The following is a 144179-nucleotide window of genomic DNA, read 5'->3' as shown; positions in this document are numbered from 1 at the left end:
AAGACGAGAGCACTCAAATCTTCAGAAGTATATTTTGGTTTTACATATATGGTAAGGAAGTTAAATCTGCACTGATAGATCTGTTCCTGCCTGGACACATCAGGGCTGAGGTCTGTCTCCCCCCATGGGATCCCCTCTGCCCACAGGACTGAGCATCACTTACCTTCATGGTGTCTTGGCTGGGATGCCCCAATGTGTATTTATTCTTACAAGATCTTTCTCTAATGGCCAGTACATTTGAAAGGTAGTGTTATCTTACTGTTTCTTTTTCCATTTAACTTTTATTACAGGGAACATTCAACATACCCTCAACAGAGGTGTTGCAACCTCACCCATCCATGGTTGTCTTGTCATACCCGATATCTCAGTGGCTGTGAGTATGTTGCTCTGAAGAAGAGGTGGCGGAGGTGGCTGCAAGGCCAGGTGCCTGGTGAAAGGATTAAGCAAGTAATTTGTTTTTATTAATTTAATGATACCTCTTGGAAGTACCCTGTTGTTTTTTTTTAAAGTGCAACTCATCAGAACAACTTACGAAGGAAAACGTATTATCAAGTTTATAATCAATAAAGGCACTTGCAGTCTGGACCTTCAGCTATTACAGTTTTTAAGTTCCACTTACTAATGTGACCCAACAGAATGGCTTGTGTTTGTAGCCTTATTTGTCAAAATACTTGCATACATTGTACCACAATTTTAAAAGTAGAAGATAATACAAGCTATTCAAATTGCTAAAGTTTCAAAGACAGTATAAGTTCTGATGTGCTAGATGTTCACCACTTAATTAGTTTTTAGCTAATGAGACTATTTGAGTGAAGTAAGGGATAGATAAAAAAATACTACCTATCTTTAAAAATTATTACAGCACAAACTGATCTTTTAAACAGCCTGAAAAGAAATATATTAAATGTTCCATAGAAATATTTATGCAAATAGCTAATGGGAACTTTATGCTATTGGGTTGGGTTTTTTTTTAAGATTGCTTCAAGCTAATTCTGAGAGCAGAGCAGAAAAGCAATGTGTATGCTGGGAAAGCTAAGTGGAATATTTTGGGTAGATATATACTCTCAGGTATATATATCCTTAGGTATGTGTGTATATATATATTTTACATATATATATATATACACATGCACACCGTCAGGTGTATATATCCTCATATATATCCTCAGGATATATATATCTTCAACTAATTGCTCCTTTCGGAAGTCTAATCATATATTATGTGAGTATACACTCTTTTATACACTTTCTATATATAATTTAAAACAGTAATTACAATATATTTTACAGTAGATACAGATTGATGTCATGAAACTCATTTTAAGCCAAATATTAATTAGTACATTAAAAGACTGAATAAAGTCAAACTGAACTGTCTTAAAATGTAAATAGTTTGGAACAGGTATTAAAATATTTATGAAGTCATTGAGACAGTAGGACTAAGTGATAACGTTAAGTGATATACAATGTAAACCATTACATTAAATAAATCATTATACCATTGGAATTATATATTAAAAATGCCAGTACTGAAGATTGCATTGTAAGATCTTATAACTTATTAAACAATATTTTATATTACTCAATGCGGAAGCATGAACATTCAGTTACACCCCCTTACACCACTACACATAATACTGGCTAGAAATTGCTACTTTTTAGAAAGACAGCAGCTGCCAGAATGTAGGCTGGAAAGTGCTGGGTTTAATTTAAAATTTTATTGCCAGATTTCACACTTTATACTTAGCAAGAACTGTTCCTTGCCAAGTGAACTTTCAGAAGACCATACTGTGCAAAATGGGTGATACTGTATTTGAAAAACACACATAAATCTGTGAACACAGAGTGAGGTCCATCCAGACAGTGCGAATGTTTAACCTAGAGAAGAGCTGCCTGTGAGAAGCACTGTATTTACTGTTATAAAACAGTCTTAGTATATTTCAAAATCACTTCAGGGAAGACTACCCCAGCATCCTCAGATGCGAATTGTTTTGAGAATGTGATAAAAGTTTTGGTTAATCAAGAATTAAAAATATGTATTCCATATTCTGGTATGAATCTCTTCCAACAAATGTTTGAGGATCAGAGGAAGAAACAGTACAAAAAGGAAAACGAAGCACATTGTAGAAGTCAGGAAGAGGCTCACATCATACAAAGAGTTCAGTAAGGCCATCAAAGGCAACCACTTTTCTTTTTCTAAACTCGTGGAAAGAGAGGACTGCAAAACTTGCTCTCCAGGTAGCCTAAATGAATGGATGAATAGCACAGAGACACCAAGTTTGAATGAAGTCTCAGTGAAGAAATACCTTCACAGGTTACATAGGTCTTCTTGATATGCAGAGTTATTTGATGTAGAATGACAGGGATTAAAATTAAAGGTGGTTCAGAGATCATCACTACACAGCTAGTTGTGCTACACAGTGAAATAATGATGAAGGAAGAATATCCATCAGCCTGCTTAACTGCTGCTCTTGGAGACCAGAGCTGCTGCCAGATGACGTTTTCATGGGAGTATGTGTCCTGCCTTTGCATTTGTCTCTATTCAGCAGGTTAAAAACAGGTTTAAAGATCTATGTGGATCCACTTGAGAACTAGTCACAAAACTATCTACCCACAAAGACAGTCTGGTATAGGTACCTAGTATCCCAAATACCTGGTGTTCCAGACAATGTGGTTTTCAAAGTTACACATTTATTCTCAGTTACTGTTACAGATCCATTTCTACTCACCTCCTAGAGCCTTACTGAATGAAGTAACTGTGGTTACTAAATTGACTGTTTAATGGCAGAATATTAAATCTCCATTTACTAAGCTGAAGCTGGGACAATGGTCCCCATTTCCTGTTTATTATTTCACTAGAATACATTGGGGTTTACTGTAGTTAAATATGCAACTCGATTAGTTCAATCTTACCTATAGAAATGGTACTGGTAGAGTTGTAGAACTGTTGTCAGCATAATTAAGCTTCCATCTAAATTCTGCTTTTAGTCCTTTATTGTTTTATTTTAGTAAATTTGTTTTACTTGAAGAGTTGGACAGACTAGCTCTGAATTCCAGATGATGGACAAAAAAATCCTAGTGCTGTGCAACATCGACATGTGTTTTAAAATTGATTTAACGCAAAATATTCTAGTTACATAGAACTATAACCACTATAATCTGATAGATAAATACCTTGTAGAATCTGGATCTCAATATCCACTAGTTCAAAAGGATCTATTTCTATCTTACCTTGCCTTTCACTCTTAAAACTCCTGGAGAAATAATGAATGGGATGTTTTACTTGAACAGAGCTTGTAATTAAGTAAAACTATATGGAATGATGAGTGCAATAAGCATCCTGGACATTTACTGGAATACTTCTCCTGATCAGGAGAAGCCTCAGGATCTGGTTCCAAATTTGTACATGCTGAATCACCTTTCAGTACAGATTTAATCTAGATCAAGAATTAATACAGTACTGTATTTCCATCACACTACCAGTGGATACACTTCATACAGTGTTTATGCCTCTTTTAATGGTGGCTATCCTTTTTCATACTGTTTATAGGAGGACAAAAGATGCTTGATTCAGCAAGAAGTCTGAAGTACCTTGGTGAGATAATACCTGATCCAATATCACATCCTCTAGGGCTGAGTTAACCTTCTAATTTTTTACATACACTTGAAGTTACATGGTGAGTTTGTATGAGCTCAGGACTTTGCATCACGTGGCTGCAATGTTTTTGATCCAATACTACTAGATATCCTAGAAGAGGTTGACAGCCTTGTGAACCTATGGCCTTATGGTCTGTTCCTATCAATCAAGCAGAGGAAGTGTGTCTTCAGAAAACAACTACAGGATTTATTATTTTATTTATTAAAGCACCTGAGTACAATTCCAGCTGCACTGCATAAAGATTATTAACAAGAAGAATTCTGAGCTAGCACACTGTGAAAATCACTTAAATAGTGACAGTTTCAAGTAAATTTTCATTCTCACAATAGAATGTGTCACATAGAAAGTTTGTTGTTTAATTTCATTGTGCAGGAGACATTTTTTGGTGTGCTATAAACTGATTGTACAGTTACATTATAGATCCTTAAAAATGTGTTGGTTTTCTAATGGAGCTCTAAAATTAGTATCTTCTGTCCGTGTCTCATTTTCTAAATGCACAGTTTGATTTGGGGCAATAGTAATCAACAGCTACCTGTTAGGAACTATCAGGTGTCATTTCTGAAAATACAGTTGCTTATTCAGTATCTATCTTACTATCCCGTTCTTAGCCTACCAAATAACATGATAGAAAACCTACTCGATCCGAATAATGCATTCTGGAGTTTTTCTAGGACATTGATAGCTAACTTTATTTAGGATAGGATTAAAGCATAGATATTATATCCCTGAGCCTGCTGTCTACCTCCTGGAAGAGTGTACTTAAATAAAAATCTATGACTTGTATTTAAAACTTAAAAAGCAAATTTCTAGTTTACTGGTTATGGAGGAAATACTGCAGTCATAAATTAGGTAGGACTGATTGAAGGTGTTTAATCTCCTAGCCTACATAAGTAAGAAGTGTTAGCGGCAAATACCACATTGTGAAGAACTTTGTGAACAGACAAAGGAAGTCACAGATGGCTCTTTCACACTCAGACATGCATATCTTGGCTACTTCGAAGTACTATCTATGCATACCTCTTCCTGCACCTGATTTTTCTCTGCAGGGAGATGAGCATTCCTGTAGTCACTTCATTGTTCCTGAGAGGAGTGAGTCATCCCCTGAGGCCTTTCTGGGAGTAGGTAACACAGTCTGTGTCGTTGTTCTTGCCAGGATGGCGGGGACGGCAACTCTGGCCACTACTCCTCCAGGAGAGTAGCCACAGCAAAGCCAATGGGAGGCCCATACCTGAGTCCATAGGCTACTTTAAGAGCTACCAGAAAATGCCAAAATAATGTATGGATTTGGGATTTGGCAGACAGGTCTTTGAGGCTGAGAACTTGCTGATACACACTGTACAATAAAAAGGAGTAGGGAAGCCTCTGGGTCTTTGCAGTATAGGAACTTCCAGGATGATGAGAATATCTTAAAATAACCAGAAGCCTTTCACCTTCATGGTTAGTATATGCAGTCATGAATCGCCAGTCTTCACCTGATGCTTATAAGATGAACACCCCCTTGCCTCACCCCTCCGCTTTAATACAACTACTCTAAATGACTGTGTTTAAAATACCTTTAAGTTTTAATATATTATTCAAGTTATGATCAGATTAGTTAATGAAGAATTAAAAATATTGTATTATTTTGGGAGGAACTGGAATATTAATGGAGTAAAACCTGTTGTAGAAGGATAGATAACAAAATAAGCAAAGACTTACCTTTGCTGTGAGCTGCAGATGGTACATCTGCATCTCTCTCTGAAGGGACATCTGCTGAAGATCTTTGGACAAAGAATAAATAAAATACGTATGGGTGTTACCACTGTGGGAACCTGTTACAGATCAGCAAAGCCAAAGTTGTAACTACTTATGGGAAAGTAGATCCAGAGCAACTATTTGATGGTAATTTATATTTTTAATTAGGCTTATTATTTGTTAGGAAAATAACACAGTGGGACATAGACTATGCAATAAGGTCATGCAGTCATCTGATGAAAATTTTTTGATGCAGCAGGGGAAAGCACCTTGAAAGAAGCTTCTACAATATACATTTTTAACCAAGAAACTGGTTGGAAATGGAAAGTTAGGAGAACACCAAGGGAAGAGAGACTAGGAAATACGAATTTAAGATCTTTAGGAAAATAAGAGCAAGCAGAAATTGGAAACAAGCTGTCAGTTCCTGAAAGAAATAATTTATGAACACAAATGAGAAAGTTTCATTGTGTAGGAAACACAGTAAATGCCCAAGGACTCCAACCTGGTTAAACCACAAGTTTTTCGTTCTTCTTAAATAACAAGGAAGCACAGAGAAAGGAGGTAGTGAGCTAAGACTATCAAGGAATAGGACATACATATTTAACTACATTAGCAGTAACACAAATATCAAGAAAATAGATATTTGCCCACTGATCAATATGCAAGAAAGTTAGCAGGTCTTAAGAGTTTAATGCCTTTTCTGCATCAGCTTTCACTCCACGGTCAGTTCTGATCAGATGGTAGCACAAATGGACAGTTAAATGAGTAAGTACTCAGCCCAGAATAAGAAAGAACAGATAAGAAAATACTTTCAATTGTGTACTTTCAAAGAATCTGAGGAACTTCAGTCTAGGATACTTAAAGCACTTGATGAAGTAGTTAGAAGCATCTTCGACAAATTGTGAAAAGTAATGATAAAGTAGAAAAGAGAAAACATGGTACTTAAAAAGCCGGAAAAGAGAAATCAGAGAATCAGAAAAAACAAAGTAGCAAATCAAAGCAAGATAGTTGTTGTTTTCTATGTCAGGTTAATGGATCTTATAGATAAAGAACCCGTCAATGTTTTCTATGACTTTAGCAATGGTTTTGATATTCCTCTATGTGAAGGTCTAATAAATATATCCCGGAGAAACATGACCTAGATGAAACTACAGTAATGCAACACTGTACTAAATTGTTCTTATTAGTTGTTATTGATTGTTCTGCATCCAAGTGGAAGAGCAGAGAGTGTATTGACTGGAATCCTGTAGGGGCAGGGTCCAGTATTGTTTACTATTTCCAAAGGTACCTGAGTAGTTAAATAGAAAGTACAACTTTGCAGATGACACAAAAAATGGGAGAGATTTTAACTATGTTTAGTCAGGATTAGAATTCAAAGAGTAATTCAGAGAAATCACCTGGAGGAAAAAAAGCATGTAACTCAATAGGGAAAAATAAAAGATCCTGGAATCATAGAATGGGTTGGAAGGGACCTTAAAGATCATCTAGTTCCAGCCCTCCTCCCCTACAGCAGGTTGCTCGAAGCCCCATCCAGCCTGGCCTTGAACACTTCCGTGGATGGGGCATCCACAGTTTTTTAGGCAACCTGTTCCAGTGCCACCTTTGGGCACAAATAATCAAATGTAGAACAGAGAACAATGAAGTGCTCAGTTGAACGCTCTACAAAAAATGATGTGGGACTCCTGGTGTATTACTAACATACACTGATGTTACAAAAAAACCCTCACCAACAGTGAGGTGGATAAACAGGAATACAGTCTACAAGACACAGGAAATAGTCCCACATTACATGACACTGGAGACTTTTCAACTGTAATACTGTATTCAGTTCTGGACACTCAGCAAAGTCATGCATGGACTAGCAAGTATCCAGAGAAAACCAAAAGGATAACTAAAACTGTAGAAAATACAGTCTAAAAGAAATTAGGAATGTAGTTCGGGTATGTTTGTTCTGAAAATGGAAGAAAGATTCACATTGAATGTCAGGAAAAACTTCTGAATGTTGAAGGTGTTGAAGTGTTGGAATAAAATTCAAGAGGTTGTAGAGGTTGTTTAAAAACAAGCTAACTAAAGTTTTAAAGAGCAAGTCAGGAATGACAAAGATATAATTCATTTTGCATTGGGATAAAGTACATGAGCTGAGAGATCCTTTTCAGCCTAAGCATTCCATGTCTTCTCCACAACCTAATTAGTTCTATGAGATTTCAGCTTAGTGAAGGAGAGGACCAGTCTTTGTCCTAATTACTGCACCTTTCCAAATTGCTCCAGAAATATCTTTTTTTAAACTTTAAAACTGCTTGCTCAGATGATTTTAACTGTGACTCTTCAGTCATAATATTTATTTTCAGTATCCTTCTGTAGATTAAGGATTAGGACATCCTGGTGAGGTCTTAAATTAAGTCCTATAAACAGTAGTGCTAGAGTGTTTTTCCACAGACAGAAGATTATTGTAGTGTTAACTAGCTTGAGCCTAGCTAGCTTAATGCCACGGAGGAATGGAGCACAGATTGCTGTCTCAAATAGCTGAATGAATCATTTCACTAATCCATTCATGGCAGGAGGGTAAGAGGCTGATGTGTCACTTTGATACCATTTCCTTGAAAAGCAGCTGGAACTCTTCATACGTGAACTGAGCCATTGTCACTTCTGGTCTGTTCAGGGAATTCTTCTTCATGGGCCTTACTAATTTTGCTATTTCTGGTTCTTTGCCTAGAACACTTAAGACTATTTTAGACACCTTTTGCACCTAAAGATACAGCACAGTATGTGAAATGGAATTAATTATTCATTCTCCATGCGGTACATGAAAAGCACCAAAGTATTAGTCTGATGTTCTGAAAAGAGCTGTTGTGGCATATTGTCACATGCTGAACTCTTCTGATCACTCCATGTGCACAGACTGCTGTGGAGTAATTAACTGTTCCAGAGGTGCAAGACGATTTCTTTTACATGTGTGGTTGTCCTTCTCCTTTAGTCTGTAATTTCTTTTTATTTCCGGAAGATACTACACTATGTAGTATCTACTACATAGTAGTACCTACTATGTACACCTTTGCAAAGCGTTTGACACTGTCCCGCATGACATCCTTGTCTCTAAATTGGAGAGACATCAATTTGATAGGTGGACCACTCGGTGCATGGATGGCCGCGTGCAAGGAGTTGTGGTCAATGGCTCAAAGTCCAGCGGAAGACCAGTAACAAGTAGTGTCCCTCAGGGATCAGTGTTGGGACTGGTCTTGTTCAACATCTTTGTCGGTGACATTGGACAGTGGGATTGAGTGCACCCTCAGCAAGTTTGCCGATGACACCAAGCTGTGTGGTTCGGTTGATACGCTGGAGAGAAGGAATGCCATCAAGAGGGACCTTGACACGCTTGTGAGGTGGGCTGATGCCAACCTTATGAAGTTTAACCATGCCAAGTACAAGGTCCTACATCTGGGTGTAGGGTGGTGAGGCACTGGAAAGGGTTGCCCAGGGAAGTTATGAATGTTCCCTCCCTGGCGGTGTTCAAGGCCAGGTTGGACAGAGCCTTGGGTGGCATGGTTTAGTGTGAGGTGTCCCTGTCCATGGCAGGGGGGTTGGAACTAAGATGATCTTAAGATCCTTTCCAACCCTAACTATTCTATGATTCTATGGGTCAGAGCAATCCCAGGCACAGCTACAGGTTGGACAGAGAAGAGATTCACAGCAGCCCTGCAGAGAAGGACTTGGGGGTGTTGATCGATGAGAAAATGAACATGAGCCGGCTTCAGTGTGCGCTCACAGCCCAGAAAGCCAACCGTACCCTGGGCTGCATCAAAAGGGGCATGACCAGCAGGTCGAAGGAGGTGATCCTGCCCCTCTACTCTGCTCTTGTGAGACCTCACTTGGAGTATTGTGTGCAGTTCTGGTGTCCTCAACATAAAAAGGACATGGAACTGTTGGAACAAGTCCAGAGGAGGGCCACGAGGGTGATCAGGGGACTGGAGCACCTCCCGTCTGAAGACAGGCTGAGAAAGTTGGGTCTGTTCAGCCTGGAGAAGAGAAGGCTGCATGGAGACCTCATAGCAGCCTTCCAGTATCTGAAGGGGGCCTATAAGGATGCTGGGCAGGGACATTTCTTTAGGGACTGTAGTGATAGGACAAGGGGTAACAGGTTAAAACTTACACAGGGGAAGCTTAGATTGGATATAAGGAGGAAGTTCTTTCCTGTTAGGGTGGTGAGGCACTGGAATGGGTTGCCCAGGGAAGTTGTGAATGCTCCATCCCTGGCGGTGTTCAAGGCCAGGTTGGACAGAGCCTTGGGTGACATGGTTTAGTGTGAGGTGTCCCTGCCTATGGCAAGGGAGTTGGAACTCGATAATCCTAAGGTCTTTTCCAACCCTAACTATTCTATGATTCTATGTCTGTAATGACGATTGTCATTTTTACCACTCTCAGTGGTAATTTTCCCAGTAATAACTGTTCTTGTGGTTCACACTGTCTTTAGTATATTCTAAACTGTAACTTTTAGCAAATAAAGATGGGGTAATTTGTTCACTTAATCAAGTCTGTTTTTATCATTATAATACCATATATATTAGCCAGCACTAGCACACTTTGGGTTTTATGTTGCATCTCATTGTTTCCGTAGGATTCAGTTTGTGCCATACACCATAGGTGAGCTGTGTCTAGTTGTGTATCTTGATAGCCTTACCTGCCGTTGCTGATGGCAAATGTGATAAGTCCAGTACTCTGCTGGTCATTACTTTGTATCTCTGTATCTTTATCAGCAAGTGTCCAAAACCATTTATTTCTCTAGCTAGACATCTGTCATTCCAGGTATTCCTTTTTTCAATTACAAATAAAGGTAGAAGGTCCAAGTTGCATAGAAACATACAATCATAGAATGGTTTGAGTTGGAAAGGACCTTAAGATCATCTAGTTAACAACCGCTTTGCCATGGCCAAGGACACCTTCTTCTAGGCCAGGTTGCTCAAAGCCCCATCGATTCTGGTCTTGAACACTGCCAGGGATGGGGTGTCCACAGCTTCTCTGGGCAACCTGTTCCAGTGTCTCACCACCATCACGGTAAAGAATTTCTTTCTTATATCTAACCTAAATCTCTCCTGTTTAAGTTTGAACCTGTTACCCCTTGTCCTATCACTGCATCCTTCTGGCTTCCCTCCCAGTCTCACATTAGCACTGCTGCTGAGATGCACTCTGTCTATCATGTGGTGGATAAAAGAGGGCATCTGGATCCACCTGCCACTCAACATAGGAGCTGTCTCCAAACCTGGAAACTAAAATTTGTTGATGTTACCTACAGGTGAAGTAAGCCACTTTCCATATTGATACATGTGATATTTTTCCAGTTCTCAGAAATTCTTTTCAGTGCAAACATAGATGTATTTTACAGAGGTAAGAGATTTAAAGTTAAAAATTTAAAAGCCTTCAATATCATCTTAAGATATTTAAAAATACTTCTTATCTTGTCTCCAGAGGAGGATGACAAGTTACATGCAAATATATACTATACTATGAAAGAATCATTTCAGATTACAAAAAGTTAATGACAGCTGGAAATTTTGGTCTGCTGAGACCAAATCAATTTTTTACTACTGTATAATGTTTCATTTGAATTTAGCTCTTCTGTCCCAGTGTTAGGTAATGGAGCTGCTGCAATGACTAAAATTCACGGAAACAAACCTAAACAAATCATATTGTATAGTCAAAATGTCTGAAGAACCGGTTTTTTATTGATGGAACTAATCTCTATCAGTGGTGTTGCCACAGTCCACAGTGGAACTTCTTGTTTGTTTTTTTTAAAACCCTTTGCTCTGTTTGTTCTAAGTCTGTACTCAGCTGCTAAATATATTTTGGAGCTGAGAGGTGCGGTTTCTCACTTGTGCCACTGAGAAATCCCAAGTAGCACTGATATATTATGGATTACACCCTGCTGTGTCCTGCAGTCAGATTGCTCTGGGAGTCACTTTCTGGGCTAATAGCTCTGTAGCAAGTCTTGACAAGCAGACAAGCTAGAAGCTGAGCAGTTTTGCTCCCTGTATTTAAAGATCCACCCCATACATTTCATATGCACTGGAATTCTTTGCTATTCTTTTCATTTCAGTTGTAATCATGCTCCTGACTTTTGCTCTTTCTGTCCTTCGGATCTGCTTTCTGGTCCTATATTGTTTCCCCTCCTACTCCAATACTGGCAACTTGTTTTCAACCAGGTCACCCCAGCCCTTTGCATACACTAGAACTATCTTTGGTTCTTTTTAGCTTTGTCAGTGGACATACTCCTGACTGACTACTTAATTTGGTAAAACCTTTGACAGTTCTGCCTTCTGGAGTTCAGCATCTTCTTTGTTTACAATGAAAACCTGTAAGTTTTCCTGTGGCCTATATTGCATAGCCAATTGCTTGTTGAGAAACAATAGGTGCAAAAGTTCTCAGCTTTTAATACATATATGGTTTTAACTGTTTAAATTTCTAAGTGTTACTTATAATCGTTTTCAGAATCCATTAGCTTGGGCTAGACTCATCTTGGAGTAATGCCTGTCAACAGTTAATAAGGAAAATACATGCAGTATTTCAGGCAAAAAGGTTGATCTCAAGACAGTATTATTAACCTTGCATGTAACATAACAACTTTCTAAATGTTTAACTTTCATGTTCCTTTCTCTATAATGCAAGATATACTGCATTAGCTTTGTTCCATATTCAAGCATTATTGAGTTTCTGTGTTTAAAAGTCCTGTCCCATGCAGAAAAATTCATAGTGATTTTTTCTGAAAGGTTAGCAAATTCTGCTTTTATCTAGAGATTATTATTTTTTTTTTTAATGATGAACATAGCTGACTATTTCTCAGTCACTTTCTATCAAATAGTATGATTCCTTCATTTCATAGCAAAGAAGCATAATCATGGTTCTCTGGGCCAATGCCAAATGTACAAGACAACCAATACTTCCACTGGTATATACTCAGGAATATTCAATACATCAAATTCTAAGTGAAAACTAGAAAGTGAAAACACTAAAACAGCAAAATGCTGAAGTATCTTTATATTTTTTAATTTACATTATTCATGTTCAGCCTGAAATTTAAAAGTGATAAATCCCCCAAAAACACTTGCTTTAGAATTCTAGAATTGAGGGAATTGGGAGAGGTAGGAATTCTGTGAAGCTTCTGAACCCTCCTCTGAGTAAGTGAAAGAAAGAAAATTAAAACGCTTCTGACTTTTACTCCATATACTGAGAAATGTTTACCACAAAAGTGCAAATCTCACAATATGCAAATGAGGGGTTTGCTTTTAATTTCATTTGTACTGCCCAAATTCCCGTTTACCTCACTGCTTCTGCTTCTATGAATATAGCTAAATTTTAATTCTGAAAGCATCATTTTGGATTTATACATTTACTGTTATGATGATATTACCAGCAGTGACAAACTTGATACAGAACTGCAACAAATTCTGAGTGCAGCCATTAATCCACACAAAAATGTCTAAATCAAATTATTTTCTCTAGCAAATATTTAAGTTGACAACAATGTAATTATGAATTTAAAATATCTCTCTGAGGTTGTATCTAGGTAAATGTGACGAAAATTAAGCCCCTTGCTATTTGTTGCTGGAGGAAAAACAGAATTAAGAAATGCAATGCAATTCAGGAAGAAAAACTGCTCAATTATTATTAGCTGTTCTTTGTAAATAAACCACAAGTTCTTCCTGCTATGCTTATTTTAGAATTTAGTCACCCTTTAGAAGATGTCTTACCAAAATGAGTAATTCCTACAAACAAAAAAAACCAAACCAAACAACAAACAACAAAAAAGCTGTTTAGTGGAAAATTCAATACCAAAGATTAAGGCAATTTAATCTTTCTTTTATAGCAAAAGAACAAGAACATGATGGTAACACTTCTCTAGCAGTTCTACATTCTGAATTCCTCTCTCCAGTTCCTTGATGTACCATCTACTTATATATAATCACATCTGAACAAATAGTAACATGAAACTCTTCAGTCTTCCTCTGACAAACTGATTAGACCACATGTCGCTTAAGTGTCACAGGACATTTTTCCATTTTTCTTCCTAATCCTTGATTCTAGTTAAACTACCTGGGCCTATTAATGACAAAAGCATATCCAGGATGGCTTCACTGATCTGAAAGCCAGGAAGGGCTGTTGTATTCCCTCTCCTGATTAATTCTAGAGTAGACTCTTGGCTGCCTAATCATCATAGAACAAAAGACTTAGAATTAATTCCTACATGAGTTATATTATAATTTCTAGGGAGAGAGAAAAAAAAAAAGTGTGATTAAAACATTTATAGTGATGAAAAATCCATACCAAAGCTTGATAAATAATTCCAGTGCGGCCTGTGCCTTTTTGTTGCTCTATTATGTCTGACTTCAACATCTAGGCAATAAAAGAGGAGCTCTAGTACTACCAAATACAGGCTTCCCATAGGAGAAATCTTAAATAAAGTTAGGATTTGTACAGAGCTAAAGTCACGTCAGCTTCTTCATACAATGGTGTCTCTCACTGCTTTGCTCTCTTCAGACATCCCAAAAGTTGGCCATTTAAAGTAAGCATCAAGGCTACCCTAAACAAGGGTGAGAGAAAAATACCTGCAGAAATCCTGTACCATCTACAGAGTAGCAGTTTTATGAGATGAAAACCACATTTTAAGTCCCTTTTTTCACTCTCTTAGTTATTCTTCATAATTTTCTCTTTTTTTTTTTTTTTCATTTTTTCATGTTTTAGATTATGTACTTCAGTACCGGTCCACAACATCGCCACATACAGTTGCAATATAACTTCTCTACAATCTCTTAATATTTTGTTCTTTATACATTTAAGGATTATAGTAGTCCTTCTGCATACAAAACAGTGCTGAAGGATCATATTCCACTGTGACAGCACTGTCCAGGATAGAGTACCTGGACTCCTGAAGATGGTAAAATTTCTTCCTTGCTGATGATCGTGCATGTAGAAATATTAAAATGCTTATTTGTTCCTTGCACTCTCTTACTAAGTGATTATACCATTCTATGTGAGTGACATGCCCTTACAGCTTAACTGTACTAATTAACTGGCTTATAGTCAGAAAACCAGGAAAACCCCAAATGACATTTTATAAATGCCTTACTAGATCACATTGTGTTATGTGCTGTTCCTGTATACAGTGGAAAGTGGCTTCTCATCTCTTACTTTTTTAATAGAGGTTAAAGCAAAAGTTTCTCTAAAATATGCCAATGATGTTGGGCTGGTTGAGGTTGTTTTGATAATATGGTCAATGCTAGGTATCTTGAAATCCTGAATCTTTAAAATGAGACATATGGGTAACTAAGTTATCCAAAAGCCATGGGGCACAGACCACAGAAATCCATAAATGTCTCCTGCTTGCTCCAAAAGAAACCTTGAAACCTATGTGTTTAACAGCTATAATCCATGGTAATCTATGCAACTTGTTGTTTCCCACCTGTCTCCTTCCTGACTTCTATTCCCTAACTTACATTCACAAAGTTACAAGCTAGAAGCTGAGAGAATATTTAGGAAGGTATCACTCTATTGCTGTCTTCTGCTGTTCTTGAGATGTCTACCACTGGCCACTGAGATGGGATCCTGGGCTAAACAGATCTTTGATTTGACTTTCATGTTTCTACATTCCTGTGAACTTGAAAATTCTCTGTTTGCACGAGTTAGCTTGTGATTGATAAATTCCTAGATTCCATCCATACTGACACACTCCACTCAGAGGTGCAAATGTGTAATTTTTCCTGAACAGACTGCTCTAATGCCAAGAACTTGAGAGCAAGGAAGTGGTGCTGGAATACAGAAATGTGAGAAGATATGCTTGAGGGGATTGAATGATTACTAAGATAAGGAAAGGATGTAAGCTGGAACAAGGTTTCAAAGAGATAGGGGACCAGAATATAAGCCTCAGATGTGCCAGGATGTGCATCTTCAGACTGGAATTTAGGACATATGTGAGAAAAAGAAGACGTGAAAGATCGAGACATAGGCTGCAGGGCAGGTAGTAATTAGCTCATGTAGCCATAATTTGTTCTATAAACTCCTGAGTTTTGAACTTTTTGGATGAGCCCCAGGGATGTAAATTTGCTTCAACAATATAGAATAGTGAGGCTGTTCTTCTAGATTGCCTTTTAGGAAGTTACTTCCTAACAGTAATTTGGAGAGTTAAGATTACAGAGACTAAAACATTCAAAAAGTAGAGACCACTTGAACTCAAAGTGCTTGTGAAAACTCAATTCAAGCTGCTAGAATGTATGCACTATAATATAGTTTTTTATTTATGAGAACACATACTATTTTTACCACAGGCTATTCCTTCCCTTAGTACACAGGATACTTAGTGTTCAGAGTATGAAGTCAGGAAGTGGTCTGTTGTTTGTATGACCTTTTCCACATCTAGTACAAAAGCTACACAATGCAGTGACTGAGGCAGAAGATTTCAAGAAGAAAAAGTTGGTTGTGTGGTTTGGACAGAAGAGTATCTCCTGAACAACTGGATTCTCTCATTGTCTCATTTCAATGAATTCTGAGTGAGGCTGAAACTCATTTAATTCAGATTTGGAGTAGGCAATGAGAGATATGTCTTGTAGGTACCCAGACTCATGCTCTGGAGACTTCTCAGCTGCAAGCAAAGTTGATGCCAGATGTGATTGCCAAATGAAGTGTGTAAAAGTAAATGCTATATCCTTGACATAGACATCCGAAACAGGCAGACATAATAACACATATTTTTGACACTAATATAATTGTACCTTAGTTCTCTGTGTATAAAATTGGGATAAATTGTCTAATGTTTGTGAAGCTGTCATCTGCCAGTGATGGGTGTCAAAAGAATCATAGAATCATAGAATATACTGAATTGGAAGGGACCCACAAAGATCATTGTGTTCAACATCTGACTCCACAAAAGGCAAATCTACAAGTCAAACCACACAGCTAAGAACATTGTCCAAAGTATTCTTGAACACCAGCAGGCTTGGGACTATGAGCACTTCCCTGGGGATCTTGTTCCAGTACTTGACAACCCTCTCAGTGAAGAGCTTTCTTCTAACATTCAACCTGAACTTACCATGACGCAGCTTTAAGCCATTCCGTTATGTCCTATCACCAGACACCACAGAGATCAGCACCTCCCTCTCTGCTCCCCATCATAAGGAAGCTGTAGACAGAAATGAGGTCATCCCTCAGTCTCCTCTAAGCTGAACAAACCTATTATCCTCAGCTCCTCCTCATAAGTCATGCCCTCTAGTCCCTTCAGCATCTTTGTTGCCCTCCTTTGGACACATTCTGATATTTTTATATCCTTCTGACTTTGTGGAACCCAAAACTCCACACAGTACTCAGGCTGAGGCCACATCAATGCCAAGTATAGTGGGACAATCACTTCTTTTGACCAGTTAGCTATACTGTGCCTAATTCTCTCCAGGATACAGCTGGCCCTTTTGGCTGCTAGGGCACATTATTGACTCATATTGAACTTAGCATCAACCAAAACCCACAGATTACTTTCTGCAGGTCTGTGCTTGCACCCAAGGCTCTTGTCCCCTACTTTATCCATACATCCAAGATTATACCATCACAAGGAAAATTATTTAGAGCATGGAATTCTGTTTCTTAAAAAAACCCAAGAACTGACATTGAGATAAAACAAAATATTGGAGGGAATTCATGAATGTCGTTCACCGTATATGCTGACTGAGACAGGGGTGATATGAAAAGGAACACTAATGCATACTCTGAAATTTGCATTGCCGTTTAATAACTAGTTCAAGCGGTGGAAAGCATAGGAGCAAGTCTGAAGGTGGGATCACAGGGTGGGGATTTTTGAATCTGACTTAGCATGAGCTGACAAAATGGGATGAGGAGCTGCATGTTGAGCTGAACATAGGGAGTGAGACTCAAGGACAGAAGATAGCAGCTCCAGGGAATGGAGGCATTTCTCAAAAGCCATGTCATGAACTGGCTGTGATTTTCACAGTTGGCTCTTTAGAGCTGAACTGAAGTTGTATGGGCATGTAGGGAATGTTACATTTCCTAACCTGCAAGCATTTGACTTTGCGAAGTTAGTATTGTTTCAATTACTTTTTTTTTTGTATAAAATACTTGTTTATAATGGAAAGCATAAGACTGGTTTAGAACAAAATGAAGAAATGTTTGTGAAAGAAAATTACAGTTTTAGAATAAGAGCAAGAGACTGAAGGAGAGGTAGCTTAAGAGACACTAGGGAATGATGGACATTTAAAGGACCACAAAAGTAAAGAGAAGACCACAAAAAGATTCAGTTTTGGGGTGAGGGTGAACCAGTGATGGGACTGAACTTGAGGATCAAGCACGGGTTAATGCAATGAAAAAGAAAGAAAAATTTGGGGTATGTGGTAAAGAGGTTGCAATATGATGACGGACGTCTAAAGAACAAGGATTTTAGTTTTCTGGCCACAAGTGAAAGTCTCATTTTGTAGTCATTCTAAAGGAAGAAATGGTAAGGTCTGCAAGGAGTCATACGAGAGTCTCATGACAGTCTCATCATACTATCTTGTCTTCTTGGAAAGTAGGGTTGGATCCTTCCCATTTGCAGAACTCTGTGGCACATATTTTGAGTCTCATGGTAAGGGAGCGACTTAGCGTACTCTCTCATCCACCTTATAGTTCACTGAAGCCCTGGTGGAAAGATCCTGTAGTAAATTTCCTGACTGCATCCTGCCCTAACTTGTTTTTACAAATGGCCTTTTAGCATAGAACTCAGCAATGCATTAATCCAATCTGAAGGTACTGATGACCATGGCACAGTCCTCATCCAACAGGAAAGGAGAAGGCGCCTAGAAAAGCAAACTTGTTCATTGCTAGAGCAGGCTCAGATACTGAATGACACTGAAGAAAAATGGCTTTGCTTTGAAAATTAAAAGGTTTGCAGAAAATTACAGTTTTTCCAGTTTTGTCTATGTAGCATGTGTCAAAATATTGTCAAAACTATCATCACAGGGATTTGCAGTAAGAGAATCTTGATTTTTAATAATTTGACTTTTAATTAAATTTGCTGCAAGAATTTTCTTAAAGAATGTTTTAAAAACTGACCAATTTTAAGCCTTATAAAATTGAATTCACTTCACAATTTCATATTTTGCAGATTTTTTTCTCTCAGCCAGCTCTAAACAATGCTAATAACCATTTAAAAATTACACTGTGGATCTGACTGACATAAAGCAGAAGCCAGATCACCAGTCGAAACCTACTAATTTCTTTTCATATATGTAGCACCACTTTGATTTATGCAGGCTAGCAGTGCAGTTTCACAAATGGGATATACATTGTTCCCCTGTGCTTCCCACTGAACCCCCTTATCTGGCACTATCACTTGCCTGATTGCACACGCAGCGAGATCAGATGTGTTGGCCCAACTGAAAATTCGTCAGTTTTTAGCCACATGAATGCTCGTGTCAGCATAGAAAGGTGATAAATTTATAGCCAGTCACTGAGCAGTGGACAGGACTGCTACTTTTGGCAGCAGCTTTGTCGTGCAGCAACTTGCCTGTGGGGAAATCGCACACTAAACCTCATGGAGCCTGATCTTATTCAAGCTCTTCAGTATGACAAATATCAGGAAAAGAATGGAATACAATATGCCAGATTTAATGGAAAGAAATGGAGTTGAAGGTTCCTGTATGCTGAAGCTCTTTCTTTCAACACTATTCTTACAGACACCACGTGAAAAGACCTTCAACCTGTAAGTAGAAAGATCTTGCTTAGGAGGTGACTAGAAAAGGTTTGATTTACCCAATCCAGTACTTGATTAGTTATTTGTGATCAAATAGTTTTTGAAAATCACTAGTAAAAACTCAGAGAAAAAGATGGATTTAGAAAGAACAAGTAATTTTCTTTATATATACAAATACATACACAGATATCACTCCAAAGATAGGTTATGGTAAGACAAAAAGCTAGGTTCATGCATCAACTCCCTCCTGCTGAAATGGAGTCATTTCACCCTCTTTCAGACTGCACGCTCTTCTGTGCTGTCGATGTGGGGGCTTCAGTACCTGCCTGACAAAATAAGTCACATCAGCTCACTCAGGTGGTAAAAAGCTATTTCCTCTCCCTGCCTCCCCACCCCCCCCCAGTTGGTTTAGTAGGTTGAAGTTCAAATGTTATTAATGGTGGCAGGGCCCCAAACATAATTTAATGTCATAGCTGATAGTTTTTCTCAGCGAAATGTCACTAAACCAACATGAAGTTATGCTATTTTAGACTTGGACTTACAGTTCAAGCAGTTTGAGGACAGTATAGAAAAAATGGTTGTAAAAAGTTACCCTCAATTTGATTTAGTGTAAACTGCATGGAAAGAAAATAAGAAGAGGTCCCTGTCTAAGCCTCTTGATTTTGTTAAGGCAAGTTTTGCTAAACTCGGGCACCTAGTTAATCAAGTCAAGTGAACTGAAGAGGCCAGGAGTTTGAAATAGAAATTAGTTACTCCTTCTTCAACAAGCTGGTGTTAACACAGTATATTAAAAGGATAACAGAACAAGAAGGGAGCTTCCAAGGAAAGAGGGACTGACTGGCAAAAAAACTTTGCTACCAATCAAGAAGCACAGAAATAAGATGTATTTTCCAGAGCAGAATAAGGGAAATGGCAGCAGGTAGTACCAAACAGGAGAGTGTCAAAATGGAGAGTGTCTGCTAATAGATTTCTTTGAGAGTTTTTTTATTGCATTGGCTGGTTTCACAAAATTAGGCAGAATCATCAGCACAACTGCAATGGGATGTCATCTGGAAAAACAATGAATGACCTTGATGATTGAACTAATGGAAACAAAACAACCTGCTAGAATACAAAATACAAGGTCATACCCTTGGAGACTAATAAAAAAAATCTTGCTGCTAATGGAGAACTTTCCCAGTAAATAAGTGGTGTAGAAAAGAACACAGGTACTACTACAATAGAAGGTAGTTAGCTACTATAGTTGTGCAAAAAAAGCAACTGCAGACCCAAGACTGTGATATCCCATGGAGATATGGAAATACCAATGCACTGTACAATGTAGTAATTCAATTTAAAATGGAGTATGATGGGAATTTAAACCCACATTCAAGACAGATGAGTTCAGACTGGGACAAGTGGCAATAAAAGAATGAAGATCTGTTGAACAAGAAGAGACTAAAAGATCTTTGTTTAGTCTAGCAAAAGGAAGGCTGAGAGGGAATATGATTACTGTCTATAAATATAGCGGGGTAAACACCAGGGAGGGAGAATAGCCATTTAAGCTGAAGGACGAATGCTGGCACAAAAGCAAACAGATTCTTGAAGAAATTTAGTCTGGAAATCAGAAGGTTTCTAACACAAAGCAATGAAGTTCTGGAACAGATCTGCAACAGGAGTAGGGGTAAACGTATCAAACTACCATTAAAATGGAGCTTGAAAATTTTCTGGATGGGATTATATGACACAGTTTCCTGTAATAGCAAGAAACTGGTTTCAGTGACCTAGGGAGTCTCTTCTAGTCTTAGGGTCCTATATTCTGGTTTGCACTGTCATTTCCACTCCATAAAGACAAAGAGATTTATCCAACTGAACCCCTCAAATGTTTAAAAACTAATAAAAATTATTTTGCCACTAAAAATGATGTTGATTATTGTAAACTCACTGCAAGGGATTTCAGAATAACACTTTATTGGGTATTACATTCTTAGCCTTTACTGTATTGGAATGTCTTCTGTGGGGTGGTTGCCCAGTTTAGAACATAAAGTTCATTTGAAGGCATATCATGCAGTGAATAGTAATCTCACAGGATAGTGTGTATTGTCTCATTATTTTACCTTTTGAAAGATCACTTTTGGTTAAATAAGCTGCAAATTAAACAGCTACAAGCAATTTATTTATAGATACATATATTGGTTTGTTTGTAAATATTATGGAAAGTATACGTAGTTCAACAACCATAATGAAAACCACAGGTAGTGTTTTGTAGGAAGCAATTTTTTTTCAATCTTTTTATAGTGTGGGTTCTGTTATGTGCAACACAAAAATACACACACATATGGTATTTTTTCATTAAGAGCTTCAGTCTATAAAGACTACCTACAATGCCTAATGAAACCCAAAAATCAGAACACCAGCAGAAGGAATATTATATAACAAACCAAAATGATCAAGGTATTACTGGCACAGGTGTTTTAAGATTCTATATATTTTGGGTTTTGTTGGCTAGTTTTGTTTTTTTTGAATCTTTTTCCTCTCAGAGGAAACACAATTTCTTGAAGTTGTGTTAGGCAACCATCTAGCAGACCAGAATTCCATTATGAAAATGTGACATGTTCCATCAACTAATACTGTTCATCCACATCTTTCTTCTTTGTGATGGCCAACGGGGATTGAGGCTAAATAGACAAATAAGTGAGATTAAGGGCAGAAAAGAAAGACAAATATTGGCAGAAATAGTAGGGGAAGAAAGTAAATAAAAGAATAAGATGAAAAGGATAAATAAAACTTTGTGAGGCAGAGACTACAAGGTTTGTGTGGCAGGCCAGTATAGAAGCCAACAATGAAATGAAGAAATTTTGGGGTCACATACATTACAAAGGACTACACTCCATTTTTACTTCTACAGGAGGTGGAAACAAAGACAGTTCTATGAACATGTTTTATCTGCATTCCAAACACATTTTTTCCCCAAGCCAATCTTCAAATCAGTTGTAATAAACAGTGTTCTAAAGGGTTTCATGAACCTCTGATTTTCAAGGGTTACATATATGAAGTAGGGAAGGCATCTTCTTCAAGTAGAATCATAGAATCATAGAATAGTTAGGGTTCGGAAGGACCTCAAGATCATCTAGTTCCACCTCCACTGCTGTGGGCAGGGACACCTCACACTAAACCATGTCACCCAAGGCTCTGTCCAACCTGGCCTTGAACAACACCATCAGGGATGGAGCATTCACAACCTCCCTGGGCAACCCATTCCAGTGCCTCACCACCCTAACAGTAAAGAACTTCCTTATATCCTATCTAAACTTCCCCTGTGTAAGTTTTAACCTGTTACCCCTTGTCCTGTCACTACAGTCCCTAATGAATAGTCCATCCCCAGCATCCCTATAACCCCACTTCAGATACTGGAAGGCTGCTATGAGGTCTCCATGCAGCCTTCTCTTCTCCAGGCTGAACAGCCCCAACTTTCTCAGCCTGTCTTCAGACGGGAGGTGCTCCAGTCCCCTAATCACCCTCGTGGCCCTCCTCTGGACTTGTTCCAACAGTTCCATGTCCTTTTTATGTTGAGGCCACCAGAACTGCACACAATACTCCAAGTGAGGTCTCACAAGAGCAGAGTAGAGGGGCACGATCACCTCCTTCGACCTGCTGGTCATGCCCCTTTTGATGCAGCCCAGGGTACGGTTGGCTTTCTGGGCTGTGAGCACACACTGAAGCCGGCTCATGTTCATTTTCTCATCGATCAACACCCCCAAGTTCTTCTCTGCAGGGCTGCTGTGAATCTCTTCTCTGCCCAACCTGTAGCTGTGCCTGGGATTGCTCCGACCCAGGTGTAGGACCTTGCACTTGGCATGGTTAAACTTCATAAGGTTGGCATCAGCCCACCTCACAAGCGTGTCGAGGTCCCTCTGGATGGCATCCCTTCCCTCCAGTGTATCAACCAAACCACACAGCTTGGTGTCATTGGCAAACTTGCTGAGGGCGCGCTCAATCCCACTGTCCATGTCACTGACAAAGATGTTCAACAAAAGCGGTCCCAACACCGATCCCTGAGGGACACCACTCGTTACTGGTCTCCAGCTGGACATTGAGCCATTGACCACAACTCTTTGCGTGCGGCCATCCAGCCAGTTCTTTATCCATCAAGTGGTCCATCTATCAAATTGATGTCTCTCCAATTTAGAGACAAGGATGTCATGCAGCACAGTGCTGAACGCTTTGCACACATCCAGGTAGATGACGTCAACTGCTCTACCCGTGCCCATCAGTTCCGTAGCCCTATCATAGAAGGCCACCAAATTGGTCAGGGAGGATTTCCCCTTAGTGAAGCCATGCTGGCTGTCACCAACCATCTTGTTTTTCATGTGCCTTAGCATGCCTTGCAGGAGCATGTGCTCCAAGATTCTGCCAGGCACAGAGGTGAGACTGACTGGTCTGTAGTTCCCTGGGTCATCCATTTTCCCCTTCTTGAAAATGGGGGTTATATTTCCCTTTTTCCAGTCATCGGGAACTTCACCTGACTGCCATGATTTTTCAAATATGATGGCCAGTGGCTTAGCAACTTCATTTGCCAGCTCCTTCAGGACCCATCGATGGATTTCATCAGGTCCCATGGACTTGTGTACGTTCAGGTTCTTAAGATGGTCTCAAACCAGATCCTCTCCTACAGTGGGCCTAGGGTCTTCATTCTCACAGTCCCTGCGTCTGCCTTCCAAGACTTGGGTGTTGTGGTCAGAGCATTTGCCAGTGAAGACTGAGGCAAAGAAGTAATTTCTTCTTCATTCTTCCGAACTCTGTTCTAGACACCCAGACAATTAGATTGATGTAAACCTAAACAGTGATCAGGCTGAAGAAGTTCTTCAGTTAAAGGAATACCTTTCCTTCTAATTCTGGAACAAATGTCTCTATTCTTTATCATAGATAAATACTTCTGATAGCAAGAGGCAGCTTTAAACTATGTTTATCCTGTTCCTAGAATATAGTATGCATCACTTGAATGGCTTGGTAATATGCTTAAGATTCCTGCTAAAACATAAACTCTTTAAAATATATCAGTTTACTTCTCAGTCCAAATACAGTGAACTGCTTTTTGAGACAATTTTACTCCATGACAGATAGAAGGATGTCACTCTTCTTGTAAGTCATTGAGCATACTGTTGGTTCAGTTTTGTTGAATTTATCTACTGCCAGTCAGTATGTCTGACATTTTTTAGTGAAGTTGCTGACATCAGGCCTGTCCATGAAATCAGTGGTGTGGAGCCTATAAATACATCCATTCTCTGGTTTTCATGAAGAGATTTTACTGCTTAGAGTTTGAGCTAATACTAACTCTTTCAAACCATAAAAAAGAATTACTTTGTCTGGATTACTCTTAAAAATAATCTGAATTATACATGGTTTTACAGATGAAGAGGAATTTACATAGGTGTCTTAACATCTTCCTCCTTTTTCCTGATGTCAGCTGAAAAAATAATGGAAAAGTCATGGTGTATTTCATTATTTTTCTTTACATTTAAACATGCAAATTAAAAAATAGGGTTACATGTCTATAAGGGGACAAGGGTCCCGTGGAGTTATAGACTTTTATATATAAATACATTTCAGTAGAGTTCCAAAATTGCAAGGGAAACTACTAACATCTGTTTGAACTATACAGTCTAAAACATTAATGAAATGGTCTATTGCTCCCTTGCTATGTAAAAGTTCTATATAACACTGTTAGGCAGTGTCTATTGCTAGGGCAGTGGTAAGACGAGGGTGCTGTTTGATTACTTTTTTCATGACTGCTAAGTGGTAAGTTTCACTTAAGATGTTCTAAATTAGAAAACCACTCATTTTCTACCATCCATCTCCGGATGCATCAAAGCTCTCAAAACCAGGTGCTTAAGTCTTCTTGAATTTCTTTCTGAACTTCACCAGAACATAAATATTTATGGATAAGCAATGTTTCAGAACAAAAGATGTCTTCTTAAGATGTACGACTGGAAAGGTTGGAATATATGTTATGTGGAGGATGACTTTTAGCAACCTAGAAAATATTCAAGGCTAATAATGGAAATGGTCAGGAGCCAGATGACCTGATAGAGCACATGCAACTTAATGCTGAAATTTCAAAAGCTGCTGGTTACTATGAACGTTATTAGGCGGAAGGTGTGGTGTGATGCTGTACAACAAAGTTTATGAATTTACAGGGCAACTTTGAGGAGACCTTCAAAAGGGGTGGTGATTCATCTCCATGGCATCTTCTTCCTTGGCAGTGGCTGTGCAAGAGCTGTTTTGTCATCAGCTCATCTCTTCTTTTCAGGCAGAAGCAATGGTGGCACAAGCTGCCACCAGCCCTGAGGTGGTTCTCTCCCCACGCACCAAGTGGCCCTTCCAAGCTTCCTCTGATGGCTAAAATAGTGTCAAAATAAACCCCAACACATTAATTCCCATCCACAACATACAGTAACAGTGTTGGAGAAGCTTTTGGCTTGAGTTGTCGACTGAAACTTGTGTCTCCGGATGTGACCATTGGGAAGAAATTTAATGTATTGCTGTGACAACAGAAGATAGAAAATTTCTGGTCTCTCCCACACATTTATAATTTTAAAATTATTAACCAAACACATCAAAGGTGGTGGAGGAAGGAGCCGTCCCTCAAGTGACTTCTGCGACAGTCAAGAGCAGGGCTGCTCCTGGGCTGCCCGGGCGGATCCCGCCGGAGCCTCCCAGCGCTGCGCTGGAAATGGCGCCAGCGGCTTGAGCCGGGCTCCTGGCGCACGCCAAGACGATCTCTCCAGGGACACTGCTCCGCGTGGTCGACACGAACTGACACCGGCTAGAAGCAGGGCGGGCACTGCGCACTCTCTCCCCCTCTAATGGACGGAAGAGGATGAGTAAATGGGGAAGAGCGAGACCAGCGCGAAAGATGGGAGGCTGAGCTCTCCCGGTCCTCGAAGGAGCGGGCGTGAATGCCATGGCCAGCGCTGGGGGAAGGAGGCGCGCAAGTGAAGTGCGCATCCTCCATTTTGGTGGAGGACGGGCGGAGAGCTTGGCTCCCGGCGCCTGGCCGCCTTCAGCACTCTTCCCCACCCCACGACACTGCCGAGGGCATCCGCCTCTTTTTCCCGCGGGAGCCGCGCAGAGGTGCCTCAAATGGGCGCCTCACATTGGTTTTAATTGGTCCCAAGCTCCCCGCAGCAGCTTCCGACAAAATGGAGGACGTCACCACTGCTACCACCACCACTACTACTACCACCACCAGCAGCTCCTCCAGGAGCCATGGCGGCGGCTGACATGGCACCCTCCCCCACAGCGGCTGGGGCAAGAGGGCGTCCCAGGGCGCGGGCGCCGCTGCTCCGCAGGGCGGGCTGCCCAGCGCGGGCGAAGCGTACTCCCTGGGATCCGTGCGCTCTCCCTTGCCCGTGGGGGAGCGCTTCCATTATCCACGGTCTGTCCCTCATGGAAATGGCCCTAGGTGCAAAGCCCTACCGAGGGAAGAAGGAATGGGGTCGGACCTCTCGGGGGACCACGGAAGAGCCCCGCCAGCCCCATCGCTAGGGGGCGGAGAGGGAAAGGTGAGCCTGCGTTCCACGGCCGGGGCTCTGGCGCCCACAGGGACCTGAACGCAGGGGTAAGACGGGCAGCGCACCCTCCCTGCCGGCAGAACACGGACAGGCGGCAGCGCGAACTTCCGCAAGTTGCTGCTGTCAAGGAGGGCAACACTCAGAAGCGGGTAATGATCCGGTGGGCAACGATCCGGGTTCCTCAAACCTGATGGATCAAAGTGAGAAAAACCCCAGGCATGCCCAACAGAAAGATTGGCAGTTTATAGGGTCAACCGTCTGCGGGCGGCTCTGATGGACGGGCTGCCCACCCACTCCGCTAGCCCAGCGCGAGAGCCCGCCCTCTGAGGCAGCCAATGGCGGGGCAGGGAGGCGGATCTCCCCGAGCTCACTTGGCCCCGTTCCTCCTCCCCTTCGCTAGCAGCTGCGCTTCGCTCGGGACTGGACCGAGTTAAGAGTTGAGACGGCGGAGGAGTAGCGCAGAGTGTGTGCGTCCCCCGCGGGGGGGTCTGTGCCCGGGAGCAGTGGGGGAGCCGGGTAAGGTGAGGGTGCGTCGTGCTGCGCCTCAGGGGCGAGCTGGCGGGCGGGTGGCGGCGGGGAACTGCCCCCAGGGCGGGGATGGGAGAACAGCCGCCGTGTCTCTGAGCTACCCGGGATAAGTACCCCACGGTGGCGTTGCCGCTGCGCCGCCACCCCTTGTGGCGAGGGCTCGGGCGGGACCAGGGCAGCCCCGCGGATAACCATTGTGGCCCGGAGGTGGGCGACGGGGGTAAATGGGGGGCGCCCGGGATCAACGCTGGGGGGGGGGGGGGGGGGGGGGCGGACGGGGGCATTTGGGGGAAGGGCTGGGTCTGGTTTAGCGCCTCCTATTTTAACTCCCTCCCTCCCTTCTTCGCCGGGCCCTCGCTGTTGTTCTGCCCCTGTGCCTCCCCCACCCACCGCCCTCGCCGCCCCCCAGCGTGTGCCTCCCTTCCCTGCCCGGTGCTCCGCTGATACTGCCGTCGTCGCTGCTCCATTCCCGTATTGTTTGGCTGGGTCCCTCTAATGGCGGACAGGAGGCGGCAGTGCTGCTGGCCGACTGCAGGGGGGCAAACCCGAGACCAGGGGCAACTGCCGCGGGAGCGTGCGGCCGGCTGAGGCGCTTACCCAGCACCGAGGCGCTGCTGCTGTGGGCCTAGCGAGCCCACGGGGCGCCGGTTCAGGGCTGCTTAGACAAGTTAGCAGGTAATATTTGCTCCCGGCCGTGGGTGCCGCCGCTGCTTTTCACCCGCACTAGCGCAGAGAAGCCCTCGGGGCGGCACCTTATCCCTCTCCTTCAGCAGGAGCCTGCGGCTGGAGGAGCGCTCCTTCGCCCCGGGGAGGGTAATTCCGATTTATTTATTTATTTAGAGGGTTGAGATTAAAGGGAAGTGGTGGGTGATGCAGGCGGTACCTGCTCTGGCCAGGCAAAAGAATCGCTGCTTGGGGGCGCTGCCTGCCTCACGTTAACCCCGTGTCTTTCCCTTAGGCTCCAACCCAGTTTGGTGCAGCCTTGGCAGCTACCAACAAGGAGAGGGAGCTCCATTGTGAGTGCCATTTCTGTATCTCTTTTTGCCTCTGCTAGACCTGCTTAGGGAGGGCTTGACCCACATTCCCTCATATTCCTCGGGGGCAGGGGTAGGAGGAGGGGCCTCTGGGGTTGGGTGAAGAAATTCCTGGGTCCAGCAGTTGCTGCCCTGGGGCGAAGCCTCAGTAATGGCTGTGAGGCGGCTCCTCCTCGGGGTGGCCGCTGCTGCTGCAGACATCGCTCCTGCAATACCAACTCCGGCAGGCAGACGACGGGCTGCTGCCGCTGCTCGCTTTACCCAGCTCAGGAGGAAGGGGGAGGGCATATTTCGGGTGCCCTCTAGAGTTTTGGAGCGTGTATTAAAATCAGTGACGAGACATCTTTAGCCATCTTTACATTTTTTTCCCCCTCTTGTTTCTCAAATCTCGTGTCCTGCATATCTTGAAGCAAAGATGAGGCTTGAAAGGTTTAATATTGCCCGGCAGTTTTCAGAGTGTAATCTAGCATCTTTCTTTGTGTTCATGCTGATTCCTCACACCCTTAGATTTGCTCAGGTGATGTTGTTGGGCACCATTGGCAGTTTCTGTTCTTGACCAGGCTTCAGAGCCGTTTGCTTTGCCCCTCCCAAAAAGCTGGAGGTCTCTGGGGAAATGCACAGCTTTTTATTAGTGAGCATTTTTAGTGTACCTCTGTGGGATTTTTAGAGCAGGTTGTGATCTCTGTTGGGTGTTAGGTTGGCTGAGGAAAGGTGGATTAGCAACTCCTGTCTAGGGTTGGGTGTGATTTGTCTCTGGCTTGTGCCCTGTTTAATAATTCTGTTTTTGCATGGAGGATCCTGAAATCACCAAGTAACGCAGCTGAGGGGAAAGTGATATGGTGTGTGAAAGCATGGGGAGAGGTTCAGGGGCTGCGGGCTGGGAGGTGGTTGCTGTGGTGGGAAGTGCAGCTGGGTCCAGTGGTAACATGCTGCCAGAGAGCAAACAGTGAGGTAGTGCCTCTTGCACTTGGGGTTCTTTGCTTGGGCAGTGAAGCGATTCAGGTGGTGTAGTCTTCCCCACCACTTGCATCTTGAAGTTTTTCCTTTAGTTTTTCCTTCTTCCTTGACATTCTACATAGTAATTTCCGAGATTGGCTTAGCTTGCAACTTCCTTTGTCACTTTTTGGTAGCTTACATTTACAAAGGATGAGTGGTTCTCTGCAAAACCTCACTGCCTAGGAGGAAAGCATCAGATTTGGAATCATTCTGAGCTGCTAAAATTACAAATGTCATGAAAGACATTAAGAGCTTGTATGGCCTGTTGTCATTAATAAAGTGATCTGTTCTAAACCTTGGCTTCTTACTGTAATTCTAAATTTTTTAACTCTTACTATGTCTTTGATGTAAGGGTGCAGTCTAATTTTATGTCTGATTCATTATATGTTCCAGTCTAGCAGCTGTTCTGCTTTTTCTGATTCTTCATGTTGAAAAAGTTACTTCTAAGAGTGATCAAGGCAAATAATGCTTTGGAAGGGAGGCTGTTGTGTTGGGATTTGAAAAGGATGTGTACTGGAGCTCGTTTGAAAAAATTATTGCGGCTTTGTGTGGCTGCCTATGAAAAGATGAGGATACTGCCAGGAACAGCTGTATAGATAAGATTCAGTAAACCTCAATAAGCAGTTGCCAGCTGGTTTTGTGAATTACACTAATGTCTTGTACAAAACCATCCTAGTAGATGGCACATTATCCTCCAACTGTGGTGGTACAGCCTTTTCTCTAGCACATGACTGGAGGTAAAAAGTGTACCCTATGGCATATGATAAGCCATGCTGTTGCAAGAGGGAATGTATTTGTTGCTAACTGCTGCAACGTCAGTTCTAGGAATCAAACTTCCACAATTTGTGATATAAAGATGGTGATGGGACATTATTAGGTAGTTAAACTAAATAACGTTTTTTAAAAATTAAAGACTATCTTAATCAGAATATCTAGTAAATTTGGTTTACATTGTTATTAATACTCTTTAACCCAAATATCTGATTGCATTCTACTATTTCTTATCCTGGAGTAATATGCTAAGAGGGATTTCCATTAGCAAGAATGTACAAATGCCAGTGAAAAAGTGAAAGCAGGTTTTTTTATCTTCTGCAGAGCTTATTCAAGTATATGGAGGAATGTGGGACCAAAACTGGTACAACTTCTTTCAGATTTTTGCTGGCTTTAAGGTCTGTTTTTTTTCTCCAGCAGCATCATGAGCAGTTATTGGTCATCATGAGTAATATTGCATTATTACGGTAGTTTTCATTTTGGTCTTGAGGACTAAATACAGAATTACTGAAGTTCTGTCATCTTGTGTCAGAGTTTGCCACCAATTGATGTACTCTGCAGCAAAAGTAGGTTGAGGAGTTCTGTGAAGAATTTGTGTCATGTAACAATGATAAATCCACTGTTCCTGGAGAACTGTTTCTTATTTACAGAATACAGGTGCATCACAAATAATAGTGAATTTAACCTACCTGTGGAAAGGGATTGAAACTTGAAATTCAGAAGAGTTCAAAAGACTAGTAAGCTGCCCCTTCCAAGAAGTTTGAGGTCATACTTGCCTCATGAGGCTTTTAAAGCCCTGGGTGCTACATGAGTTTTATAGTCTGCTGAATGTTGAGTTTAACTTACATTTGATTTTTCTTTTTTTTTTAACTTTTTTTTAACTTCATCTTGCTTTCAGTGATTTAAACTTACTAGGTGAATGCTCCAGGAGAATAACTGGGTTTCTGAGAGATTACGGTTCAGAGGAAACCTCACTTTTCTTCCATACTTGTAGCCAACCCTACATGCTGCTGGCACACGGGGTTGGCAGTGAATGCTAACTTCGTATATGAACAATTTGCTCAATTCAGATGCTAGCATTAGAAGTCTTCATTTTGGACCAAGATCTGTAAGTCTGTCAGTGTTTTGTGTTTCTAAGAGAAATTTTAAGTGGAAGGAAGCAGTGTGAGACTTCTGGAATGTAGTTGTGTGGCATGTGCTCTTCAGTTAACATTGGGCTGTACTGGTTTTGTATTGTTTTCCAGCTGCATAATGGCTTCCAGCTCCTCCCGTTTGTTGCCAATACTGCATGCATTGGTTTATGTTTGCTTCAGTTGAGCTGTTTAACCTGATGCCTTTTCTGGGGAGAAGTCCTAATTTCTATGTGACTTCTCAGATGCTTTCCCTGATTTTTAATACATCAACAAGACTTCTGTCTTACTGCTATGTGGATCTCCATCATTTACTCCCACTGAGATGGCTAAGGAGCATTCGTTGTTGTTCTGGTTGGCTTGGCTGAGTCTGAGCCAGCAGTATGCCCAGGAGGCCAAGATATACCCTGTTTTGTACCAGAAAGTGTGTGGCCTGCAGGACTAGGAAGGGATTGTGCCCCTGTACCTGGTGCTGGTGAGGCTGCACCTTGTGTCCTGTGTTCAGTTCTGGGCCCCTCCCTACAAGAAAGACTTGGAGGTGCTGGAGTTGATCCAGAGAAGGGCAATGAAGCTGATGAAGGGTCTGTAGCACAAGTCCTATGAGGAGTGTCTGAGGGAACTGGGTTGTTTAGCCTGGAGAAAAGGAGGCTCACAGAAGAGGTTTTTGCTCTCTATATGGAAGGAGAATGTAGCAAGGTGGGGGTTGGTCTCTTCTCACAGGTAACAAGCAATAGGACAAGAGGAAATGTCCTCAAGTTGCTCTGTGGGAGGTTTAGATTGGGTACTACGAAAACTTTCTTCACCAAAGGGTTGTCAAGCATTGGAAGAGCCTGCCCAGGGAAGTGATGTAGTCACCATCTCTGCAGGTGCTTAAAAGGCATGTAGATGTGGTGCTTAGGGACATGATTTTGTGGTGGCATTGGCCAGAGCTGGGTTTATGGTTGGACTCCATGATCTTAAATGTCTTTTTCCAACCTAAAAGATTTTATTATTTTAATGTCGCTTATTTATACTTAAATTGTTTTAGCAATTTAAGGCTTTTATCTTCTGTGAGTTTCCAGAAATTACCATTTTTAAGACAAAAGTCCTATTTATTCTGTGAAACTCTGCCACTGGAGTTCAGTAGGACTCACACACAGAGAAAAGTAAGATTATATGTCTGTATGGATGAGACCATCAACAGTTGCAGTAGATAAGATCAATAGCTGTCCTCAAGACAGGTTAGATCATAACTGTCCACTGAGTGAGTTGTTATCAAGCTTTCACCTGAAGCATCTCATGGATTCAATGGTGAAAATAGTTTTCTTACTCCAGTTTGCTATGAGAACAAAATTATTTCAATCAGTGGTTATAATACAGACCACAAATTCAGATTTTACTAGTCCAACATAAATATAATGGATTATACGATTTTGTGGTCAACTGACCAATTGCCACCAATGTCTTTTTCAAACTGTTCAGTGTTCAGAGGGTATTTATGCTTTGTAAGTTTGTCCTAATTCTTAAGCATTCCATCTTTTTCTGTTTTTCTTAAGCTTTTGGAGCTACCTTGACCGTAACTTCCTCTTATGCTTCTTCCACCGTCAGTCACTGGAGAATAATCTGAAGGGGTGGCAGGGGTTCATCACCAAGGCAGAGGTGCAGAAGCAAGTATTCAGCGCTGTGAACAGAGTAGCTGCAGTAATGGTTTAAAATGTACTTGGGCATTACCACTGCTCTCCGCAACCCTCCTGAGCCTTTATAGCACAAGAGGGTTGTGTTGGTTCTTTTGTTTCCTTTGTTTGTCTGAGATGAGACTACTTAATCATGAATTGCTGTTGCAGAAAGGATATTTTTGGGTTTGTCAAATACTTAACACTTATTATGTTACTTTTTTATCTAAAATCAGTGAATTAGGCACTTTGTACTTAACTGTGCATGAAGTTCATGAACTTTTTTCCTTAACTCTTGCAAGACTGTAAGAACCCTTCAGTTTGTATCATTGTAACTTCTAAAAGCTTTACTGTGTAAATACCAAAGTCTGTCAAGGAACAGTCCCTACTCATTACTTTTAGTACTTAATGACGCATGCTAAGCAGGATATTGTTTTAATTCCACCTTTTCCTCTGCTTAACCGATTGTGCAAAGCAGTGATGTACACTTGGTCATACACTGTTAACTGGTAGAACAGTCGCTTAGATACTTGCACCATAGCCCACCAGTCTAACTTTGGGGGACCAGCAAGCAAGCAGATCATTAAGAGAGGACAGTGTCATTATAGAAGAATTTGTGTTGGTTTCTACATGAAGTTTCCTCAATTCTCTTGATGTGTGAAAGATGGCATTGGAAGAAGATGGTAAAATAGGGCATAACCTGTACAGTAACTGTGTACCATTTTCTAATTTAGGCCTGTTATGGCTCACAATCACTCTTAGAAACACGGACCTGTTTGTTTGTTTTCCTCCTGCAGACTTTTGTTGGAAGCATATTGGCCTGTTGTGTTCCTTTAGGCTCTTTGCTATATAAGAGTCCTGAAATCTAAACAAAAGCCCATTCATGATGCAACTTCCCCCCCACCTCCCCTTGAAAGTTTAACCTTGATGAAAATTGCACTTCTTTCTGTAGTTCCTTTTTTTTAGATTCATGTCAGACCTCTCCACTTTGGCATTTACCCCTAGTACTACATTACATTTCTCTAAAAGTTGTTTTGTTAATCTCATTCATAAACTCAGCTGTCTATGTATGGATGACCTTCAAGTCTCTTTTCTGGACTTGCTGCCTCTATACCAGCTAAATCTCAGTGTGTGCTTACGAGTTCTTTTTGTGAATGTCTGACCTTTAGCTCAGGCTGCTATCACAAAGGCAGTCCTTATCCCCCAGAAGGAGAAAACTCCATGCTGTCTGTCACTTGTGGACAGCATTGTCACGAGATCTTTGGTTTAAGCTTGTAACCTAGCCCTTGTTTTTGGCACAGTACACACTACTCTTCTACAGACTGCGGCTTTCTTCCATGTAGTAAGCTGTCTTTCAATTGTTTGTTACTTAGTTGTGTTAATAAATCACATGACTAAATCTAATGCCTCACCTTTAATCTCTGTATCTTGTGGTAACACTTTTTTTCTTACTGTTGTGGTAAAAATGATACTGCTTTGATGATAAGGGTTAAGAATCCTGAACAAGAGTGGTTTTCTTCTGCTTTGACTGACTGGTCTTTCTGCCTCTTGTATCTTACAATTGTAAAAGTAACAGGTTACTTGCTTTTAATTAAAATTGGGGTTTAGCTGTGAAGGATATTATCTGTCTTTTTTGTTGTTAATGAGATTTTGAGTGCTGTTTAGGAAGTGACATCATGGGTAGTTACACACTTCTGTTCATTCTCTGGTGATGCTACTCATGCATGGAGAAGTTCCCTGTGTGTACTCCTTAAAACAGTTTGCAACATGGTAATGCAAAAGAAGTTAACTTAAGGAAACAAAGCCTGCTGAAAACAAAGCCAGACCACCACCTTTCCTGTTGCCCTGGGACTGAGCACACCATCCTTAGAACAAGAACTAATTCTAACTGTTGTTTATGGTGGTGCTGTTTCCTTGTATTCTCTCTTTTGTCTCTCTCCATCTGTTGTCCCTTATGTTTAGGTTGTTTGCTCTTTGAACAATCTTGTTCTGTGTTTGTACAGTGGCTAACATAATGTCGTCCATAACTTTGGCTCCCAGGAGCCTGTGATAAGAGTTGCAATATATGGGTGTGGCATCAGTGTCTTATCTCCTTTTTTTTTTTTTTTTTTTTCCCCTCTTCTTTTTTTTTAAATGTGTCTGTGGAAGGGGGGAAGAGGACCTAGTGTTCTGTTATACCTGAAGTAACATCATCATTTTCCTTGAGCAAGAATTGATAAATATACAATCCTATATATACATTTAAGAATTGTTGTGAAGCTGGAAGAATTTACTAGGCGTGTTTTGAATTAATAGCAATAGCATTTCTGTGTGCACTAGTTTTGGGGGTGAGGGTGCTGTTTATTTAGTTTTGCTTGTGGTGGTTGTATTACTTTGAAAAGTGTTCATTTGGAAGTTGAAGTTTTGTTCTGGCGTGTAGTGCCTCATTAAATAAGCCAAGACATATCTAGAAAGCCCAGATATGAAGTTCTGTCATACATGTAATAAATAACTGCAATCTAGAAGGGACAGAAAATGGGGAGCACAGCAAAGGTTGGTTGGTTTTTACAGACACAAATGTTGGATATATCTTGGAATTATTGCCATTGTCACTGTTGGCCATCATTATGTATGCGTCTCTCCAGAGAATTAACAAATAGAAATTCTGAGATGGTCTGACTAATAACTGTGTATAGTACAGCAATTATGAGCTGAATGAAGTCCAGTGTTTTTTAATAACTGAAAAGATTTGGAGAGTTTGGAGAAGACCTAACAATGATTTAAGGACAAGTAGAAAACATGCTTTCTATTAACAGGCTGTAGAAATTAAGTCTATTCCTCAACTAGAAGAGAATAGATTAGGGTGTGACTTAATCCTGGTCTACAAGAGACTGCACCCAATAACATGTTAGATAATAGATTGCTTTTCCCACCCCCCTAATACTGAAGGTTTAATTTGTGAGTGCTGATTATTGCATAAGTGATACAAATTCAGTCAGGGAACAGTGTATAGCCTTTCAGCAGTTAGGATAACTGAGAGTTGGAAGTTTAAAGAGGATCTGAAAATTTAGCAAAGTTAAACTGGGGAGGCAGGGGCTTTAAATACACTTTGTTCTGCAAGTCTCTCGTTGCAGATTTGGACTCAAAAGACAAAATACTGGCTTAGAACAAATTCAGTATAGTGTATTTTCCATGGGATTAAATTCTAATAAGCATACCTGCTTCCCTGCATGACTGTTTAAACCAACCTAATTTATAATTACTGTTATCCTCTCTTCTTTGTACCAGCACTAGCCTTTTTTTTTTTTTTTTTTTTTTTTTGAGCCAGTTTAGCCCCGTGAATCATCAAAATGATTTTTTTGGTGAGGGGATGCGTAGGTGTTGGATGTTTGCTGTGTTTTTTTGTATTTCATCTTTCTACCACCTTAGCTGCCATGACAGACTGGCTGTAAACAGGGAGAAAGGGAGAAAGAGTTGTGATAAAGAAAGTGAGAGAGGAGTGGGAATTCAAAACCGTGGTAGTCCTGTCCTAGACTGGATATGGTTTATTTATTTATGTGGAACTGCAGCCTTAGCAAACACAGTATGCATCGTTTTTAAAAATAAAGCTACCCTTTACTTTTTAAAACTTGTTCAGTAAGCTGGAGTCTTGATTGCGTAATGTCGCTTGCAGCCAGCCAGCGATTGCAGCTGTGAAAACCTATCGAACTTGCCATGCTGACCATATCCATTCTTGCCTTGGATTCCATTTTCTGTCAACCTTACCTCAGCATAGAACTTGAACTATTTTGTGGCTGCTTTTTAATTTTCTCTGCCTTCCTTTTTTTTATCTTATTTTGTTTGCAATATTAAGATTTTTCTTGCCTTTGTTATACTGTCTCTTCAGTTGTTGTTTACTTTGTCATAGTCTACATGGGTTTTCCACCTTGTATGTAGCATAGTAGTCACATAATCTATTATATTTGTTTTTCCTTGTTCTGAATTACTAGATGCATTGAATGCTAGTCACTGCAGGTAGACTGTGTTGAAGAAGTTTGCTCATACTGGACCAGAAATACTAGGTTGTTAGGTGATACTTGAGTGTTTCTTGGGGATGAAGACTCTGGTTGAGACTACTAACTGATGTTAAGTTATTGTTAAAGACAATGAAAATGGTTTATCTACGAACTACTTGTTCATTTACAAACTACGGCATGACAGTTTTTCCTCTAAGTAGATGCAAAAAAGCATTAGTTAAAAAGATTTGTGCAGTCAGACACTTTGAAACTGGGAATGTTCCATTAGGCATGGCAGTTACCAGTTACCTGTGCACAGTTAACTTGTTTCATGGGCTGTAGATATATGAATGTAGACTGCATACTAGTTTAAAATAAAAAATTTGAAAAACCCTAACCAAACAAGAGGAAGCAGTAACGAAGAATAGCATTTAAAGTCCTTGTTGACAATTAATGAAGTGTCTTTGTTTCCCAAATGTATGGGGAATAGTACATGCTGGGCACTGGTAGGATGCAAAGCAACTTAAGGTAGTCCTGCTGGGCAGCAAGTTGATCATGAATAATGCACCCTTGCAGAGGTGAATGGAAGCAGCATACTGGGCTGAATTCAGGAGGACTGTAGCCAGCAGTTTGAGGGAGGTGATTGTTCCCCACTATTTGATACTCGGTAGACCACTTCTGCAGTGTTTAGTCCAGTTTTGGGAAGATGCAGTTATAATAAAGATACTGATACACTGGAGTGAGCCTAGTGGAGAGCCACTGGCTTAGAGGGATGGAGCAATGAAAAGGAAAAGCTGAGAGGGATGCGTGTGATCAGTCTGAAGAGAAGGCTGGAGGGACATGTTACTGCAGTCTTCAACTAATTAATGTGAAAGTACAGAGAAGATGAAGCCAGGCTCTTACTGGGGTTGCACATCGATAGGATAGCAGGTAATGGGTATAAGTTGCAGCAAGGGAAGTTCTAAATAGCTAAGATAATCAAACAGTGGAAGAGGGTGAAATTTAGCAGAGGGGCTGGTAAATTTGTATCCTTATAGATATTGAAAGCTGGCATACTTCAAAAGTGAAACTCATTTCTAGTTTGTCACTGCTCTGAACTGGGGTGGATTTTGATAAAGTGATATCCAGAGGTCTCTTCCAACATCAGCTGTTCTATTAAACTTGCAGTGTTTAGGCTAAGTCTGGTACCATGTAGTGACTAGGCACATGGTCTCCATTGATACGCAGTATATCAAGAATATCAAGATGTATCAGTATCAAGGTATATCAGATATCAAGAAACTTTACTTACTGTAAGTTAATTTGCATGCTTTCTGTCCCCCGTAATACAAAAATAAGAATTTGTCCTGTTTGGGTAAAATTACTAATAAAATGTAACTGCATGAAATACTGTTTAAAAATAACTTCTTAAAATGATCTCAAATGTACTGACTTTTTAAGATGTACTTTACAAGGAAGGTTAACTTCTTCACAGAATTGGCATTACTGTGGTTAATAAATTGCTCAGTTTCTAGATATGTAGGTTCTACAGGATGTATTAAATCTAGTAAGTCTCATCCTTACGCTTGAGATATCTCTTCCTCTTTTCTGTCTCTGGTTGTTTTTTCATATTTGATTGGTTTATGACTGGCTGTACCCCCAGTTTCTAGTAACTTTACAAATTTGAAAGATGCGTGCTACTTGTGTTATGTTAGGTGCTTACAGTATAGTCACTATAATCATGATACAATTGTATCAAAAGTATAACCAATGCAACTATACCCATTGTGAAAGATTGAGAAATAGAATATTTGCTTAGTTTAGAGCCTTTTATCATTAGTAGCTGTGCTAAACTTGTAGCATTTGCTATAATACATCAATTAACAGAGCAATTTGAAACACAGGTACAGGCTGTGCAGAGGCTGGATTGAGAGCAGTCCTGAGAGGGAGGATTTGGGGTGTTAGTTGATGAAAAGCTCAGCATGAGCTGGCAGTGTGTGCTTGCAGCCCATAAACCAACCATGTCATGGGTGTACCCCCAGCAGCGTGACCAGCAGGTTGAGGGACATGTTTCCCCTCCTCTACTCCACTATCGTGAGACCTCACCTGCAGGCCTACATTCAGCTCTGAGGCCCCAAACACAAGAGGGATGTGGACCTGCTCAGGCAAGTCCAGAAGAGGCCATGAAGGATCATCAGAGGGCTGGAGCATCTCTCCTATGGAGACAGAGTGAGAAAGTTGGGTTTATTCAGCCTGGAGAAGAAAAAACCCTGGGGAGATCTTAGAGCAGCTTCCAGTACCTAAAGGGGGCCTACAGGAGAGCTGGAGAGGGACTTTTTTTATGGGCTTGTAGTGACAGGGCAAGGGGGAATGGTGTTAAAATGAAAGAGGCTAGATTAGATAATAGGAAAAAATTCTTCACTGTGAGGGTGGTGATGCACTGGCACAGGTTGCTGATCAGCACCTTTTTAATGATTAAACAACCATGAAATAATTTGAAAGTGTGTGCTTAAGGAGGAAGATACATACTGGTTTGGCTGCCCTAAACTTAGGCTTAGTTAGTCCACATGATGATTCCAATTTCCCATGAACTGCTATGCCTAGTGCCGCCAATTCGCCTATCAGTAATCTTGTAGTATGCTTGGTGTGGATACACTTGCATCCGAGATTGACCCTGAATAGAATAAAGTTTGAGATTGACCCTGAATTTTGGTTCTGTTCATGCATACAGAAGAGCACTTCTTGGCTCTGGTTGAGTAGGAAGACTTAAGGAAGAGGCTATGTTAAATTAAGGTATTCAAATGTTCCTGGAGATATCAGTTGGAAACCAAATGTTAGCATTCACATATAATACAGGTGGCTGCAGTGCAGATAAGGTGCTTGGGCGATACTGAAGTTTGCATGTTTTCAGCCTTAGTTTCAGTTTTGAAATATTTTATTCACTTTTGAATAAAGCCAAAATTTACTGACTCAGCTGCTTCAAAGTACTTCTTCCATTATGTAGATCTTGCCTTTTTACTGTTCTTAGTTGTGTCTTTGCTAGATTACAGGTCTTTGTGTATGTCCTCTTTAATTCCCTGACCTCTATGTGGCAAACACATTTTGAGTGTTGCATAGTGACTTTTATTAAGCTAATTTCTTCAGTCCATAGAGTTCCTTTGAAAATCTGAGGAACGAATGAAATTTGAAGCTGCCCCAAACCTACTGGAAAATAAATTCTGGAGTAGTGTCTCTAGGCTGAAGTAATGAGGTCTCAGGCTTTTGCAGTGATGGTGCTCAGGCAATGGATAGATTAGATTTGTAGACATAAACTTGGTATATTGTTCCTGAAAGCTCTTATCTGTGTTCTGAAATGCTTAACTGTGTTCTGAAAAAACAGCTATATAGGTATGTTGATGGGTTAGTGTCATGTTATTGAGACTCTTGGTTAATATTTGTAACAAGTTTGTATTTTAAGACAGCTCCTTCTTTTACTTTGGTATTGTGAACACTTGCACTTGAGCTTAGCCCAAAGTATGCAAGTATTTGTTGAACTTGCTAGCAAGATTTGTGTGTAAAGGTGGTAAACTGATGAAATAGTTGTGCTGTTGTGGCTGTAATGTAGTATGTTGGGTTTGCTTGACATGTTTCAGATACCTTACTGATTGTGATGAGTGGATAGACGCGTGTTTTAATATTCAGTCTGTCCCTGCTTGCTTTCTTTTAAGTTACTATGTGCATTTTGGAGTGTTTATGCAAAATTTGCTTTCAGGGTAGCGCAGTTCTCTCTGTGCCTCTTGGCTTGTCACAACTATTGTGTCTACTAAAATGATCTCTACACTGAAGTTAAGAGCTGTGGCACGAACCCTGTTATGTTCAGTCACAGCTGTTAGTGGTGTTACACAGAAATTTTTCTACTGGGGAGCTGATCTGGCTGGAAAGGAGCTCCAGCAAGAAAATCTGGCAGATAGATCAACTTTTGTCTGGTTATGTGTGTGGCTGCAGAAACAGCTGTGCCACATGATAGCATAACAAAATGAGTCTGTGGACCTGATAACTAGGTGGACCTTCAGAAGTTTTAAAACTTCAGTTAAGTTAGATGTGAACGTTGACAGTAAATGAGAGCTACCATATATCTTAACATAGAGTATTAGGATCAATAACTAGATATCTCTCAGGAAGGATATAAGAAGTTAAAAAACTGAAACTAAAAACCCACCACCAGGAAAAAATGCTGAATATTTATAGTAAGAATGTTTAACAAAAATTATTTTGTTGTGTGTGGTAAGAGTTGCATATCTAATGACTCAGAAGGGCCTTACAAACACCACCCTTACAACATGGAGTACTACTCACATAGGTAGCTGTCTGTCCATACACAGTATATGTTATTCACTACTCAAATTGAGATGGGCTGCAGTAGCAGCATTCAGATTTAGCTTAAACCTGGCTTAAATCACAGCCCTTTAAAAATATTGGATTACTTTTCCGTTTCTAGCACTTTTCAGTCCTTATGAGTGGGCATAGTTGGGCTGTTAGACTGCATTAGTTGCAATGTAAGAGAGATACTTAAAGGTGATTTTAATTGGAGTGGTTTACTTTGCTTTGGGTGTGAACTGTGGCATACATTGTAGTCACTGAGGTTCAGTTGATAGTTCATACTCAAAGAGACCAAGGTATGCAGTTGCATTTAATTGTGTAGGGAATGACTGTTCCTGAGTTGTAGTAACACATTATAGCATACTTTTAAGCAAGAGAGCTGCTTGATAGCTGCATAAAGTCTTCAAAATAGACTGAGTTTTTGATCACAGAATCATAGAATAGTTAGGGTTGGAAAGGACCTTAAGATCATCTAGTTCCAATCCCCCGCCATGGGCAAGGACACCTCACACCAAACCATGTCACCCAAGGCTTTGTCCAGCCTGGCCTTGAACAACACCATCAGGGATGGAGCATTCACAACCTCCCTGGGCAACCCATTCCAGTGCCTCACCACCCTAACAGTAAAGAACTTCCTTATATCCAACCCGAACTTCCCCTGTGTAAGTTTTAACCTGTTACCCCTTGTCCTGTCACTACAGTCCCTAATGAATAGTCCATCCCCAGCATCCCTATAACCCCACTTCAGATACTGGAAGGCTGCTATGAGGTCTCCACACAGCCTTCTCTTCTCCAGGCTGAACAGCCCCAACTTTCTCAGCCTGTCTTCAGACGGGAGGTGCTCCAGTCCCCTGATCACCCTCGTGGCCCTCCTCTGGACTTGTTCCAACAGTTCCATGTCCTTTTTATGTTGAGGACACCAGAACTGCACACAATACTCCAAGTGAGGTCTCACAAGAGCAGAGTAGAGGGGCACGATCACCTCCTTCGACCTGCTGGTCACGCTCCTTTTGATGCAGCCCAGGATACAGTTGGCTTTCTGGGCTGTGAGCACACACTGAAGCCGGCTCATGTTCATTTTCTCATCGATCAACACCCCCAAGTTCTTCTCTGCAGGGCTGCTGTGAATCTCTTCTCTGCCCAACCTGTAGCTGTGCCTGGGATTGCTCCAACCCAGGTGTAGGACCCTGAGCTTGGCGTGATTTAACTTCATAAGGTTGGCATCAGCCCACCTCACAAGCGTGTCAAGGTCCCTCTGGATGGCATCCCTTCCCTCCAGTGTATCAACCAAACCACACAGCTTGGTGTCATTGGCAAACTTGCTGAGGGCGCGCTCAATCCCACTGTCCATGTCACTGACAAAGATGTTAAACAAGGCTGGTCCCAACACCGATCCCTGAGGGGCACCACTCATTACTGGTCTCCAGCTGGACATTGAGCCATTGACCACAACTCTTTGCGTGCGGCCATCCAGCCAGTTCTTTATCCACCGAGTGGTCCACCCATCAAATTGATGTCTCTTCAATTTAGAGACACGGATGTCATCTGGGACAGTGTCGAACTCTTTTCACAAGTCCAGGTAGATGACGTCAGCTGCTCTGCCCCTGTCCATCAGTTTCGTAGACCCATCATAGAAGGCCACCAAATTGGTCAGGCAGGATTTCCCCTTAGTGAAGCCATGTTGGCTGTCATCCAACCGCCTTGTTGTTTTTCGTGTGCCTTAGCATGCCTTTGCAGGAGAATGTGCTCCAAGATTTTGCCAGGCACAGAGGTGAGACTGACTGGTCTGTAATTCCCTGGGTCATCCATTTTCCCCTTCTTGCAAATGGGGGTTATATTTCCCTTTTTCCAGTCATCGGGAACTTCACCTGACTGCCATGATTTTTCAAATATGATGGCCAGTGGCTTAGCAACTTCATTTGCCAGCTCCTTCAGGACCCATGGATGGATTTCATCAGGTCCCATGGACTTGTGTACGTTTAGGTTCTTGAGATGGTCTCAAACCAGATCCTCTCCTACAGTGGGCCTAGAGTCTTCATTCTCACAGTCCCTGCGTCTGCCTTCCAAGACTTGGGTGTTGTGGTCAGAGCATTTGCCAGTGAAGACTGAGGCAGAGAAGTCATTAAGAACCTCAGCTTTCTCCAAGTCCAGGGTAACTAGTTCTCTGATAGCTTCTGGAGGGGGCCTGTGTTGTCCCTAGTCTGTCTTTTATTCGCCACATACCTATAGAATCCCTTCCTGTTATCCTTAACATCCCTATCCAAGTTTAATTCTAACTGGGCCTTAGCTTTCCTAACCTGGTCCCTAGCTTAATTCTGAAAATTTAAGTAATAAAAAGTGACTTTCTTTAATAAGGGTAAGAACTCTTGGAAGTAGCTGAATTAAGGAGTTAGTTGATGTTATGATCAAATAAATGTCAGAGTGAGGAACTGATCATTAAAACATTGATCACAGAACTTTGAGATGCATTCAGATTAGCCTCTTACTGGATTATTTTGCTTGTATGTTGACTCTTACCCCAGCTGAAATCAGCCTGGTATTCATAGGCCAAAATTTGGATTTTGGGTAAGTGGGTAAAGCTTCCATGAGGCTAGTGACAAGTCTTCTGCATGTAAGAATAATAATATTCCTCTATTGGTAAGATTAATTTCTTTACTAGGTTAGTAGACAGGGCAGTAACCTGTTTGCATTTGCATCAGTGATGTCTAAGAATAGAAACCTGGCAGCTATAGCGTGGTTTATTACATATCCCCACCCCCTCCCCATCTTCCCACCCGTATGTGTGTTCTGGTTTTCAGCAGCAGCTGGCTGAGAACTTCTGCAGAGTTGCCTTTGGACCACTGTGTTTAACAGTCATGAGAACATTTATTTCCATGTTTTCCTAATCCATGTTTGACCTTGTTGCATTTCAGGCCTCTGTAGCCTTCTACAGCAGTGACTCCACAATGAAGAAAAAGTGTTTTCCTACATGATAGATTATTAAAGTTGCTTAACTATTTCACTGGCTGCCTTTTTACAACACACAAATAAGCACTCATTTTCTGTGTATTTTATTTTCCTTGTAGACTTAACCATCTTCCACTGTGTAGTTTCTCGCTACTCGTGTGGTGAGGGACGGAAGCACTAGTTCCCTCCGAACTAGGGCTGAGACATAGAGCATTCACGGAATGCGGGTCACCAACGATTTATTGCGCAGTTAGAATTCCTTATATCTGCCGCCTAAGCACCTCCCCAGGGTCAGCTGGTTCCTGTCCCTCCTAGCAGCTTCCTGTCCATGCACCAATCCCTACACCAGTGCAGTCTAGTGAGGAATGTATTTGAAGGCCTTTTGGAAGTCTTATGTGCTATATACCAGTTTAGTCAGGGTTGGCCAACAGGTATATGAACCTTTCAAAAGATCGCTCCAGTAGTCCTGTGAGGCACTACTTCTTCTGCAAAAAACATATTAATTCTCTCCTTGTATTCTTCTGTCTTTTGCATATTTATTTAGCTGTAGTTTCTATCAGTCTGTTTAGTGATGAGATAGGATTGTAGACTGTAATTATTTGGGCAATTGTTATTGACCCTCTCATGAAGTAATTGGTTACAGATACTGAAATAGAGGATTGCTGACTGTCTTTAGAAATTTTAAGTGACTGCCATGTGGCCCTCATAATTTGTTCTGAAATCTTCTGTTAGCAGTTTGCTGTGACACTTCCCCTCTGACATGACCCCTAGAAAGAGAGCTTAGATGTGATCTTCTCTGATCTTTTCCTTAATGAGCATCAATGCAAAGAGTTTTTTCTGTGTTTTCTGCTGTGGTTTTGGCTTCTTGGATATTCTGTTTCATTACAAAAATGTTACAGTTTGTGAAATCTGCAAGAATTGGCATTTTGGACAAACCCTTGCACTGACAGCTTAGTAGCCTGTCTTGAACCATGCCTATCAAAAGGTAAAGAACAGGGCAAATGCACATAAAACTTTCCACTACTACAATTCCAGCATCTTTGTAGCTCAGACTTCCCTATAGTAGTCTTCATGTTTTTCTGGGGGGGTCTTTTTGAATTGCTTGTATACTTAATATGGTGAAATTTTAAATGGCATCCATGCTGTCAATAATATTTTTGTCTAGCTGCTCCATTTTGTTTCCTTGTAATTGGGTTCCTCGCATGTTGTTCTCCTTTTTGAAATGAAATATTGAGGTAATATTTTATTAAAATAATAAAATTATTGTAAATAATTGTAATACTGTAAATAAAATAATTATAAAATTATTTATTTTTTAATTCCCATGGGAGTTTAAATATGTTTTTCTGGAGTGCTGTCTGGATAATTGCATCTTAAACTGTATTGTGTTGCTCAGAATTAGACCAGGAATTGTTTTTTCTTTGGTTAGTCTTGTAGCTGGTTGCAGTTGGCTGTGTTGTCAGAACGTCTCCATCATTCATTGCACAGCAATAGTCGAAATCTTCAGTTAGTACTTCGCAGTCTCTATCGTTCCCCTTATCTCAGATGTGCTGTCACCGTTATGTAATAATATACCATTAATATGCTATTTCTTGTAATTTGGATATGGATTTCAAGTGCAGCACAGTACCTGTTGAAGTAAATAATTTAGTTAGGATACAGTGCTTTCCTAGCAGAAAGCAGTGTTCCTTCGCTGAGGCAAATCAATCCCTTTCTTCTTAGCCCTGTATTTGTACCTTAGTATGCTACTGTCTCCTGTATTTTGTTCATATTTTCACTTTGAAGATGTCTCAGTTATGTATTCTCCCAAAAGCAGTCATTCAGGCTTTCCTTTTTTGTTTTTAAGCTGTTAGCCTTTATATGGAAGCACTTGTACATGCTATTTTGTCCTACTTCGAATGTCTGTTTCAAGCACCCTGTGTTGGTGGAACTGTAGTTTTGGTTGGTTTTCAGTGACTCCTTTTGATTTTTGTGACTTTGTGTCAAGTGTATGTAACCATGATGATGATCATATGTCACCTTCATCCCAGGTGTTATTAATGGCACTTGGTAGAGACTTTCAAATTCTATTTTCTGTCTTTTTTTTAAAGTGGAGTGCCATTTTTTTTTTCCTAGGTACAGACACACTCCTCAATTTCTGTTATTCATGATAAATTTAAAATTCTTTATCATTAAACAGTGAAGTTAAGACTTGGCCTATAGAGCATTACCTAGCTGTCTGTCATAAAAGCTGTAGTATTTGCTATCCTCCTAAAGAACCGGCTGCATTTTGCCTTTTATTTCTTTCAGCAAAGAGGCCTTGAATGTAGTTATGGAATTGTAATTTATTTCAGCATAAAGACTTTCATAGACAAGTGGTGTAGGCCAGTTTAAGAGGATAGAATCATAGAATAGTTAAGGTTGGAAAGGACCTTAAGGTCATCTAGTTCCAATCCCCCGCCATGGGCAAGGACACCTCACACCAAACCATGTCACCCAAGGCTCTGTCCAACCTGGCCTTGAACACTGCCAGGGATGGAGCATTCACAGCTTCCCTGGGTAAACCATTCCAGTGCCTCACCACCCTCTCCGTAAAGAATTTCTTCCTTATATCCAATCCAGACTTCCCCTCTTTAAGTTTTAACCCGTTACCCCTTGTCCTGTCACTACAGTCCCTAATGAATAGTCCATCCCCAGCATCCTTGTAGGCCCCCTTCAGATACTGGAAGGCTGCTATGAGGTCTCCACACAGTCTTCTCTTCTCCAGGCTGAACAGCCCCAACTTTCTCAGCCTGTCTTCAGACGGGAGGTGCTCCAGTCCCCTGATCATCCTCGTGGCCCTCCTCTGGACTTGTTCCAACAGTTCCATGTCCTTTTTATGTTGAGGACACCAGAACTGCACACAATACGCCAAGTGAGGTCTCACGAGAGCAGAGTAGAGAGGCAGGATCACCTCCTTCGACCTGCTGGTCATGCTCCTTTTGATGCAGCCCAGGATACAGTTGGCTTTCTGGGCTGTGAGCGCACACTGAAGCCGGCTCATGTTCATTTTCTCATCGACCAACACCCCCAATTCCTCCTCTGCAGGGCTGCTGTGAATCTCTTCTCTGCCCAACCTGTAGCTGTGCCTGGGATTGCTCCAACCCAGGTGTAGGACCCTGAGCTTGGCGTGATTTAACTTCATAAGGTTGGCATCAGCCCACCTCACAAGCGTGTCAAGGTCCCTCTGGATGGCATCCCTTCCCTCCAGTGTATCAACCGAACCACACAGCTTGGTGTCATTGGCAAACTTGCTGAGGGCGCGCTCAATCCCACTGTCCATGTCACTGACAAAGATGTTGAACAAGGCTGGTCCCAACACCGATCCCTGAGGGGCACCACTCATTACTGGTTTCCAGCTGGACATTGAGCCATTGACCACAACTCTTTGCATGTGGCCATCCAGCCTGTTCTTCATCCGCCGAGTGGTCCCCCCATCAAATTGATGTCTCTTCAATTTAGTGACAGGGATGTCATGTGGGACAGTGTCAAAGGCTTTGCACAAGTCCAGGTAGATGACGTCAACTGCTCTACCCTTGCCCATCAGTTTCGTAGCCCCATCATAGAAGGCCACCAAATTGGTCAGGCAGGATTTCTCCTTAGTGAAGCCATGTTGGCTGTCATCCAACCGCCTTGTTGTTTTTCATGTGCCTTAGCATGCCTTGCAGGAGAATCTGCTCCAGGATTTTGCCAGGCACAGAGGTGAGACTGACTGGTCTGTAATTCCCTGGGTCATCCATTTTCCCCTTCTTGCAAATGGGGGTTATATTTCCCTTTTTCCAGTCATCGGGAACTTCACCTGACTGCCATGATTTTTCAAATATGATGGAGAGTGGCTTACATGGTCTTACAGTGGCTTGTGGGGTACACAATGCGTTGTTCAGGAAGGACTGTTGTGTAGTGGTAGTGCCTCTGCTTCTGTCCAGCTCTAGTTTTGGTGTCTTGTGTGCTACCGTAAAGCCTTGAGCTCATCCTGCAGCACTTTTCAACGTGTATTTTCTGCAGGCTAGATCTCACCATTTCGTGTTTTGTTTGTGTTATTTTTCAATCTAAACATTTCATCCAGTGATCAGTCTACAATCTTACAGGTTTGTTGCAATTGTGTTATTAAGCGTCTTGCTCTGTTACCCGTTGAGATGTGTAAGATTTTTTCCTAGTTTCTCATTCTAAACCTATTGTTTTAACTCTGTAGGTACTTCTTTTTTGGTAGTTTTCCATTTAGAAATACTGTGACATAGCCTATGTAGTTTTTGTGTTTCTCCTTGGTACTAGCATTTTTAAGAAAACAAACTACCCAAACTTGCAATTTTTTTTTTATTTTTTTTTTTAATCTGATTTTTTTGGCAATTGTCTTGTTGAGTTTAGCATTGGTAAGAACTAACACTTGAGAGGGAAAATAATGCAGATTTTATTTATGACTATAGACCAACAGTTTGCACATATATTTGTCTTATTTTTGTCATATCTACCAATACTGGTCATTAAAACCTTTTTAAGAGCTTTTGTTGGAAAAGATACTTACACAAGAAGAAATGTTTTGGTCTTACCTTTGCTACATATTACGTGCATGTACTGTAAATCATCCCAAGTTTGTCTGTCTTCTAAGGATCTGTAAAAATAGGAATAGCAAGGGTTTGAGTTAGGCCTAAAATACAGTCTTGGCATAGTCTCATTTCTTCTTTGCTGCCATCTGTTCAGGTATATTTAGAACTTTTTTATTAAAAGCTTTATGCGCTTGTGATTCTTTTTTCATTCTGGAGAAAGAAAATATATGAAATAAACCTGGGAAATTTTAAGAATCAGTGAGTGCAGTAGCTCTTTGCAGCAAAAGCTGACACGTAGAGAAATCTAACTTTGAATTATTCAGCCCTAGAGGGAAGAATAAGTTACGTAAAAGAGAATATTGGATTAAATTAATCTTCATTATAACTGACTGATTTTCAGGGAGGTATGAGCCAACTGCATTGATAATACTTTTTTTTTTTATTTTTTATTTTCTCCAGAAAATCTCTTTCATTCAAAGTGAATGTTACCTTTATTGCAGTTCATATGCTATTACATAATGGCATTTGGCTGTAAGGCTAACTTAGGAAGGAATTAAAAGGTGGTTGCCTCTCTTCTAGGATTAATCTGGTTCACAGCTTTGCTTTTGGTCATGTTGTCCCCAGTTTATGACCCGATGCACACATTCTCCCTCACTCCCCCCTCCTCCCCCAACTGCTCCTACTTGGTTAATGGACAAGAGGGTTTGAATAATTCTGTAAATGCATAGAAGTTGATACTCTCTATTTTGAAAATGCTGCCAAGTCTGAGAAACCTAATGGCTGTTATAAAACCTGAAGAATAGGTACAGGCTTGAACTTTGAACATTTTCAGTCTCTTGTGAATGATCACATGTTTTAATGTAAGCTATGAATGCCTGAGTCTGTGATAAGTATCATTGCAGTGCACGTATGCAATTTGAAAATTATTAGCAATGTAAGGTTTATATTGCATTGTAAGCCTGGTTTATAATGGACATCCTGTAATTTTCCTTCTCTTATATCTTAATTTTAGCATGGTATATTCTGCTATAAGCATTAAGGAGGTTGTTGTGATAAAAAGCAAAGAAATACATCTACTAAGGTTTCTTTTCTCAGTAGCTCAGTTTACCTGAAATGTTTATTTCCTTAGTATTCTATTATAGATGCACTTCTTAATTGTAGTGTTTGATTACTTAATTTTAGGTATGTCTGTTTGTCTCTTGCCAAATGTTGGTACTTTTACTGTCTATCTATAAAGCATCAGGCACAAGATTCTGGAAATGTGATGTGACAGAATGGAAAATCTCAAAGAAACGGTATTGCTGCTTTACTCATGGCAATGATTGTATAGACTAATATTCTCTAGGATGTAGGATTGTAGGATGATAGTGCTAAAAGTCAGGTTTGAATTTAAACTGTATGTTTAGAAGGAAGTCAGTTTAATGAACAATTGGTAGGAAAGGTTTGAGATATAGAAACTGTTTTGGATATCTAATGTTTGTTTTAACGCAGTTTCAGAACGCACTGCTTTTGTGGAGGGCAACAAATTGACATAAGAAGAGCAGATTCCTCACAGGAAAGAAAATAAAAACTCTTGGAACAACTTACTAAGGTAAACAGATTGCAGTGGATTTCTGGATGGGTAAGTATTGATGAGCAGGATATTCCTACATCCTTTGTTTACCTTCCTTTATTAAGGATTTATAAAAAAGCATAGAAAACTTTCTATTTCGCAGAAACTCACTGATGTCACGCATCAGTGTGTGCTCACAAGACTTAGCCAAATTATAATGAATTACATCTGTTTTGTTGTGTATATCAAGATCAATTTAACTTACTGGTTTTTAGTGCAGATTTTTTTTAGAGAGATCTTAGGTCCTTTAGCACCTATTATATACTGGTTTGGAATTAGAGGTACAGAAATTCCATATTGAGCTTGCCTTTTATATTTTTTTAAATTCATGATAGCATTGACAATTATAAACAACAGATTCCCCAAACTGAACAATTACTAAAAGCAAACAGTAAGCCCCAGGCAAAGTAGCTGCTGGGAAGGAGCCTGAAGAAGCATCACTTGCGGTTTAAAAAAAAAAAAAAAAAAAAAGAGATTAAGTTGTTGAAAGCTGCAGTGGAACAGGAGATACTAAGGCTGTCAAATGAGCTGCCTGTGGTAGTGGCTAGTAATGAGAGGTTGCTGTGCACCTTCTCCTGCTCAATGATGTATCTGTTCTCATCATGTGTTCCATATCTCTCTTGCCTACTTCTGTGCTCCAGTTGTGTTGGGCCACCTAAGGAGCTTTGTCAGTGTGGGGTTGGAGGAAAATCAGTAGGATTTCAAAGTTGTTATACAGAACAACATTTTTTTTTTTTTCCTTTGTTGTTAGGCACTTGGATATGTGCTTCAGTCTTATTCTATATATTTCTAATAGGAATGAAATTTAATAGGAATTTAAGTTTTCTTTCTGCATATCTACCTTTTGGTCTTGCTTTGCAGATTAGTAAAAGCAGTGTTACAGCATCATTGTGTGCATATATAGGTGGGAAAGAGACTGAGAAATAGGAATCATTCTGTTTCCTATATATATGTATATACATGTATTCCTATGTATGTATATGTTTCCTATATATATTGCTAAATAATGATGTGTAGCTAATGTGTGGGAGATGTTGGTGATGGCAGTATTTTTTTGCTAGTGCAGGATTAGAAAGTAAATGAATGTTACGAGGCTCAAAGAAGAGCATAGAGAAAACTGTGTATTTTCTTTATGTGATCTCAGGAAGAATAATGGAATTATTTGGGTTGGAAGGGGCCTTAAAGATCATCTAGTAAGAAAACAAAGTAAAAGCTGGAACTACTAACAAGAGTGTGTTTAAAAACTTTTACTGGAAAGTTATATCTTACTCTGAAGTTGGATGTTTTTTCTTGCTTTATTTTTTTCTTTAAACAGCAGATCTGGAATGGATGCGAGTCCTCTGGGAGGATTAGAACTTTCTGAACATACTCCTGATCTGCTAGGGAATACCACCATGGCAGCAGGTCTTGCAAATGTAGGAAATACATTTGGAGGCCCTCCAAGTTCTTTAGTTTCTAGGCCTAATAAATTTCAAAGCTCACCTATAGAAGATGATGATGATGTAGTTTTTATTGAACCTGTACAACCTCCACAAAATTCTACGTTACTGATAGCAGATCAAAGGAATGCTGCTTTTACATCATCAAAAAATGAAGAACTTCAGGGGAATGATTGCAAAATGCTTTCTCCTCCAAAAGATTTAAATTCTCAAAAGGGGAGTGTAAGTGAAACTATTATTATTGATGATGAAGAAGACATTGAAACAAATCGAGGACAAGAGAAGAATGCTTCCAGTTTTAATGACCGAAGACTTCCAGAGTGTAAAAATAGAACCAACGATACGGAATTCTCACCTTCCAGTTTTTCAAGAAGTAAGGTAAATTCAGGAATAGGTAATAGTGGTATAACCACAGAACCAGACTCTGAAATTCAGATTGCTAATGTTACTACATTAGAAACAGGTGCTAGGAGCTCTGTGAGTGATGGTCATTTAGAAAATGCCGAAGGGCGTGACATGAACTTAATGATTACACATGTAACTTCACTGCAGAATGCCAACTTGGGAGATGTATCTAACGGACTGCAGTCAAGTAATTTCGGTGCTAGTATGCAAACATACACCCCATCTTTGACTTCACAGACCAAGACTGGTGTAGGACCTTTCAATCCTGGTAGAATGAATGTGGCTGGAGATATATTTCAAAATGGAGAATCTGTGACTCATCATAATCCAGGTAAGTTGCTATTCTCAACATTTCCTTGAAAGCTGAAAATAAATAATAGAATGTTTGATTAAAATACTTTCGGCAGTGGCACTGTTTAGTATTTTAGCTTAATTAATCTGGAATATTTTGGTTCTCTTCATCCCAATCACAACCGTATCTGTGACTCCAGAATAAAATAGGATCAATGACATAAACTGTTAGGTAAACTGTACCAATTCAGCAGTTAGTGATACCTTCAGGTGGTTTGGGACATAAGTATTTGTATCTAAAGCAAAGCTTTCTTTGACTTGAGTCTACCCCTTTAACTGACACAACTAAAGCTTAGCATATTTAAGCAACTTTTATACCTTTTTGTGGAGTTTTGTGACCAGTTTAATTGATCAAAGTTATTGAAGACTTCTGATCTGTTGTCTTGAATATAGTCTAATGTGCAAAATAAGAGAATTTGGAAGTCTGATCATAAGTTGTAAGTAGCTAGCTGTCATAATTCATTGGATACTGAGCAATTCTTAGTGTTTATAATGCTTACCAAAATGGGGTCCAAGTTACTTGTGGACTTGCGTGTTCCTGCAGTAACTTATACAGACTTTATAATTGCTGTTTAATCACGTGTGATAACATGTATTTGTATCCTACAATATTAGTTTAAATTTGCTGGTTTTGTTGTATATCTCTGTGCAAATAGCAGTATATTGTCTCCTGATTTAGCCAATAAACAGATATTGCTGAAAGCCAGATGGGGCAGCCATAAATGGTCTTCTGGAATTGCTGTTCTACAGAATTTAAGCTTTCACATGAGTAATTTAAAATCTTCCAGGTTCAAACACATACTGGTGCTCTTCTGCCCTGTTAGGCTAAAAGTGGGGAAAAAGCCAAATCACCACCTTTGCTACAGGTTTAACTTTAGACTAGTTGGGGTAATTTTTAAAGGAAAATTTAAACCCATTACAATCTAGGTGCAGTAGACCCTTGTTAATTTGTGATTTCTTAACTTGTCCATATGCTGATTAAAGTACATGTGTTTGGGGGGGTGGTTTAAGTTGTTTTTCACTGGATGCAGTTCTTCTTTTTGGTCATATACTACCAAATATATTTTTGCGTAAGCATTAATACCTTTCATATTGTATTATGGAAATGGCAGTATGAATCCAAGCTTTAAGTTGGATGTTAGCATGTGGGGTTTTTGCGTTAAACTTGAAACTGAACTCAAAATTTGACTCCTGAAGTTGAAAGCTGGTATTACCCTTTGGATGTCTGTCTGAATAATTTAGGAAATCAGTTCCTAATCTTTTAAAATCAACATTCCCACTATTGCTAGTTGATCTCTTAGACATGGGGTATAATTATTGCTTTATTGCAGATGGTCAACTAGTTGTGGGTGAGAAGCATTTGTTACCTTAATGTAGTGCCTTTGTTTTTCTTGGACAAAGTGTATCTTAAGAAAATCAACATGTGCTTTCCCTTAAGCTACTGAACTTACATTTTTGGTGTGATTAACAGAGACGTACTGGAACTTTGCCAATATGAATTAAGTGTGATAGACTTGGACCATAGCAGTATTGAAATAGATTGAGTTTGGAGTATTGGCTGGAAGTCCTTTTAGGGACTTGATGAAAAAGACCCGCTCGGAGGAAGGGAGGGAAAAATGGATTTACAGGTGGATACGAGATAAGTATTTGGAGGTGTAAATATACAGGATTTTTTATGGTTGTGGATTTCGTATGTGAAAAATAAACAGCAGTAGGTTCAAAAGCAAGCAGGAAAGGCTGTCACAGGTAAGAGGAAAGGAGAAAAACACCAACAGAGGAATTAGAAAAAACACGAGAGTAAACAAGAGGAGGGAAGACGGCTATAGTGGAAATGGCTTTTACGCAAGAAAAAGCCTGAAACACGGTAGGTGCAGGTCATTTATGAGGTTTTTGTACTTGTATATCTTGAAGCCTTTTCACTTTCCTAAGTTTCAGTTTTCTTTTTGCCTGGAAGATGCTTCCTTTTCTCCTAGAAGATCTTGTCAGTAGCAATTAACCCTGCCTGTTAGAAACTTTGTTAATGTGACAGGAAGCAATTGATCTTAAACATGTCTAATATATTCTACACAGTACAAGTCTAAGATTGCTAAGGATAGATTCATCTTTTCTGGATCAGTGATGTTCCATCTGTTCTGATTTCCAGATTTCTAAAATATTGCCAATGGATGTGGAGACTTCTGCTTAGTTAATTTAAGCCCACTGATGATAAAAATACTTTCATTTATATAATTTGAAGATCATAGATTAAAAAACATTGCTTACACTTCAGAAATAGGATGTAAGAAGATGAGCAGCAAACTTTTTTCCAGTTACCACAACTTTCTTTAGGGATTTGCTAGTTAGCATTTGTTTAACATAAAAACTTTATGTAAGGACTTAATACATGAGTTTACAGAGCAGCCTTGCAAATCTTGGAACTAGTCCATTACGTGAAGACATTCTTGCTTACATCTTGGACAAGATTTATTCATGTTTGTTTCCTGTATAGAGGATTTGAAGCCTTGAAGATGCAAGCATTAATTGTTTCCTGATTATTCCCCCCTTTTCTCTCCCTAGTGACACAGGAATTGGGACATGTGACGTCTACATGTTGTAAGAAAAATAGCAGATGAGATTTCTTGATCAGGGAACTGGTGGAGTCACCATCCCTGGAGGTATTTAAAAGATGTGTAGGCATAGTGCTTGGGGACATGGTTTAGTGGTGGACTTGGCAGTGCTAGGTTAACAGTTGGACTCTGATCTTAAGGTCTTTTTCCTACCTAAATGATTCTATGATTACATATGTGGTTTGGAAGATTTCTTCTGGATCGATCTATTCCCCTCAGCTAGAGTGCCTCCACTGTAGGGAAAATAGTATTTGCATAACAGAAACTTCTGTCCAGCACATTAATTCAGAACCTGGTGTTCCCAGTAAGCATTGGGAGTACATCTTATACAATGGTTTTGATTGGAAAGGGACCTTTAAAGATTATTTAGTCCAACCACCTTGCAAGAGATGTTTCTCTGAATGTAATCCTGTTTTGTGCATCAAAACTGTTCTAACAACAGAACCAACCAAAAAACCTAGTGAACTGAGGATGCATTTCAGAATTGCCCTGATCTGAACCACGTCATTAATGCAGATGTGTCTGAAGGTTTCAGGAGCAGCATATCTCTCTAAAACTCTCCCCACCTCTGCGCCATGTGTGATTCTGTGATTCGGTGTTGTGCTGATGCAGTAGTGGGTGTTTTTTTTTTGTTTGTTTGGTTTTTTTTTAAAGGCATAATTTCATTGAACCATTTTTGCAAGATGGCTCTGCAAGTAAATGTATTGGTACAAGTAAGAGTAAGGAATAATTTTACAGCAGATTTGAGCACGAACAAGTGGAAAAGAATGGGAACACCCTGAACAGCCATTATAGTAAGAATGGTTTAAAGAGGAACGTGTTCTGTTTTACCTTCTTTCCCTCTTTGTTCCAGCTATTCTGTTTACCTGTAAGCATTACTTTGGGTAAATTTCCAGCTTGTCTTACATGTTTGAGAAACAGGGCATTCTTTACAGCTGCAAAGTCACAGTGGGAAATTATCGCCTACTTGCTAAGGAATGTGTTTTTGTTGTTGTCCTTGGGTTCCTAGAACTTTGTCCCTAAAATTAATTTAAAAATTATGAAGCTGAACATGTGTTAATAAAACCCTCTTTGAGAAAGAGAGGACCTTACGAAATGGTATGAGGAAAGGGTGCCTTCTATTTAATGAATGATTGTGGACCAAGATAATGTCTCTTAAGAATAAAGCTTGGGCAGTTGCTGAAGCTTGTAGGTTAAGGTTTTTGTTATCTGAAGTTATAGAATTTAAAATTACCTTTTTTATATTTGCTTGTTAATACTAGTTGTAATAACAGTCTAGGAATATGCTGGAATTACTCAGACATTCAAGGCTTTAGTGTTTTTATTTAGTTACGTTAAATACTGTGTTTATTCAAAAGTAGTAGGACAAGTACTATCCAGTACAGTAATATTTATGCAGGTGTTTACTATTCAGTAAGTAATGGTGAGGTACTGTTCTAGATCCTGGAAATAAAAAGCTTGAAAGGTAAGTGCCAAGTGCTGTGACAGGGTTTGGGATAGCTATTGAAACTGGGTTTTTTTTCCCAGGTGAATGTATTTTGTAGGTTCGTTGATTTCTACAGAGGAAGACTTGGAACTCCCATGACTTTGCCACTTTTGCATGTTAAGTGGTATTCATTACATTGAAAAGCTTACTGAGGAAACCAGGAACTCTTACTGGAATTAATGACATTGATGCAGATTCCAGATGTGGAGCCACTGTGCTTCACTCTAACTGCAGTATAGTTCTGGCTACATGCTGGACTAGGAAATTAGTATGGGGAACCCCACTTCTAGGGTTTAGCAGAGAGGCCAGACGTGGTGTTTGTTTAAAGCTTTAAAACAAAATAACTAATGAGGATATAAGATCTCATGTTTTTGTAGATTTGCGGAGTTTGTATCTTAAACCTTAGCTTAGAAATCGTGTTATCTGTTGGTCTTCTCCTTTTTTTTTTTTTTTTTTTTTGTAATTGCAGTTTTGTTTGCCTGAAGATAAAAATACCAGTTTGCAAATCCACTGCAAGTGAATTGAGGCCTGCAGAATTTGTCACTAGATGTAGGATGGGACCATCCTGAAATTTGTTCATGTTCCAAAGCTTTGTAACAATGGAGACTAGTACTATCAAATAGCATTTTACAGGAAAATGATTTCATGCTCATATATTTGTGACTATTATCTCTCTGTGTATATATGTATATTTATATTTATGTACATGTCTCTTCACTTAGTTATGTTTGTTTTTTCTTGAAGATTCTTGGATATCCCAGTCAGCTTCCTTCCCTAGGAATCAGAAGCAGCCAGGTGTGGATTCATTGTCACCTGTAGCATCACTTCCTAAACAGATTTTTCAGCCTTCTGCCCAGCAGCAGCCTTCTAAACAGGTTAAAGTCACATGTGCAAACTGCAAAAAGCCTTTACAAAAGGGACAGACTGCATATCAGCGAAAAGGATCAGCTCACCTTTTTTGTTCTACTACCTGCCTCTCATCTTTCTCACACAAGCCCACTCCAAAGAAACTTTGTGTTATGTGCAGAAAGTAAGTAATTTTTAAATTTTGTTTCATATTAGCAGCTAAATTCAGTAATACTTGAGATTCTCATGCATGAATGAGAACTGTTCCATTAATGGTACAAAGTCTGACTATACAAGTACTTTATATAGTGTCACTTTAATGTTGTTTGGAAATGTTGAATTCACTGTGCCTGCTGTAACAAAAGTACCAGGTTTTGAATTTGTAGCATGGCAGATGGTTTCTATGAAAGCCAATACACTAAAAATTACTGGGGTTTTGTTATTATATCCTCTGACAAGATACATTTTCTGTATCTGAAGTCCTTTATGAGAAAAAGTGGACCTTGTGTTGTATAGAAAGCATTCATTTTGATGGATGAAGATAAAAAAAACCCCCAGAGGCTTTCTAAGAAGGAGGAACTGATACTTGCGAGAAGCTCAGAGAAAACTGGGAGCTCTTTCACTGTTGGCAGTGTGGAGAAACCTTAAGTGTTCCCCATAGTTAGGGGCAACTATGGCAACTATTGAAGAATGACATAGAAATTACTGTAAGAAGGAAAGTGTAGGAAATACCTGGCGTTCTCCTCAGTGTTTACAGCTTTTATTCACTTGTGTTATTTTATGACTTTACACTTGTGTCCTTTGATAAAAATTAATATGTGCTTTGATACAAGTTAATAGTGTTTGTAAGTCTTGGTGGAATCTAGCCAGAAACTGTAAGCTCCTCCGGGCAGGAGCTGTGGCTTTGTTTTGCAGAACAGAAGTGATAACATTCCCTAATGCAAATCCTTACTAGCATGCCAAAGGGTAAGCCAAAATCTGCTGATTTTCCTTTGATGGAAGAATATCCAGGGGTGGTACAAGCTTATTTTCAAGGAAAAGTTTCTAGGGAAGCATACTGAATTTTTCCGATGCTCTTTACTCATCCTAGTTTTAGGGCTCCCAGGTACGGGTTGTCTGGGTTATGTCTTTTCCAACTGGTGATTCATCATCATGTCAAAAGACTTCCAGATGTGCCCAATTTCATATTTATTCTGCCTAATTGCATTTTCTGATGTCAATAATAATTTTTTTGCTTAGGCAAAAGAAGGAGGCTTCTATTTCTTCTCCTTTCTGCTCCTAATTTATGGTATTCAGTAGTTTAGGATTAAGAGTGAAGCTACCTTAGAAATGACCTTAGAAGTTTGGGAGAGCTGATTACAAAGGTACACTGACAAGCATGGTGTTAGTGACTTCCCTAAGTTTGCAGCATGTGCAGCATAAAATTGAAGATCAAGGAAATCCAAAAGCAGCTTCATTGAACAACAGTGTAAATCAGTTTGAATAGAAGAAGGTAACGAGACCAGTACCAGTAGTGAGTGGTGTCCCTCAGGGATCAGTGTTGGGACCGGTCCTGTTCAACATCTTTGTTGGTGACATGGACAGTGGGATTGAGTGCGCCCTCAGCAAGTTTGCTGATGACACCAAGCTGTGTGGTTTGGCTGATACAGTGGAGGGAAGGGATGCCATCCAGAGGGACCTCAACACGCTTGTGAGGTGGGCTGATGCCAACCTTATGAAGTTAAATCACACCAAGCTCAGGGTCCTACACCTGGGTTGGAGCAATCCCAGGCACAGCTACAGGTTGGGCAGAGAAGAGATTCAGAGCAGGTTTGTGGAGAAGGAATTGGGGATGTTGGTTGATGAGAAACATAACATGAGCTGCTTCAGTGTGTGCTCGCAGCCCAGAAACCACCTGCGTGCTTGGCTGCATCAAGAGGAGCATGACCAGCAGGTCAAGGGAGGTGATCCTGCCCCTCTACTCTGCTCTTGTGAGACCTCACTTGGAGTATTGTGTGCAGTTCTGGTGTCCTCAACGTAAAAAGGACATGGAACTGTTGGAACAAGAGCACCTCCCGTCTGAAGACAGGCTGAGAAAGTTGAGGCTGTTCAGCCTGGAGAAGAGAAGGTTGTGTGAAGAACTCTTAGCAGCCTTCCAGTATCTGAAGGGGGCCTATAAGGATGCTGGGGATGGACTATTCATTAGGGACTGTAGTGATAGGGCAAGGGGTAACGGGTTAAAACTTAAACAGGGAAGTTTAGATTGAATATAAGGAAGAAGTTCTTTACTGTAAGGGTGGTGAGGCACTGGAATGGGTTGCCCAGGGAGGTTGTGAATGCTCCATCCCTGATGGTTTTCAAGGCCAGGTTGGACAGAGCCTTGGGTGACATGGTTTGTGTGAGGTGCCTGTGGCAGGGGGGTTGGAACCAGATCACCTTAAGGTCCTTTCCAACTCTTAACTATTCTATGATTCTAAGGTTTGTTTTATTTCAAATTAATTTTATTGATGGTTGGATGTCTGCATTTAATTGGTGCAGTTTCATGGGCAACTGCATGACCTGTTCAGGTAGTTTGGAACTTTAATGATGAAATTAACTTTTTAAAAATTTTAAATGCTGGACTTCTAGGTAAGTTTGTGGTAGGGTTGTAAGCTTTTTGTTTGTATTTATGAGAAAACAACCTTCTCTCATCCTGTCCAGAGATTAGATTAATTTTGGAAATAGTGGGAATTCTATACAGATAGAAACCATTTCTTGCCTTTTACTATATAGCTGATTTTTTATATAAATTGAAAGTATAGCTTTTGTGTAAAGTTGCAAAAGGTTCAGAGTTATTTTTTTTTTTTAGTAAAAAAAATAATTTTAATATTTTTTAATAAGATTGAGTTCACCAGAACTGGTATCTAACGGTTTATTAGTGTCACTTGTGTCTGGAATGATGTAATGGGGGGAGGGAAAGGGACAATCCAAACAAAAAAATGGGGTTTTACACACGAAAAACATAGAACTTGCAGTACTTGCAGTAGTAAAAAATTATCAAACTTAGTGTTTGACATGTCACTAACAATGCTACACCCATAAAACTGGTTTGAAATGTAAACATTAAAATGAAGAATGAATCTTACAAGATGTAAAGTTTTCTTGTTTAAATATATATCTGTGTATTTACACACAACACTAGAGGATTTTTTTGTCTTTCAGAGATATAACAACAATGAAAGGTACCATTGTTGCTCAAGTTGATTCAAGTGAGTCTTTCCAGGAGTTTTGCAGTACATCGTGTTTATCCTTCTATGAAGATAAACAGAATCCCTCAAAAGGAGCTTTGAATAAATCACGATGCACTATCTGTGGTAAACTAACTGAGGTCTGATCCACTTTTTTTTATCTTCTCTTTCTTGGTAATGACAGTATTAATAACTTACGTTCTGAAATAAGAGAACTGAAAATAAAGAAGTTTAAAATCTGATTCATTGTTTTTATATACAGTGAGTTATTGAGATATGCAGGCTTAATATTCATGAAGAGCAACTGAATGAAGAAAGAATTCAAAGAGGTTAATACTTGATTTTTGTTTCAGAAATTTTTGCTGATTGTTACTGTTGACAGTTTTATTTAGGTGTAGAATCTTATAACCTATATCTCACACAGAGAAGAATTGCTGTGGAGAAAGTCAAGATTTAGTGTAGTGTTTACTTTTTTCGCTGTATGTTTTGAAAGATTGTACAAGTTTGAGAGATCTGTAGAATATACAAAATTTAAAATTCTTGCAATGTAGTAATTTATTCTTGATGTCATTACTGAGCCCACCATAGTTTGGCCTACTGCTTTACACAGCATGTGTGTCTGGGTAGTCTTTATGTGGCATGTTAGCCTGCTAATCGCGCATCTAACAAATTTGTGTACACTGACTTGCTCTAATGTGAAATTATTACATCCTTCCCAGTCATCTTTGCTTCTAGGCTGCATGAGCAGATGGGTCTGAGAATTTTTTCCTTGAACTTTCAACACAACAGAAACATCAATTTATGTTTCTATATTTCATGGTCATTTCAAGTGTATCTGTTCTGAAATAGTGAGCTAGTATGATCTTATTTTAGTTATTGTACTTGAATGTAAGATTTGCAGCTTCTCTGGTAGTTGCAGGCTACTTTGTGCTTGTGTGGTAAAAGAATACCTTTTTTACTCTTGTTTTTTAGATTCGTCATGAAGTTAGCTTTAAAAATATGACTCATAAGCTGTGCAGCGACCATTGCTTCAATAGATACAGGATGGCAAATGGTTTAATAATGAATTGCTGTGAGCATTGTGGGGAGTACTTACCCAGCAAAGGAGCTGGAAACAATGTTCTTACTATTGATGGTCAGCAGAAAAGATTCTGCTGTCAGAACTGCGTTGGTGAATACAAGCAGGTAATTATGGTAATTGCTTATCTATAATTTAAAATTAGAGACATTAATAGTTAGTAAATTTATCCTGTTATGTATAAGATGGTTTGACTTCTTATTAGAAGTCTTAACTAACAAAGACTTCTAAAAATGAGTTAATGCCAGTGAGAGCAAACTAGCTGTAACGGAAGCTGTAACGGACCTTTTACTGGTGCCATTTTTTGATGTTGCTATAATAATACCTGTTTGTTGTTAATGAAAACATCATTGAAATGAAACTCTTTGTTAACTTCTATTTCTTTCTAATGGGTGTATCACAAGTATACTGATTGCAAGCCTGACACACAGGCTTACTGGTCCTTCAGTGATGTTCTCTTTTAGATGTAAAAGCTTGCTTGTATGCAACTTAAACATTCAAAAATGTTCAGACCATACAGGTTGCACATTGCTGTGAGAGTGCTCTAACTGGTCACACATTGGTTGTGTACCTATACTAAGTCTGATCTCCTTCACTGTCACAGCATTGGATTTCAAAATTTTCTACTTTCATTCTACCATGTGTTAAATTTTGTGATTTGGGTTTTATTTATCTGTTAGACAATTAAGATAGTTATTGTGGTTAAAAATAATTCCAAATCAAGAAATCTGATGCTGACGTCTTTTACATATTACAGAGCCAGCTTAGCTCTCAGTCATTGCTAATACTGTCTGAAAGGTTTAAATGTTAATCAGAGTATTTATGGTATAATAGTATACCTCTGAAATATTAAATATTTGGATGGGGGATATGCAGTTTGGGGATTTTTTTTGTGATTTTTTTTTTTTTTCTTTTTCTTGGCACATTCTGCTCTGTATTCATAGCGACAGTGTTACACAAAAGTACTATTTTACTAGCAAGAAATTTCTTTATCTGAAGTTCACACTTGAATAAGTGAGTGGCCCTGGTGCTGCATATTGCTTTGGGTTCTTTCTTACTCTTTCCTTTTCTCTTGGATCATTGGTTTCTTAAAAATGGGAGTGCAACGCTGAATGTTTTTAAGCACTTTAATGTTGCCTGATGTGTCTGCGTATTTTTCTCTTTGGGTACTCAGTTCTCATGCTTTGGGGATGGCTGTTCTGGTGTGTATGCAGTGTGCAAACACCACATCTGGGAACATGCGTATGTAAACAGCGTAACTGAAAACGTAACATAAGCATTATTCTTTCATCACAGCTATACGAAAAGGGACAGGATAGGTTTCCAAGATACTAGAAACGTAGGCATGCCCAGAAGCCATGGAAAGACTTGAAGAAACGTTGAATACTGTCTCTTGAAGAAACAAAAAGACATGAGATTAACTTTGAACTTGACATTCCCACACAACCAGTATAACATGCAGTGCATATGGAATTGTGAAATGAACATGGAATTTTGAGAGGTTGAATGATAAATCTGTATTTAACTCATTACAGACTGTACTTTATTTTGTTAGAAACTGTACTTTGTGTTTAGATGTGTATTTGCAAATGAGAAGGATACGGGTAGCAAGTTACATGTTCTGGTTTGTTTTGAGGAGGAGCAGTTTATAGTACCAGGAATCTTCACAAGTAGTGTCGGGTATCATGCATTATTGTGATGAGCCTTCAGAAAACCTTTAAAATTGAGACACATTGTTTTGGTGCATCCAGTTCTGATAGCAGAGTTTATTCAAGCAAGTTCTTAATTCTTTTGTAGAAATATTTGATGCTGGGCAGCCTTAATAGGCTATGAGAACCTTAATTCTAGTGCTCATGTGCATCTGGTTTGGACTGGTGATTAAGTGTAATTCTTAACTGGCTGGATTCAAATGTTCCTAGAGTTTGGGGGGCTGAGGGTATTTTTGATAGTAAGAGAAACTCAAACTATCAAGTTCTGTAGTGTATGTTGTAGGTGCCAAAGTTGCTCAGGACACAATTTTTGGAGAATATTTAGTTGTCTAGCAGAAATTATTTAGGTTTGAACTTCCTTTTACATTAAGGGGTTTGGTTTTTTTTTTAACTGAATGTTTTCAAGGAATTCTATGTTTTTAAAAAAAGAATTTAGACTTTGGAAAATGTCACTGCCAACTCCCTGGGCCACAGTGGTAAATTGTAGGTTGCTTTGTTCAGTCGTAACAATGTTTCTTGGAATTCTTTTAGATCTTGCTTTTAAAAGAGAACCGGTGAAGGAGAAAACATGGGAGAGTTGCTATTACACACTGAAATAAACCCAATGGAATTGATAATACAGGAAAAATTGATGTTGTTTGATTACAGCATTGTTTTTACAATGATTGTGTGTCACAACAATTTTAGCAAATGTTTTTATTACAAACAGTTGTAAAATATGTAGGTCTTGCTAGTATGAGCTTTGTATTAAGCAGTTTATATTGTACATGTCACGCTTATCAATATGCTATATATCTGTAGTAGTAATAAATGAAAACTGACTCTTATGACATGTAACTATCTACTTCATCCCTATTTTCTTTAAATAAATATTACACTGATTTGACCAGTTAATTTTCAATAACTTATCATGGACATTTTTTTTCTTCCTGGAATGAGAAATTTAAAATTGTGGATAATAAAAATTACTGTGGCTCTCAGAACGGCCACTTGAGTGTAAATAATCCATTAGCTACAGAGAGAGAGTTTTGTTCCTCTGCTTTAGACTGTTGGTGGGAGTAAGAAACAGTATTTTTCCTGGGATGGGGAGAAGATTTTTTTTCTGAAGTGTCTAAGTCACCTTTCAAGGTGATAGATGCACTTAGTTTTCTACGTACCAGTTACAGAACCTGCTTTAAAACTGCGACACAATAAATCTTGAATTTTGCATCATGTTTTGCTTTTTTATGAGGTGATAGTGTTTTCTTACTGAAAACTGCAGTAATTACGGAACATAAGTTTCTTTCATCTTAAAAAAAATCTATGAAAAAACATGATAAAAATAAACATTAATTGTGTAACGGGGTAAAAAAAGACAAAGGCTAACTAATGCTCACCGTGGTTATATGCAAGAGCATGTTAATTTTCTGATTGTACAGCAGCTATTCATGAAGACAGCTAATTGCAAGTCAAGCTTTTTTGAAAAAGAGAAAACAATGGTAAATTTCTTTCTCCAAAAAAGAAATAATTCTGACAATTTAGAAAAAATGTCAAAATAAAACCCATATTGGAAGTGGGTGTTTTGTTTTTGTTTTTTTTTTTTACACCTGAAGATAACTACTACTGGACCATAAATTCTTTACCTGTTGCACTGAAATTCAAACTCTTCACATGTAGAGGGGCAAAAGGGACTTAAAGAATGATGCTAAACAAAATGAATGAGACTAGAGAATAAAGCTAGAAGATGAGATCACATTTGACAAGAAGGTGGCTAAAGTGTTTAATACTGAAGTGTTTCAGTCTGTGCAAATATGGCATTTCATATAACTAAAATGATAACCAATTACTTTTGTAATTAATTTAAAAATCAGTATGTATGCAACAGATTGAAGCATCCCAAATATGCCTGCCATGAATTCATATAGACTAAAAGCACATACATATGTTGTTTCAATGTTTCTGATACTGTTGCATACCTTCTGTCTCTACAAAGTTCATTGAATTCCTTTTCAAGGCAGTTGCAATGTTTGTGCTGTGGTTTGCTGGATTTGGGTACAGGCTTGACAACCTTGTTCTAACAAACAAGTGAATTCTGTGACTTGGCTTGTGCGGCCAGCCATACCTTTTAATTTTTAGCTGTTCAACTAAGCTAAAGCTGAGTTGGTGTCTGCTTCTAAAAACAGTTTTTAACTGCTTTGCTTACTCATCTTATCAGTCCATAGTGCTCTTGATTCTGCCATGAAAGCATTTAATCGTTTAATGCTTTACTAGTTTATAATATTCCTTTACTTTTTGTTTGTTTTTGTTTTTTTCTGTGCTGCTGTAACTAAAATTCTTTTTGGAGTATGACCTGGGATTTGCTTGCTTTGGGCTCTTCTTTAAAGTGATGGTCTTCATGTGTTGTTAAAAAAAAAAAAGGGTGAAGGAGCTCTGTCTGTTTCTTTATAGGTTTCTTAGTCGCCCTGGAATAAAGTGAGTACTGGGAGAATACAAGCCAAGTGGCTGTTTTCCTAGCTGGAGAGGATGCTTGCAGTGTCTCCTAGTGAAAGTTTTCCTTCAGTATTGAATAAAAGTGCATTTGATTGAATTCCTTGGTTAGATGAACACTTGCTACTGAACATGTTTCAACACTAGCCAGGCTATTCTATCCCTTGCAACCAGTAGAAAAAAAACCAATTTAGGCAATTGTGTTTCCTTCTTTCAAATTCTGTTCCTTGCAAAAAAACATGCTTTTATAAAACTCTTAAAATTCATTTAGTCTGCTTTATCTGTGTGGAGGGATTTGGGGAGCCTTCACTGTATACAGTGATATGCATAAGTCAGTTCTGCAACTTGCAATTCATTGCTTTTGTAGCATTTGTATTTACTCTCACAAAATGTATTGTTATCTACTGGTTTAAATCTCACTGAATGCAATGATAGAATGTCTTGCTATGCAGTACTTCAGTGGAAGCATCTAGGGTTTTCAGCTTGTCTTGTCATGTGCAGTATCTGTTCTTTGCTGCTTTGCTCTTAAGACAGATCTATCCTTTTTATTTCGATAGTACAATTAACCACAGATCAGCTGCTTCCTGCCATTGTTACTGCTTTGTAAACTCTAGCTTCTATGTGTCTGCTTTGAGAGTAAGTAATGTTCATGAAACCAGTTATTGTGAGAGTTGAACAACCTCTTCATTTTGAAATATTAGAAATACTAATTTTTTTTTTTTTTCTGGTCACTTATAAAGAGAAGTTATGAGATTTTAGCCAGTTTAAATTGTGTTTCATAGTGGAGTCTCCTCCTCATGTGGTAAATCACTTCTGTCTCACTTCAGGTATTACTTAGTTTTGTAGTAAGTAATCTCTGATACTATATACACTTCCAGAAATGGAGATAGCCAGCTGCTTTTTACCCCATCTGCCTTGATTAAATGACAGCAATCTTTGTCAACCAAGAAATAAACAGTTCCCCTTTTTTCTTGCATAGTGGTGTGGGGTTTGGTTTTTTTGGTTTTTTGTTTGGTGGTGGTGGTGGGTTTTTTTGTGGGGTTTTTTGTTTGTTTTTCTTGAGGCTTCTTTGTATTTAATGCCTCCAGTTTCTTGCATCTCTGCAAATCAAGGCCTTCTAGAACTGATCCTGTTCTTGTATATTTTCTTCTACCTTTTATGTACTCCTGCTTTCTGCAGCAATTTATTTTGCCATTTCTGCTTCAGTGTCTGTCTTCAACTGTAGAATTTGCTGCTCTTCAATAAAAACTATATAATCAGCTTCCTTAGGCCCTTGAATATCTTAGTAAGTGTTCGGGATGTTACTTTGTGGTTAAAGTGAGGTAGGTAAATCAGAGGACTTTGAACAGCTTTGTAGTTACGAAGAAGTACTTATGGTAGTCAAAGTGATGAGGTGTGATCTATGTGAGAGCACAGGAAATTCTTAAGAAGAGGAGTCAAGGAGGTGGTACGACCTAGGTATCGGCATTAGGATGGATATAACCACATTGTGCATTGCTCTACCTGAAATAGTTGGATACTGTTGAGAGGAAGAGGTAGAAAAGGCAAAACAAAACAAAAACAGACATTCAGTGAACTTAAAACGAACTTGTTTTTTTGAGGCAGGGTTTTCAGCTCTGCTTTTCTCAAAGGCATGAAGGCAGGTGCCTTGAGCAGGAAGAAGACTTGCAAAAAGAGGGAGCATTGACAGTTGGAGATACCAGAGAAAAGTAACTGGACAAGTTATTGATTTGGCTGTTTGTAGAGTTCAGCTGATGGAATGTAAACACAAATCGGTTGTCATTCAAGGGCCACGAAAGCAGTTACTTCAGCTTTTGCTGTTAAGACTTGGGCAAATGCTTTTGAGGTATTATTAATCTTAATCTCTTCTATTGGAGCAGGGAAGAGTTTAAGGTTGTTACTCTTGGGGGAGAGATTATGTGGGTGCAGTATTTCAAAAGACTGAATAAATAATACCCTTTCTTCTGTCTTTGCTGTTACAGATTCTGCTGATATCTGGTTCTTTTCTTAGATGTGTGTGTTGCTTCTGGATCCATCCGGACCATCCTTCTTTCAAATAAATCTGAAGTAGTTTAGTTGCTTTTTTTCTTGACTGCCTTATTCTAAGGGTTCTCTGTTAACAGAATTCCATGCAGTGAATATCTCTGCTTTGCCATTTACAGAAAACTTTTTTCTCCTGAACCTTTCTATCTGAACACAGGTTGACTGTGTTTCTGTTCCAGAATATTCTTTTATAGAAGTGTTTCTGCTACTTACCTTATTTCTAATTCCAAACTGTAAAGCTACCAGAGAGAAGTTTGCCTGGATTGACAAGTATGTACTGATCTGTTTACCGTGGACCATATGAAATAAACTGCAGAGCATTTTCTTCAACTGAAAACAAATCTTTGGGCTGCTACATAGTGGTGTAGTAATCAGCTGGTATTCTAGTGTTCTCAGTGGGCTGGCCCGTGCATGGGAGGAGAAGTAGCAAGAATAGTCTCTTCACAGCAGGCATGTTCTTCATCCTGCTCTCTAGTCTTCTGAAAGCATGTGAAGCAGATTATACTGCTTTTCTCAGTCAAGAATAAAACTGTAGCACAGATGCCTAGATTACAATTATTATATAATAAAATAGATTACAAGAGTGCTTACAATTTTGCAGCCGGAAGGCTTAAGAACAGAGACTTTCATTAGTTTCAGTTGCAAACAGAAGTGAGGCTTACTTCTAAAATACCATGATATTACAGTATTGGTCTGATATTTATTTGGAGGCTCAGTCTTTTTTTCTGAGTAGGATGTGTAAAAGAAGAGCTCCAGACATCAGCTTTCATAATCCCTTCAATAAGATGGAAGATCGAGATTCATTTTAAGTTGTCTAGATAATGGCAAGAATAAAAATTCCTTGGAAACCTTCCAAGAGAAATTTCTCTTATTTCCAAGAATTTGGATTTCTGTTGCAACAGTACTTGTATTTCTGGAATACATCCCATTCATCTGTTTAATTTTGCATGCTGATAGCCTCTTCTGTAGTTGCCATTTTGAGTTCAACAACTGTTCTAATAGACAGAATGAAGATTTGGAATATATATAGAACTAGTTACCTTACAAGAATTTTCAGATTGCATGAAATATTTTAATGTCTTGTCTTAGTTGCCTATCGTGAGATGCCTATTGTGAAGTAAACCTCATTTCTAGAATTGAGTCTCTAATCAGGTATGCACACAAGTCATGAAAGAATGAGTGAGTTTAGGATAAAATATGGTAAGAATAGAAGAATATTCAGGGTTCTGCATTTACCTTAGACTTTATGCTTTGGAAAATATCAAATACGAAATGGGATCTAGCTAAAATGAGGTCATCTCAATGCAGAATCTAGGTGTAGTGGTGAGGGAGAGGTATAGTTGGACTACTTAGCATCAATCTTTCCCTGAGAGGGTACTGGGCCATTATTAGCTATAAATTTTTTTCTCTGGATGAATTTAATATTTTTGGGCTTAGCAATCTAATTGATACAATTTTCTTCATTATTTGATAGCAGTGTTACAGTTACTTAAAATTTTCTTTTAAAACTGCAGTCCTTAAACTTTCATATGTTTTCATAGGATACTGTAGATTTGAATTTGCCAAAAGTAATGCATGGAAGGAAAATGTATGATACTTTCATGTGGATTGGTTCTGAGTTAATTTCATCTTGAATGAAACTTGAAACTGAGAATAGTTTGAATGTGAAGGTTTTTTGTCTGTAATCACTTTCGCCTTCAATTGAAATATCATGAGGAATGCAAAAGGAAGCCAGTACTTTATCTGAAATGGAAGGTAACTGCAAAGAAAGCAGCTTTGGAGGAAAAGCTTTGGCTGTTCTGGTGGACAGCAAGTGGACCAGGAATTATCAATGTGCCCTTGCAGCAAAGATGGCTGGCTGCTTCCTGGGTTGTATCACAGAATGCTTGAGGTTGCAAGAGACCTCTGGAAATTTATCCCTTGCTCAAGCGGGATCACATAGAACAGGTTGTCCAGGACCCTGTCCATTTGAGTTTTGAGTATCTTCAGGGATTAGGGACTCCACAGTCTCTCTGGGCAGCCTGTTATACTAGCAAGAGCGTAGGCAGCGGGTCAAAGGAAGTGATTTCTATGCCCTGCAACCCCAATCCTGCACTTCTGAGATGGCATCTGGAGCAGCTGAGTCCAGTTTTGGATAGCACAGGATGAAAGGCATTGACATACTGATGGTAGTTCAGTGGAGACCTGTAAAGATGTTTAAAGGGCTGGAGCACATGATGTAGGAGGACAGCCTTGGAGATCTTTGTTTAACTCTGAGAAAGCAAAATGGGGACTGCTTATCTAATGGGAGCATATAAAGTTGGACTCATCCAAGAAGTGCACAGTAGAAGAAAGATGCAACTTGAAAACAATGAGAAACTTGATAGAGATAGAGGAAACCTGTAGTGATGTTTTGGAATGCTCTTTGTGATGCTTCAGTTTGACTTGGCAAGATCCTGAGGACCCAGCTTTGGACTTGCGTTGAGCAGGGTTGCACATGACCTTTGGGGTTCCCTCTACTCTACATGATTCTGTGATTTTGTACTTCAGATCTTTAAAAAGTCAGGAAGTTTTGAGTTTGCTGTGGTTTGGGTTTGTGGTTTGTGTTTTTTTGGTTTTGGGGTTGGTTTTTTTTTTGTGTTTTGTTTGGGTTTTGGTCTGGTTTGTTTGGGTTGGTGTTTGGGTTTTGTTTGGTTTTTTGTTTGTTTGTGTGTTTTGTGTGGTTGGTTTTTTTTTTTTTTCTTCTTTTTTTCCCAATTCCCTTTCTACTTAGCAAGGAAGTTTTTGGTAATCTTTGTTCTGTTTTTTGCTTTGCCGGTGAAGTTTGTTCTTCTGCCTCCTGCCCTGAAATACCAACAACATGACGCAGCCTTACATTTTCTGGAATTTCTTTTCTGAACACCCACTTTTCCTTGAGAATGGTGAAAATAATTATGTTCTTACTATAGAAGGTTTTTACTTGAGAACAGCTGTTCTGGTTCAGATTAGGGGTTGAAACTCGTGCAGTATATGTAAGTGGGCACGTAGGGAAGAGTAAGAACAGGGCAGATACTTAGGATATTTTTCCAAGCATTCTCTTAAGCTTCTGACTCCAGAGGTCAAGGGATCTCTTGAACTTTATGCAATGTTCTTGTGTGCTGTTTTTAGCAAATAGCTTTAATTACTTCTTGTCCAGCCTCCTTGTGAACACATATAAGCATTTTTTCTATCCATGACACTCTGGTATGATCTGCTGACCTCCTGCTTGCCATATGAAGAGCTTGCCTCCTTTTGTTTGTTTTGAAACTACTTCTGTTGATACTCCTGTGATTTCCCATAGTTGTTATTAGTATTAGAAAAAACAATGAATAGTTGATCCTACGTGATACCATTTTTGATTCTGTTGTTATCCTCTGAAGTTGTCTTGTTTCCAGGCCAGAAATCCTTCTAAGAATGCTCTTTGACCCAATGTATTTCTGTAGTTCTCGTTAGTTTTAGTGAATGTTCTGTTTATTCCAGCCAGAACGCTACTTCTAGGGAAAGAATTCTCAGATGCTGTGTTTTTCTGGAGAATGAAATTAATACTGCAGCTTCTTAGAGATGAAAGATAATGTGATGAATGTGAGAGTAGAAATCTAAGTTATCTGAGAACCTTGAGAAGAGTGCCTCATCTGGAAATCTGACACTTAAGAACAAGAGAAGGTTCTTAATTTGCATATGGCTATGCAAAAGCATGGGATAGTACAGTACGATGTTCTCTGCTGATGTTGTCAATGAAAGAAGCCTTTGAGTTAGATAAGCTATTGATCATAGAATCATAGAATAGTTAGGGTTGGAAAGGACATAAGATCATCTAGTTCCAACCCCCCTGCCATGGGCAGAGACACCTCACATTAAACCATGCCACCCAAGGCTCTGTCCAGCCTGGCCTTGAACATCCCTACCTACCAAGGGGAAGTCATGTTTGACCAACCTTATAGCCTTCTATGAGGAAGTAACTAGGTGGATGGATGATGGTAGAGTGGTAGATGTGGTTTTTCTTGATTTCAGTAAGGTATTTGATACTGTCTCCCACAGCATCCTCATAGATAAGCTAAGGAAGTGTGGGCTTGATGATCAGGTAGTGAGGTGGATCAAGAACTGGTTGAAAGGAAGAAGGCAGAGAGTTGTGGTCAATGGGGCAGAATCTAGCTGGAGGACTGTGACTAGTGGAGTCCCTCAAGGGTCGGTGCTGGGACCAGTGCTGTTTAATATTTTCATCAATGACCTGGATGAGGGAACTGAATGTACCCTCAGCAAGTTCGCTGATGACACTAAACTGGGAGGAGTGGCTGACATGCCAGAAGGCTGTGTTGCCATTCAGCGAGACCTGGACAGGCTGGAGAGTTGGGCAGGGAATAACTTGATGAAATTCAACAAGGGCAAGTGCAGAGTCTTGCATCTGGGGAGGAACAACCCCATGTACCAGTACAGGCTGGGGGTTGACCTGCTGGAAAGTAGTGAAGGGGAAAGGGACCTGGGGGTCCTGGTGGATAGGAGGATGATCATGAGCCAGCAATGTGCCCTTGTGGCCAGGAAGGCCAATGGCATCCTAGGGTGCATTAGTCAGTAGGTCAAGAGAGGTTCTCCTCCCCCTCTACTCTGCCCTGGTGAGACCGCATCTGGAATATTGTGTCCAGTTCTGGGCCCCTCAGTTCAAGAAGGACAGGGACCTGCTGGAGAGAGTCCAGCGCAGGGCAACTAAGATGATGAAGGGAGTGGAGCATCTCCCTTATGAGGAAAGGCTGAGGGAGCTGGGTCTCTTTAGCTTGGAGAAGAGGAGACTGAGGGGTGACCTCATCAATGTTTACAAATATGTAAAGGATGAGTGTCAGGATGATGGAGCTAGGTTTTTCTCAGTGATGTCCAGTGATAGGACAAGGGGTAATGGGTGTAAACTGGAGCATAAGAGGTTCCATGTGAACATCAGGAAAAACTTCTTTACTGTGAGAGTGGCAGAGCACTGGAACAGGTTGCCCAGTGGTGTTGTGGAGTCTCCTACGTTGGAGATACTCAAGGCCCAGCTGGACAAATTCCTGTGTGATGTACTCTAGGTTACCCTGCTCTTGCAGGGGGGTTGGACTAGATGATCTTTTGAGGTCCCTTCCAACCCTTGGGATTCTGTGATTCTGTGATCACCAGGGATGGAGCATTCACAACTTCCCTGGGCAACCCATTCCAGTGCCTCACCACCCTCACAGTAAAGAACTTCCTCCTTATATCCAATTTAAACTTCCCCTGAAGAAGTTTTAACCCATTACCCCTTGTTCTGTCACTATAGTCCCTAATGAAGAGTCCCTGCCCAGCATCCTTTTAGGCCCCACTTCAGATACTGGAAGGCTGCTATGAGGTCTCCATGCAGCCTTCTCTTCTCCAGGCTGAACAGCCCCAACTTTCTCAGCCTGTTTTCACACGGGAGGTGCTCCAGTCCCCTGATCATCCTCGTGGCCCTCCTCTGGACTTGTTCCAACAGTTCCATGTCCTTTTTACATTGAGGACACCAGAACTGCGCACAGTACTCCAAGTGTAGTGTATACTCCAACTGTATACAGTACTCCAAATATGAGAGCAGAGTAGAGGGGCAGGATCACCTCCTTCAACCTGTTGGTCACGCTCCTTTTGATGTAGCCCAGGATACGGTTGGCTTTCTGGGCTGCAAGCGCACACTGAAGGTGGCTCATGTTAAGTTTCTCATCAACCAACACCCCCAAGGCCTTCTCCTCAAGGCTGCTCTGAGTGTCTTCTCTGCCCAACCTGTAGCTGTGCCTGGGATTGCTCCGATTAATAAATGAAACACCTGTATAATGCTGATTGAATACATTCAGGTATGCGTTGGTCTTTATAATAGTGATGTACTCCTTTTGACTATTCAAATTTACAAGTTTGGAGAGTGCTGGCAAGAGTAATAATGCAGGAGAACTTCAACTTGAAGGAGATGACAATTACAAGATTTCAGGAACAGTAAATCTGAAGAGGTTTCAGGCATTTTAGTTTTTGTTTTTCTTTTTCACCAGTGTCCTGTTGCCTTCACTTGTGTAACAACATGTTTGAACTTCTAATATTGCAGAAATGCTCAAACACTTTTCTTAGTTGCTGTGACAAGAGTCAAGTAAAAGTTTTGCTGTTGTGCTTTTGTTTCTACCTGCACAATCTTCTACATCTTTGATACGTTATCTGGCAATTCATATTCTTGCAGTCTTGCTAATTTAGTTCTAGGTTTTCTAGATTATTACTAGATATTAATAAAGATTGTTGTTGGTTTTAAGTCTGAAAGATCTAGAGTAAAATCAGTAAAGAACTCTGGTATTATAAGGGTGCTTGACATTCAGAAGCAGTGGACATGTGCTCCACTGTACTTTGTGTGCATGATTCTTTCTTGACATCATTTAAATAATGTATTTCAGATGCTGTTAGCAAAAGCTATTTCTACTTTCAAGGGATTTTTGTAGAAACGTGGTCTGTGACACAGTGAATGTTTTTCAATTAGGCTCTGATCAGCTTACTATAAATTCATTTATTAAACCTGGTTTTTAAACTTTTTAATTTTTCTTTCAGACCTTGAACTTCTAAAAATTCCACTTTCCTGTGCACTGTTTTCTGATGATATTCCTGAATACTCTTTGTTAAGTTCTTAGCATATTTGCATGAGTACTTCTAGATTTACATTTTGGTTTATTCTAGAGGTACCAAGATTATTTGTGCATACAGATTTTCTGGTGGCTGTTGTCAATTAAGCTTGTTCAAGAAGTCAAGTCCATTGTAAACTGACCTTTGTATCCTCACTGGTACTGGAATTTGAACTATTCTTGATGGCCTGCTTTTGTCTATTAGCCTGTCAGAGGAGATAAATGTATACTGGCAGAATAGCTCCAACTCAGTATAGAACAGTATAATTGCTGCATTTTGGTCTTGGTACTTAGTGTGGATTTTGTCAGTATTGTAGCTGCTTATGAGGACTGTTAAATGCTGGGTAACATTTTTAAAGGCTATGGCTGCCCCATCCCTGGAAATGTTCAAGGCCAGGTTGGGTGAGGCTTTGAGCAACCTGGTGGAAGGTGTCCCTGCCTGTGGCAGGGGGGTTGGAACTAGATGAGCTTTCAGGTCTCTTCCAACTCAAGCCATTCTGTAATTCTATGATAAGGGACTCATTGCTGTTCAAATAAGGAATTTTGTGATCAATGTCAAAACCATGACACTTTATTTGGGCAGGGAAGGTGTCTACACATTTCATCTTCAAACTTGATTTGTAGTGTTTGAGATACTTGCCTAACACTTAAGCGTGTAATACATGTGGCAGATCAGAATTCTTGATTTTGTGTGTCAGCTATGTCATTGGTATTTCTGCTTGGTGTGACTTCTCTATGATTTTGTAGAACATTTTTTCCCTTTTGTGGAAAATTGTTTATTGCCTGACTTCTCTGAGAGATGTCAAAATTGAGTCTGTTAACCAGGTTCATGGAGTCACAATTCCTCATTGGATTCAATGTGTTTTTTCTGCCTGGAGGACTGGAACTAGTAGAGAAGTTAAATGTTCTCCCAGCAGTGCTGTTACCAAGAAACTGCTATGTTTAACTCATGCTTGATAATATTAAGGATGTTATAATTTGGAGAGTACAATTTATTCTTTTTTTAAATTAAGCACCTATCTTATATCCTTCATCTTTGCTGTATCAGACTCCATTTCTTGTCTTAGAACCATTGTCCCAGCAATGAGGACTGTTGTTTCAAAGTCTCCAGCTCAGCACAACTTGCTGTATACTCTTACTACAGTTCATAGTTTGCACATGGTGTGGTTTGGGACAGTGTGTTTTGGGATGTGTTGGGTTTTGGGGGGGGGGGGGGGGTGTTACTTTTTTTTTTTTTTTTTTTGTTCATTTGTGTGTGTTTTTTTGATAGGTGTGTTTGGTTTTTGTCTTCACACAGAAGTTTAGTTTTAGCCTGCTTCTTCACAGGAGTAAGAGACCCAGCCATAGAGTTGAATGCTCTGGAGGGGATGATCATGAAAGTTAGTTAATATAGAAAGGTTCTGATGGGGAAGCAAATTGCAGAAGTAAATAAATAAGTTTTCCTTTGTGTTTGTTATACCATAATTTAAAACTAAAAGCCAAACATAGTTTTAACTGATGTATTGTTTTGCTTTGTTTTATGTTTTAGAAATATGGCAAATTAACATCTTGTAGTGGCTGCAGAGCTCAGTGCAGGTTTTTTGACATGACTCAGTTCATAGAACCTAATGGATGTACGGAGCCGTACTGCTCAACTGTATGCATGAATACACACAAATCAAAATATGCAGAATCACAAAGTAAGTGAAAAGGATGATGGATCTTCTTCACTGCTAAGACTAGACTTTTTTTTTTTTTTTTTTTAGGTTTGAACACTGGGGGTGGGTGGTTTTGTTTTAGAATTAATTTATGCAGCTGTGACTTCACAGGGGTTTTAAACTAACTAAAAAATAACAAGCCCCTTTTTTCCCCCCTCTTTTCTCTCTCTTCCCCCCACCCCTAAAAAAAAAAAAACCAAACTCCCTCCCCAAAAAAGTCAACCAACCAACCAAAACCCCTAAAAACCCAAAACAAAGCAAAAAGAACATCTTATATTCAGCACTAGTAAATGACTCCTGAGGGGTCATTTTCTCCTCTGGCCTTTTTGCTTGATGTCAGAAAAGGTTTTCAACTCTCTTAAGGCTTTGTGAAAAAATGTTGAGACATAATGTGCTCTAGTGTGTCACAGAATGATAGTGCAATTTTCATGCATATGAATTAATATTCTCTCGTCTCTGATCCAACCCCATGCCATTTTATCTCCTCAAGTAACAACTGGAGAAGGATGGAGGTGGTTATAATGTATGTGGATGTTGTCTAGGTAGAATTTTTAATCTGGGTTAAAGGAACTGGTCAATAACTCAAAATGTGTGTTCTTCAAATATGCGAAGTAGGCATAGGTCTCAATTCAGCAAACTCAAAGTTGAAAATGTTCTAATGAATTTTATAGTAAAAGTGCAATTTTGTATTTAATGCTGATCTTTAGTGGAAGAATTCAACCTCTTCAGTTTCTTTCGGTTTATGTGGCTTGCAGAAGCTAACTGGAAAACAGACAAATCAGAGCTTTTCACATTGAAATGGTGGGAAGAGCTAACCTGTAATCCAGTATATTTTTATTTTTAATTTTTTGGGGGGGCTACTATTTTGTGTTAATTTTGTTTGTAAACTACGTTTTTCTTTTAGGTATGGGAATTATTTGCCACTTTTGTAAACGAAACTCTTTACCTCAATATCAAGCCACAATGCCTGATGGAAAACTGTACAGCTTTTGCAGTTCCAGTTGTGTAGCTAAATTTCAGGTTAGCTGTTGTGTTAAGTCTTTTCCTCCCTAAATATTTGTGTACTTGTGTTTGTGTTTAAGTATTTGCATATTTAATTCACTTGTATATATGTGTTTATGAGCTATAATTAACATAGCAGATGCTTCTGACTCATAACAATTTCTTTGAGCAAAGTATTCTTTCATAATGACAACAGTAACTGCTGTCTTAAACTTACAAAATCTGATAATAACCCTTTTCTCCTTGATACCATAAGAAAACATGAAGTAATATCACTGGTAATCTTTTTACCACCCAAGCCTCTTTATGGAGATGAGCTGTTCTGCATTGAAGATCAACAAATTTCATCTGTCATACTAAATACAGTAACAACATTCTAATGTTGAATATTGTGCAAACAAAGGTGTGTCGTGGGGGAATAGTGACTGTCTCTGAATTGAAGGGCTAGCACGTAAGCCATGAGAGCATTTATGGACAAAACTAGTTGTTTAAATTACATCCAGAAGCTGGAGTGTTGCAAGCATAATGGTATGCACACTAGACAAAGCTGCTATGCTTGTTAAAATTGTCAGATTTTTAATGAGACTTAAGGCATATGTAAGATATGTTGTAGTCATTAATCTCTGGGTGGTAGAAGAACACTTAAAAGACAGTGTTTCAATTTTTGTATGTAAAAACAGTTTTCCCAGATGTGGACTGTGTAATTGATAATTGCCTCCTCATGTGGTGTTGAACAGTTACACCCATACAGGGTTTTCCCATTTGTCATTATACTCCACTCTTTTCATGAGCTGGAAAGCAAATCAATCTCTTAATTGCTTCCTTAATATACCCTTGATAGGGCCTTCCCTCATGTAGCCCCTGCTCTGTGCTTCCATCTTAACCAATTTAGTAGATGTCTGTCAGTAGAACTGATTAACAGAATAGATGCAGATTGTTAGTATGTAATGACCAGTTTGTAATAGTCAAACTCATTGGACATCTACTTTATTCGTGGTCTTACAATTAATTGCAGCCCCAGGAGCTCTCAGAACAAAACTTTTCTGCTATTTGAGTGAGGAAAATAAAGCTAGTGAATGACAAATACGGCCTGTGCCTTCCTGGATTTGCACATAAGTCAATATTAAGCAACATTATTGAATATAACTGCTGGATCAGTTGATCCTGCTTGTGGATTTCTTATCTTGCTGAGACCTTGTTGGTGCTTCTGTTGCAATTTGTGTTATATGTAGATCTGTTTCTCTAATGTTGGCAAGGAGTTTAATTAGAGCAGCCATATAGTCTCGTTTCTTAGTAAAGACCAAGAATGGGTAGGTGGTCACTTGCTTACAGTTAGTTTGCTCACATATCTCAGAATAGTTTTCGTATATTCACTGTCTAGAAGAATAAAATTCATTCACCATTAAATAAGAGTTGATTATATGAGACCATCTTCTTTGTTCCATTAATTTAGTATTTAGGTGGAAAGGACAGTATAACATTATGTGAGCATTGAACTGTAAGCATTCCTTTGAGGATTTTCTTCTACCTAAGTGACACATAAGGGATTGAACCCACATTGAGAAAATGGTTTAATCCATTTGGTCAATTGCAATGCTTTCTGCAATGATCTCTTTAAAAAATGACCAGTTTACTTTGAAACTCTGTATTTTTTCTCGTTTACTAATGCAGATAACTCTTGTTTTAGTTTTCTGGTATTTATAGTCATTCCTGTTTCCTACTGTGCCTATTCTTCCCACACATTTTTCTTTGTTAGAGGTTACCCTTTTCAGAACAGAATAACTGTTATTTCAGGTCTGCATCTCCCTTCTGCAAAAAATTTTAGTCCTTCTGGTTTACTGATGGGTTGGAATATTTAAATTCCCAATTTGTTTACACTACTTTAGGGTTGATTGTAATTTTACTTTATGAATAACTTTTTGTTTCTAGCAATTTTAATGCACTAAAATATTTGAAAGATTTGGTTGAGCTGCTTGTTGTGCAATTTATGTCCATATCTATATTCTCCTTTGTGCGGAGAGCTTGTAAGAGTATTCATCCTTGTAAGAAAGACGGTAAAAGAGGAAAAATAGTTGGCTTGATGTGATTTTTTGTGTGGTAGTTGGTGGTAGAATAGCGTGATTGTGTTTTGTCATCTTCCATGCTCTGTCTTGGAGGATGTTACTGCAAAGTTTAAGACAAAACTGTTCAAAAGCTGTATTGTTTTAAGCCTGGGTCAGTTGACGACCTTGTTCTGAACTTGTCTGTTATGAAAAAATAAATTGCTAATTTATGTATTGTGAGCATGGAGGGTGTGGTGTAAGTGTCTTCCCAAAATTAGAAACTGTGTGTCTTAAAGTACAAGCTGTGTTGCAAAACATGAGTCTATACAAAATGTTCAGATTTTCACCACACAAATTTATGGATGGCTCTGGAGAGTTGTAGGACCAGTATGTGTAAGAATTAGAAGTACAGTCATTTTTAGCAAGTTACTCACATTGGTTATTTGCTAATCTTGTGTTCTCTTTGACCATCATTAGGGTGTCTGTAAGTGTTCTTCATTATATACCTTAAAACTCTCTTCATTACATCTACATATATTTTAAAAATGGAGTGTGTTGTAGCAGGAATCATGAAGGAAGCCTGGCATGCTTGTCAGAAATATTTTTCCAAATCTGATCATAATAAAAATAATTGAGTCTTCCATGCTGAGGCTGGAAGATCTGTGTGTGCATGACCATAAAGGGAGTGTTTGGTTCCTTCCCCATTTAGTTTAGTACCTTTGATTTTGCTTGTGGAACGGTCTTAGTGGATGACCTATTTAGAGCAGCCGAAGTCTAGTAGTCCTCTCTCAACCTTGGAGACATTTGCTGGGTATAATGGGAAAAATACAACAATACTGTATGGGGGCATCAGGCTGCGTTAAAGTCATTACAGAGTCACAGAAACTTCTAGGTTGCAAAAGACCTGTAAGATCAAGTCCAACCATGGGAGAATGGACCACTGGAACAAAGATGGCATCTTTTCTGCTGTATATGTCAGTTTGTTTTCAGGTCCTGTCCATGATTGGGAAATGTACATGATTACTTAATGTCTGCAAACTTTTGTACAGAGTTAGTGCATCTGCATAAGGTGATGGCACTTGCGCTGCTAGCTAGCACTCAGCAATATTGGTTCACTTATGTAAGGGTTTATGTCACTGTCAGTTTCATTACAATTTGTTTTATTTTTAGTGTAGGTAAACCCTTAGTAACAAGAGAGTTTGAAGAAATGTTTTAAGTTTTTCACTGTTACAAGGTGAAGAGGTAGTAACAAATGATGTGGGAAAGTTTGAGAAGATGGAAGTAAGAAATTTGTCCTGGATGATCAAGTGACTGTGATTATTACTGATTCAGATTTTATCCTAAACATCACGTGTAATACACTAGTAGTTGTTGCTTAGTCTAGGGAACATGCTAAGGACTATATCTGTAGACATATAAGACTTACTGTAAAATTGAGTTCTGTGTCTATTGATTGCCTCAGAAATGCACTAAGTGAATGATTCAGTTACAGAATTAAATTCTCATACCTATACATGCAATCTGCAGTATTTTTCTCAACCTGCAGACCCATAATTGTTTAGGGGCTGGTTGTTTGAGTGATTGCATCTACTTCCCTGGTGATTGAGGCCAGCTAAGACTATATTAGCTAGTTTTCTCTTAACATGAGTAGAGACAGGGTTTCTTGCTGAAGGCCTTTTACTTTAATATTTGTAGTATCAAGGGGTTTGCTTAAGGTGTTGATAATCTGCCTTGGTGAGGTTTAGATTTGAAAATACTTGTTTATAGGTCTTTGTCTGAACTTCTGTGACCAAAATAAAGCAAAGTGTGAAATGTATTTATCTGAAAATACATGTTTTGTGATTAAGAGGTGTTCAGTTTTCTCTCTTTTTTTTTTTTTTTTGTTTTTTTCATTTATAGTTACCCATACCAGGTGTTAGAAAGGTAAGGTATGAGAAAAACAGCCTAAAGTAATAATTGTGGAAGTAAGGGTAAGGATTCAAGATTGGAAAACCTAAGGTGACAAGGGAAAAGGAATTAAGGCGAAAGACTGGCCTACTGTGCTTTTTCCAGAAATGCTCTTGAGCTTGCTTACGAACTCCCAGATTCTCAAACACTTACGCTTAATTGAAAACACATTCTAGAGGTAACTAAGAAGTGGTACGTCTTTCTGTGTTTTTCAGACTCTCAGTGTGCAGTCTTCAACAAATGGTCAGTTTGTCTCTCCCAGTGATATTCAGTTGAAATGTAATTATTGCAAAAGTTCTTTTTGTTCGAAGCCAGAAGTACTGGAATGGGAGGTAAGAGGGGTTTTGCTGTTACTTTTAGAATGATGAAGTGTTTCCAAATTTAAACTGTGGTTTCAATACAGTTGTTGTAGATAGGTACTTTATAAGGTGGTGAAGCTTAAAAAATTAAGCTAATAAAGTCTACCTGGTTCTGTAGAATATCATTTAACTTTAGTATGGATAAAAGCGGAAGTCTATTTATAAATAACAAATAAAAAAGCATCTGTGGGATTTAAAGAAGAAGTAAACTCTCAAATCAGCTGTAAGCTTGAAATACACTTTCCTCTTCAGCTGTGTGACTGTAGATATGATAGACCATTGTTACACTTCTCTATTGAACTGAGAGAAATATCTGAAGAGGATGTGCTAATATTGATTGGCGTATTTTCTGCTTAGCATTTCCAAATGAAATTATGAGTATTTGTAGCACTTGCAGTCAGCTTGAGTGAGAGTTGTTAATTTTTAGCATTAGAAGTCGTGCCCAAATGATGTGTTTGAGCTTCTGTTTACTTTTCATGTTAATTGTCTTAATGGCAAACTGTTATTTATAATGTTGAACTATCAAACCTTTAGATTTTATCCCTCTTTATGATGCTTTACAACTCTGCTTTTAGAACAAAGTGTATCAGTTCTGCAGCAGAGCATGTGCTGATGATTATAAGAAACTGCATTGCATAGTTACGTACTGTGAATACTGTCAAGAAGAGAAGACGCTGCATGAGACCGTGAATTTCTCTGGCATCAGAAGACCCTTTTGTAGCGAAGGTCTGTATGTATTTGTTTTTTTCCTAAGGTATTGGCATTATAGTTTTACTGCAGTTGACTTATTATGTTCATATGTAATGCTAAAATTTAAGGTAACAACTCATTTTGTTGTACTTGAGGCTAAACCAGAAGTTTCTTCATTATTATTAATGAAGTGCATGTACCTGTTAATTTATCTGAGCTGCTTTTATGGTTTTTTGTTGAGTTTTTTCACCACTTAGGTTAAGGAAGAGTGAGCAATGCTTTTAAGCTTGTGTGTGTATAAATACATACATGTGTATGCATGTGCATATATACATATGTACAAAAAAAATGATATGGAAATTCTTTTCTTGAAATGTACACTGCAGAGCTTATACCAGCGCTAACTGCACTGAGGAATACCAAATTGAAGCTTTCTCTTCAATTAATAGTTTCCAAAATGTAATAAGACACTGGAAAATCTACATTGGTTTAGAATGACTATTCAAACAGTAACTTGAATGATGTATGTTGATTACTGTCATTATAATTTTCCTGACTAATGATTTGGATTTTCAAAAAGAAACTGGAATGAAGGTATATGGGCATAAGATTCTTTTAAATTGCATTAAGATACTGTTTCAATAGAAGTAGCAAAAAATACAGTCTTAACAAGAACCTATCCACTTCTGGTGAGCTGTCCTTCAATCCTTATCTTACAAGTTTTAGCTAGATGTTTGGATGACCTGTCTCTGCAGATACAGGGAATATTTTTTCTTTTAGTTATAATAATAATGCTTTCACTATAATTTGATAATCTTTGCTGAAGATCTCTGCTTTCAAGCATCTTAAACAGCAGATGTGCCAATTTATTTGTAGCAGGATCCTATTAAGCTAGAGAGAGGTAGAGTGTGAAGTCAGAGGCAGCCTTCTTTCTATGCGATTCCCTTACATCTCTGGGCTCTGCAGTCTTTTGTTTCTGATGAATGGAGTGTGGTGGCTTAGGTTTCTTTGCCATCATTACTTTCTTTTGGTCTGGACTGCAAAGTGATAGCTGGAGAGGAAAAAAGGACAAAGCAAGGCCCAGTTTTAGAGTGTATCATTGCAGTGCTGAATAACATGTACTTAGAAATTGTGTGAATAAAACAATTCCCCAGAATATATTCAAAGACAAGAACAAACTTTTTTTGGTCTGGATATTACAGTATATGTTGGTATTACTGTGAATACTTAGAATTCCCTCATTTTAAAGCCTGGTGGCTATCACTATGAAATCGGTAAGATTCATTATGCGATCTATGCCATATTACTACTTTCATAGATGTATTTCTATATCAGGAAGCTTGAAGTAAGTGAGAACTTACTTGTATTTTCTATTGGAGAATTTGAGGAAGGAAAGAAAGAAAAACAGTCTCCTGCATGAATACAGTTACTAAATGGGGAGAATCAGTTGCTAGATGTCTTAGTGTAGGTCCTGAGTTTGCATTTGTTGGACTGCCAGCTTGAGAGCAAAGCTGATCTTTAAGGATGAATATGCCAAATGTTACCACAAAACAAAGTTTATTGACTTACTGTGATGATCTGAAGTAAATCAAGAGAGAGGAGGTAGTCAAAACCACCATTAAGTAGAATGTAACTTGAATAAATATGGTACACATCTGCTAGCTGTAGCTTAGGTCTGCTTTGTGGTGCATATGAAAATAGCTGTCTGTGTTACCCAGTGAAAATAAACTGCTGACCTGGACAGAAGCTCTGCAGAAACAACCTACACCCTGTATTTTAAAGGAAAACCAACAATTTATCATTGATTGCTGCAGAAATAGTAGAATTCAAGAGCTAACATTGTTCAGATCTGATGTGGTGAGGAGAGGGCTAGGTCTTTGGATGGATTGAGTGGAGGTCAACAAAAAATTCCATCATCAGAGGTGATAAATTTCTCCCTTTTCAAGGCATCCAGGCACCACTAATTTTAACTTGTATCATAACATTTCCAGAAATATGTCCAACTGTAAAGTAGAAAAACTAGTAGATGTACCAAATAAACTTGCTGGATGTGGAGGCCATAGTGGTTCTGGTATTGTAACGTATTCAGGAAACTTCATCAACATAGATTATTTTGTTAAGCATGCAATTAGTCTTCAGAAGACAAGTGTATTACAGTTTGAGAAGGAGTAACCTCAGGCACTCAATCACAAAAGTTACTGGTGTTTTTGGAAGAAACTGAACTCTCAAGGGAAAATACTGGAAAATTTCAGGTTTATGTTTATAAGAGAAGGCTTCTAGAGAAAATCAGCAGAAGTTAAACAGGTGTTGGAATTTCTGCGAGTGCTTATTTATTCATCTTCAAGCAAACTGATAGGAAAGTATGTATAAGATCAGCCACAAATATCTTTAGACTGCTTACAATTGCCTAGCTGGAGTACTGAAGATGTCACTCCTCTGCTCACATTATTCATACCTGAGTTGTTTTTTTTCTTACACATGCACATATGTATAAATGTACACACAAACCCTGGCACCCACATTAAAGTCTCTGGGATCAGTATTTTTGTGTAGTTTCATTCCAACTCTGTTTCTTTATATGCTTTTCTTTATTAAAAAATAAATGCAATGGCCAGCTGAATCTTCCCAGTGCAATAAGGTATAATTAGACCAACCTATCATTTGTGCTAAAGATGGTTATTAATTCTTTCATGGAGTACAGTGTGCTTTTTCTGTTTCTGTCCAAAACTTGGATGCTACATGGAGGATGAACAACCTGAACAGTCTAGTTGAAAGAGATTAATCTCCTCCCCCAGTGCTGAGGCTTTGGAAATTAAGCTGTCCTGGTGCTTTGCCACAAGAATGCCTCATTCCAAAATACCAGTATCTAAATTAAATATGTTGTATATTGTATATGCTAAAGCAGGAAGATGAAGTTGCTTGGAGATTTTTATGTATGCATAGTTGCATGAGTAACAATTTAGGATAGACTGTGCAAGTTTTTAATCTTGAGGAAATCTTGAAGTTACTGAGTTTTGGGGTTTTTCAATATATATCCCTTCTGAGTGTGTAATAGAATGAATCAGTCTTTGGCAACCCAGCAATGGAACTGATAAGTATCACCATAACTTTTTTTTCCCTCACTTGTAGATGTATTTTGCATTCAGTTCATCTTTTCAGTGGAACCGTTATGATTTAAATAGCATAGGCTTTGTAATAATTTTATAACATGAATTTTAATAACATTGATTCATATCCATTAGTTTGCTTCTTGGCAGGAGAAGGTCCGTAAGCTGTGGAGTTGACTCAGTTATTTGATGCTTGGGAGTTCCTTTCAAATAGATAATACAGATAAAAAGCAGCTATGGAACTGGCAACTGTACTGTCATCTCAACAGTATGCTAATATGTTTCAGGGAATTACAGATTCTGCAAATTAAACTTAATGTAGACAACTCTGATGTTTCATCTATGTAGAGATATCACGTCTACAAGTATTTCAAAAGGGATTAAGTGGAAAAAAATTTCGGAAATCAAGTGATTTCAGAACTGAGCATGTCTAGAAAAGATGTATATTTAGTTAAAGCATTATAGACTTCAGAGTGGTGTTTTTCCAACCACTGCTGCACAGTGAATTTTTTAGTACAGTATACTATTAAATGTTTAGTTGATTTTCAGAAATTAGTATATGAAGATATTACAGGTATTGGAAATAGCCTAAACATAGGCGTTAAATTTTATACAAGTGCTTACATGTGAATGTCTCACAACCAGTTAAGATACTACCTAAAATTTATAGCAATTACTATTGTTATTAAAAACATTAACAAACTGATTTGAAAACTGATGTGTCATAGGAAGTGTTGCTAAGACTTAGTTATTGTTTATGGGCTTCTCTAGTAAGTGGAGAAATTGATATACTGGCCCTGTGCCCTGAGCTGTATTCCCTGGGCAAACGGGGGTTGCCATCAGGCCTGCTTAAATCTCTTCATTGCTGATGTTTGCTTTGTTATTATTAAACATGAGCGCTACAGAAACTGTTTAAACACAGCTTTTTTTATAGTTTGCATTATCAGCTCTCTACTTTGAGACACTGATACACATTTAAAAAAAAATGTACAGAATTAGGGCTAGCTAACAAATTTTTGAAGACAGTACAGAAGCACCCATTTTAATGAAAAATTCTGAGGCATAATTACAACTTCCTAACTGTGTGCTGCTGTGTAAGAGGACCTCAAAACTATCAAGGATTGAAATGTAGTATAGAATATAGTTAGAGGAGGGGAGAAAAGAGATATATTTACATGTATATGTTTGTATCACATCACAGTTAAGTGTGTTGCATAAAAAAAATCTTATGTTACAAGCTCTTGGTTTATGTTTCACAATAATCATCTCTCTCTCTGCAGCTCTGGTAGTAGCCTACCATATTAAAATAATTTGTGCTTGCTGTGGGGCCTATTCAGCTTTAGCCTACTATGTCAGGTAGTTTGGTTTTGCTTCTGGCCACTTCCTTTGGCAGTGTCCCACTGACATAACCTGAAATACCAGCTTCCTTGTGTCTCTTTTTTTTTTTGAAGGTTTATTTGGTGCTGAGTGGGAATATCCTGGCAAAAAGGGACAAATGACAAGCAAAATATGTCTTAAACAGTGTAAAATGTATGATCCATTAAAATGCCCTTTCACAATTGCAAGAGTCATGTTGTTACTGAAGCAAAGTATTCCTTTCCCACAAATCAGGTTAGTAGAAAAGTGGAAGACAACTTTGGAGGGATTTTGAGGTGCCTTAGAAAGAATATAATCTCCTTTGACTGCTGTGGGCAAAAGTTACAGTGGGACATCCCTGACATCCATTTGAGCCATGGCAGTTTTTGTTACACTAGCACGGTGTAGTTGTTCAGTCCATGTTGTATTATTTAGTAGTCTGGTGTTAAATCTTTGAGCTGCAAATGACTATTCCAAACAATTTTTTTTTTACTGTAAAAGCTCAAAGATACTTTTCTGCTGATAACAATGAGTTAAGGTAAAAAAGCACAGCATACTCAAATCAGAAAAGTCCCTTATATAATACTTAACAGGCTCCCATGCTGAAGAAGAACCAAGTGAAGGCTCTTGGCTGTGCTGAAGGAAAGCACAGGTCTGTGCCTTCCAGACAAACCCACATGGAAGAGCTGGAGGGTTGGTTCTTGTGGTATTCCACTTGTGGAAGAGTCTGATCGTGTAGATGTAGTTGTTAATTAGTGTTTGTTGGGTGCACGTCTTGTGGAATGACTTGAAAATTTTAATTTGTTATCCTGGTTTTTTATACTTCCGGTGGTGGTCTTGTAGTTGAAAAAATCAAAAGATAAAACTATGCTGAGGAAGATATTACGTATTTATCTTCCCTCTGTCTTGAAGGGAGAATATTGATACTGTTAAAGTAACTTCATTTAGATTTTGAGTAGATGTTGTGCTGAATCTTTAGATTTTTTTTGTCCATGGAGAACTAATTTCTAACATGGTAAAGAATATCAAGTGAAATCCTATGCATTGTTCAACTTAAATGGTCCTTGTTAGATTGTCATTCTTCAGTGTTAATTCCCTTGTTGTGTCTTTTAAAGGTTTTTGAGACAGTTCTCCAAGGGAAGATAACGTTGACTCTTGCAGATAAGGAATGATGGCAATTTAAGGTGCTGAGCTTATAAGCACAAGAAGACTGCTTATAAAGATGCTTCTTAGGAACCTGAAAGAATAATCAACTTGAAAAGATTTAAGAATAAGCAAAAATCTAGTGACTGGATGGGAGTAAGAGGGAGGAGAAAGGAAGGAGCTAGTATCTAATATCAGAAAACATTAGGGTAGACTGAGTTGCTGCGTGGAGACCTCATAGCAGCCTTCCAGTATCTGAAGGAGGCCTATAGGGATGCTGGGGATGGACTATTCATTAGGGACTGTAGTAATAGAACAAGGGGTAACGGGTTCAAACTTACACAGGGGAAGTTTAGATTGGATATAAGGAAGAAATTCTTTACTGAGAGGGTGGTGAGGCCCTGGAATGGGTTGCCCAGGGAGGCTGTGAATGCGCCATCCCTGGTGGTGTTCAAGGCCAGGTTGGACAGAGCCTTGGGTGACATGGTTTAGTGTGAGGTGTCCCTGCCCATGGCAGGGGGGTTGGAACTAGATGATCTTAAGGTCCTTTCCAACCCTAACTATTCTATGATTCTATGATTGTATAATAAAATAATAAAAGGTTCTTAAGAAGAAGACAAGGAAGGAAGTGGGAGATACAGCTTCTCTGTTACACACAGAGGAAGGGGTCTGTTTTAATGGTAGTCCAAGCAGGACCCAAAATTGGATGCATTGCATCTGTTTTCCTACAGATAGTGATGTTTATTGTCAAGGCAGAGGATGTTAGGAATGTGTGTATGGAGAAGGTAGCTACTGTGTTTGAATCAATACAGAGGGAGGCAGGAGAAAGATGTGGATGCAGCATATCTTGAGAAATTTTCAAGACCTAGCTTGTGATGCTACAGGCTTGTCATATAACAATCCCGTTGTTCTTCTCTAGATGAAGCTGTTAACAGTTGAAGTTATTATAAGATGAGAGAACAGCAAGTCGTGTATGTAGTTTGAAGGAAGAGAAAGATAGTTTAGTAAGTACAGCATTTCAGGGGTAAAAAACTAATCGCTTTTAGGATGGAACAGTTATTTTCTATAAAAGATGTTATTCTCTGCAGTAAAAAGAGACTGGTGTTGAGGACTAAAGAAGCGTTTCTAGTTCAGCATTCCTTTTTTACAGCTGCTTGATGTGTGAATGCATGGGATTTCATGTAATTCAGGTAGGTACTACTGGTAGAATAGGATCAGGTTCTTAGTAGGTTGCATGCACTGAGTCTGCAGGCAATCAGGTGAAGTATGTTTCTGACCATGGGTAGCCCTGGAGAACCGAACCTGGCAATTCATGGGTCTGCCTAAAGAAAGGAAGCTCTCTTGACCTTGAACATGCCTGAAGTAAAGGTTTGGAGAAGCTGTTTGTGTGTTGTCCTGTCAGTAAGCCTCTGTTGCATGTGTTCAAATCCTTATTCTCTCTCTACAGTTTATGTGGGGAACCAAATTTCAGGGCTGTTGGAAAGGATAGATTTTGTGTTGGGTTTACTTGGAAGCCAGAATTCTAATAGCAATATTGATTCATTTTTGCCTGGTTCCAATTTTGAGTTGGAAATACATCGTCTAAAAGTGCTCCTAGTGGCCTCTCTGAGATAGTTGACTTGCAGGATGGTCTTCTGTTAGAATTTTGCTAAAGAATATAATTAATTTCTTTAGTAGCCTGAATCAGGCTACAATTTTGTTTTGAAATTAAGAGCTATTTTCTCTCTAAGAGTCGCTTTAAAGCACTAGGCATGTCCACCTGGTCACACTGTAACTTGTGTATCTTGTGTTATAGCAGAAATTGTTCTGAATGTTTGGGCTGTCAGCTGTTTGTATTAGGCCAGTGCTTATACTCATGAACTTCAAGTTCACAGAGGAGTTAGGCTGACCAAACCCTCAATATTTTAGTGTTGATACTGGAAAGATCAGTCAACCAGTGTTCTTTTTGTATTACTCTGCCACAGTGTAGTCAGTCAAAGCCCACTTCTTGGTCGTATCTACAGAGCCAGCATGGATACTGCTGGTCTGCTGATGCAGGATTTACACTGTGAAGACTGAGCTGTTTGAGCTCAGAATGTTTTGCTAAAGGTGAACATATTTTTCCATACTTAAAAGCTTACTACTCAAATCAAAACCATAGAATTGCGATGAAAAGTTATATCCTAGGTATGCACAAAGTACCCAGGACCTAATTAAAATAATGCTGTCAAATGAAGGGCATTTTGTTTTCTCTTTGTCTGAACTGAGAGAATCTTGAAGCAACCAAAATGCTCCCTGGTTCCGTGGGTTAAGTTACCTATTACAAAAACATAAAAAAAAGTCAGACAAATCTGAAGAGTTTTGTTCATGATGTTGCAGAAAGAAAAGACTGTACGTCCATTTTAGAAGTCTTCACAGTTGTAACAGTCTTATATCAGCATCTGAAGTTTTATAAAGATGGATTTTCTATCTTCCGTAGAAGCCTCCTTCAGTAAGAAGCCCTGCAGTCAGTGATCTATAAAACCCCCATGTTTTTCAGGCATTTAGTCTTCAGGGCTTGAAGTTTGGACTTTGTTTCTCCTTAATGTTCACTTCTCATTATTTTCCATGAGTCACAGATGTGGGAGATGTTTGACTTTAGCATGGAAAATTTCTTACCTGATAACTTTTTTTTGAACATAACAGCAGTATCTTCTTCAATTTTACTCCTTATAGTTTAGCAGCCAAGAAGAATGTGAGCTTTGTCCATTCCTTTTTGTAGGCTATTTAGCCAGGTGCACATAGCTTACCTGAAGGGTAGTAGAGTGCTTCTATGAGTCTATAGTCTTGAAAGGTTAGTGCAGCATTGAACGGCTCTTCTAAGGCACAGCTGAAGAGGAGGATACTTTGTGGTGCTGAGCTGTCTCTGGAGTTGTGAAGATGTGGGAAGAGTCTGATGCTCCATAAATAATAAGAGATACAGCCAGCAGGAAAAAATACTGGCAAGAAATTTTCAGTGCTTTAATGGGTTCTTTTAACTAGTAGTTTGTACACACTGTTGTTTTCAGAATTACTGTTTCCTTCAGAGCAGTGTACTTAACATTTGAATTAGTTGCACTGTAAGGATGATTGCTTGATTTGGCACTTTTCATCTGCACTGCCTGTTCTGTGTGTTGGTAATTTTCTTTATTGTTAAAGAATCAGATATATAACTAAAAAAAAGCTTTAACAGTTATTACATACAGTCTTATTTGTACTTTATTCAATAATTGTCTTGCTTTGACATTGCTAGCAAATATAATTTGTTAGCAAAGCTTGTAGTATTGTAAGTTAAAATTTCTCAATAACCTTTTGTTTTTGGAAGATGCTGTCTGCTGTAGCTTCCACTTGCATTCTTGTGCTTTTAGTGATTTTTAAAATGTATCAGTTTCACACATATGAAATTCTACCCTAATAGACAACAGCACACGTCACTTAACTGAAATTACTGAATCCATTATAATTACAGTATTTTTATACACAGCATGTTTGTTACATATTGAGTTTCATAACTTAATGAGAAGTACAGAAGTCTGCATGTGTTAGGCTATGTGCCATAGCAGAGTGGACACTTGGCAGACTTGACTTCTGGTCTTTGGTGATACTGTGATATTTGGGAGATCATAAAAACAGATGCAGTATCTCAGATTAAAGGTCTGTATAGATGTTATCTTGGCCCTTCAGTGTTTAATATAGACAATTACTTCATCTTTTCATACCGGTCTCTTCTGTAAAAATAGCACAGTAACAGAGATACACGGTACATGATTTAGGCATCACCTGAATAGACACTACATTTGAGGTAGTTTGAAATAAATTTATATTCTCAAAATAGCCTAATAGCTACAGTATTGATCTTTTAATGTATTTAATACCTTGAATGTCTTTTCTGATTCGCTTGAGGGAGCATCATATTGTTGAAGAATATAGCCGTCATTATGGCAACCTTGAAATTACTACTGCATAGCAAATACAAAACAATCCACCAAGAACTGATGTGGAATGAAAAAATGAAACATTCATTGCATACAAATCTACACAAATTTCATACGTAAATTCCTATCATTGCATGATTATTCTCAGTACTGATTGTTGCTTGTTTTATAGTTTTTTAAGAAGCTCCTCAGTTCTTAGGTCATCTTGTTTGTACTAGTGTTCTTAAAAATTAATGAGCTGTCTTAAGTGGTTTGTTGTATAAATATGAATGAAATCAAAGTAAGTTGATCCTTGAAGTTAGGTATTGTTTTAGTGGATATTGTTGTCTAGCTTAAAATTTCTGCTTGTCATTGTCTGGATATCTAGCATTCTAAGGATTTGTAACTGAGCCATATAATTCCAAGTCAATGGTTTTGCATGGGTCTGTATGAAAACTATGTGGGGGTTTTTTTCTGACTGTTTACTCAGGGATTTGATAAACACAGATTCAAGTGTAGTGTTTTGAAAAAGATGCAGACATCACATGACACTGTAGAGTTGTGCAGGAAAGGGATTCAGGTAAAAATGTCTTGAAATATAGTCTATTATGCAACCTGAATTTTTCTGAAGCCCCAGTTGTTAGGTATTGCATTCATTTAATTTTCAGTATTTAACTCTTAACTGTGATATTTCTCTGTAAAAATTACTTTGTTCCTAATGTTTAAAATCTGTTTCCAGGCTGCAAGCTGCTATATAAACAAGACTTTGCAAGACGGTTAGGACTGAGATGTGTTACTTGTAATTACTGCTCACAGCTGTGCAAAAAGGGAGCAACTAAGGAACTTGATGGTGTAGTGAGAGATTTCTGCAGTGAAGAGTGCTGTAAAAAATTTCAGGACTGGTACTACAAGGCAAGTAACTCAGAATTTTTGATGAGAGCTCCACAGTTTAAAAACAACAACACTGCACATGTGAGGATATCTCAAGGACTGTGCAGCAAATACGGCTTACGTCAGCAAACCATTTGCTATGTAATAAGCAAATGTATTAATTTTATCATTTGGGTTTTCTTAGATCTTAAGAGCAGCCTTTCTATCACCTGATTTCATTAATTCATTTGGCAAGGAAGTCTTGAGTTACAGAAAACCAAGAAACTACTGTGTATATTTGTTACTTCACAATTACATTTTTTCCCCCCTCGATACAATTTTTTTTTCTTGTCAAAACTTCTTAAATGTGTATTCAGAATGTTGAAAGCATTGTTAATAGCAGCTGGATGATACCTTGAATTGACTGACGATAAACTAGATTAGTACAGTTTTTCTTGTTCCTGCTTTTGCCTCCTTTTTTGCCTTTTCCCTTCTCACAGTTTGAACTGCAGAGGCTTTGATCATTATTTTCCAGTGGAAAGGATGCCAAAGGAAAAACCAAGACCAAATGGATTTATAATAAAGGTTTTAGTGAAACAGATGGCATCTGTTTCTATATCTCTGGGAGCTTAACTACCTTGTGAAGCACAACCAGTAAAGAGTTCATGTTAAGAGGTTTTTTGTTTTCATGTTTTAAAAGAAATAAAGGTGAAATTGAACTGGATTTAACCTGTGATTAGTACCATGGATCAAATACTTGATCTTTGATGTGAACATCTGGAAAGCTACATTGATAGTATCAACACAAGAACTATATTTGTGGATGCAATTGCAAAAAAAACAGTACAAAATTAATCATCTTACCAAAACTCTGTACATAGCCTGGAAGGCAGTAAAAAGCTTGAAATATTAGAGGGCTTGATACGTCCTGTAATTCGAGATGATCTACCTACCATAAAAGAACTGAATCTGAAGACATATCTGATACTTTGGAATGGCTTGTTCCAGAAATGTTACAGCCAGACATTATGAAGCTTTTATTCTGAATAATGTATGTAGGGTCCTGTTAGGCACTGCAGAGAGGAAACTACTGAAGACCAGAATGTGTTTCTTCTGTCTCCTGTGAAAATAGGGTGGTGAAGCTCTGCTGCAGTGTTCTTAAACTTACTAAAATGTTAACTTCATGCTATAATATTTAATCTATATACCTTAAAATTTGGGATACACGGTGAAATTTATCCCTGCATAAAGTGCCTTCTGATGGAGAACTTTGTTAAGTTTTGATATGCTTTAGAATGCTTGATGATTCAGCAAAGTTTGTAGTCTGGGGATGTGCATACCAAACTAGTTTCATTAACATAAACTTCTAGAGAAGCTTGTGCTCTCATTCAAGTTTGAGAATCACTTGAAAACCCTGGCTTCAGGTTATCCTTACTTACTTGGCCCATTAAGTTTGCTTAAATACTGTTGATGCTGTGGCACAGGAAAGTTAGACATAATGCCATGAAAAGGCAATTTAATCTAAAAAGTCTTGCTGGTAACTAGTGACTTTTGATACATTTGATGATAGTGTTAGGTATTTTTACTTTTGGTAGTGGAAATAATGTTACATGATGTTGAATTGTTGATTGTACTTTTTTCTTTTCAAATACTTCTTAACGCCTTTGTCTAATTCAGTTCTGGTTATAAAAGTTTGGGATTTATTACATGGGGAAGACGTGTAATAGGCTTTAGGAAATGGTGTGTTTTGCTTATGGTTTTTTTTCTTTACATTCTTGCTGATAACTTCTCCCTGTTTTATAAAAGTCACTCCAGTTACCTTTGATTTGCAAGTGCAGTGTTAGCTGATGTTCTTACCTAGGCATAGATAGATAATGATTAAAGTATAGGAAGACAGAATAGATATAGACCCCTTCCTGAATTTGTACTTCATTTGCTGTTTTGTCTGTTAGCATCTTAAAAAGCATAGTCACATGTGTTTGAGCTTTGTCTCATTTATGCAATGTCCATTGGTACTTCGGAGTTTCAGTGAATGTATACATAAAGAGAAAAAAGTAGTAATAACCTAGTAATGTTTTAACACAATCATTGTGTTCCTTAAACAAGTGTTTGTTTCCATCTTCTTTGTCTACTTTTTTTATGGGCACATCTTTCTCACGTAGTAGTATCTGGAAAACATCTTAACTTTTAAAAATAATTATTATGGGAGAACCTCCCTGAATGCCAAAATTCTCTTCTCAAAAAGCCGGAAGAAGGTAGGAGTGGTAGAAGCACAACAGACTGTTAACTAGAAGTTTCAGAAGCACATCAGACTTACTGTAGAAGTGTTTTCCAAAATTAATATGAGAGATTAGAATGTAAAAGGAATAGTTCAGTCCTAATCACCTGTTGGGTGACAGCTACAGTTATCAGTTGGGGCCAAGTTTGAGGAAGTTTCTACTCTATGGTGTCCATGCACCTCTAAGGCAAGCTTAAATTTTTGGTGTCTTGAGGTTAGGTCGCTACGTTGTTAGAGCTCTTCCTGTAAACTTCAGTTGCATGCCATGGTTTGGATGTTAATCTGGAAAATGTTTAGGAATATTCAGTATAAATATTTTAGTAGCCTGATGTTTGGCAGTTTCAATCGTTTGATGTTACTTATACTAGAGCATTGAAAGGACTTTGAAAAATGAGTATGCAGTTCTGAGAGCAGCACACAAATATGTTTCTTGAAATATACATTGTGAAACTTTGCTGAAAATACTGCAGCTGAAGTGAACTTTCAGGTTATTCAAGGCTGCAGTGGAGTAGTGATTGGACTGAGTGTATACGGTGATGTGTCTTCTGCACAGGCTAAGTAGGAGGTGGGGAATTACAGGCATAGGCATAGAAAAATAATTGTGGCTGGTGAGATTAGATAGCAGTGATTGTCAACAGCACTAAAATTCGAAACAATGGACCCAGCATTTATCTAAATGGTAAAGGCAGCAAGACAACCTTGTTGAATTTGTCTTGTCCAAATTTTGCTATTGTATAGTTAGGCATCTCAATTTCAAGTAGGTGCTGTTTCAGAACAGTTGATTGTCTTTGTCTTAAAATCACTCACTCTCTGGAAGTATCTCTTGCTTCGTATTTATTGTGGATTGAACTCAGAATAGACAGGTAAGATAATGTCGAATTAACAGCAGTCCAATGCAGCGGAGAATGTCTAGGAGCAGGCCATTGGAGAATTAAAAATGTAAATAAACCCCTCCATGTTTAGCGCTCTGTATAAACGCTCTACAGATGTATAAGCACTCTACAGACAGATAGTAACAGCCTCACGCTTGCAGGCCCTTGTCCTCATGTGGGACTTCAGCCACCCTGATACCTGTTGGAGAGATGGTACAGCCCAGCACAAGCAATCCAGGAGATTCCTTGGTTGTGTGGAAGACAACTTCCTCCTGCAAGTAATAGAGGAGCCGACAAGGAGAGGTGCCATGCTTGACCTCGTGCTCACCAACAGGGAAGGGCTGGTTGGAAATGTGATGCTCCAGAGCAGCTTTGGTTGCAGCGACCACGAGATGGTCAAGTTCGAGATTCTCAGGATGGTGAGAAGAGTGTGCAGCAAGCTCACTGCCCTGGACTTCAAGAGAGCAGACTTTGGCCTCTTCAGGAACCTGCTTGGTAAGGTTCCATGGGATAGAGCCCTAGAGGGCAGGGGGCCCAAGACTGTTGGTTGATATTGAAGGATCAGGAGTGTTGCATCCAAACAAGAAGGAAGTGCAGCAAGAGGGCCAGGAGACCTCCTTGGATGGATAAGGAGCTGCTCAGGAAACTTTGAAGGAAAAAAGAGGCTTATAGAAGGTGGAAGCAAGGACAGGCAGCCTGGGAAGAATACAGGGATGTTGTCCAGGAAGCTAGGGACCAGGTCGGGAAAGCTACAGCCCAGTTAGAATTAAACTTGGCTAGGGATGTGAAAGATAACAGGAAGGGATTCTATAGGTACTTAGTGAATAAAAGACAGACTAAGTACAATGTGGGCCCTCTCCAGAAGATATCGGGAGAACTCGCTACCCAGGATCTGGAGAAGGCTGAGGTTCTTAATGACTTCTTTGCCTCGGTCTTCACTGGCAAAGGCTCTGACTGCACCACCCAAGTGTTAGAGGCAGGGACTGTGAGAACGAAGACCCTAAGGCCCACTGTAGGAGAGGATCTGGTTCGAGGCCATCTCAAGGACCTGAACGTCCACAAATCCATGGGACCTGATGAAATCCATCCGTGGGTCCTGAAGGAGCTGGCAAATGAAGTTGCTAAGCCACTGGCCATCGTATTTGAAAAATCATGGCAGTCACGTGAAGTTCCCGATGACTGGAAAAAGGGAAATATAACCCCCATTTTCAAGAAGGGGAAAATGGATGACCCGGGGAATTACAGACCAGTCAGTCTCATCTCTGTGCCTGGCAAACTCTTGGAGCAGATTCTCCTGGAAGGCATGCTAAGGCACATGAAAAACAAGGAGGTGGTTGGTGACAGCCAGCATGGCTTCACTAAGGGGAAATCCTGCCTGACCAATTTGGTGGCCTTCTGTGATGGGGCTACGAAACTGATGGACAGGGGCAGAGCAGTTGACGTCATCTACCTGGACTTGTGCAAAGCATTCAACACTGTCCCACATGACATCCTTGTCTCTAAATTGGAGAGACATCAATTTGATGGGGGGACCACTCGGTAGATAAAGAACTGGCTGGATGGCCGCACACAAAGAGTTGTGGTCAATGGCTCGATGTCCGGCTGGAGACCAGTAACGAGTGGTGTCCCTCAGGGATCAGTGTTGGGACCAGTCTTGTTCAACATCTTTGTCGGTGACATGGACAGTGGGATTGAGTGTGCCCTCAGCAAGTTTGCCGATGGCACCAAGCTGTGCGGTTCGGTTGATACACTGGAGGGAAGGGATGCCATCCAGAGGGACCTCGACACACTTGTGAGGTGGGCTGATGCCAACCTCATGAAGTTTAACCATGCCAAGTGCAAGGTCCTACACCTGGGTCAGAGCAATCCCAGGCACAGCTACAGGTTGGGCAGAGAAGAGATTCAGAGCAGCCCTGCAGAGAAGGACTTGGGGGTATTGGTCAATGAGAAAATGAACATGAGCCAGCTTCAGTGTGCACTCGCAGCCCAGAAAGCCAACCATATCCTGGGCTGCATCAAAAGGAGAATGACCAGCAGGTCGAAGGAGGTGATCCTGCTCCTCTACTCTGCTCTCGTGAGACATCACTTGGAGTATTGTGTGCAGTTCTGGTGTCCTCAACATAAAAAGGACATGGAACTGTTGGAACAAGTCCAGAGGAGGGCCACGAGGATGATCAGGGGACTGGAGCACCTCCCGTATGAAGACAGGCTGAGAAAGTTGGGGCTCTTCAGCCTGGAGAAGAGAAGGCTGCATGGAGACCTCATAGCAGCCTTCCAGTATCTGAAGGGGGCCTAAAAGGATGCTGGGAATGGACTATTCATTAGGGACTGTAGTGACAGGACAAGGGGTAACGGGTTAAAACTTAAACAGGGGAAGTTTAGATTGGATCTAAGGAAGAAATTCTTTACTGAGAGGGTGGTGAGGCACTGGAATGGGTTGCCCAGGGAGGTTGTGAATGCTCCGTCCCTGGTGGTGTTCGAGGCCAGGTTGGATGAGGCCTTGGGTGACATGGTTTGGTGTGAGGTGTCCTTGCCCATGGCAGGGGGGTTGGAACTAGATGATCTTAAGGTCTTTTCCAACCCTGACTATTCTATGATTCTGTGTTTTTATGTGAAAATGTGAATGTTTGTCCTAAATTTGGTTTTAAGAAAGTGATTTATTTACTATGCTGATTTGAACATGTTGAAGTTGTTTCTGGGAAGGTAATTGGACCAAAAAGCAGTTGTGAGTCTCAAAAGTGTTATGTGCAGTTGGAATACAGAGATTATAGATGGACTTTTTGAAAGCAGAGAGGTAAGTTTTGAAGGCAGGTATTTTGAAGATATTTAACATATAGTGCTTCCATCCTGAATGAAAAGGAATGGGTAGGGGAGGGAAGGAAGGAAGTGGCAGAAGATCACACTTTTGCTTTCAGTTAATTTCATGGTCAGGGAAGTGGGGAGAACAAGTAGGAGCTGTAGTGCATGGGACAATGTATAGTATTAACTGCAAGCAAGATTATGGAAACACTAGAATTACAGCCTAGCAAATGTAGGGATGAGAAGTGAAGCATCTTTTATAAAAGAATCTTGGGCTTGCTAAGGAATTGTAATTGCTGTGTGGAAGCAAGACAGATTTTTTTCTTTTTTTTTTTTTTTTTTTTTTTTTTTTTTTTTTTTTTTTCACCTACGTGCTTTATTACCTACATGCTTTATTAGCTGCCCAGGAAAGACAATGATACTCTTATTCAAAGGCATAAGCAAAAGAGGAGAACTGGGAAAGACAGAAACAGTTGCAAGAAGGCTGGAGGTGCTGCATTTAACAAGATTTGTCACCTTTTTCTTTCTTTGAAGGAGATAAAACATTGAGCAGGAAGTGGTGCTTTAATAGTTGAGCAAAGTGCAGCAGGTCAGAATAGGTGGGCTTTTCTGTATGTGGGTAAGCTGTCATTCTTGGGTGGGCTTGAGATTTAAAATTAGAAGGAATTGTGCTGTTCGGTGATTTGTGGGGGTTTTTTTTTTGGGGGGGGCGTTGTTTTGGTTTGGTTTTTTTGCTGGTATTTCGTCCTTTTGATGGCTTTGGAAAGATACATTTGCCTTAAAAGTGTGAATTCACAGTTTTCCTGAGCTGATGAATCTAGGCTATTTTGGCAATGCTCCATACTTCATCTTCTTCCCCATTCCCAAGAATGCGTCTTACTTGCTCTTTTGTCCCACTGAGAACATCTGCTGCAAAATGAACTGTGGATCAGCATCAGCAGAAGGTCAAAGTGACAAATCTAACAGAAATTGAGGAAGGATGGGAGTGATGCAGTGCTGACCTTGTGTACCCTGCTGGTACACAAGGGCATCCGATGCTTAGTGTGAGGGGATCCTGAAGCCACAACTTTATTGCTCCTAGTTTAAAGAGGGTTATACTGTTAGACTCGAGTCTCTCCATACATCATCTTATATATTTGAAAATTGTAACTGGGAGCTGTTGCCAGAGGATGGTGCCGGGTTGTGAAAGTACAGAGAAGAAACTCAACATTTAGTTACTTTGTAAATTTGAACTAATTGGCCTGTTTGTACTCTTTTTGGAGTCACGAGAACTATAGTTGGACTTTTTTTTTTTCCCCGAGCTGTCAGAGCCTTGTGCATAACTGCAATGTTGTGTATGGTTTTATGTTTAATGTTTTATGTTGCGTATTATCATAACGTCCCTCTTCCTCTCCTGGCTGTTATTAGGTTGACTTATTTTGGATTCCTGAGCATCTATGAAGCTTTAATTTTTTTAGGGACTACTTCAGTATGCAGGTTGCAAGCAATATCAGGGCGATCAGTAGTGCTTATTTGAGCATCTGAAATTGTGGCTACCGCTGCAATTGATGATAATTTGTAGCATGGCTGATTAAATTCTGTGGAATCTGGAGGAAAAAAAACAGTGTCTGTCTTAGCTATGCCTCATGAAATTATGTAGGGTGGTGAAAGATACATTACTTTTCTGAATCCCTAGCTAAACATTAAAAAACAAAAGGTTTGAGTTTCAAGTTACATGCTAACTAGATTTTGTGGAAACATCTTTACTTTAAGACCTATTGTTGTTTATAAATCATAGAGAAGCTTTTTTGAACCAAATAATTGGAATCTAAAATTGTTGTCAAACTACTAAAATAAAGAAAATATAAAAGATACTAAGGGTCTCTGATACCTAGAGAAGTGGTTCTGTTTGTGTCTTAAACCCCAAAACTTGGGAGGGAGGAGGGGAAACAGACTCTACTTGTTCTCAGTTCAAGAGAGTCATTAAGGAGTCTCAGTCACTTTCTACTGTTGTTTTGCAGAATGCTACAGTGGAAATCATTAAAATTGATGCATGAAATTAATTTTTTGCTGACTATCTAGAAGTAAGCAATATTTAAAGGCTTAGTGAAACAAAGCAGAATCATTCTGGGAGTTAAGCCCCAGCAAACAGTTGAAAATTAAATGCTAGATATGTATATACATATATGTATATGTCTGTATATACAGATTAACAGGTGGGGTAGCTATCGTAGAGCCTGCAGGAGCGAGACAACTATATAGCAGTAATGTTTTTCAGTACTCTTAAAACCATAACCTTTTAAAATGTAGAAATAATTTTTTTCCCAAGGTTCATTTAAAAATGTCAAAATCTTCCTTTCATTAAGGCTGCACGATGTGACTGTTGTAAGTCTCAAGGAACTCTCAAAGAGAAAGTGCAGTGGCGTGGTGAAATGAAACACTTCTGCGATCAGCACTGTTTGCTTCGTTTCTACTGTCAACAAAACGAACCAAATCTGGCAACCCAAAAAGGACCTGAGAACTTACACTACGGTATGTGCTGCTTTATGGCTCCTAAATGGTAAACAAAATGTTTCCTTTAACTTCAAAGCTATATGTCATTTGTTTGTTGTAGTAAAATGTATTAGAGATTATCCTATTTATCATCAGAGGCATCATGGAGCTGCTTGGTATTTTTTATGTTAGCTCTTTATTATATGACCTGAGACCTGAAACATTGTCAGGTAATCAAAGTGTTTTGTAATCACTTAAAAAAAAAATTTTAAAAAATCTTCTTTGTAGGTTAAGCATAATTTTAGCGTTGTATCATCATAGGGACAGAACACATTTTCCTCTTTCATTGTGCTCCGGTTTGTTACTACTTGCTCTGTGGAAACACTTCTTTCGAAATGTGCTTTGGTCACAGGGAGCTGATAAATGCACTAGGAATGAAAAAAAAAAAAAAAAAGGAGTTAAAAGGAAATAAATGCAAACTAAATCAAAGTGGAATGAAAATGGAGAAGAGGAATACGCTGCTTTTTTGGTTTGGTTTGTTTTTTTAATATTTTTTTTTCTGTTGGCTATAGGTACTGTGTAAATGTGGTGATGGAGACTGGATGCATGTTTACATGGTTTAAATGGCAAGTCAGCCAAAGTTCAAATAAATCAATTTTTAATTAATGTAATTACAGCAACACAACTTTTTTGTATAGCCTTTTCTATATTTGAATGTTTTGGTATTTACTTTTTTTGAAAGAGGTTATATTCACGTCCAAGTGGAGCACTGATTTAGTTTTTGCCTTTAGGTAAGGTTCAGTGCTGGAGTGGTGAGGTGCCTGTGAATGGGAAGTCTTGTGTGCCGTTCTCATCTGCGATACAGTACTAATCAGTGCTGTCAATTTAATGTTATCTTGGTGATAGATGTTGCAGAGTTGCTTACTGAAATTTGCTTTGATTCTGAAAAAGGGAAAAACATGTCTAAAAATGTTTTCTTATATTTTTAGATCAGGGCTGTCAAACCCCCAGAACAAAAATAACAGTAAGTACATATATTTAATATATAGAAAATATAATTAGATATATTTAAAATGTGAGATCCTGGTGGCTTTAATGGTTGCTATTAAAAACAAAAAAAAATAGTATCTTTGAATGATACTAAGATAAACTTTCAGAGTTATTTAGTCAGTAGTTGAAATTAAATATTTAAATGCTCATACTTTGTCTTTCCAGTGTCTTCTGGGAAACCAAATCATCTACTGTGTATTTTACATCTATAGTGCATGAAAGTATTGCTTAGAAGTTAATCCACAAACTATGTGTATCTTATTCACATATTTAGACTGATCAGGTGTATATATGGAGTGTAGAAAGGGAAGAACATTTCACTGGTCAATTAGGATATTGTGGTTGTATTTCAGCTTTGACAGGCTGAAAATAAAGCTTCAGATCTTAAATTATAATTCCCAAGAGCAGAATAATTAGTGCTTAAGGTCTGATTGACTTGGCTGCAGGTGACAGTAGGGAAGTGTAACCCTTTGCAGGATCACAGTCTGGGAGGGTGGGGTTCATCAGTGGAGCAGCAGCCTTCATTCTGAGTTTCAGTTTTCTTCAGCTTGTCAAAATTATTGTTTTTTTCATTAGCTTAGCGGATTTTTTAAAAAAAACTTAGTTTTGTTTTGATTTTGATGGAACTCAGAACTGTCTGGTTTTTCATGAAAAAATTGACTCACCCTTTTACATTACAAAATGTATTTGGATTAAATCTTGGATTTAAAGTATTTTGATGTCATTATAAAACAAATTAATGAAAACCACAGGAAATAAGATTGCTTACATAACTGGAGACATCAGATGAGCTAAACTGTCATGCTAAAAACATCAGTATTTTATGGTTAATGGTGCTAATTCAGTCCAAAAACTTACAAAGATCATACAAAAGCTATGTGTGATACAAGTTTTTTTAGTATGTTTTAGAAGGTGAAGGTCTGCTGTTCTTATGACTTGACTTTCCATATTTAAAACAATATGTGGGGCTACTAATACATATGACTAAATAAAAGTTTCTTCATTCAGGTTCTGAAACAGGTGTTAGGGGACAAAAACATGTCTGGGGCAAGAGGGTTTTAACCAGTTGACTGTAAGGTGGCCGTTTGAGCATTATGTTGTTCCGAAGTATTTGTTGTGACTGTTGTAGAGCCAGCAGGGGGGGCTCGAAGTTCGTGCTTTAGGAATTAAAATGTTCAGAGGTATTTTATTTAGAATTACATTGTTTTTTTAAATGCAATCTTTGGATGATAGCACAGTTCAAGACAGTTGGACCTTGAGCTAGCAGTCTGTTATGCTACTTAGAGTGAATTCTCTTTACAGCTAAAATTACTTTTAAAGTTAGAAACCAGCTTAAGTTGCACTTGCATTTAAAAAGGAAGGTAAAAAAATAGTATCTTAAATTAAAAAAAAAAAAAAATCAAAGTGCTAGCCCTGACTGAGCAAAATACAGCTATGTTAAATTCCTGGCACTGGCAGCTCCTTACTAGAAACATACAGTAGCTTGCAATTAAAGAATAATGGTGCTGTTATGTTGTGCTGTTGTGAGCTCCCTGTTCAGTATCTCATAGAGGAAAAGTATCAACTGATACATTAAATCAAGAACTTTGTGTTGAAATCAGCGTGGTGCAACAGCACACAATCTTTTATTTGCCTGTCTGTAGGGCTCAGCACCACCACCTTCTCCAACACCTAACAGAGAAATGAAGAACAAGGCAGTTCTTTGCAAGCCTTTGACGATGACGAAAGCCACGTACTGTAAACCTCATATGCAGACAAAATCTTGTCAGACAGGTAACTCTTGAGCTGTACTGGAGCTACTCATTTCTTCACTGCAGATTTTTTCAGTCTGTCTTGGAACGTACTGCAAATACTCTGATTTTTTTTTTTCCCTAAACTGCAGGTGTAAAATATATTTAAATACCTGGCAGTGTTTGCCTTTTTCTTTTTTCTTTTAATAGAAGATGATTGGAAAAAAGAGTATATCCCAGTGCCTATTCCTGTACCTGTCTATGTTCCTGTGCCTATGAACATGTATAGTCAGAATGTTCCTGTTCCTACAACAGTTCCTGTTCCTGTAAGTAACACTTCAGCTTCACTTTCAAATTGGCATCCATTCACCTGTGTGTGAGGGACCACTTTGTATTGTTGGCTGTTCTCATTCTGGTCCATCTAAACCACTGCAGGATGCTGCAGCGCTATTTATTGAAAAAGTATTAGAAATCTGACACTGGCACTTGGTGTCCTGATTGTTCTTTAGGACCTGTCTACCTCCTGCTGATGATCTTTTTCGGAACAATTCTGAGTGGTATTTTTGAGTTTGTTAAATAAATATTAAATAGCAAGATTCACGCTGGTAACAAGGAAACTGAAAGGATTGTCTTGGGGGAGGGATGGAAGAGTGGGATAAACAGGAGGAACTGAAAAAACACAACCTTGTGCCAGCAAAAGAAAGTAACTCTTAAGTGGTTACAAATTTCACTTACGTACCAAATCTCATCCAAATAGTGGACAAAACCCCTTGAATTCCTAGAATTCCATGTTTCACAAGGAAGCCACTAAAAAAGGATGCTGATTTGCCCAAAATGTTAATCTGAATTTATGGTCAGACAGGTTTGAACCTCCAAAGTCCTTTCTGTTCTTACTTTAACCCAGTATATTTTATAATATTCAATTTTTCTCTGTATCCTTTCCTGCTTTCCCTTCTGTTCTCAATTATTTATATTGATTTTTTTTTAACCTGTCAACATTTTTTTGTTAGACCACACTGAGGTGATGTGTTTATAATCTGTATTAACTGTGTCTTTTAGAAGAGGGGTATAGAGTTTGTTTCTGTGTTGGCTGCTGTAGATGCTTTGTTGCAGAAGGGGTTTTTTTTTCTAATTATCTTTTCCTCCCTGTCTGCATAGGTGCCAGTTCCAGTTTTCTTGTCCACTACTCTGGATAGCAGTGAGAAAATCCTAGCAGCAGTAGAAGAGCTGAGGGGAAAAGTGCCCTCAAATCCTGTAGAAACTGAGCTGCTGAACATGTCAGAGATGGTGCCTGAGCATGATGGAAAAGCTGAAGCTTCTGATGTGACCAGTGAGTTTCCTGCTGAGTTTTTGACTCTTTGGCTTGGCGGGCTGTATGTGAGGGGGTGTGAATCAAGAGAAGGGTTGCTTGTTGTGGTTTTTGTTTTTTACTGTTTTAGAGAAAGATTGAGTACAACAATGCTATTATTGGGTTCCTATGTTAAGCTGAAATCTAAATTATTTAAACATTTTCAAAGATCATTTTAGCACATTTGAAATACAGAAAACTTTCTGAAGTCAGTTGTGTGCCTTCAGTGTGCTGTACTGGACCTTTGTCTTTAAAAATACAGGCATTCCCTTTGCTCGTGCCAGCTCTCACTGCCTGCTTGTCGTGTTTGCTTTGTGGGATCTTTCATGGACTTGAAAGTCTGTTCTGTTGCAGGCAGAATCATGTGGAAAAATAGATAATTGGGTTTGTCAGGTTTGTTTTTGTTTGCGTTCTATGATTGGTTGATATGATCCAGATTCTCCAGTATTTGATTTTCTATACACATGCTTTGCTGGCCCATCTTACTGAAGAAGGACAGATGGACTAGGAAATTGGGTTGGAGAAGTAAATTTGAGATCCCAAGAATACAAGAACAACAAAACCTATGATGGTGATATGCAGAACAAGCAGCTTTAGAACCACTAAGCTTCTAAAGTTCTAAATCTGCCCTGTTTTGACTAATCCATGCGCTAATTAAAGTAACAGGAACTTTCCTCCTTTTTTTTTTTTTTTTTTTTTTAACAGGTGTGATAGTTGAGTCAAATCTGTTGAACTCAGAAGCACGGACGAATTTGCCTGATGTTCCATATGAACCAGACCTTGATATTGAAATAGACTTTCCGAGAGGTATTTAATCTGCCATTTTAATAAACATCATGAAATAGATATTGTGGGCAACCATCATACCTTGTTTCATCATCCTTTCAGAGGAGCTTTATTTGATTGCAAAATCCACTTAACTGTCTGTTAGTTAAAACTTTGCCATGCCATTGCAAGAGTGGGGACTTCGGAATTAGTTCCTCCATCTTTCTAAATACAGTATTTGCAAGAGAATGCAAAGAAAAGGGGAAATTAACCTTTCACCAAGTTGGCAGCACCACTGCTATAGACATAGATATAGGAAAGTTGTTTTGAAGGCTCAAAGAGTCAGTTGTCATAGAAAACAATAATGAATTCATTCTTCAATCATCAGATACTTACTTCTATGGGAAATAAACTCAAGTTTATTAGAACATTGCAAGCTAACAAGCTGCAGTTGTGTTTCCTTTTAGTATCTTGTTAATGTCCTTACCTGTATTTAAAGAAGGTAGGATTATTCGAATTGGCAGGAAAATCACTACTTTGAGACCTTTCTTAAAATAAGGTCTTGGTTTTATGTATCACAATTTCTAGCACACTACAGAATGCAGGCAACAGTGTCTGTTCCCTTATACCATGTCCTAAGCAATCCTGGCAGTAGCTAGTGTCTCCCCTGACATAGCTTCTCTTGGACATACAACTCTCATACCTCCCATGGATAGCTTCTCTATTTCATGTAGGAAGTTTCCTTTTGCCTTTTGTCATAGATACACACACTGGATGCCCATACTGGCTTTCTCAGTTTTCTGTATGTCTAATTTAAAGATCAGGTCTAGGGGTTAGTCTTACCTTAGTCTTACGAAGTTTATTAGCCGGGTGCATAGTAGACCCTATTTGTAAGTGAGGCTTGGTATATGGGAAAGTAAAATCATGGGGAAAAAGAAAAATAATCAAAGTGGAGTAGTAAATAATAGGAGTTTGTGATAGGTATTGATTAACACTGACATGCTTCTGAGAAAGAAAATGGGAAACTAAACATGAGCCAGCAGTTTGCAGTCACAGCCCAGAAGCCAACCGTGTCCTGGGCTGCATCAAAGGAAGTGTGACCAGCAGGTCGAAGGATGTGATTCTACTCCTCTGCTCTCATGAGACCTCACTTGGAGTATTGTGTGCAGTTCTGGTGTCCCCAGTGTAAGAAGGACATGGAACTGTTGGAGCAAGTCTGGAGAAGGGCCACGAGGATGATCAGGGGACTGGAGCACCTCCCGTACAAAGACAGGCTGAGCAAGTTGGGGCTGTTCAGCCTGGAGAAGAGAAGGGTGCGTGGAGACTTCATAGCAGCCTTCTAATATCTGAAGGGGGCCTACAAGGATACTGGAGAGGGTCTGTACTGATAGGACAAGGAGCAATGGGCTCAAGCTTAAACAGAGGAGATCTAGGTAGATAAAAGGAAGAAATTCTTTACTGTGGGAGTGGTGAGGCACTGGAACAGATTGCCCAAGGAAGTTGTGAATGCGCCATCCATGGCAGTGTTCAAGGCCAGGTTGGACAGAACCTACCTGTCCTATGTTGTGATTCTTAATATTTTTAACCAAATATAATGTGCTATATAAAATATAAAACTTGAATAGAAATGGTGGCAATACATGAGCAAAAGTGCATGTAGTAAGTGTAGTAATTTTTCCACTCACAGCTGCTCATTCCTACCATAACTTAAATTTCCTGATACCAAAGACTGCCTAGGAGGAAAAATTGTGTAAGGGTCCATAGTAAGAAATGCTGCCTTAGTGACTTGAGACAGAGTTTGAAAATGTTGAGTATTGTGTCTTTCACAATTTATTTAGAGATACATATTTTGATAGCTTTGCTTTACTTTCAAAATAAGAATAGATTTATTTCCTCTTACTGAAATCCAGTCTTGGTATTGTTTATATGTGTGCTATTGTGGACCCCTTATGTTAATGCACACTGTTATAGTTAATTGTGGGTTTTTTTCAAACCAATTTTATTCAGAAGATGTCCAGAAATAAGTTTCTGTTAATGTGTTTTCAGCAACTGAGGAGCTTGATACGGAAAATGAGTTTTTGTTACCTCCCGTTTTTGGGGAAGAGTACGAGGAACAGCCAAGGCCTCGGTCCAAAAAGAAGGTAATTTTATCATGCTATTAAAAAAATCCAAAAAGCACAAAATCTAGGTAGGCCAAAATATACCAGGTTTTGTGGGGTTTTAATTCAGTTCTCATACTGCTCTAAAACCTGCTACTGCCTATTCATGCCTAATATTCTATCTTTGTGATATGTGTTTTTTAAATTCTGAGCCCATTTTTGCTTCACGTTGGTAGAATTGTCAATGTAATGTGCTAATTTATATGTACTTACTGTACTTTTAGTAATGCTTTTCTACTTCAAACAAAGCTGTGTTGGTTTAATTTGATAGTCAAATGGAAGAATGTTGGCATCACAGTGGCTTATAATGGCAGCTATAGCATCTCCTGTATAAAACAGTTCTTAAAAACATTTTTATTTGTTTGTAATTTTCCCAGATTTTATTTTCAGTCAAAAATCTTAGCTTACACATTGTGGATAAATTAGCCATATTCTTTTATTTAGAAGGAAGCTAACAGGAAATAGAGTTTCTGGTGCCTGGCACAGTGTTGAAATGGTTTTGTTGCAGTAACTGCAGTAGGTATTGCAAATTTAAGAAAAAAACAGCCAACTTCTTACAAAACTTTCTAAGAATAAATGTGTCTTTCTAGTTTTAAATTCAGAATCCAGCCTGTTGGCATTATCTGCTGGACATTATTCGCACATCCACTGCTGGACCTCCGTTAATTTGAGACCAGTTCTGGCTTTTCTGTTGATGAGTTCAGTTGACCCTAAAAACTGACCTGACATAGATTTGGAGTGATTTTAACTTTCTGCACATTAACACAATGAAATCCTATAAACACACTGAGTTATTTGGTGCATCATGTGTTTGTTGCTTAATACAATGTAACCAATACAGCAACTCCGTTACCAAAATTACTGTTAAGAACCAGTTTGAAAAGCTAATTAGAAATGTCTGTCATCTTAAGAAATACTGTCCTTAGAAGTATGACACAGAAACTACTGAATGAAGCGTATGTTCCTTTACACAGAACATTTCCGTTTGTAGTTTGACCTGCAGTTTGCTTATTCTGCTCAGCTTCTGTGTTCCTGCTATTGGCAGTGTTAACCACTGTGTTTCGATGGCAGGGAGTGAAGAGGAAAGCAGTGTCAGAATACCAGTCTCATGATGACAGCTCTGAAAACTCAGAGTGTAGTTTCCCATTCAAATACGCATATGGGGTAAATGCATGGAAGCACTGGGTGAAGTCTCGGTATTTAAATGAAGACCTTCCAGAATTAGAGGAACTGAAATCAAGTAAGTATTATCAGAAATTTGGCATCCAGATTCTTACTTGGTGGGGAGAATTGCTGTACTCAGCTGGGATTTCCAGCTGGGATTTTCAGCAGGAGTTTTCACGTGTCCCTAATGTTCCCACAATGACTGGAATTATTTACCACAGAGTTGCCAAACATTTTTTGTTTTCCTTGCCTAGTTTTCCCTATTTGGTTCAGAGTGCTGTGGCTCACACTGCTTGTGCAAGCCAGGACAGTGATTTTCTGGCTCTTCTCATTTTCTGTGACAATTTTGATTTTTTTGTTTGTATCCTGGTTTTCCTCATATTCTAACTCACCTTGAAGCTCACCAGTTTTGTAGACTTCTAAATTGTAAGGGAGGGGCATCCTACTCTTTCTCTTGGAAAGAGATCTTCATCTGAGGCTAGCATTACCTGGCTGTGGAGCTCTGACGCGAGGTGGCCTTTGTTCCTGTGGAGCCTGCTCTTTCCGCAGTGCTCCTCTGTGTGTACATTTATATTGTGAGGGAGAAGGGAGATTGCTGCTGCTCCTGCTGTTCTTCAGATCCCACATCTGTCTGAGCACTTTTGTGTAATACTGTTGAATCTTTGGAAACGGCTGTTTCCCCTGAAGGTCTCCCTCTACAGCACTATCTTCAGCATCTTGGGGTCACTTCCTTGTCATCCTCAACTGTGCACGACAGCACATTCATCAGTGGGTGGTACTGTATTTGGCTAACTGAAATTAACTCTAGTACCTTTGATACAGACCTAACATTTCAACTGCTTAGTACATTAAGGATGGGACTTGATGACATCCATCCACGGATCCTGAAGGAGCTGGCGAATGAAGTTGCTAAGCCACTGGCCATCATATTTGAAAAATCATGGCAGTCAGGTGAAGTTCCCGATGACTGGAAAAAGGGAAATATAACCCCCATTTTCAAGAAGGGGAAAATGGATGACCTGGGGAATTACAGACCAGTCAGTCTCACCTCTGTGCCTGGCAAATTCTTGGAGCAGATTCTCCTGGAAGGCATGCTAAGGCACATGAAAAACAAGGAGGTGGTTGGTGACAGCCAGCATGGCTTCACTAAGGGGAAGTCCTGCCTGACCAATTTGGTGGCCTTCTGTGATGGGGCTACGAAACTGATAGACAGGGGCACAGCAGTTGACATCATCTACCTGGATTTGTGCAAAGCGTTTGACACTGTCCCAGATGACATCCTTGTCTCTAAATTGGAGAGACATCAATTTGATAGATGGACGACTTGGTGGATGAAGAACTGGCTGGATGGCCGCACACAAAGAGTTGTGGTCAATGGCTCGATGTCCGGCTGGAGACCGGTAACAAGTGGTGTCCCTCAGGGATCGGTGTTGGGACCAGTCTTGTTCAACATCTTTGTCGGTGACATGGACTGTGGGATTGAGTGCGCTCTCAGCAAGTTTGCCCATGACACCAAGCTGTGTGGTTCGGTTGATAACACTGGAGGGAAGGGATGCCATCCAGAGGGACCTCGACATGCTTGTGAGGTGGGCTGATGCCAACCTCATGAAGTTTAACCATGCCAAGTGCAAGGTCCTACACCTGGGTCGGAGCAATCCCAGGCACAGCTACAGGTTGGGCAGAGAAGAGATTCAGAGCAGCCCTGCAGAGAAGGACTTGGGGGTGTTGGTCGATGAAAAAATGAACATGAGCCGGCTTCAGTGTGCAGTCGCAGCCCAGAAAGCCAACCGTATCCTGGGCTGCATCAAGAGGAGTGTGACCAGCAGGTCGAAGGAGGTGATCCTGCCCCTCTACTCTGCTCTCGTGAGACCTCACTTGGAGTATTGTGTGCAGTTCTGGTGTCCTCAACGTAAAAAGGACATGGAACTGTTGGAACAAGTCCAGAGGAGGGCCACGAGGATGATCAGGGGACTGGAGCACCTCCCGTATGGAGACAGGCTGAGAAAGTTGGGGCTGTTCAGCCTGGAGAAGAGAAGGCTGTGTGGAGACCTCATAGCAGCCTTCCAGTATCTGAAGGGGGGCTATAGGGATGCTGGGGATGGACTATTCATTAGGGACTGTAGTGAAAGGGCAAGGGGTAATGGGTTCAAACTTGAACGCGGGAACTTTAGATTGGATCTAAGGAAGAAATTCTTTACTGTGAGGGTGGTGAGGCACTGGAATGGGTTGCCCAGGGAGGTTGTGAATGCTCCATCCCTGGTGGTGTTCGAGGCCAGGTTGGATGAGGCCTTGGGTGACATGGTTTAGTGTGGGGTGTCCCTGCCCATGGCAGGGGGGTTGGAACTAGATGATCTTAACGTCCTTTCCAACCCTAACTATTCTCTGGTTCTATGGTTCTATGATTAAGACTCATTCATAGGGTAGTGGAGAGGACATTAAGCCAGTTTTCCACTTTCCAGTCCAAAAATACCACATCCCACCCTCACTGTGTAAAAATTCTGTTGTATAATGTAGCATTTTTTCCTCTATGTTACAGCAAAATCTGTGAAATTAAAGGAAGATCTATTATCACATACTTCAGCTGAGTTAAACTATGGATTGACACATTTTGTCAATGAAATTCGAAGGCCAAATGGAGAGAACTATGCACCTGACAGCATCTATTACCTGTGTCTTGGGATTCAGGAGGTTAGTAAAAGCTGTAGAGGTGGGAAGCAGAGCTGCTGATTTGGCTCTAAGCCGCTTCAGTGAAAAAATTAAGATCATGTAGATTTATTGGCTAGGAGCTATTAATACAACACCTGTGATCTGGAACACAGGCTGATGTGTAAATCACATTGTAGAAAGCTATTTGTATAGAAAATGAGTTTGCAGAACCATCCTGAAAACTCATATGCAGACTGGTGTATTTAATAATCTTAAGCTTCTTTCTGGCTTAAAGCAAGGAATTCGCAGTCTAAAATAGCATAGTTTTTCCAAATGCTGTGCTTCATTTTGTTTGCTGAAGATGGCTTAATGTAAAACTAGAATGAAACAAGGCATGATCTGTGAATGTTATACTAATTCAATTACTTAGCATATAGTAGAAAAAGGTATCTGAAGTGTCCTTTTGGAAGAGTCTAATTCAGTGAATGCTGCAGACTGTCAAAGTCAGGCATTTTTGCAGACTGCAGGAAGCTCTGCTATATTGACTGTCTTACATGCACCCTGCCCCTGAATTGTAATGACACTGAATTTTGAAGATAAAGGAAGTCAGTTTAGATGCATCGTATGTAAAGGCAATAACATAATACTAGATAATTAGAAAACCAGTTCCACAGCTTATCTTTTAAGCAGAGGATGTCTTAATTTTTGGTACATGAGGCAAATCATAGGTAAAAATAAGCAGTGTTCAGACCAGAAAAATTCATTCAATAAAAAATGTGTATGATGTGGAAAGCAAGCTGTGCACAGGCTTTCCAATCCTGCGTAAATGGTATCATACTTAAGGCAGAGACCATGAATCAAATAACAGATTTTAAAATCACAATCTTCTTAAAATAAATGGTACTTCCCCTAATTTTTCTGTATTGAGAGTATACAGAATTAAGGATCTTTTCCTCATAGTTGAAATTTGAGAAGTGAACATTAATTGTTTGGCATTTTAGTCAATATTGGTACAAGGTATGTTTCAAATTCAGCTAGCTTTCTGCTTCTTCACTTGCATGATATACCATCCCTCTGTATCTGTCTGTTGAAAATACATTAAGCTAATAAACAATACACAAGGTGAAGTATGTGTTTATGAAATGGAACTCAACTAATACTTTTTTCTTTGTGCCTTTGACATTGTTTTGTCTACTGTGAAAGTTACTTGTAAAAACTTCATTGGTGTTTGTTTAGCTCATCAGAACCAAAGTTTGTGTGGCACAACATAATTGTGAGCGCTAATGCACATACACAACACTGGAACATTAAAGGAACAACTTGTGATCATTTTAATCGTAGGTTATACTTGGTGCCCAGTATTTAATTCAGGTAACAGTAACAGCACTATTTCATTGGCCCAATTGTGCCACTGCTACTCAGACTGGTAGGAAGATGTGTTTTGTTCTGTGGAGTTTGCAATTCATGAAGGCAGACAGCAAGTGAGGGACAGAAACATGTATGCTTGTGAGCTGTCACAAGTAGCAGCCCAACATCTGTGTTAATGCCAAATTGCATGTAAATCGGCATTTGTTACCCTTCTGAAGAAACAGATTTAAACACGTTAGTGGTACACTAAATGCAATGTAGTTGTTGTAATGTGCAACAAAACTCCATTGCTTTATAGTATTTTTTTAGTCCTCCTTTCCATCTGACAACCTCAATGTGGGTACTACTGAAACAGAATACTGCTACTGCATAAAAGATACTGTTTCTGTTTTAACTCAGAAGCAGCTGAGAGGAGATTAAATGATGCCATGTAGTGATAAAGTTGTGCCAAATATCGTTAATGGTTTGCTAACTTAGAGTTAAGCTTCTCTTCAATGGAAGAAAATGTGGAAGCTGTTAGAAAAAGAGAATTACTGCATTTACCATGGCTAAGGGCTCAGGTTGGAGCTTTTGGGTGCAATAGTTTGAGCACAGGGGAAGTGCTTAGGAGTCTTCAAGTCTTAGGTTGTTTCTTTGACTTTGTAAAATGACTTTTAAAGGAAACACTGGAAAATCTGTTCCAGGAAACTTAAGTACCTAAGTGAAATGGTACATTTTCTCAGTTCAGGTTCATATGCAGCTGAAATTGTTCTGCTTCCAGCCAGAAATGGTTCAGTAACAGTTTTGATAACTCTGAAGTACTGACCCTGAAAAATACCACTCTAAAAGTTTGTTGCATGGTCAGGCAGGCACCTAGTGGTTTAGCCAAACACTTCTTCTAAATCAGGAAACAAATATTTTTAGTTGATTTCTCACAGGCTTATGTGGGCATTGGTTTTGAATCAGTTTTGAGTCTTACTTCAGTTTCATTGCTGGCATGCAGTGTGAGTGTTTAATGCAAACCAGAGAAAAAGAAAATTCATGGAGGAAAAATGTGCCAAGGAACAAGGGCAAACCCCATGAAGCTTATAGTAAACTGTGTTGTCTGGTTTAGAATTACTTTATAAAATCAAAACTGATATATGTAGAAACAAGCACATTTTGGAGAATATTGTGCTTTGAAGAATTAGTTAAATGTATAAAATAGTTACCTAAATGAAGATGTTGTGTTGGTAACCTCTAGGAAGTGTATTCATTCATTTTTTTCCCTGATTATAAAACTAAGTGCAAAGATAAGGAAATCAAGATAATGCTGAACTGTCTAGTATAAATGAGTGCTGTGTTTAATGTTATTTCAAGTATGGGTACAGAAATAGATGCCATTTCCAGAAGTGTGTACATCTTTTATGTCTGTCACTTTTATTGCCTTCATTAGCAATAGGCTTGTTCATGCAAAGATAACTCTGAAGTGGAAAATTTAAGAAGCCAATCTTCCATTTCTTAGAAATGTCTCCAGAGAGGATAATGTCAAATACTAGTATAACCCTCAGTTGTTCCTTCTTGATAAAGGTTCAGAAGTTTCTGTTGGTCAGGTGAAGAGGGTTAAGATAATCAGATTGCAGAACAGGCACTGCTGTATATCATTTCCACAAGTATATGTTTGGTGTTTTTTTTGCTCCCAGTCTGTGTTGAAGATGCTTCTATCAGTGTTCAGAGTTCACATTTAAAATAGGAGATTCTTGATAAGTGTGTGGGGTTTTTGTGGTTTGTGTGTGTTGTGTTTTATTTTTCTTTGAAGATCCGGGTGGAGGGAAAGATAAATCAGTTGGGGTTTTAATTTAATTTTGGATTTGGTTTTGGTTTTTTTTTTGTTGTGGTGTTTTTTGTTTTTTTTTTTTGTTTTGTTTTTTTTTTTTTAATGACTCCTGAGTCACTGACAGTGTTGCACACAGGAAATATTAGAGAAAAATTAATTAATCTGTGTTTCATATCCGGTTAGAAATTTACAAGGTATGCTATATTGGAGGTGGCTTTTAACTGCTCAATACTGGAAAAGTGTCATTCCTTTATTTTAAACTGGTGGTTTTTTGTTTTCTGTGGGGTTTTTTTGGTTTTTTGGGATTTTTTAAGTGCAAGCACTGTACTGATAACCCTATAGTACAGAACTGTTCTAATCTGGAATTGTAAATATTGTGTCTCTCTCTTTTGTGTAGTATTTATATGGAAGTAATCGAAAAGACAACATATTTATTGATCCAATCTACCAGACCTTTGAACAGGAATTAAATAAAATCCTTAAAAGTTGGCAACCAAGCATACTTCCAGATGGTAATTTTCTTTTTGGTCATGTATGTTTTTAATCTCTTAATAGTTCTGTATTCTTAAGCATGTAGGTATATGCAAACACTTTATGCATTGTAATAGTAGTTGATTAAAATCATATTATCTGAGAGTTCAATTGTTTTGTTCTTACTATTTGTTCTTATTGTGTTGTTTCTTGGTAATCCATGCTGCAAGAGTTGATTTTGCCACTAGCTGTTAATCTTAGATTGACTGTTCATTTTTAGGAGGGAAAGGCAGAATAAGCAGCTGCTCTTCAACCTATACTTTTTACCTGGGCTGAATTTATTTTTTGCCTTTTTTTTTTTTTTTTTTTTTTTCCTGATGGGAAGCAGGCAGGCACTGGGCTATGTGTGGGTAGAGCTAATGAGCTGTGTATTTTAGCCTTTCTTAGCTGGACTGGGAGGACTCTTTGCTGTGGGCCTTCTGCTCAGGAGGATCATCAGTTCATGGAGAAACCAGGGATTTTCTCCAGCAGATTGATGTTGGTGCTGAACTGCAGAATCCACTGTTCTTCCATCTTTCTCACAATCCTCTCTTGAGTGAGGTCTTATCCTCACCAGCCCCTTTCCTCTCTCTTCTTGATACTGGCTTTTGTCCATATAGCTCTGAAGAGCCTCTGTATAGAGTGCTCACTATACCCTGATATGGTCCAGGAGTGCTTTCCAAGTGAGATGTCCATTAGTAATAAGAAAGCAGAAGGTACAGCTATTTGGAGGCCTTGCCTGAACAGAATGAAATGAAATCAAAAATACGCTTTTTATGAAGGGATTAAGATTAGACCCTTGAGCATTTGGTTTTAAGTAATAACATGAGGGTGCTGCATGTCAACAGTGCTGTTATAATTTAACATGTTCTGTGTGAAACTGGTATTTCCCACTGACTGTCTCTTTCTGAAATGGTGGGTATCTGTGTCTTGAAGAGGTGGTTTTGGGGGTGTAGACATGTAATTAAATATGCTTATTAGACTCTTCTATCATGAGCATTTATTAGCAGTAAACAAAAACTTGATTCTTTTTCACCTGGACAGTTTATGGGCTGATCCATTGTATTTTCTCTCTTCTTTTTCTGAAGGATCAATATTCTCTAGAGTTGAAGAGGATTACCTTTGGAGGATTAAACAGCTAGGATCGCATTCACCAGTTGCTCTTCTGAATACTCTGTTCTACTTTAACACTAAATACTTTGGCCTGAAAACAGTGGAGCAGCACTTAAGACTTTCTTTTGGCACTGTTTTTAGACAGTGGAAAAAAAATCCTCTAACAAAGGAAAGCAAAGCTTGTCTTCGATATCAAGTGTCTTCCCTGTGCAGAGCTGATACTGAAGGTACTATGGCAGTTCAAAATTAGTATTGCAGCAGCATCCGCATTGTGCTCCTCTGAGGGACATCTGGGCACCTTGCCAGGAGCCAGAGGTCTGCCTTTGCATAAAGTTCAGCAGCTCTCAGCTCCCAGATCTTTAATAAGAGTGCGTGGTCCGAGGAGACTACAGGGTCTCTGCATTAAATGACCTCTTTGAGCCCACTGGTCTCCATGCTAAATGCTGTGACTTTGTTCTGGCTGTGGGTTGCATTTCCAGTTTGCACATATGCATAGTTGTGGTGGACAAAACGTGGTACTTGGTGGGCTGCCAACTCTGGGAAGTTTACTGAAAAATGTAAAGTAACTTCAAGTTATAGCTTAGGTGTTGATTTTCTTCTTAAAGATAAGATTACTGCTGGAAAAAGGAAACATGAAGATGATGAGCCAGTGTTTGAACAAATTGAAAACACATCTGATCCAGCTAGATGCCCTGTGAAAATGTTTGAGTGCTATCTGTCTAAAAGGTAAGTATGATATAAGGTAATACAGAAGTTGTCTAGGGTAGACCAGGTACAAAAGGGAAATGTTTTGGTACAACATGAAATACACTGAAGCAAAGATTGGATTGAGATCATCTGAAAAAAATATTTAAATGAAAGCATTGGTATCTCCTATTCTGTATCTGGACAAGACATGCAGAAAATGCAGGAGCAGTAGAGTATTTCATGGTTAAATGTCAAGGATTCCATTTGAGAATGACAGGATGATTCCGTTTTCTGACTTGGAAACACCATGTATTTCTGCAGAGAATTACCAGTAAGCAAGACGTTCGGTAGATTTTGCTACTGAGAGTTTCATTTGTGAGGTCCCTGTTTCTTCAGCAAGAATTGGATTGAGACAATGTGAAATAGATTCTTTTGAGATACCTTATTTGAAAGAATGCTTAAAATATTTTGTATTATGTAGAAAAAGTACTACTGACAGTAACCCAGCATTTAGAAATAGCTTGTTTCCTTCCAATCTGTGCAGAAATTAATACATTAGAACGAAAGGCTTAGCCAACTCTTAAAAAAGTAATTTGCAGCTAAGTTTTAGAGTTGTTTGAAAATTGGATTTTGTAGGAAATACTTTAATTGAACAGCCATTTGAGCAACTGATTTTAGTGTAGATTTTATGTCACTCTAAGTGATGCCAAGGCAATGAAATCACATTGCATATACAACACAATAAATCAAGTTAAGTGTGAGACCAAACATATAAGGAAACAGCATCTTATTCTTAAAAATAAAGAGCAAGCTTGGGCACAGTGTAGGCAGACATGCAAGTATGTGATGTTAATAGGGAGAAGTAAATAGTAACTTGTTGTCTCTTAATGCAAGCACCTGTTTTCATAAACTGAGTTACTTCTGATTGTTGCAGGGTTTGGGTTTTTTTGCCTTCATGTTATCTACTGCCACAGTTTGGAGAGGGTATATTGTTAAAAAGCTGAAGCTGGATTTTTGAATGGAATTACTTGGCTGGTAGGGAGGAGAGAGCAACTAATTTCTTTTTCTTTAGAAAAATGTCAGTTTGAGGAAAAGAATGCACTTAAACCCATTTGGAGCATCGTTCATGGTGTGGTTTCAAGTCCTGCTGTCTTACATATGTTAGTCACCACTGCTAACTAGAGCAGCAGACTGCTTCTCCTGGTTCAACTTCTAATAACGTATACCTAACATCTTTGATGAAATAATTTTAATAAATTTTTTAACTCTTTAAAAGCTATTATAAAATTTAAGGTAATGTTGTAATTCAAGGTAATATTGTAAAACTGTTGTAAAATTTAAGGTAATACCAGCTGTTTGAAATATACTTGGCAACTAGTGGATGCTCTGGGGACGTCACGTTGCCTGGCCTAGGGCCAGACCAAGCATGGCACTTTCTGTGAACAAGAACCATGTTAATCCACATTAATATTTCTTTTTCTTTCTTTTCTTTTTTCAAACTTGCCTAGACACAGTCAGAGCTTCATTTGTGCAGGATGTTGGAACTGCAAACGCTTGTTTGTCCTGTGAGGCTGTTTTTCTAACCCCCCGTATTTTCCCCCTTATAGCCCACAGAATCTGAATCAGAGGACGGACATGTTCTATCTGCAGCCAGAGTGCTCTGTCTCCGCAGAGAGTCCCATCTGGTACACTGCCACTTCACTGGACCGCAACACTTTGGAAAATATGCTCATACGGGTTCTTTTAGTAAAAGATATTTATGATAAAGACAATTATGAACTGGATGAAGACATAGATTAAAACAAACTTCAAAAAACTGTCAAGAAAACAAACAGCATTAGATATAGTCATGCTGCTAGACCTTTACTATGGAAAACATTTCAAGTTTACCCTTTGTTTTATGAGTTTTGTAGCAGTGTGTACCCTGACCTGGGTATTGCCATGTAAATAATCTGTGAGTGAAAGTTTCCATTATTCTGTGTAGTGGTTTTAGGATACATAACAAACACATTTCAGATTATTTTTTTTTTAATTATTATTTATTTGATTAGGTATGTTTGTAACTTTTTGCATTGCAAAATATGAATGAGAATGTGCCATGTGTAATTTTTTTTCCCCGTGTAGTAAGAGACATCCATATTGCACAACTCTGCTCTTGGAAGCTCCCTTGAAAGGAGGCTGTTTAAATGGGTTCTTAAACCAGATGGTTGTGTATGGGTAGCACTACTAAAATTTAGAACTTGCTGTGTCTTTCAGAATTTTTAAACAAATTGTAAACTAATAGGTTTTTTACTTTTTAGTTACTGAAGCCTTATAAGGTTATGTAGAGAGATCCCATCTTATGTACCAAAAATAGACAAAAGAGAATGCTGTCAATATTGGTGTACTGTAATGTGAATCTATTCTGGTGAAGACATCTTTTTTTTTTGTTGCCCTTATTAAAACCTTAGTGTCCTTTCCTTATCTGTGACTCTCTCTCAATTGCCCCTACAAATAAAAACCATATATATAAAAACAAATGAATATAAGCTTAAAGCATGTGGTCATCACGACATGTATTTTGTAAAAAAAGAAAACCAAAACAAAAAACCCCTCAAAAAAAAAAAAAAAAAAATAGACATGTCTGATGCCAATGCTGTATAATTCTTTTCCATCTCTACTTTTACAACTATAAATGTTGTTACCTCATATTACTGTAAATCTGTCCTTTGTAGCCTTAGAAAAAGGGATTTTATGCTGTATTACATAAAGTAATATGGTATGCTAAATGTTTTACTTCTGTTTGTCGTTGCATTGCTGTATTTAAATACAGTCCGTACTTGACTAAGGGTGGGAAAATTCTTTTAACTAATGCCTGCATTCAAAAGCCATATAAGACATGAAGTTGCAGAAAGTTGAAAGACAATTTTTTTGAAGAAAAATCCCTTCATTTGTTCAATATCCTTTCATTGTGCTCACTTTGCATAAGGAGTCTAATTTCCAGATACACGTTTAGCTGCTTAAGTTTTGTTACTTGCTCTTGTTTAACTGATGCAAGCAATATGGTGGTTCATGCAATGGTATTGCTGTTGTACTGAAAAAATGTAGTAGAATATTCTACTATGAAGTAATCATAAGTTTGGCTCTCCTAAATGGCATTATGCATCTTTTGAGAGGAATCATCTACTAAAGGGAAAACTTTCTATGTATATGTATTACCACCTGAGGATTTATTTCCTTGCAAGGGCTGCATGACATTTTCCATTTTCTTAGCTTAAAAGAATGCACAGAGGGATGCATCTTTCTATATAGAGAAATAAAGCTTCAGTTGCTTTGTTTTGTTAAACAAGTTTCTTTAAATTTCTGCTATTCTCGTGTGTCCATATGTATTAACTTCAGATGTGCCACTGTTTCAAAAGTAGATGTATATCTCCATGTTTAATTTTAATATTTATTTTTTTTCTGATGGCTCTACCCTTCCTGTGATGAAAAAAACAAATACAATGCAGCACCAGTGAGTAGATCACTAGCAACTTCAGTGCTCCTTTCCCTTTGTGAATACATAAGAACTTAGTTCACTAACGCTTATTTTTTCAAGTAACAACCATAGAATGTGCCCATGATACATAAAACTGATGAAATCAGGAATTATAAAACATGGTTTTGTTCTGATTTCTCCAGCTGAGCACCTGACTTTAAGTTAAATTTTTACATATGGGAATAGTAATTACTAATTACGTGCCTAAAATGCATCATGTGCTTAACTTGAAATATTTACTGTAAACTACATTTAAGTGCTTTGATAAATAGCAGTAAATATCACTTGCAGCCCCTTCTTTGCAGTTCCGACATCAAGAATTTCAGCAGGGGCTTCAATCACTCCCTGATTAAAACTGTTTAACCACAAACACTCTTTTTAAAAACTACAAAGTTTCAGTGTGAAGCTTAAAAGAACCCTAAATCAGGTCTGAAGTTAAGTATGTGTGTCGAGCACTCTGTTTTAAACAGTAAACACTTGTTCTCAAAATCAGATTACGGCTATTTCTTAAATAATAGGGTCAGTTTTAAATATGGGACGTTGACCGATGGACATGCATTTTTTTGTGTCATTAGAAAATAATGCTTCCTAAAGTTCATCAGAATACACATTATTATCCTAAATTCCTTCCATTTTTTACCCAAGGTTCACCTTCCATCAGTAAAAATACTCAAGTTAGGCTTCAAAATAGAAGGTTTTACATACAGATCCATGCTGGGAATATAAAGGTAGTTGTCAAGAAAATAACTTTTATTGCAGAAGATGGAGCTATTCTATCATCAGCAATAATGTTTTTCAGGTGGTTCGTGTGTTTAGGCAGAACGTTGTAAGCTGCCGATATAGTGCAGTTAAGAATGCGTCATGGTTCAATGTATGCATTTTATTCCTAAATTTGAATGGTGATGCAAAATGTAATAAAAGGCCTTAATTCTGAGAATATACAGATGAAATTTTATAATAATTAGGAGTTCTGAGCAAATGCATTTTCTTTGTAAGAACTGTCAGCAGCTGGACTAGAGTCAGGTTGGTGTCAAGGAGTTACCTGCAGGTTGCTGTGCAGGAAAACATACAGTCCCCTGTTCTGTACAGAGGTTCCAAGTCAGTGATTAAGTATTAGGAACTTGCACTTGCTTTCTGCCTTGAGAGCGGTGTGGTTGTCCTGGCCATCCCTGTGGCTCACCTGAGACCTGCAGCGAGGGGACTGTACTGCTCTGTCTGTCAGAGCCCTGTAGATGGTGCTGGCAGTGCAGACAATTCAGGAAGGGTTTTCCTAACTTCTCAAATCATGCCAGCATGTGCTCTGCATCTCCTCAGGCTGATACCTAGTACTGAACAACTCACAGGTGAAGTAGTAGGCTTAAGATACTGAGGAAATCAGATGGCAGAAGTAGGCAAATTACATAAAAAATAAGTTCAGAGTGAGAAATAGTGAAAAAGTCCTACAATTTTCAGAAAAGAAATTTGGTTTTCTTCTGTAAATACTTGTGTGCAGTCATTAAGGAAAATGCAGCTTTTTCTAATTACTGATCTAAGCATAAATTACAACAGTTAATTTTTATGGAACAAAAGGTTGTGGTTGTGGAGTAATGTAAATGTATACAATAGTAATTATCTTTTTTCTCAAGTGAGGAATGAATCTTTACTCTTTTTGATTTGAAATGTTGAAGCCTGAAAGCCTCAGCACATGAGCCATGGCATGGGTCCTGGAAACCAGCATGTAATGGGCACATTCTTAGGCTGATGTTAGTGTCTGTAACACTAATTAGCCACCCTTTTGGGCACCCACAAGCACAGCAGGCATCTCACAGATGCACAAAGATAATGTGGGGATGTGTGCTACTCTGGTTGGAATTGGCAGCCTCTGCCAAGCAGCTCTGCCCTGGCAGGGCCCCAACTCACTGCCAGCACTGGCAGGCAGTATTCTCCCTGTTCTGCATGCAGGATACAGGGGTGTCTCTCATGCTCCTTCCTCTGCTATCAGGGAGCTCCCAGTCATTTCAGAGTTTCTTAGTGTTGGCTTGTGATGGAAAACGTGACTACAACGTGAGCCAAGTTCATGATTGGGTGCAAAATAAGTAGGGAAGGAGCTGAAATTATAATTTTGCCTTTTCCTTATCCATTAATAAGGCATAATTGCACCTTAACCTTTACAAAAGCCTCCCTTCTCGCCAGCCCAGCTCTCCCAGGCAAAATACCAGAGAGGATTTGAGTGAGGCACCACTTGTAGTAAAGTGCTTCAGGGAGAGAGAGATGTGATGGCGAGCAGACAAGCTGGTAGTGATGGGCAAGGGGAGTAAGCAAATGAACAAGGAGAAAGGACAGAAAAAATTGATTGTATCCATTTGAACAACTAACAGCAGGTTTAATTCATACTCTGATGATGCCTTCTAAGCTTCTGTCACCTGTTCAACTTCCTGCATAGCCTGGCTCAAAGGACTTCACCCAGGGACTGCTATATGCTGTCAGTGGATGTGGAAATTAAGTTACCTATTTAAAAGGAGTCTGGCTAGTTGTTTTGTCAGGATATTGGTGTGTTGGTGTTGCCAAGTACAGATACCTGGGAACTACTTTTATTTCCTCACTCAAGAACTAGCTGGCTTCATGGGGTAAAGACACTGATGCAGCAGTCACAGCACATACGCAAGTGCATAATTTGAGAAGGATGCAGTTAAATCAGTATATTGTGTTCCAGGTACTGATACCAGCGAGGCATCACGCACTTCAACTAATTGCTTAATCAGATGTTTTCTATCTCCAGTGTCTTTTTTGTTTTCTTTTTTGTGAAGTGAAACAAGAACATGTCCGAAAGATATCAGAGTCCTTGGAAGAATCCTTCAAGGACATCATCCATCATTTCTGTCACGGGCAGGATGTGAGAGCTGGCTATGGGCGAGGAGCCTCTTGTTTGTCACAGCTGCAAAAAAGCACCCAGACTCTGTTGCTCCCCTCATGAAGTATGGTTTTACCCAGGCAAACCAGTACTCGTGGCAGTCCTGGAAATACTTCTGGGCATAACCATTTCTGCAGAGATTCACAAAAAACAAATAGAGAAAGACTGAGAAGATTAAGCTCAACTTTGATTTCTCGATCAAGCAATTTTTCATATTCCTAGGATGTATGAATGGGACTTGATCATGATCTCAGTTTTGCTTTCTCTGTAATGTGGTGTTTCTTGGACAAGTGGCACTTCATGAGGGCCATTTCTGGCTGCCACCCTGCCTTGGGGCAGGGGACAATGTCAAAGCAGCAGCAAAACTACTATCTTCCTTCCTGACCTGAGTGGTGAAAGCTTCCCAGAACTGTTCCACAAGTTTAAATCTTTATTGTACTGATTTTACCTGGCTTGACCCAAAATGGTGAGAGTTTGAAAAATGCATGTCCCTCTGTGGCTGTTGCTTACAGCTGTGCAGGAGGTGAAAGCTTTGGAAAGCAAGGCATGCTGGTGCCAAGCAGGGGAGGCAGCAGTTTGGGCTTCAGAGGCCTGGAAAAAACAAAATCCAGCATTAAGCCACCTACTTCTTAGAGCTGTGGCTGTTTCCTAAGGGAGAGTTCATACACTTTAACATAAATACTTTGATGGCTGGTTCTTCCAAACACAGCCAGGCCATTCTGGTTTCTCTCAGAACTAAGGATGGGTCTTCTCCCCAGTACAAGGGGAGTTGGGTTTGGTAGCATCTGCTTCCTTTATCTATTGATTTATTTACTTAAATAATTGTTCCTAGTTCACAGTCATGATGTAGGGAAGTGTTCAAAGCATTAGTGGGTTGTATCATGCACAATGTGCTTACACACTTTTAAGTCTTCTATTTTCTCACTAAAATTCCGGTTCATAAAACATGAAACCTCTGTGTCCTTTCTGGGAAATGAACAGGAACATCCTTGTTATTGTGTAAATTAAACTGCTGACATTTCATTTGTGTCAAACCACTAAAAGTGCTTTACTGGTTTAAAATATGAAATATTCTTTCCTAGTATGTTTGCTGAATATGCAGTATGCTTCCTCCAGGCATGATGTCTATTTTCATGCATTATGCAAGGCAATATAAGTCTAGTATTTGCACTTCTAGCCTTTAATATTTTTTTTCAGATTCCCTACTTGAAAGTGAAAAGGAAGTGTTCCAGCTCAGGATAAAGCTGTGCCACCAAGGCAAAGGAAGGGCCCACCATCAAAATCATCAGCTCAGTACCTCTGGGAAAATAAAATAATCCCAGAAGTCTTCCCCCTTATTGCATAAAAAAACTTTTTTTTTCCTCTCACCCCAGATATGGCATCCACACTGGTATGTAACAACCCTGTGGTACTAATCAAATGAGTAAATAGCAAAATACTTAAGAGTCTGATTTCCATTAACTTAAGAAATAAAACTTTATTTCAGTTTTTCTCTGCTGGGTTCTGGCTCTATCAGTGACCTTATTGGGATTACAGGTGAAAGTTTAAAAAAAATAATTTAAAAAGACAAGTTTTGAAAGAGAACAGGAGGAAGAACAGCCCCTTCAGATGGACTTAATGTCAGCTGAGGGAACTGAGAAGAAGTAATTTAAATTCTCTACCAGTGTGTCCATTCAGTTCAGGCTGGTTGGAGAACAGCAGCCCAGGTGTCTTCAGTGAACAGGTTTGTTCATGTTCTTGTATCTTGGACAGCTCCTGCAGCCAATGTACTAGAAGTGATACACTTCAAGGAATTACCTGTAGATTGCACCATATGTTTATATATGTAATGCTGTTCATCCAGAGATTTGACCACATGACCGAAGCAGTTATCTCTGCTGTATTCTTATAATAAAATCCCACCTCAACCCCAGCGGCAATGTCCAACGTGTATTTTTATGTGTTTTAAAAGTGTGCTCACCTTTGCGGAAGGACATTTTTGTCTGTGGTGTTGGTGTCTTATCATGAAATCATATGATTTCTCCTCTATCTTCAACTGCAGAATCCCAAAAAGGAGGAGAGGAGATTCAGAGCAGCAAGTAACTCCTCACAACAACTGAATCCCCGGAACAATAGCAATAGCTTAGGTGAGTTAAGTTTCAGGATGTTGACAGAATAAGAGAGAATCCCATAAAATTCCTTGGTAGCTCTGCAGTCAGTTTAACAAAGGATCAGCTTTTCTGCTGCAATTACTGAACTTCCTAAGGATCAGAGCCTAGCAAAGATGTGAAAAGGAGTTTCTGGGAGAAGGACTGAATGATTTGGGCTGCTAAAGCTCAGTAAGGAGGAAGTGAGTAACAAGGGATGTTACTACAAAGAGCAATGGTCCCTTCCTCACTGTGTGTGTTGCTGCTCTGCAGAAAACCTGCATACTTTTAAACATCCCAGGTCCTCCTACTCCTTCAGCAGCACCCTGGGAGTGAGGAGAAACAGGTGAGAAAAAAGGGCCTCAGAGAAAGTCGTTTTGTGCTCTGCCTTCCCAGTGCACAGCCATTCCAGGTACAGCAAAGGAGGTTCCTGAGTCAACGGGGGAGCTGTCTTATGCTACTGTCATCTTCTGAGACAAGGGTTACCAGGAGGAAAAAGATGTCTTCATGCCACTGGCATCCTCACTGCCACCAGGGCCTAGAGGTGCACCCAGTGGGGCTGCATTTGGTCTGGTGGGGGCGGCTGAGGCACTGTGCTGCTGGCAGTGTTGGAGATGCCTGGCCTGGGACATGCCTCTCCTGCCTGCTCCTGTGTTTGGCTGCTCCTGTCTGCTAGTGCCTTCTCAATGAGTAATTCCCATGTCCTGCTGGAAAAGGTCCCTACTTGCAAGTAATGAAGCAATGGCAGCTATACCCTGGTGCTGCAGGGTGTTCACTGTATCCTCCCTGCAGCATTCCTGTGGTGGAAGCAATCACCAGGAGACTCACCTCATCACAGATTGTGCAGGGCTTGTGGTGGGGATCACATAAGCCTGTGGGGCTTGGAAGGGTGAATGGTGCGAGACCTTCCAAAATCCCACTGGACTGTCAGTAGTCCAGATTCATGTCAAGATGCCCCAGATGTTAATGGGATCATCCAGGTTGGGAGCTGAAGACAGTGAGCTGTAGTGTTGCCTCTCCTGTATGTACTGCTGCAGAAGGTGATGTGCCTTAACTTTGCAGTCCTGGGACATATTGGCCCTGGCAGATAGTTTACGACCTCATTTTGCCGAGGTGAGCAGCTCCAGAGAGAACGCCTTCAACACCGGAGCGAGGGGAAACACGCGTCCTGCAGCCTCAGATCTCGGCGGCAAGAGCCACTGAGAGAGCCTCAAACACTCGCCAGGCCTTGCCCAGTATCCGGCAGCTCCCACGACTCGAACACGGACTTAAAGGGGGCGCCGCCAGAAGGAACGGTACCGCCTTGAGCGGTAAAAGCCTCCCCAGGGAGCGGGGGAGCAGGGCGTGTCACGACAGCCGGGGCGTGGCGGGGCAGTTGGCGCCGGCAGCGCGAGCGGGGTGGTGAGCGCTCGCCTCATGACCAGGGCCCGGTCTGAGAGCTCTGCTCTGGCTGCCCCGGCGGTGGCAGCATCGGCACCAGACAGAGCCGATGAGAGGGGAGGCTGCAGCGCAGAGCTCGGAGTGTAGAGAGTGCCCGCACTGCTCTTGTGAGGGGAGGGTGCACAATGGGCAGGGCTGCACTCGGTGCGCCCTGGTGCAGGTCCTCCTGCAGCAGGGGCTGAGCTGCGAGGCGCTGTCAATAGGATAAAAGACGTCAGGGAAGCTGAGAGGAAGCAGGACTGCTTGCTCCAGGCCCAAACTGTGCGAGGGCCTCAAGTGTCCATCGTAGATCATGCAGGAAAGGAGGGCATTAACCCAGGAAGCTGGGAAATAGTAACAAAACAAAACAAAACAAAAAGTTAGGGATGGAAAGGACCTTAAGATCGTTTAGTTCCAACCCCCCTGCCATGGGCAGGGACACTTCACACCAAACCATGTCACCCAAGGCTCTGTCCAACCTGGCCTTGAACACCGCCAAGGATGGAGCATTCACAGGTTCCCTGGGCACCCCATTCCAGTGCCTCACCACCCTCACAGTAAAGAACTTCTTTATATCCAATCTAAACTTCCCCTGTTTAACCCGTTACCCCTTGTCCTATCACTACAGTCCCTAATGAAGAGTCCCTGCCCAGCATCCTTATAGCCCCCCTTCAGATAATGGAAGGCTGCTATGAGTTCAGGGCTCTGTAGTCCTTCTTAATATTCTCCAGGCTACTGCTGTCTATGTCACTAGCACCCACGTGGACCACTATAAGTGGATAATAGTCAGTGGGACTTACCAGGCCAGGCAGCCTCTCTGCAATGTCCGTGATCTGAGCGCCTGGTAGGCAACATACATCCCTCGAGACTGGGTCAGGCCGACAGATGGGTGCCTCTGTGCCCTTCAAAGTAGAGTCCCCTGCTACTATGACCCACTGCTTTTTACTGGAGGCACCAGTAGTGATCCTCTTTACTGGTGTGTCAGCCGGTTGTTCATTTGGTGCAGTATGCATTTCCTCATTAGCCCCCCGCAGAACTGCAAAGCAGTTCTGGGTGGGGACGTCAGATTTTATCTGCAAGTAAGAAAGGAGCCGACAAGGAGAGGTGCCATGCTTGACCTTGTGCTCACCAACAGGGAGGAGCTGGTTGGAAATGTGATGCTCCAGGGCAGCCTTGGTTGTACCAATCATGAGATGGTCAAGTTCGAGATTCTCAGGATGATGAGAAGAGCATGCAGCAAGCTCACTGCCCTGGACTTCAAGAGAGCAGACTTCGGCCTCTTCAAGAACCTGCTTAGTAAGGTTCCATGGGATAGAGCCCTAGAGGGCAGGGGGGCCCAAGACTCTTGGTTGTTATTCAAGGATCACCTGCTACAAGCTCAGGAGTGTTGCATCCCAACTAGAAGGAAGTGCAGCAGGAAGGCCAGGAGACCTCCTTGGATGGATAAGGAGCTGCTCAGGAAACTTTGAAGGAAAAAAGAGGCTTATAGAAGGTGGAAGCAAGGACAGGCAGCCTGGGAAAAACACAGGAATGTTGTCTGGGAAGCTAGGGACCAGGTTGGGAAAGCTAAGGCCCAGTTAGAATTAAACTTGGCTAGGAATGTGAAAGATAACAGGTTCTTAATGACTTCTTTGCCTCAGCCTTCACTGGCAAATGCTCTGACCACAACACCCAAGTCTTGGAAGGCAGATGCAGAGACTGTGAGAATGAAGACCCTAGGCCCACTGTAGGAGAGGATCTGGTTTGAGACCATCTTAAGAACGTGAACGTACACAAGTCCATGAGACCTGATGAAATCCATCCGCGGGTCCTGAAGGAGCTGACAAATGAAGTTGCTAAGCCACTGGCCATCATATTTGAAAAATCATGGCAGTCAGGTGAAGTTCCCAATGACTGGAAAAAGGGAAATATAACCCCCATTTTCAAGAAGGGGAAAATGGATGACCCAGGGAATTACAGACCACTCAGTCTCACCTCTGTGCCTGGCAAAATCTTGGAGCAGATTTTCCTGGAAGGCATGCTAAGGCACATGAAAAACAAGGAGGTGGTTGGTGACAGCCAGCATGGCTTCACTAAGCCATGTTGTTCACTGGCTAAGGGGAATTCCTGTCTGACTAATTGGTGGCCTTCTATGATGGGGCTACGAAACTGATGGGGCAACGAAAATGATGGGGCAGAGCAGTTGACGTCATCTACCTGGATTTGTGCAAAGCGTTCGACACTGTCTCACACGACATCCTTGTCTTTAAATTGAAGAGACATCAATTTGATAGATGGACGACTCGGTGGATAAAGAACTGGCTGGATGGCCACATGCAAAGAGTTGAAGTCAATGGCTTAATGTCCAGCTGGAGACCAGTAATGAGTGATGTCCCTCAGGGATCGATGTTGGGACCGCTTTTGTTCAACATCTTTGTCGGTGACATGGACAGTGGGATTGAGTGCACCCTCAGCAAGTTTGTCAATGGCACCAAGCTGTGTGGTTTGGTTGATACACTGGAGGGAAGGGATGCCATCCAGAGGGACCTCGACACGCTTGTGTGGCTGATGCCAACCTGATGAAGTTTAACCATGCCAAGTGCAAGGTCCTACACCTGGGTTGGAGCAATCCCAGGCACAGCTACAGGTTGGGCAGAGAAGAGATTCAGAGCAGCCCTGCAGAGAAGGACTTGGGGGTGTTGGTCGATGAGAAAATGAACATGAGCCAGCTTCAGTGTGCGCTTGCAGCCCAGAAAGCCAACCGTATCCTGGGCTGCATCAAGAGGAGTGTGACCAGCAGGTCGAAGGAGGTGATCCTGCCCCTCTACTCTGCTCTCGTGAGACCTCACTTGGAGTATTGTGTGCAGTTCTGGTGTCCTCAACATAAAAAAGACATGGAACTGTTGGAACTTGGAATTGTTGGAACAAGTCTAGAGGAGGGCCATCAGGGTACTGGGGCACCTCCCGTCTGAAGACAGGCTGAGAAAGTTGGGGCTGTTCTGCCTGGAGAAGAGAAGGCTGCGTGGAGAACTCGTAGCAGACTTTCAGTTTCTGTGCGGTGCCTACAAGGATGCTGGGGAGGGATTCTTCACTGGGGACTACTGTTAGGACTCGTGATAGGACAAGGGGTAATGGGTTGAAACTTAAACGGGGGAAGTTTGATTAGATATAAGGAAGAAGTTCCTTACTGAGAGGGTGGTGAGGCACTGGAATGGGTTGCCCAAGGAAGTTGTGAGTGCTTTATCCCTGGCAATGTTCAAGCCCAGATTGGATGGAGTCTTGGGTGACATGGTTTAGTGTGAGGTGTCCTTGCCCATGGCAGGGGGATTGGAACTAGATGATCTTAAGGTCCTTTCCAACTGTAACTATTCTATGATTCTGTGATTCTATAAAATAAGTTCCTTAAGTAATACTTGATGCTGTTGGCACCAAAATACTGTATTAATTGCATTAAAAGGTATATGATACATCAGAGCTGCCTACTAAAATAGATGCTCTTGCAACAGAAGACAGTTGTTTGAAATCTTTTTTGTTCTTTTTTCGACAAATTTAGTGTTGCTGACGAGAGCCTTTTTATGCCATTGTGTGAGGTGTCTGAGATGGTCACGTGGATGCACATGCAGCCAGCGCCTAACAAATCCCACGGCACATAACTGACACCACATACAATGGAAGCTTGATGTAGCCACATTTTTTTTAACTCTGTGAAAACTCAGGAACACAAACAATGCACTTCTCGGAGAGTTTCATCTTAAAGAGAAATGAGATAGATGCATTACGTAGTACTACAAAAATCAAAGGTTTTTAAAAATAAGAAGTTTTATTTAAGAATGAGGAGGGAAGCAGTAATCTAATTTCAACTTCCTTCTTTTCCTGGACTTCTCTTTCAGTGCTGCTAATTTCCAGACATACAGTGTTACAATAAAGCAAGACAAGACAGAGCCAATGTTAGCCAGACAAATTCAAAGTTATATGATTTAAAAAAGCAGTTGGGGGGTGGAATTTTGCACTACGCATTTTTCTTTCCTATTTGACAGAACAGAGAAAAGTGAAGCGAGGCAGCAGAGTACTGCAGGAGACCTGCAGCCACCCCTAGCCATGGGGTGATGATTTGACAGCTGACTCCCTCAGCATGGAAGGAAAGGTGTTGGGATACAACACCGAGTCCTGGTGGCCTGGGAGAGGCGGCTGGGTCTGCGACAGGAAAGGTTGTGACCGAACAGTAGTGCTTTGCCACGTCATGTGAAAGTTACTGCAAACTTTAAGACTGGTTAGGAGTTAAACGAGTAATGATGAATAGTGATAACTCAGTGTATGTAATAGAGAAATGCCCAGGGTAAACCTCAGGCTGAGTTCTTTTTTGAGCCTGGGCTCCCTCACTGTATTTCCACCTGGAAGCTGTTCTGGCAAAACACAAAGCATGCTGTGGCACAAGTGTGTGGATTGCTGGAGCCCTGTGGGCTGAAGGTGAAGCTCTCCTTCCCTCGCTCACAGCAGGGCTGTCAGCTCTCCTCCCATCCCACGAAATCCCAACACCAGCAGCAGAGTCCATGTCCCTCCACTGGCCTAAGAGTCCGTGGCACAGTCCTGCAAGTGGTTCAGCTCTAGCAAAACTTGTTTCACTCAGCTTCAGACAGCACCTCACTACCTTTTATTTTCACATTGTTTGATACACAGATCTGTTAAAAGAAAGAGAGGAAAAAAAGAAAGAACTAAACCAAGAAAGATCTGGTTTGTTGTTTGTGATACTCAATAGAGACGTGAAAACTATTTTAATGATTTTATTGGAATACTGTGTGTAACAAAGTTGAACCATGGAGGTGAGCTTTTGCTTTATTATAGCTTCATTTCTTTCCTAAGCAATATGTCAGTGCTGCATTACCTATTACAAGCCTACACAGAAAGATCTGATCAGTAACCTTCAACCTTTGACATTTATCCTCATCATATATTACCAGAAAGGAAAAGGAAATTACAAGAAAGAAATCATATATTACAAGAAAGGAAAATAAACACCACTAAACAGTGATAGTGCATGAAGTATGAAGCTGATACTGTATTAAATCAGGTTGTCTTGAGTGGTGTCCTGTATTTCTGTGAAAGAAGATTCTTGCTCACTGGTTTAGTTGTTCAGTTTATTTTAAACACATCAGGACATTTTTGTTGGAAGGTGGAGATTTCTATGGAGCGGTGTTGGCCAGACTCCAGATTTCTTCTATTCATCTAGAGCTGTAACGATACTAAACACATAGCTGTGAGTGTGAAAGCAATGGTCACCCCTGCATTTTTGCTTCTGTTCAGTCCTCTTGTCCTTTTAGACAGCATAATAGAAGTGCTGCAGTAAGCAGGGTCAAGTAGGATATGCCAGCGAGAAATGAGACTATAGGCTGCGATTATGGGCTCTAATGTGTGATGAATCCTTTTTAATCACATGCTATGAACTAATGTCACCATTTATTATAAAACAACAAAGCGTTCAGCTACAGGAGGAATAGAATGGATGACAACTGCATTTTTAAATGTTTAAGCAAGTACTGTGTGATCTCTTTAGATAACTAGGAAAAACTGAAGTTAAAATAAGTGCAAGTATTTCCAGCTGGTTTTGATTAGAACAAGTGTCTTTTCAGGGCATGAGGATTCATCAGTCAGTATCCAGCTCCATGTCTAAGCTCAAGAGAAAATTAAACCTGGTTATTATGCTAAAAGAACCTGCAACGTTTTAAACAGTGAATTCACAATGTATTATGAAAAATGTAAATATAAAAAGTTCAGCTCCAGTTCTGCTCTAAAATTATTCCCAGTGGTCATTTAGTTATAATTTTCTTTAGTTATAGACTTTGTTTTATGCCAAAATATAGAAGGAAAAGTCTGAAAATACTACTATCAATTTTGACACATCTTCAACTCTCTGTCCAATCTTCTAGTTGCATATATCACAAAATTCTTCTAGTGTTCAAGACAGCCAAAAAGTATTGTACCTGAAGGGAAGGCATGCGGTGAGACATACCAGTGCCTTATCATTCAGACATCGTGGTTACAACACTGGCACCATTCTGGGGCCAGTCTGCCCACCATCCCTGTTTTCCAGATCCTTTAGCTGACCTAATGGGTATATTCTGCCTTACATAACTAATTTAGTTCATTTCTTATCTAGTTTAATTCACGGAACTAGGAAAGGGCAGTAACTTCTGGCAGGGGGAAATGAGAATATCAGTGTGAAGCACTCTCTTAACTCAAATTGCCAGCAGACAGGTAAACTTGTTCAGTGCTAAAACTGTGGACACAGTCTGTCTGGGTGGCCTGCCATGTCTGGGTGATACCAGCCAACCTATCAAGACAAAACAGGACAAAAAGCTTTAATTCTGCTTGTTTCTGAACAACAAGCAGTGAAAGAGAGCAAATGACTCAGACCAGATCAGACAGGAATTCTTCAGCAAAGCTAGAGCCTAAACCTGTGTCTTAGTCTTACTCTAGTTCTTCAACCATAAAATCATTCTTACGCTCTTTATGGAAAATCTCCCCGAAGCTCTTGATGCAGGATGTCTCCTATGCTGACTACAATCACATTCTTTTAAGTAAATATTTACAAAGTTTGCATCTCATTAACATTCACATGCATGCCAAAATTCACAGAGGAAATCATCACATTGAGTTAGCATATGAAGTCTCTGAAGTCCAAGGCACTGTCTTCACTGTAGACAGGGAAATGCTGATGTCCGTGGTGAAACAGGAGTTACTGGAGAAGATAGACACAGACCTGACCGCACGGCAGAAAATCATTTTCTGTAGCCCTGACAGCCAGGCAACTGCAGCCAGGAAATACGATTCACATGTCAGCTATGTATCACTTGTGTTTTTCATACAGGCTTTTTCTTGACGTGAACCCCTTTCTACCATTATTTCAGTCTCTGAATAGCTGGCAAGAGCATGACACAATGTTCAAATTCAAGTTGAGGAACAAGATTGCAGAACGTAGGTGAAATGAAGAATGCAGCTCCTGGTTGCTGTGCCCATAATACTTTCTCTGCTTGATTGATTTTTGTCTCCCTTATAGTGACGGCAGCAACAGGAGTTCAAAATGTGTCCTTTGGGTCAGAAACATCTTCACATAGCTTTACTAAAAGGAAAGGGAAATTAAGGTCAACAAAAAAAGAATACTACTGTGTGTTACCAGAAATCGTGTCCATAGTTTCAGATATCTTGGAGCTGCATGATTTACTGCTGAACTAAAGACAGTACTGCTAGGACATTGCAATACAGTGTCTCATCCAAATTATCAACACAGAAATCTAGTATGTTTAAAAGGATGAACTTGAAAAGGACTAAAGAAACTAAAGGGAAGATCAGTCAAAGAAAAGCATGCTGGAAGGACTGAGACTGCAGCACAGTATTAGAAGGACCAATCCTCAGCAACAGAAAAAAATTCCTAAGTGTCGGGGTTTAAACCCAACCAGGCAGCTCATTCACTCACTCCCCCCCTTCCTCCCCCCACTCCCAGAGAGATGCGAAGGAGAATTGAAAGAATGTAACTCCCATGGGTTGAGATAAGAACAGTCCAGTAACTAAGGTATAACACAAATCACTACTGCTGCCACCAATAATAATAATGATAAAGGAAATAACAAGGGAAGAGAATACAACACCTCACCACCCGCCGACCGATAACTCAGCCCCACCCACCAGTGATCCAGCCTTTCCGGATACTCTCAGTTCTACATCCTGGGCATGACGTGCTGTGGTATGGAATACCTCCCTGGCCAGTTTGGGTCAGGCGTCCAATCCCTGCTTCCTCCCAGCTTCCCCTCCTCCCTGGCAGAGCATGAAACTCACAAAGTCCTTGATCAGACCAAACATCAGTGTTATCAGCTCTGTTCCCAGGCTGAAAGTCAAAAACACAGCGCTGCACCAGCTACTAAGAAGGAGAAAAAATTACTACTACTGCTGAACCCAGGACACTAAGCAACTCAGAGTTCATTCAGAGTACAACAACAGTTTGTTCTTCATTGGGTAATCAGCATATGACAGCACCTTCCTTCAAAACTCCCAGAAGAATTACTGTTCAAGGCAAGGTGTTGCCCTCTGAAGCTGGAGGAGGAGAAATGTCAGAGGACACCTGATTATTTAGCCTTGTTACCTCCTCAAGAGCAAGAATTATGTTTTTCATGTGAGTAGAAGTTTATGAACCCAGATACTCCCTAGGAAACCAGAAAGGTCTTGTTCATTCAGCATTGGCATCTTCTTGAATCAGCCGTCTTCTCAGAGAAAAACCTCTCATTGCTCTGTAGGTAACTTCACGAGTATGTCCATACAGTGTTCATGGCCTCCCCATCCAGCTGGTTTGCCCTTGGCAGCTCTACTCAGCTGATGCTGGGTGTGGATAATATATGATATATCAGTGTCTTTTCAACCTCTGACCTTCATGAGATGGCACTTAACAAAAGCCGTATGAACAGCTTAAATGGCAGGAAGTATGCTTGTGAAGCTGTATCTAAAGCAAAGCACTAAAACTGTGGTCATTGTATGACAATAAGCAAACAAGCACATCAGAAAAGTGAATTATTTGTTATATAAATATGCCCTTAGGAAAGGACTGCTCAGAAAAGTGTTTTATTTCTCCTAATGGACACTGAGGTCCCATTCCTTTGTGTGGGAGTGGGTGGTTTCATACCCATGGCTCACCAGTCCTGACACTTTGGCCCTGGGTTAGGAAAGCACTTGTCAGAGGAAACTTGGGAGAAATGGTTTGTCATGCACTGGGGAACCAGAGAACTGAGGGGTAAATGGCTGTCTGGAAATACCACTGTCTCCCCATTGCCTGCTGAATGACCCTGCTTGAATGGGATGGACCAGCTGAGCAGCACTTGGGCAACCAGTGCTAGATGTGTTCTGCCCTTCACATGGAAAAATGGGAGGTGGGAGCAAGAAATGTGACATGAGGACTAAACTTTCATATGTTTTTGCTCTAAGATAGATTGTCTATCTGTAGCTAGGCCTTTAGAACGCTAACTGCTGTTCCACCGTCCAGGCATCCTCTGCACTTGATGAACTGCTCTGGGCTTTACCATCAACTGCCCTTGCACTTCTGAGTGAGCCCTTTAGAAGTAATAGCAAAGATTATCAGCTCTGTAGGGAGGGAGGAGTAGAGCACATAAAACTTCCAGGAAAAGGGCTATTGTTCCTCCTTGCCGTTTTCTGAGAAAAGTAGGAGCCTTGGCAGCCTATATTTCTGAGGTGTGAAAAGATGAACACAGACTTCTGGTTTGTGCACATGGAAAATCCAGGTAGAATCAAAAATAGACAGAATTAACTCTCCCGTCAGAGGAAACCTTGTTCAGGTCTCCAGCAGGTATGGCCCTTTTGAAATTCAGAATCAGTCTTTATTTTACTGGCAATATGAATAAATGTAAAGCATCAGAAAAGAAATAACGGAAGCAGAAATCAGAGTGTGGAAAATGTATCTTTTGACTGTATTTTAAAAGCAGTTTAATTCTTTTGGATACAATTTTTCAGTTTGTTTCCAGGGGCTCAGAAATGTAGAAGTGTGATGAAGCCTTCAAGTCTTCTGGATCAAACGCATATACTAGAAAGTTATTTTCCATCTTAAACACAATTCACCAATGGCTGCCAACCCAGCTGTTGAACATGCACTACTGGGACAGTGTTCACCATATATGCCTTACTCATGGTTATATCCCATTTTGAAACTTCCTATAAGGGAGCATCCTATGTGGATGTACCATCTTAGCAAGACCATGCAGGCACCTGGATTTTCAAACATGTGGTTCTTACTCAGACAATCTATGAAAGGAGAAGCAGGAGCAGGAACTTTGCATCACACAGATTTTTGCAATGTTGAATCATTTCACACTGAATGAATGCTTCCTGAAGTTATCTGGCTCTGTTGGTTCTGTAAAATATTGATGGGCTTGTGCAAATTAAAAATCTAACAAATTTAATACAAGCCGAAATACTAGCAAATGATTTTTTTCTCTAGTTTTTCTATTCCTGGCAAAGCAGATTCAGTGGTATCAGCAACATAATCTCTGTTAGGATTGATCGGTAAGATTGCAAAATCTACAGAGATGATTAAATTGAAAAAGATAGCAATAACTGTTTCCATCTTAGAGTATATTCCTGGAAGCAAATATCTTGTGTAAGGTCTATGAACAATAAAAGATGGTGGTGTTGATATTTAAGTAAATCAGTTCAAAGTACCAGAACAGCCTGAGTTCATTGCCCTAATGATGTCTTCTTTGCCTCTACCAGATTTAGACATTTATTTTACAGGTCACATGAGGCCAATGCCAGTAAACACAGTAATGCTAAATGAGATTCAGGCATGTAAATTATAAAATGCTACAACATCCTACTTTTTATGTCACTCAATTTTTCACTTTCTCTCAAAACAGAGCTGAAAGCAACAGTTTCTTTTCTGGGCAGTAGCCACAAAATAATCTCCAGATCTCATGTGCCAACATCCAACTTGTCATTGGTTCTGTCTTTACATCTCACATCACTGCATTTCTCAGTATCTTTGTATCTCTCAGTCTTTGCACCATTCAGCCTCGCACCCCTCAGCATCACCTTGTATTCTAGTATCTTATCTTTAACACTGGGCTGTATCTGCAGTACACCAACGTCATATCTGTGCAGCATCTACTGCTAATTTATTCTAGAAGAAATAATCTCTGATCCTGTCTGTGTGGCACAACATCAAAGGAAATATGATATTTTACCAATGCCAAATTAATTTCCTAACAAGATGCTAAAAGCATTTAATCTCTCTGTGTTAACCATTTTCCCTCAAGTTTTCTGTCAAAGCTGAAAGTTACTGTCTGCGGGTAACAGCAACTTGATGATGCTGAAGTCCTCTTCAACAGATGAGATGAAGCACCTTCTTTCCATCCATGCTAGTCCAGAGTACTCCCAGCTGGGATCTCAAGTGCTGGCATAACAGAGGAGTAAGAGCGCAGGACTGAGTGAGTGTTGGTGCACTTTCAGTGCTTGACCTCATTTCTAGCACTGTCAGCAAGTTGCCTCCTGGGAGAGTTGCTTTCAGTGTGTCAACATCTGCATGGAAGCAGGGAGACAAACAGCTAGGCACCATTGCCGTTGCTGCAGGCTGGATGGAGTCACATCCACTGTCCAGAGGCTCCTCCCAGTACCAGCACCATTCTGTCCAAGGTCTGGTTCATGTTCAAGCCTACTCTAAAGCATTTTCTCTCCACTTCCTGAGATCCTCCAAAGAACAAACTGCCATCTATAATTGCTAATTGCCTTCTGAAACTAACCATAGGTAATTATTTTCCATTGAAAGGTTCTGGGGCAGAGTTAGTAGGCTGTAAGAGACAACCTAGGAATGCAGTGGCTGAAAGTATATCTCTACAACATAAGGCTTCTCATCTGGAGATGTGAAAGCACTTCTTAAAGCAGATGAAAAGTCATGGCCACCTTTTGCAGATGGGGAAAAGAAGGCATTGAGCAGTGATAGGACTTTCTCAAGGTTAATGCAAAGGCATCGCTAAGAGAAGTGAGGTTTCATAGCTGTGGGATGATGACCATAAAGAGAATGTACTAAAATCCTGGGGGATCATTTTGGAGAAGAGTCAGTATTAAGGTAAGCTACTACACTTAGTTCATAAGAAGGGCAGTGAGTGCCAAAGCCTACCCACAGTGTCAATACAGTCTTGGCAGGTGATCATTTTTAGAAAAAGTTATTCCAGCCAGCTAGCCCTTCTCAGAAATGCCAGGCTGACATACACAGTTTCAATTCCTCCGCTTTCTGACATGAACTCAAAGAGTTAAGTCAACAGGTCAGTTGGAATTTTGATACTCAGAATGTGTTTTTCTGGCTTGGTGTCCAGTACTTTGCAGTTACTCTTCTAAACAGAGCAGCTGAGCTTGCAGGACTAAAGCACATGAAGCTGATTAAGCTTCTCAGGCCCACTTCACTGTGTCATTCAGGCCTATCTCTGAACAGCCTTGTATACAGAAGGGAAAATTGCTTGGTGACTACTCTACATTTTAGATTTAACCCTTTAGCTCTCCTCAGGGTTACCCACGTTTGGTGCATATGTAAAGACAGCCAACAAATTGTGGCTTTGAGACTGATTGATAGACAGAATTTTATCTTAGTTTCTTACATGTGAAAATTAGGCATCATAGCCTGAAAAGCAGGGTTTGAAAAATTCAAGTGACCACTGCTTGCCAAAAGACCAGCCAGCTAACCAAGTGCTGGTGATGGTGCACAGCAAACGGCTCTGTCTGCAACACAGAGGAACATTGCACATGAGGACTCTGGCTGGAACTTCTTTCAGCCAAAAGTATTGGCCAGTAGCTGGAAACAGTTAAACACAAGCAGTTTCCCTTTGCATATCACAGATACTCATGTTATTTATCTAGTACAAAATATTTATAATTCAAGCATGGATGTATTCTGTGAGCATGTCCTTTCTGGTTCAGGGAGGCAGTGAGATACCCACTCACCTGCTCTACAATCAGCTGCTCTGGGGGAAAATGCAGAAAGAGCCATCATACATTTAGCAGAAAATCTGGCCAGAGAAACTGCTGCACAGGGTCTCAGCGTGGCTGGGCTCATGCCACAGGCAGATAAACATCCTGAAGTGAGCAGATTCCAGTGTGTGGGGCTGTGTCAACACTATCACTGCAGCAAAGTGCAGAGGTGCCTGACAGCATGAAATGAAATAATTTGGTGACCAGTGCCAGAGCAAGAGTCAAATCAAGGACTCAGTGCTTGATGAAACATTTAATTCAAGGAAAAAAATATTTCTGAGCCACGAAGGAGGCAAAGCATACTTTCAGCCTGCCATGTCCCTGTCAGGTGATACTGGCCACCCTATCAAAAAATATTTAATTTTTACAGGCAGACATCTCTGTTCTTGGAAGCTGTCCTAGAACCAAGCAGGTTTCTATGTCTGGATCTCTTTATGATGTGTGTTTATCTGTGAGATATTTAATATGTGTTGGACTGCTTCATTTTTCATGACTGACTTCAGAATGTAACCTGAGCACTTTTCAAGTTTGCATCTTTTAAGACTATTATCTTTTAGGCTATGTTTTAAGTTTGTCTCAAGAAATCACCTATGAAATTCTGCTTAAAATTAGGCTAAGGGAACATTCACATTAGAGTTAAGCTAGATCAATTTATAGGCATATTTACATGAGGGTTAGGTTTAGAAAAAGATGAGTAGCACTGGTCCTAAGTGAAACTGAACTCTCAATTTTGTATGTAACTCATATTTAGATGTTGATGAGCAGATTTAAAAACAGGGATTTTGAGAAGCTGGAGATGATTCAGAAGTAGCTACAATGAATGTGGTTCTTTTGGAGATCATTGTGTGTTCACACGCCACCAAAGGAACACCTGGGCTGCATGTCTTAGGCAAGCACCATCTGTCAGAGTTGCATAAGTGCCTTTTGCTTCTTTGGGTTTTGTGTAATGAGAGGAGATAAAAAGTACCATGGAGTCAGAGGAATTCTGGTTGAAGGGGACCTCTGGAGATTCCTAATTCAGCCTCCTACTTAAAGTGGGACCATCCCAAACGCTAGATCTAGACTACATCAGCCAGGTCTCTGTCTAGCCAAGTCTTCAATACTTCCAAGGATTCCAAGAGCACTATCCCATCCCACCCACTATCTTAATGTCCATTCTGAAGGTCCCAAGCCAAGCCTCTGGCTGTTGCTACTTCTTACACTATCATCTGCCATGACCAAGAAGAGTTTGTTTTTACTATATAACTCCCTCATAAATACCTTTAGACTCCTGTAACATCCTCCCTTAGCCTTCACTACACCTGACTAAGCCCATCTCCTACAACCTCTCTTTGGGGCTTCAGTCCCCTGACCATCTTGACTGACCACTGCTGGGCCCTAACTCTTGTCTAAACTCCAGGCTGTCACAGCAGCCATACAGGAGAAAGTCTGCTAAGCTGCAGACATGCCAGAGGCTGGACGCAGGTCAGTTCAAATGTGTCAGTTCAGTAAGGCCATTAACCTTACTGCAAGTAGGGTTAAAAATTGCCAAGACAATATTGCCTGACATTGCAAAGAGGAGATTAGGCAAGATTGTCTCTGGGGGGGATGGGGGGGGTGGGGGGGTGGGGTGGTGAAAAGGACCTGAAAGTTAATTATATTTAAAAAAAAAAAGGGGTGTGAACAAGTTGCCCAGACAGCTCTGCTGAACCACAGAAACACGCTGGAGCTCTAATCAAAGGAAAAGTATCACAAGCAGCAGCTTTTTAAACTCTGAGAAGGGTTAGACTTCCTTTTTCTCTGCTATTGAAAGCTGCTCCGAGATCCCTACTTATTTATAAACCATGTTGCTGTAGGAAACCCTATAAATATCCAAAGTGTAAGTGTGACCTTACTGTTCCTAGAGTGGCCAACTAAGAAAAAATGGAAATTGCCAGCAGGCCAACTGCTGAAACCTCTTCAGTTACCTCCTCTGTCCCCACCCCATCAAGCCAAAGGCAGAATTGCTAGGTCTGGACTTGACCTTACATCATTATAGTCAGTTTTTCAGACAGACTTGAATCTCTGTGTTTGATAAGGTGACCACACACACAGTCAATAAAACCAAACTGAGAAAAAAGACATTTGCTAGACAATGCAGGAAAACAGACAATGCACAACACAGAAGATTATATTCTTCTTAGTGCGAGGAGTCTTCCTAGGAACAGCCCCTAGCATGTTCAAATCTGGCTTAATTTTACTCAGTATCAGTGGGGCCACACTTGGAGTACCATGTCTAGTTTCATGGCCCTCGGTTCAAGGGGGATGTGAGGAAACTGGAGAGGATCCAGCAATGGTCAGTCAAGATGGTCAGGGAACTGAAGCCCCAAAGAATTCCAGGTGTTCCTCTGGTGGAGTCTGAGCAGACATTCATCTCCAAAAGAACCACATTCGCTGTAGGCTGAGGGATTCAATGGGTGTAGCAATGGCTGGTGTCACTTCTAACATTTATAACTGAAAACTATACAGAAATCAAGCCTGAAAACAGGGAAAAACTAATGTTACATTAACTTAGCTAAAGCTGAGTTAATTCTTTGTGGGTCAGATCTGGTTTAATCTTCACACCTTTGGACTCCTATTACTCATGAGGTTTCCTCTGTAAGGGCGTTTCAATCCCTTTTTAATTAAAGAGGTAACTCAAAGAGTTAAGCTCAAATATTTCAGAATTGGTGAAACAAATCTGTGAAACTATTTCTCTATATTTGGTTATCATTTTCTTTCCAACTACACAAGAGTTAAGGCATACACATCCTAGAATAAAAATCCTGTCTGACAACTACAAAGTCACTTTGTAGCTAAAGAGAACATTTCTGCTGTCACTAAAATACCGCGGATGTAGCCGATTGAACAAAAATGGTACTGTCTAAACAAACTCGGCACACAATGGCTAGTTCCTAGCTTCTGAGGTTTAGCGGACCAACTGTGCTGCAGACAATGCTGAGTTTGTTTAAAGCGTAATACATTTAGTTGTGCATGCTTATATATGAGTTATTTTAAAGTTGCTTCAGGCTAAATTCATTCCTGTTGCAACACCACTGAAATGAGTGTATAGCGGAGATTAATTTGGCTCATTATGTACTGAACTTGCAGATCTTTCTTGAAAAAAGAACTATTCTTTTCGCAATTGATCTTGTTCACTGCAGTCATTTAAACACAAAGAAAGTCTTATCTGTGTTACACCAGTGTGGTGGAGTTATACTGGATTTACGTTGTTGCAACTGAGAGAATTCTTTCAGCTGAAAATAAAGACTGCTGCCCAAATTACATGCAGATCACTGCACTTCTCCTATACACCGAAAAACTTGTAATGCACATTTCAATGTCATGCATGACTTGATATAGCAACTGTAGGGAAAAGGAATTCAGAGTGATATACAAAACTGTTAGAAAGTTAGGTCATGGCTTTAGCTGCAATACATTTCAACATCTAAGCAAATACATTTAAGCTTTTCCATTATGCATAGATGGAAAGAAGTCCATGCTCTCTCCAGTTTACAAGGCAGCAATAAGATTGTTTTCATATTTGAATTATCAAAAGAGATGGCACTTCAGCATTCTAAGTATGAAAGCTTTCAAGCCAAGGATGAAGGAATAAGATTCAAATTAACAACTAGGTGTCTAAAACAACTATACATACAATTTAGGTGCCTAAAAGGAAGAGCTCAGAAATCACCTCATCATCATCATCTCCACTTTGTTTGGCTTGATGCTTCATGAGGTGCAGCTGCCCCACGCACATCATTTATATTATTTTAAAATAATATAAAGTAGAAAAAGAACTGAATTCCAGAATTACATGTTGCTTCCAAAATTTTCTTGAAGTTTTTCTAATGCAAAATGCTTGAGAGAAAATTTTTCAGGCTTGGTTTCATGAAGAATCTGTGAATATATATTGCATTCTGATTTGAAATCTCAGGATCCCTTGGGAAATGGAAATTCTAAATGTCAGCTAAACTATCATTTTGCAGTGATGAGCTCTTATTTCACAGACCAGGCCAACAGGAGCAGGGACAGTCCTTTTCCTGAAAGCATTTTTCTAGGGCCTACAATCTTTCTGTAAGAGAAAGAAACTTTTAAAAAGCAATGGGTGGCAGAACAAAGCCAGGTGATGAAAACTGATTGTTAGCAAGGAGACTACAGGTTCCTCACTAACAGTTCACTCCCTGTGGAGGACAGTGGTGAAAATTCAACAATTAGTGATCTTTTTACATCCAAGATTTTTCTTTTAAAGGCAAAAAAAGAATAAAGAAAATAAAAAATAGCCATTTACTGGGTTTATCTCTAGTCTCTAGTTCTGTAGCCCTAGTTTGCCTCCAGTTGCCTTCTCACAACCAGTTTTGTCATGAGCTTGCCTCCTTTCACTTAATCCAGAACCTT

General features: G+C 39.8%; 1 protein-coding gene across 12 annotated transcripts; it reads left to right on the top strand.

Moving 5' to 3' along the window:
* The first annotated feature begins 27074 nt into the window (after nt 1-27074).
* On the top strand, nt 27075-121419 carry ZMYM2 (zinc finger MYM-type containing 2). Of its 12 annotated transcripts, XM_080613024.1 has the most exons (26): nt 27084-27175; nt 28146-28203; nt 50082-50211; nt 51518-52019; nt 52284-52377; nt 57234-57519; nt 60516-60681; nt 61514-61726; nt 75989-76139; nt 77062-77177; nt 81364-81480; nt 82083-82233; nt 92454-92626; nt 100879-101044; nt 101995-102029; nt 103699-103828; nt 103996-104111; nt 104944-105115; nt 105839-105940; nt 107945-108039; nt 109129-109297; nt 111758-111909; nt 115428-115542; nt 116629-116880; nt 117259-117379; nt 118948-121419. In XM_080613024.1, the coding sequence occupies exons 4-26, from the start codon at nt 51528-51530 to the stop codon at nt 119138-119140; spliced, it is 3777 nt and encodes a 1258-aa protein (XP_080469150.1). In that variant the 5' UTR covers nt 27084-27175; nt 28146-28203; nt 50082-50211; nt 51518-51527; the 3' UTR covers nt 119141-121419. The 12 variants fall into 12 exon arrangements, 11 of the variants coding, with proteins under 11 accessions (XP_080469143.1, XP_080469144.1, XP_080469150.1 ...); XM_080613017.1 differs by having other exon boundaries at nt 27075-27180; nt 51518-52377; XM_080613018.1 differs by having other exon boundaries at nt 27082-27186; nt 51518-52377.
* The last annotated feature ends 22760 nt before the right edge of the window (nt 121420-144179 follow it).

The sequence above is a fragment of the Psittacula echo genome, assembly GCF_963264785.1.
Source record: "Psittacula echo genome assembly, chromosome: 3".
Lineage (NCBI taxonomy): Eukaryota > Metazoa > Chordata > Aves > Psittaciformes > Psittacidae > Psittacula > Psittacula echo.
This window is presented reverse-complemented; position numbering and strand designations above follow the sequence as displayed.

Bases quoted from the DNA above. Each gene is read 5' to 3' on its own strand.
- ZMYM2 (XM_080613017.1), top strand. From the start codon at position 51,528: ATGGATGCGAGTCCTCTGGGAGGATTAGAACTTTCTGAACATACTCCT. The intron at 101,045-101,994 runs GTATGTGCTGCT...TTATATTTTTAG, and splicing joins ACCTGAGAACTTACACTACG to ATCAGGGCTGTCAAACCCCC. The intron at 104,112-104,943 runs GTAAGTAACACT...CTGTCTGCATAG, and splicing joins CTACAACAGTTCCTGTTCCT to GTGCCAGTTCCAGTTTTCTT.